The sequence below is a fragment of the Dendrobates tinctorius genome, unplaced genomic scaffold (genome assembly GCF_039654945.1).
Source record: "Dendrobates tinctorius isolate UK_male_01 unplaced genomic scaffold, ASM3965494v1 ptg000075l, whole genome shotgun sequence".
In the NCBI taxonomy this organism is placed as follows: domain Eukaryota; kingdom Metazoa; phylum Chordata; class Amphibia; order Anura; family Dendrobatidae; genus Dendrobates; species Dendrobates tinctorius.
The window spans coordinates 41,226,636-41,346,561 of NW_027361743.1; the positions used below are offsets into that span (position 1 = coordinate 41,226,636).

General features: G+C 45.7%; 1 protein-coding gene across 2 annotated transcripts; it reads left to right on the top strand.

The window, feature by feature from the left end:
• Positions 1-41,055: 41,055 nt before the first annotated feature.
• Positions 41,056-102,398, top strand: RFC3 (replication factor C subunit 3). Of its 2 annotated transcripts, none has more exons than XM_073583201.1 (9): positions 41,056-41,980; positions 43,802-43,939; positions 53,730-53,797; positions 55,917-56,014; positions 58,513-58,694; positions 62,306-62,442; positions 62,580-62,678; positions 87,484-87,553; positions 100,974-102,398. In XM_073583201.1, exons 1-9 carry the CDS (start codon positions 41,894-41,896, stop codon positions 101,163-101,165), a joined length of 1,071 nt encoding a protein of 356 aa, XP_073439302.1. In that variant the 5' UTR covers positions 41,056-41,893; the 3' UTR covers positions 101,166-102,398. The 2 variants fall into 2 exon arrangements, with proteins under 2 accessions (XP_073439302.1, XP_073439303.1); XM_073583202.1 differs by lacking the exon at positions 41,056-41,980 and adding an exon at positions 42,445-42,587.
• Positions 102,399-119,926: the final 17,528 nt, after the last annotated feature.

Consider the following 119,926-nt stretch of genomic DNA (forward strand, 5'->3'; position numbering starts at 1 on the left):
CAACCGGCAAAAGGAGATTCAGCTCACCCAGCAGGGAAAGGCAGAATCCAGAAAAGCAAGGAAAACAAAAACAAAACACCATTGCTAACAGGCAAAGCAGAAAACTTAGCTTTAGAGGAGCAGGAATCAGACTGGTGTCCTAGAAGTCCACAGAGAAATCACCCGCAGGGCAGAAGGGCGTCGGCAGCCTTATATCCAGTCCGTGACTCCACTCAGCCAGTCATCCTCATCAGGCTCAGGTGCCTGATAATCAGGCTCATTACCTTCCTTTATCAGAATAGGGAGTTCACCAGACCTCAGTGACGAAGGGGAAAATGAACTCACAACAGTACCTCCCCCTTGAGGAGGGGTCACCGAACCCTCAACCACGCCACCAGTGCGATCAGGGTGAGCCCGATGAAAGGCACGCACCAATCTTTTGGCATGAATATCAGAGGCAGAGACCCAGGAATTATCCTCCTGACCATAACCCTTCTTATTAACCAAATACTGGAGTCTCCGTCTAGCCAGACGGGAATCCAGTATTTTCTCTACCTCATATTCCATGTTACCTTCAACCAATACAGGGTCTGGAGGTGCCACCCCAGGAACAACTGGTTCAACAAACCTCTTCAACAAGGACTTATGGAACACATTATGGATTTTAAATGTGACAGGAAGAGCCAAACGAAAAGAGACCGGATTAATAATCTCCAAAATCTTGTAAGGTCCAATAAATCTAGGCTTAAACTTAGGAGAAGACACCTTCATAGCAATATTTTTTGATGATAACCACACCATATCACCAATCTTAAACTGGGGACCAATGGTCCTATGTCGATTGGAAAACCGCTGGGCCTTTTCCTGGGAGAGAGATAACTTATCCACCACTTGGTCCCAGATCTGGTGCATTCTCTCCACCACAGTGTCAACACCTGGGCAGGCAGAAGGCTCCACCTGCCCTGAAGAAAATCGAGGATGAAACCCAAAGTTACAAAAAAAAGGTGACATCAAAGTAGCAGAACTAGCTCTATTATTTAAAGCAAATTCGGCCAAGGACAAAAATGAAACCCAATCATCCTGATCAGCGGAAATAAAACATCTCAAATACGACTCCAAGGTCTGGTTTCTTCTCTCTGTCTGGCCATTGGTCTGAGGGTGAAAAGCAGAGGAGAAGGACAACTGAATTTCCAGCTTGGAACAGAAAGTCCTCCAAAATCTAGACACAAACTGAACTCCTCTGTCAGATACAATGTTCTCAGGAATCCCGTGTAAGCGAACCACCTGTTGCAAAAACAGGGGCACCAACTCAGAGGAAGATGGCAACTTAGGGAGTGGTACAAGATGAACCATCTTAGAGAACCTATCACAAATCACCCAAATAACAGTCATTCTTTGAGAGACCGGCATATCAGAGATGAAATCCATTGAAATATGGGTCCATGGCCTCCTGGGCACCGGCAAAGGCATCAACAACCCACTAGAGCGAGAACAAGATTTAGACCTGGAGCAAGTCCCACAGGACTGCACAAAATTCCTGACATCATGAGACAAGGTGGGCCACCAAAAAGAGCGACTCACCAGATCTCTAGTACCAAAAATACCTGGATGACCAGCCAATGCAGAGCAATGAACTTCAGACATCACTCTCTTCTTCCACTCGTCAGGAACATACAACTTTCCACTGGGACAATGCTCAGGTTTGTCCTCCTGGAACTCTTGCAGAGCAAGTCTCAAATCGGGCGAGATGGCAGAAAGAACTACCCCTTCGCCTAAGATGGTAGCAGGCTTGGTCACCACAGGAGAATCAGCAAAGAAACTGCTAGAGAGGGCGTCTGCCTTGACATTCTTAGTTCCAGGAAGAAAAGAGATCACAAAATCAAAACGTGTAAAAAACAAGGCCCACCTAGCCTGTCTAGGGTTCAAGCGTTTAGCCGACTATAGGTAAATCAAATTCTTGTGGTCAGTGAGGACCACAACTTGATGTTTAGCTCCCTCCAACCAATGTCTCCACTCCTCAAATGCCCATTTCATGGCCAACAGTTCCCGATTCCCCACATCATAGTTACGTTCAGATGGAGAGAACTTTCGGGAAAAGAAAGCACAGGGATTCATTTTAGATGTTACAGGATCCTTTTGGGACAAAATAGCTCCTGCACCAATCTCAGAAGCATCCACCTCTACCTGGAACGGGAGTGAGACATCAGGTTGCCGCAAAACCGGGGCGGAGGTAAATCTCCGCTTCAGCTCCTGAAAGGAAGCAACAGCCTCCGGAGACCAATTCAACACATCAGCACCCTTCTTAGTCAGATCAGTCAATGGCTTGGCAATACTAGAAAATTTTGCTATAAATTTCCGATAAAAATTAGCAAAACCCAAAAACTTCTGGAGGGCCTTCAAAGAAGTGGGCTGAACCCAATCATAAATGGCCTGTACCTTGGCCGGGTCCATTTCAATAGTTGACGGAGACAAAATAAATCCCAAAAATGAAATCCTCTGTACTCCAAAAAGGCATTTCGATCCTTTGACATACAGGGAATTCTACCTCAAGATTCGGAACACAGTCCGAATATGTTCCACATGAGAATCCCAATCCTTGGAGAAGATCAAAATATCATCCAGATAGATAATCAAAAATTTAACGACAGTCTCGGAAAATATCGTTCATGAAGCACTGGAAGACAGAAGGGGCATTAGTGAGCCCAAAAGGCATCACCAGGTACTCAAAATGTCCCTCCGGAGTATTAAACGCCGTCTTCCATTCATCCCCCTGCTTAATGCGGATAAGATTATACGCCCCCCCTGAGGTCAAGCTTGGTAAACCAGCAAGCACCTCTAACTCTAGAGAATAGATCCGAAATCAGGGGTAACGGATAGTGATATTTAATAGTAATTTTATTGAGGGCACGATAATCAATACAAGGCCTTAAAGAACCATTCTTTTTGGCCACAAAAAAAAAACGGCACCTAAGGGTGAAGAGGATGGTCTAATATGACCCTTCTCCAACGCCTCCTTAATATAGGACCGCATAGCCTCGTGCTCGGGTACAGATAAATTGAAGAGCCGACCCTTGGGAAATTTACACCCCGGGCTTAGTTCAATTGCACAGTCATAACTCCTATGAGGAGGCAAGGACGCATACTCATTCTCACTAAATACATCAGAAAAGTCCGCCAAATAGTCAGGAACATCATGCGACTGAGGAGAGGTGGAAAAAACCGGAGCCTCACTACAGGCACACCGACAACCCCAACTCACCACAGACACAGATTTCCAATCCAAAACTGGATTATGAATTTGCAACCAGGGAAACCCCAGAACAACGGCATCATGCAGACCATGCAACACCAAAAATATGCAATTTTCTTGATGGTCTGGGGCGACCCGCATGACCACCTGGGTCCAAAACTGAGGTTTATTTTTAGCCAAAGGAGTAGCATCAATCCCCCTCAAAGGGATAGGCGTCTGCAGAGGTGTCATCGGAAATCCACAACGTTTAGCAAAATCCAAGTCCATTAGGTTTAGCACTGCTCCCGAATCCACAAAAGCCTTGGCGGAAAATGTGGACAGGGAGCAGATCAAAGTAATTGCCAGAAGAAACTTAGGTTGAACACCACCAACAGAAAACGTGTGTGCAAAGCGTTTCTCTCGTTTAGGACAAACAGAAATAATATGCGAGGCATCTCCACAGAAAAAACACAGCTTATTACGCCTTCTGAACTCCTGACGTTGCGCCTTAGACAAAACTCTATCACATTGCATAGGTTCAGACGTCTGTTCAACCGGTGGCAACACCTCTCGTGCAATCCTGCGTTCACGTAAACGCCGATCAACATGAATGGCTAATGACATAGAATCGTCAAGACCAGAGGGAACAGGAAATCCCACATAGTATCTTTTACGGCTTCTGACAAACCCTTCCGAAAGAGAGCAGCCAAGGCATTATCATTCCAGGTAGTAAGGACCGCCCACTTTCGGAACTTTTGACAGTACAACTCTGCAGAATCTCGACCCTGGTTCAATGCCAACAGGGTCTTTTCAGCCTGATCAATAGCATTAGGTTCGTCATACAACAACCCCAAAGCTTGAAAGAATGCGTTCACATTAGTCAGAATAGGATCATCTGGTTTCAAAGAAAACGCCCAATCCTGGGGATCGCCACGCAGCAAAGAGATGACAATTTTAACCTGCTGCGCGGAGCTCCCTGTCGAGTTAGGCTTCAAGGCAAAAAATAATTTACAATTATTTTTGAAACTCAAAAATTTAGATCGATCCCCAAAAAATACATCAGGTGTAGGGATCTTTGGTTCAACAGCATGCGAACGAGCAAGGTAGGCGGAAATTCCCCGCTCTTCCGCAGCGAGCTGCTCCACATGATCAGACAATTGCTTTATCTCCATTGAGAGAAAAAAAAATTCCCCCTACGGCCTCAGAGATATAGAGGAAAGAATATACACACACTTTTTTTTTTTTTTTTTAAACACAATTCTTTCCTGCTATTGAGTACCCTAGGATCTGCGGTAGGGCGGGTGATTCTGTTATGATTGAGTCACCGTAGGAGGCAAAAACAGAAATGCTAGCTAAGTCCAGAAAACCAGAGAGGTTGGCAGCTATCGGATTGCAGACCCCTGATCCTATCCACAACAACTAACAGTAGCCGTGGGGGGGTCCTACGATGTCCTAGACCCCTCGATCACAGCCGGAGAACTAAATAGGCCTAAAGAAAGAAAGGGGAAATCTAAACTGCCCCAGAGCAGACCCCAAAGCAATAGGCAGCCCCCAACATATAATGACGGTGAAGCAAGATGAAAACACTAACACAGACAGAAAGATAGACTGAGCAAAGACGGGGCCCAATCTAACTAGATAGGAAAGGACAGGAAGGCTGCTGTCTGCAATCCGTGAAAAACCCTATGAAAATAAGAGCCAACAGACTGACAGTGAAAAAGGCCCTGAAGACGCTAGGCTTCAAAAAAGCTATGTCAGTACTCAGGAATATTCTGGAGACAGAGCAACCGGCAAAAGGAGATTCAGCTCACCCAGCAGGGAAAGGCAGAATCCAGAAAAGCAAGGAAAACAAAAACAAAACACCATTGCTAACAGGCAAAGCAGAAAACTTAGCTTTAGAGGAGCAGGAATCAGACTGGTGTCCTAGAAGTCCACAGAGAAATCACCCGCAGGGCAGAAGGGCGTCGGCAGCCGTATATCCAGTCCGTGACTCCACTCAGCCAGTCATCCTCATCAGGCTCAGGTGCCTGATAATCAGGCTCATTCCCTTCCTTTACCAGAATAGGGAGTTCATCAGACCTCAGTGTCGAAGGGGAAAATGAACTCACAACACCGCAGACTGTGAGTAAAGCTTTGGAACTGCAAGCTTCGGTGTCCTCCATTCATTCTTGCGCCAACCCACTCAGCACCGCTACATCTGGGTACCATCTTTTACACTGCCTGCGCCTTTCCACAACCATCACTACACTGCCCTGGGACATCAGCCCTGCCTGTGGAGGGCTATACCATCACTGCTGCACCATACCATCTGTCCCAGAGGATCTGTCTGCAGCGTCGGCTTAACACCTCCCATGCCGAGCACCACAGGTGGTGTCACGAACTATTCCATTCCATTAACTACATTCCCCCATTACTTGGGCGCCCAGGGCCACGGACCGGGTCACCGCTGCTGTGACATTCCCCTGACACCGGCCCGGTACCGAGTACCCCACAGCCCTGGGAGGGTGACCCAACTTGGCGTCACGAACAGGATGACGAGACCCGATACCATCGGGTTCTGTGCGCCTGAGATTTGTTGGACTTTGAACTTTTGAAAATGTGCAGAAGACCCAATTTAATAGACTGTGACATGAATATTAAAAATGGCTGCTGGCGCGGAGAAGAAGGGCGTGAAAAGATAGGAGGTCCTAGGAAAAGACCGCGAAGAGTCTTGGGCTTCCCCGCCTGAATTACTACGTGACAGCTACATGGCCCACACCCCGACGGGTTCATATACTGGCTTGGTATGGAGGCTCTGGAAGAAGACGCCGCCCCTGGAAGGAGGGGCAGAAGAAGCCAGTGGCGGGAAAGGGGCCGAGGCAGGAAGAACGCCAGAACGCCATTTTGGAGAGAGAGGGAAGGAGGCCTGGAGAGCGCGCAGAGGTTGAGTTGGATCTCCCCGGCGCCATGGCTGAAGGCTCCGACCCGATCTCGGAACTGAACCACCAGTATCTGGAGGATGAAGTCGCCCAGCTGACGTGCCGTCTGCGACTGAAGCAGGAGGCCTTATGGAGACTGAGCAGGCCGCACGCCCCGAAGGGGCCTACACCACCGGCGTCCCTGAACTTGGTACCCTTGCCACCGGTACCTGTCACCGCTGAACCGGACTGTCCTCAGGCAGCGCTGATTTATACCTCCATGCTGTCCATACAGCTGGTCGCGGCCCGCCCGGAGGAGTCACCGGGGACCCCGGGAGCCGAGGCCGAGCTCCCGCCCGGACCTGACACGGCTGCGCAGTACCCACCGGAGGCCCCTGCGGACCCGGAGCCACCATCGGCTACATCACCGCCGACACCCGGACCAACCATTCCGGTGGATAACCCCACAGCGGCCCACCGTCTCAAGCCTGCACCGGAGCAGAAACCGCACCTCCAGGAGGCCCCAGGTATGTCAGATGTCCCCCCACCTGGGAAGGCCCTGGGGTGTACCATGATTGCAGCGGCTGGCCAGGTCGTGCTAGATCTGGTCTGGGACTAGGATGACTGTCCCCAGGGAGAAACACCTGAACCCCTGATGATGGCATCGCGGTGTAAGACCAGCTTAGAGCGGTCCCGGGAAGAGCGGGAGGAAGAGAACTGGGCCAAATGCCAGGTTACCATCCGGCAACTGGCAGCTGAATACCGGGAGAGGGAGCAGCGCCGGCTAGCGATACTAGGCCCAGATTTAGACCGAAAGGAGAAGACCTGTGCTGGTCATTACGGACCCCGGGATGCAATTGACTGGGGGCAACTTTTGAATGTGAACCAGGAGAAGGGTTTCAGGTTCATTGCAGACCCCAAAAGAATAAGTGACCTCTTCTTCAGTCTGCGGGACATGGAGTCACATCTGAGGAAGGGACATCGTGATAGAGACCTGCGGCCTGGGGAGTACGTGACTTTCACCCGGCATGAGGGGTTCAGGGGGTGGTATGCCCTGAATATACGCCGTATCCCAGAGGAGCTTATTGGGAGATACAAGCCGGAGCGACCTGCTGCACCTCCACCCACAGTTGTCACCCAGACTGTTCAGGTACCTGCTCCTAGAAAACCGGCTGCCTTTGCATCAGCCCCAGCCCGGCAGCCTAAGCCAAAGGTCACCAACTGGACACCTTGGGAAGAAGAATACCTGAAGATTGCCAATGAGTACCTTGTACCTGGTAGCAGTACCCAATCAGCTTCCAGAACCCCAGGAGGGGACCACAATTAGTCAATAAGAAAATAATCTCGCTACCCAGGAGGGTTTGTTGCACCAGTTGTGCTTTATTTTTGTTTATCATGTTTTTTCCAGTTGTTGCCTAGTTTTTGATTGGCAGCGTCCTCCCATTTGAACTACAGTGATCATGAACTTGGAGTGCATCACAAACTCTCTTGTAAATAGTTTGCGCCTCTTTAGGTGCCCTCTCTTGGTTTTACATAAAGACACTTTGCGAAGATGATGTCAAGATTTTACATAAGGACACTTTGCGAAGATGATGTCTACCTCAAAGGACACTGCAAGAAATCCCGGCTGGGAGCGGTGTCCAGCACGTACGAGAATCTTTGAATGTTTTACTGTAAAGTATTTGATAATGTGTTTTATAAGAGTATTAGTAATTGAGAAATGGCTTTTACAGAGAATTAGGAATGTTTTGATAGAGAATTAAGAATAAAGAATTGAACATGACAGGTGACGGACCAGGTACTTGCGGTCAGCATCTTGCGTCTAGAAGAGAGAAAAATAAAGAAATGTGTTACAGAGTACAGCACTTTTGAATTAAGGAAAATTTGCACTGTTTAATTTAGAATTTTAGATAGAACTGTTGGTAACGTTCAAGAATAAGTACCTCCTATACTAGGAAGTTTAGTATAAGAAAAGTTTGTTCTGCATTGCAAAATTTTTGTATGTTTCTTTGCTGTCAACGTTGTTGTCTTGCAGCCTGTGGACATGCTGTGCTTAACAGGGGGGGTATGTGGTGCCCCTGAGGCTCGGCTGCCACAGAGGTACTGCACCTTCTCCTAAGGTGTAGTGCCCCACCATCCAGGTAAGGTGGGAACTCCTTTCCATGCTCCAACACTCGCACCCCACACAACAGGGTAGTTCTGCACAACCACATTGCGGCTCAGTGCTTAGAGAGTAGCAGAGCACCTTTGGTGGTTCCCTGCTTGGAACACTGGATGTGCTGGGAGTGGGTGGAGTTTAGATACATAAAAGAGTGGGAAAGTGTAGGATTAGGAGTTCAGTCTGGCAGAAGGTCAGGCGGGTAAGAAGTCACTCAGACAGAAGTGAGGATCCCTGGAAGAAGGGATGGAGGAAGGAGTGCTGCAGCTGCCTCAGTGATCTGAGCCAGCTGGCACGGGAAAGGAAAAGGAGAAAAACGTAGAACTGAAACCTAAGCTTCCATAATAGAGAAAGACAAGTACGGAACGAAGGAGTAGGAGAACAGAGAGGACGTGGGTTGGAAGAGTAACCTTGCCTATAGGTTTTCAGCGCAAGGCCGGGACCCAGTCCCCGAGGTTGTATGGACACTTATGGTTCTGCAGCAGACGCCGGTGTAGTAGGCTGTAAATGCACTACTCTCATCTAAGACTTGGGGCACAACAGCAACTGATTTAGAGAGCCGGGACTCAGGAGAAGGGAGTCCCCGACGCAGGCTACAGCTGTCTGCCATATGAGTAGAGTTCTTGGGAACATCTGACAGGAGGAACTCCAGGGTACCACGGTACTGGAGATCTTCACACTTTAAGGCGCAATAGAGGAGTCGTTCAGGAAATGTACATGTTGGCGGAGTGTTGGAGAGGAGCTTTCCATCTGGATTGGAGGTTGGCTGAGGCTCTGACCCGGAGGACACGGCCTGGAGGCAGGCACCATTGTGTACCGCAGACTGTGAGTAAAGCTTTGGAACTGCAAGCTTCGGTGTCCTCCATTCATTCTTGCGCCAACCCGCTCAGCACCGCTACATCTGGGTACCATCTTTTATGCTGCCTGTGCCTTTCCACAACCATCACCACTACACTGCCCTGGGACATCAGCCCTGCCTGTGGAGGGCTATACCATCACTGCTGCACCATACCATCTGTCCCAGAGGATCTGTCTGCAGCGTCGGCTTAACATCTCCCTTGCCGAGCACCACAGGTGGCGTCACGAACTATTCCATTCCATTAACTACATTCCCCCATTACTTGGGCGCCCAGGGCCACGGACCGGGTCACCGCTGCTGTGACACATTTCCCTGACAGCGGCCCGGTCCCGAGTACCCCACAGCCCTGGGAGGGCAACCCATTGGAGCCCAGGTTCAATCAGGGTTTAGGCTGAGGCCTAATTGGAACAAGTTTTATATCTGATGTAGTTTGAATGTGGAGGCAGCAGGAGACTTTGCCGGACACACAGCAGGGGAGCAGCTGGCGTTACTGAACCCCACTAACACTGAAGCATGTGTTTTTCTCTGTACAGACAGCACTTCTGAGCAGCAACTGGCAGTGTTGGAGCCCAGGTTCAATCAGGGTTTAGGCTGAGGCCTAATTGGAGCAAGTTTTATATCTGATGTAGTGTGAATGTGGAGGCTGCAGTAGACATTGCCGGACACACAGCAGGGGAGCAGCTGGCGTTACTGAACCCCACTAACAGTGGAGCATGTGTTTTTCTCTGTGCAGACGGCACTTCTGAGCAGCAACGGGCAGTGTTGGAGCCAAGGGTCAATCGTGGAGTAGGCTGAGGCCTACTTGGAGCAAGTGTAAAATCTGATGTAGTTTGAATGTGGAGGCAGCAGGAGACTTTGCTGGACATACAGCAGGGGAGCAGCTAGCGTTACTGAACCCCACTAACACAGGAGCTAGTGTTTTTCTCTGTGCAGACGGCACGTCTGAGCAACAACTGGCGGTGTTGGAGCCCAGGGATTACAGTTCAGGTGGTAGAAACATGAACACAACAGGAGACCTGGATACTGTTGCCAACCAATTATTTATTCTGGAAGAGGACTGGCAAATTCCAGCGAGATCCAGGCCTTGTTCAATTTCAGAAAAGTAAGCTGGTCAACGTTATCGGAGGATAGTCGTGTGCGACGGTCTGCTGGTACACCACCTGCAGCACTAAAGACGCGTTCCGATAATACACTAGCAGCAGGGCAAGCCAGCACCTCCAATGCATACTGGCTAAGCTCTGGCCATGTATCCAGCTTAGAGACCCAAAACTTGAGGGGGGAAGAGCCGTCTGGGAGTACACTGACAGGGCAAGACATGTAGCCTGTCACCATCTGACGGAAACGTTGCCTCCTGCTGACTGGAGCCGTCTGTAATGGTGTAGACATTTGTGGCGGGCACACAAAACTTTGCCACATTTGGGCCATACTGGTCTTGCCTTGTGCTGAGGCGCTGCCTCTGCTCCCTCTTTGTGCAGAGCTTCCTCCACTGCCTCGACGCACAGAGCTGCTTTGTAAAGCACTAGCAGCACTGCTCTCGGTTGGAATGGAGAACATGATGGAATGCACCAGTGTGTCTTGGTACTCCCGCATTTTACACTCCCGGTTCAACGGTGTTATGAGGCTTTGAAAGTTGTCTCGGTAGCGAGGATCTAGGAGGGTTTACACCCAATAATCAGCCATGTTGAGAATTTGGGTGATGCGTCGGTCATTTTTCAGGCACTGCAGCATGAAATCAACCATGTGATGCAGACTCCCAACTGCCAAAGAAACGCTGTCCCCTGCTTGAGGCGTCATCTCTGCCTGCTCTGCATCACCCCACCCTCGCTCTACATACTGACTACTTGAGCATTGTGTACCTCCCTCCTCTGGAGAGATGTCTCCCTCCTCCACTGACTCCTCCTCCTCACAAAGTGTCCCCTGCCTAGGCCTTTGTGAGGAACTACATTGCGCAGACTGCCCAGAAGCAGATGTCATTTGTGACTCCTCATCCTCCACCTCTTCCAAAACCTTCTCCCTTAGTGCTTGCAGTGTTTTTAGAAGCAGGCAGATAAGGGGGACAATCATGCTGACTAGTGCATCATATGCACTCGCCATCCGCTTGGAATCATCGAAGGCATGCAAAACGTGGCAGATGTCCTTCATAGAGGCCCACTCAGTGGTGCTGAAGAGTGACCGATGCACAGTGTGACTTGTTTGCGCCTGATGCAGCTGGTACTCCATTACTGCAGCCTGCTGCTAACACAACCGCTCCAACATATGTAACGTTGAATTCCACCTGGTGGGTAGGTCACATATGATGTGATGTTCCGGAAGGCGGACTCGGCGCTGCAGAGCTGCAATGCGCGATCTTGCCATGCTGGAACGCCGCAAGTGAGTGCACTCTATACGGACTTTGTGCAGCAGTGCATCAAGATCTGGATAGTCCCTCAAAAAGCTCTGCACGACCAAGTTGAGCACATATGCCAGGCATGGGATGTGAGGTTGCCTAGGCCCAGAGCTGCCACCAGATTTCGGCCATTGTCACACACTACCAAGCCTGGCTGGAGATTCGCTGGCACAAACCACACGTCGCTCTCCTGCTTGATGGCATTCCAGAGCTCCTGCGCTGTGTGGCTTCGATTCCCCAAAGAAATTAATTTCAGTACAGCCTGTTGACGTTTGGCCATGGCTGTGTTCATATCGGTCGTAACAGGCTCCTGCAGCGCTGATTCAGAGGAACTGGAGTATGAGGAGGAGTCAATGTGTACAGACTGGATTCCTGCAATCCTTGGAGTTGGCAAAACACGTACAGCGCCACTCTCAAGATCTGTACCCGGCTCCACAACATTGACCCAATGGGCAGTGAGGGAAAGGTATCATCCCTGTCCATGGTTACTGGTCCACGCATCGGTGGTCAGGTAGACCTTGCTACTGATGGCGTTTAGTAGCGCATGTTTAATTTTTCCCTCCACATGCTTTTGCAGGGCAGGGACGGTTTGCCTGCTGAAATAAAAGCAGCTGGGCACGGTGTATTGTGGGACTGCCAATGCCATGAAGTTACGGAAGGTGTCAGTCTCCACTAGCCTGAATGAGAGCATTTCAAGGGCCAGTAGTTTTGCAATGCCAGCATTCAGAGCCTGTGCTCGGGGATGGTTTGCCGAGTATGGCCACCTTTTCTCCCATGCCTTTGCTACCGATGGCTGTAGAGTGGCCTGGGAGTGTGAGGATGACAGGCAATGTGGTGCTGTGGGTGGAATGTCACTGGGTCCCTGGACAACAGTGCCAGAGGTTCTTCCATGGTGATCCTGTGAGGAAGCCGAACCAGCTGTGTGTGAGCTGAAGGAAGAGGCTACAACACGAGCTGAAGAGGTGGTAGGTGGTGCTGTAGGTTGGCCTACGTCTTCAGTGTGTCTTTGTAACTCCACCACGTGCTTGGTCCGCACATGTTTCCACATATTTGTGGTATTCAGGTTGCTGACACTTTTCCCTCTTTTGACTTTATGATTACACAGCTTGCATTTGACAATGCAAATGTCATCTGCAACTGTGTCAAAAAAAGACCACGCACTGCAAGTCCTGGGAGCGCCCGTTTTGGGTTTTGGAAGAGGAATGCTCCTAACGGGTGCCGAAGTGGAGGCTACAGGCAACCAAGTCTGCCCCCTCCCTCTCCCTCCTGTTTTGGCCGTTCGGGGAATCTCTTCCTCAGAGCTGCTCCCACCACCTTCCTGTTCCTCACACCATGATGGGTCAAGGACCTCATCATCTACACTCCCCTCTTCAAACACCTGCTTCTCCTGGGTAGTCTTGCCAGCACAGTAAACACCAGAAAGTGGCACCTGAGTTTCATCATCTGATGCGTACTGAGGTGTGCTGACCATAGGCACTGGCCCACCCGCCTCTTCGGATTCAGAGGGACAAAGCAGTTGCGCATCACTGCATACTCCCTCTTCTTCACATTCTAGAATGCTGCTTGGCTGGCCCCGTTTCCAAGCCAAGAGATTCAGAGAACAGAAGTAGAGATGACTCCTGTCCAAGGCTCTCTGACTGCCTGGGCAATTTGGCAGGTGGTAAAGAGACAGATGGTTGCTCTTCAGTGCTCTGGCCCTGAGAGGATGTGGAAATAATTGAAGTCAATGTGTTAGCTGCCATCCATCCGACAACGGCTTCAATTTGTTCGTCCCGCAGCAGTGGGGTACGGAGAGGTCCTACAAAGCTGCGCATAAAGGACTGTTGCCTGGTAAAACTGGGGGATGCTGAGTCACTGGTGCCCGCAGCAGGCACAGAATCCCCATGTCCTCTCCCTGCTGAAACTCCTCGCCCACGACCACGTGCCTTACTCCCTGCCTTCTTCATCTTGGTAGACTGATAAAGATAGGCAGAAAAGTACAAAGGGGGGCTTAGTGTGCTTATTCCTGAACAGCTGCTAACAGGTATAAGAGACACTAATTTTATAAAGTGTGTGGACTACACTTTAATATGAGCTAATGTGGCCTACACAACTGTCAAGTGGAGTGTTTGGTGAACTTTATTTACGTGTTTTTTAAAAAAAAAAACCAAAAAGGATGTGACCAAAGATGTGAAAGCGATAGTATCACAAACTTTTTGGAGCTATTACAATGCAGGAAGGTAACCTACAATGCAATAGATGAGGCTCCAAAAAATAGGCGAATACTAATCTGGCTGCGGCTGCAGGGCACAAGCCAGCAAAAAGGCTCCTCTATCTACTCCTATATAGTGTCTGCAGCCAACCAATGTAGATGGATACGGATGGAAGCACACTAATAGGAGAAAAAAATCAGGAAAAATGAACTGCAATAAAACAAAAAAAGGACTATGTATGAGACAGTGACGCACACTGAGCGGACTACAACCAGAGGTGGCTGCAGAACACACTACAACGTGAGCTGCACTCACACACAGAGACCTCACAGACAGCCGTGAACAGTGCAGAGAACTGGGCACTAGCACTGAAAGGCTGCAGAAAGGCTCCGCTGTCTACTCCTATAGTGTTTGCAACCAATGTAGATGGATACGGATGGATGCACACTAATAGGAGAATTAATGAAAAATGAGCAGCAATAAAACAAAAATATGTATGAGGCAGTGACGCACGCTGAGCGGCCTACAACCAGAGGTGGCTGCAGGACACACTACAGCGTGAGCTGCACCCACACAGACCTTGCAGACAGCTGTGAACAGCGCTGCAAGGCAAAAGAAAGCTACAGTGATTGATAATGTAGCCTGGGTAAAGCACAATATTATATAGCAAATCACTATCTCTAACTGTCCCTCAGAGTCTTGAACAGCAGCCTGTCCCTAACTGAATTCACAGCAGAGTGAACCCTAAATGGTGGCGGCGGTGGCGGCTTTTATAGTGCATCATGACATCATTTCAGCAGCCAATCACAGCCATGCCATTAGTTAACATGCCTACATGACTAACAGGATGTGCCCACATTTCTGAGGATTCCTCTCATTGGCTGAATCAAATCAAACTGGCTCATAGCATTATGGGAACTTCCGATTCTGGTATTCGATATGCAAAAAGTATCGGAACTCAGTATTGGAATTCCGATACCGCGAATATCGGCCGATACCCGATATTTGCGGTATCGGAATGCTCAACACTACTCATCACTAATCACCACTCAAGCGCTGAAATTAAAAAAAATGCTGACATGGTGCTTGAAGTGTTTATTTTGGTGTGTTTGTTTATGCAAACTTTTTTTTTTTTTAGGCGTAAAAGCTCAAAAAGTTGCCCATGCATCTTCCTGGAGTTTTCTTTCGGAGTGGTTTCAAAGCGGAAAACTGAGTTAGAACAATGATCCAATCATAGGCATTTTGGAAACCTAAAAACACACAAAAGCCTAAACATATGAACAGCAAATTGGTTTTCCACTAGAAATGAAAAGGAAGAGTCTTTCAAGTGCTTTCTGAGTGCTTTTTTCAGAGCTCAAAAAATGCCTGAAAAAGTGTTGCATGCACATACCCTAAAGGAGACTATCCGGATAACATGGCATCGGACACGCCACAAATCTTTTTTATATCAGATTCCATATGAACTTCACAGAAAAGATAAGGGCTCATTGGCTTCTACATGCACTCAATGTTGTGTAATACGTAAAGCGCTTAGTAACTTCAGGTGTAAAAGGCAGAATTCAGAATCACACTTTTCCAACGTGTAACGCAGATGAGATCATCCGGGGAAAATATGCAGAGTATTTGTCATATTAGAGAATGACAGCATTCACAAATTGACACTGACAGGCTCCAACCTGCAGGTAAAAGCATGTCTTCCAAGAATTCTCATAATTTAACCTCTTGGATGTGAAAAAAAGGGTTGAAGGCGAAAAGACATTCACAAAATATCATTGCTACATATTTTATATATTGTAGAAATTGTTAGGCCTGGGGATATCAGTTCACAATATTGAAAGAGTGTGTTTTTTTTAATTCTATTTTTGACATTTTGGTGATTTCACTGTCTCTTTGTTACATGGTGGTGGTGTTTTCACACATAGGTACTGTAAATTGACTTTTTTATGTTTATTTTGTTGCAGATTCTGTTGTAAAATCCACATGAAAAATATCACTATAAATACTCAGAATCAGCTCTTTATTAACTGCAATGAGAAAGTACTCCTATAGTGCACTGTGCTGTTTTTCTACGCTTTTTTTTTCTCATGTGGAAAAAGATGCAACATGTAAATTCTCTTCTGTTTGAAAAAAAAGCTGCAAATCTGACTACTGAGGCTAAGTTCACACTGGGCATTTTTGCTGCGTTTTCATTGTTTTTTTCTTGCATTTTTGGATGCTTTTTTTTCGGCGGTTTTGGCATAATAGATTTGTCTCTTGTGCTAGCTGATAATGTAATGTTCAGTATTGAAAAGTCCTATTCCAAAGAATGAGGTTTTGGCACAAAAAAAAACTGCAAAAAATGATACCTGCTTTTTGGTGCGTTTTCTTCAGCGTTGTTTCACCACCAATTCATGTCAGTGGGTGAAAAATGCTGAAAGAAGTGACATGCTCTATGCCCAAAAAACCATGCAAAGCACAAAATACTGATTTAAAAAAAAACAAAAGTGAAATCTCATAGACAAAGCTGGTACTGTAAAACGCAGCTCAAAATTAGAATAAAAAAATGTAAAAAATGCAGCAAAAACGCCCAGTGTGTACTTAGCCTTAATCGATTAAAACAGAAGATAACACCCCATAGACAAAAAAATGCAAAGAAAAATTAAGCAAAAAAAAGAATTTAAGTGTTTTTGTTATGGATTTTTCAGCAAAAAAAAACAAACAAAAAAAAAGTCAGTGAACATACCCTGTTATAGCATGCTGAACTTATAGATTGCCTCTTAGGCAACATTCACATATACATGTAAAGAGTCAGGGTGCTGTTCACCCAGACACACTATGTCCTATCCTGATCCTCAAAATTCAACTTGTGATTTTCAACGATGTGTGAACAGATCGATGAAACCGTTTGGGCCAGTGTGCAATCCAATTTTTAAAAAAAATTGAAAAAAAACATGTCACCATCAAAATGGTGGCGCCTGCTCACTATCACCTGTCAGTTAGTGCCTATTATCTTGCGCTGTTGAAAAGAAACAAAAATCACCATCAAAATGGCGCAAGCGCCTCCGCCGGCTCCTAGTTGCTGCAAACAAAATGAAATTACACTACATCAAAATGGTGCCGTGGTTCATATGCAAAAAAAAAAAACTGATGGAAATTTCTCAAGTGTTGGCTAGGTTCAGACGAGTGTATTCAAAATCTTCCATTTTTCATTTAGAAAAACAAACAATTTTGCATTTATATTGTAATCTATATGCAATCTGTATGCCATTAGTATGTGTTTTTTACATCCACTTGACATCTGGTTTTTACATAAACAATTTAGTGCATAAAAAGCCAAACACAGTTTCCTGTGTCAATAAGGCCACGTTTCCACATTCAGTATGTGATCAGTATTCTACATCAGTATTTGTAAGCCAAAGTCAGAAGAAACCCGTCACCACTTCTGTATTTATCACCCCACTCCTGTTTCTGGCTTACAAATACTGAGGTAAAATACTGACCAAATGCTCAGTGTGTGAATATGGCCTCATATTGTGTTGGTCCTCATTTTGCCCTCAGAATAGCTCTGACTTGTCAGTTCATGGACTCTACAAGACCTCTGAAGGTGTTGTGTAGTATCTACAACCAAGATATAAATAGCAGAACCTGTAAATTCAGTGATTCAGCCTCACGGAATGGACTTGCTTTTCTGAGCACATTCCCCAGATCTTAATCAATGCATCCCGGTTGTAAACTATTTAACCCCTTGAGATGGATTGCAGCGTGGGACTTAACTGTACGGCGGACAGGTATGGGATATTGTTGCTTTTTTATTTTGGATTTTTTACAGGAGAATGATGGCTTCGATTGGATTGGGAGTTAAATAAAGATGGAAAATGTGTTTTTATTTATTTCACTAAGGCTATGTGCACACGTATGCAGAAAATTTCTGCTTCAAAACCGGACTCCTTCCTGTGTTTTTTTCCGCGCGTTTTCTGACTCATAGGAAATAGCAAAAACATGGACTTTTCCGCAAAATTTATGAGCATGCTGCGTTTTTGGCCGCTAAGCGTTTTTTGAGCGGAAAAAAACGCATAAATGTGCACAAAAAGTGCGGAATTCATTTACATGAATGGGATGCTTCTTTTATGCATTTTTTAAGCGTTTTGACCGGGACACAGCCTCAAAGTCTTTTTTTCTTAATGTGTATGTGTTTTTTAACCCCTTTCAGAATTGTGGGTTAATAATTGATAGGTGTCTTATTGACATCTCTCCATTATTAACCAGGCTTAATGTCACCTTACAAATGCAAGATGACCTTAACCCCTTATTACCCCATATGCCACCTGCTACAGGGCAATGGGAAGAGATTGGGTAAGTGCCATATTTGGAACATCTCACAGATGCGCCTTTTCTGGGGTGGCTGGGGGTAGATTTTCTTAGCCGGGGGGGGGGGGGGGGGATCCAAAAACAATGGTCAATCTCTAGGCTTTTAATTTCTGCCCTCAGTCACTGGCCTGCCCTCTCTGGCGGAGAAAATTGTGCGTGAGCCCACGCCTATTTTTTCCGTGAATTAATCCTTTAATTTAACACCTACAGCTCCAAAATTTAACACACACATACACACACACTCTGCTAACATTATTAGTGAGGGACATATAAAAATATAATGGATATTCAGTGGTTTACTGTATGTAAACCATGTCTCTTCAGCGGTCATGTGGCACTGCTCATTAAACTCATGAATATGCACACATGTGTCTCAGCAAATCGGCACACATCCAGCATGTTGTGCCCGCCCGTGGAGGCGGACTATATTCTAAATAGTCAGCATCCGCCTTCTTTTTTATCCCTATTTTAGTATATTATTATCACTATTCAGCCATACTCCTTCAAAGACTGTCACCTTTTTTTCATTCACTTCCCGGGCACAGACGCACCCAGCGTGTGCTGTGACCCTGCCGTGGCGTTGGGATGACGCACACGCTGCCTTGGCAATGCGCAGTGATGATCTCACGATCCTCCCTCTCATTGCTAAAGGCACGCGTGCACTCCTCCCTCTCCACGGGCAGGCACAACACGCTGGATGTGCGCCGATTTGCCGAGACACTATAGCTGGAGCATAAAAGCCCATGACGTCTACAATAGACCACGCCTCCTGATGAAACCACAAGGAAGTGGTGAAACGCGCGTCGAGGCTCAAGCGGGCCCCACCTGTTCCCTGCTCTGCGTCCACACCGCATCATGTCAGAAGGTAATTAACCTTTTATGCACTTGCTGTCACACTGTGCCTGTAGATTATACCTTAGAGTAAAGTTCTGCTATTTTTAATTAAAGCCAGATGTGACAGCATGTTTTCATATGAACCCTTATCCTCCAATACACTTTAGCTCCTGCTGTTATCATCAGCAGGTATCTGCTGAGGTTTTATCGCATTGTGGGCCTCTGAGTGGGACCTTTTTTCTTTTCTCTTTCCCTGCCAGGTTTGTAATTATATTCACTAGTTCATATGCATGTATTTACATATGATTCAAGGACGGTTATGTTATTAATCTCGGTATTATACTGTATTCCTATTCACCATTGTAAGTACACTGCTGTGAATTTGATACTTTTATCTGCACACCTGCCTATTTTCCTTTTTTTCTAATTTTCCAGTGTGTGTATACCCAAGCCATGTTTCTCTTCACATTTTGTTATAATTAATAAATTTTGTATGACTTTTGGATATGTTGCCAGCCTCTATTTTCTATTTTTTATTCAGGGATTGTGATTTTTACAATTAGATTTTTGAGTACTGAACCATATATTAATTTTAGCAATTATACTCTCAGGCTCAAATACCATTTATAATCTAGATATTTCCGTTTTAGAGTTTCATTTTTTGGTTTTCATGTATTGGTCTAGAGGTGTTTCTACTTGGCCATGTGGAACTGTTTTTTGTTTTAATTAGTTCTGATTATATTGTGTTTACAGACTCCCGTACAGGTCTTATGGACTATAATAAGCGTGACAAAGCATGGGTAGCCCAACTTGGGACGGTGTTTGGTGAGAGCCAAATTAGGGACAGAGAAACAGTAGATTTAAAAGACTTGAAGCTGGGAATAGGAGACCTCATTAAAAAACGAGTAAAAATCTGGAGGAATAAAGCCGCTCTTGAAAATTACTTACAAAAGGACTGTTACGGACTGTGCTAAGATGACGGATAATGTGATAATAACCCGGAGTGGACCCTCTGGGTCAAAGCTCCAGAGCCCCTGCAGGCGAGCTGGTCAGGTGGAGCCACCCCCTATACAGGGAGTGTTAGGGGCAGGCCCACAAGGGATGGAACTGTGTCAGCCGGAGCCAAAGGGGCGACTGGGTGAGCACCAGGGAGACTAGGGTGGAGAGTCAGCGGAGCAGCGGCATGGAATAACAGCGAACATGGATCCAGAGGGAGACACAGACGTGGAGGGTTCAGGACTGACGGAAGCTGGAGGCTGCAAGAGAGAGGGAGAGGTAAGAACCAAAACGGACAAGGAGACCAAGGACACCAGGAACATGGTCAGGGTAGCAGAGACAATGGCTAGGGGAAGGCGCCAGAGGAGAGACAGAGACTGGGACACAAAGGTAGCGAGCGAGGAAGCAATCAGCAAAGGCACAAGCAGGGCAACGGAGAAGATACAGGGCCTAGGAGCGTAATGAGCGCTGGCCAAACGGACAGCGACACGAGAATGATACACAGGCGTCTTACCTGGGAAGACGCCGGGAAGAAATAGGCGGTGGGCGCCGCCATGTTGGGGGCGGGGACACCGCGTCACCTGATGCAGTCAGAGTGCCGGCCGTAGGAATGTAGGACCGACGTCGCAGAGGCGGGGACGCGCCGTGGAGCGGGTGCACGCCGGGAGGTGCGCACGGAATCACGCAGGTGAGTATTGGCACCGGCGGCGGCCGTGACAGTACCCCCCTCTACTCCCTCCCCTCCTAAGGCTGTTGGAAAATCGTTTCATGATCAGAGGTGCATCAATGTTTTCTCGAGGTTCCCAGGACCTCTCCTCAGGACCGAAACCTTTCCAATCGACCAAAAACAAGGTTCAACCCCTAACAGTTTTCATGGCGAGTATATCTTTAACTTCAAAGGTATTATCAGAACTGCTGGGTTGGAAATTTTGAGACGCAATTGGGTGGAAGTGATTAAATACCGCAGGTTTGAGGAGGGATACATGAAAAACATTAGGAATCCTTAGCGAGGCGGGCAATTTTAATTTGTAGGCCACGTCATTTACACGCTTCAGGATTTCAAAAGGACCGATGAAACGCGGGCCCAATTTATAAGAAGGGATTTTTAGCCTGATATACCGTGAGGATAGTCAGACCTTCTCCCCGGGGGAGTACGGGGGAGCGTCTAAACATTTTTTGTCGGCATAACACTTCATCTTGAGACTGGCTCTCTCTAGGGCCTCCCTGGTGTCCCTCCAAATCTGGGAGAAGTCCACAGACAAGGAGTCTGCCGCCGGTACACCCGAGGTGGGGGAAATGGGAAGGGGGATGCCGGGATGTTGTCCAAAAACCACAAAAAAGGGGGACTTGGAAGAAGCTTCACTGGGATGATTATTGTACGCGAATTCAGCCCACGGAAGAAGAGAAACCCAGTCATCCTGGTGGGCGTTGGAAAAATGCCGGAGGTATGAAGTTTGGACTTGATTGACCCGTTCCACTTGTCCGTTTGACTGGGGGTGATAGGCTGAGGAGAAATCCAGAGTTATCTTCATCAACCCGCAGAGAGCTCGCCAAAATCGGGAGGTAAATTGGACTCCTCTGTCTGAGACGATATGCTGAGGAAAGCCATGGAGTCGGAAAACGTGGAGCAAGAAAATCTTCGCCAACTCAGGGGCGGAAGGCAGACCAGACAATGGGACAAAGTGGGCCATCTTAGAAAACCGATCAACGACCACCAAGATAACCGTACATCTCGAGGGTAGTGGCAGATCGGTAATGAAGTCCATAGCAATGTGGGTCCATGGAGTCGTAGGTATGGGTAACGGATGCAGGAGCCCAGGAGGGCGGTGTCGAGGGACCTTGTTCCTGGCACACGAAGGGCAGGAACCGATGAAGTCGAAGACATCCTGGCGAAGCGATGACCACCAATAGTGACGGGAGACGAGATTGAGAGTCTTCCTCACCCCAGCATGTTCAGAAAATTTAGATGAGTGCCCCCAACGCAAGACCTTCGGTCTGTCTCAGCTTTGAACAAAGGACTTACCTGGTGGCGGAGAAAGCATGTTTAGGGGGGCCACAGTAAGAATTTTGGCCGGATCGATGATATGCGCTGGACCATCCTCATTGTCCACAGGCGAAAATGAACGAGACAGGGCGTCAGCCTTGACGTTCTTATTCCCTGTCTGGAAGTGAAGTTCAAAATCAAAGCGCCCGAAGAACAAAGACCACCTAGCTTGACGTGGGTTGAGTCTTTGGGCTGACTGAACATAAGCCAAATTCTTATGATCCGTGAATATGATGAACGGATGGACGGCTCCTTCAAGAAGATGGCGCCACTCCTCGAGAGCGAGTTTAATGGCCAGAAGTTCTCTGTCTCCGATGGAGTAATTTCGTTCCGGGGTGGAGAAAGCCTTGGAGAAGAACCCACATGTGACCACGCGTCCAAAGGAGGATTTTTGCAGAAGACAGCTCCTGCTCCCACGGATGATGTATCAACCTCCAGGAGGAATGGCCTATTGGCATCTGGACGGTGGAGTACTGGAGACTTAGCGAATTCTTGCTTTAAATCCTTAAAAGCGACCTCAGCGTCCAAAGGCCAAGCGTTGGGATTGGCCCCTTTGCGAATGAGAGCCGAGATAGGCTTGGTCAGTGAAGAAAAATGAGGGATAAATTGCCTGTAATAATTGGTGAAGCCCAGAAAACTCTGGATTGCCTTCACACCTTGGGGACGCGGCCACTTGAGGGCGGCAGCGACCTTTTCAGGATCCATCTCCAAGCCGGAACTCGAAACGATGTAGCCAAGGAATGGCAGTGAGGCTTGCTCAAAGAGGCATTTCTCCAATTTGGCAAATAGGTAATTCTCCCTGAGACGATGGAGAACTTGACGGACGTCTCGACGGTGGGTAGACAAGTCGGGGGAGAAGATCAAGATGTCGTCTAAATAGACCACTACACAGACATAGAGGAGATCTGGAAAGATGTCATTGACGAGTTCCTGGAATACTGCAGGAGCGTTGCAGAGTCCGAATGGCATGACTAAGTACTCGTAATGCCCGTCCCGTGTATTGAACGCAGTCTTCCATTCATCCCCGGACCGTATGCGAACAAGGTTGTAGGCTCCTCGCAGGTCTAGCTTGGTGAAGACCCGTGCTCCTCTCAAGCGGTCGAAGAGTTCAGGAATTAGTGGAAGCGGGTATTTATTCTTCACCATGATGCGGTTGAGACCCCGATAATCAATACACGGACGAAGGGACCCGTCCTTCTTCTTCACAAAAAAGAAACCTGCTCCCGCAGGCGAGGATGATTTCGGAATGAAGCCTTTGGCTAAGTTCTCTTGAATGTACTCAGACATAGCTTGCGTCTCAGCTAAAGAGAGAGGATAAATTCTCCCGCGGGGAGGAGTAGTACCAGGAATGAGCTCGATAGGGCAGCCATAGGGTCGGTGTGGCGGAAGAACCTCAGCTTCTCTCTTGTCGAAGACATCCGATTAGGCCCTATATGCGGGCGGCAAAGTAGAGGGAACAGGGAGAGGACGGGAGACACCTACGGGATGCACCGGCTGCAGACACCGAGACTGACAAGACTCCCCCCAGCACAGAACATTGTCGTTTCGCCAATCCAGGGTGGGCTCATGAAGTCGCAACCAGGGAAGACCAAGGAGAACAGGATGAGAGATACCGGCTAAAACATAAAACGTAATTCTCTCCTTGTGCAAGGCCCCAATCTGGAGCTCGATCTCTTGCATAACTAGCTTAACAGCCTCTTGCAGAGGATTACCGTCTACAGATGCAAGGACTTGTGGGTTCTCAAGGGTCTTCACAGGGACAGAAAATTTGGAGACTACATTGAGCCTAATAAAATTCCCAGCGGCCCCCGAATCCATGTAGGCTGCTAAAGAAACCCGCATGTCACCCACATGCAATAGGACAGACAGAGAAAGGGGTTGAGAGGAGTCATGCACACCTAGGGAGGCCTCTCTTACCTGACCTAGGCGGAGAAGTTTTCCGGACGTTCCGGACAGGTTTGGAGCAAATGGGACCCACTGCCACAATAAAAACATAGACAGTGGGAACTTCTCTCCTTGCGACGCTGCTCGGAGAGCTTCAGGCGATCCACCTGCATTGTCTCGGGTGCAGACGCAGAGGGAAGGGCCCTAGAACGAGGACTGGGTGGTCTGCGAGGAGATGGCAGCGGGCGCGCAAGTCTTCTCTCATGAGCCCGTTCCTGGAACCGAAGATCAATTCGGGTCACCAGAGAAATTAGATCCTCAAGAGCCGTGGGAGTGTCGTGACCCGCCAGCTTGTCCTTTATACGACCCGAAAGCCCCCTCCAAAAAGCTCCCACCAATGCCTCATTGTTCTAACCCAAATCGGACGACAAAGTCCGAAATTGAATGGCATATTGGCCCACGGTTAGAGAACCCTGTCATAGACTAAACAGGGACTCTGTGGTAGAAGCGAGGCGGCCTGGCTCGTCAAATACGCGACGAAAAGTGTCCAAAAACTGTGTCAAATGGGCAACCAGGGGGTCATCACGTTCCCAGAGAGGGTTCACCCATGCCAAAGCGTCCCCCTCAAGGTGGGAGATTTTGAAGGCCACCTTAGACCGGTCCGTGGGGTACTGCTGAGGCAATAATTCGAAATGGAGGCGACATTGGTTCAGGAAACCTAGGCATAACTTGGCGTCACCGTTATAGCGGGGAGGTTTGGCCAACCGCGGTAAAGGGTGAGGACTAGTGACTGGAGGAGGAGCAGCCTCGGCTGCCTGGAGTGAGAGTAAGTGGCCGTCAACCGAGGCCATGTAGCTGAGAATATGGGTCTGTGCGTCACGCTGCTGTGCTAGCTCTTGCTGTAAGCCGGCCAGCTGAGCCGCATTACTAGGATCAGAGGTTTGGAGGGAGGAGAGGCGCGCGTCCATAGATTTCATAAAGGACTTTATGCGCGTTTGGTTCTCTCGTAAAAAAATTAACTACTTCTGAGTAGCCATGACTCCAGCGGGGTCCATGGCCTGTATATCTGTTAAGGACTGTGCTAAGATGACGGATAATGTGACAATAACCCGGAGTGGACCCTCTGGGTCTCGGCTCCAAAGCCCCTGCAGGCGAGCTGGCCAGGTGGAGCCACCCCCTATACAGGGAGTGTTAGGGGCAGGCACACCAGGGATGGAACTGTGACAGCCGGAGCCAAAGGGGCGACTGGGTGAGCACCAGGGAGACTAGGGTGGAGAGTCAGAGGAGCAGCGGCACGGAATAACAGCGAATACGGAGCCAGAGGGAGACACAGACGTGGAGGGTTCAGGACTGGCGGAAGCTGGAGGCTGCAAGAGAGAGGGAGAGGTAAGAACCAAAATGGTCAAGGAGACCAAGGACAGCAGGAACACGGTCAGGGTAGCAGAGACAATGGCTAGGGGAAGGTGCCAGAGGAGAGACAGAGACAGGGATGCAGAGGTAACGAGCGAGGAAGCAATCAGCAAAGGCACAAGCAGGGCAACGGAGAAGATACAGTGCCTGGGAGAGTAATGAGCGCTGGCCAAACGGACAGCGACACGAGAACGATACACAGGCGTCTTACCTGGGAAGACGCCGGGAAGAAATAGGCGGTGGGCGCCGCCATGTTGGGGGCGGGGCCACCGAGTCACCTGATGCAGTCAGAGCGCCGGCTGTAGGAGTGTAGGACCGACGTCGCAGAGGTCGGATGTCAGGAGCGGGGACGCACCGTGGAGCGGGTGCACGCCGGGAGGTGCGCACGGAATCACGCAGGTAAGTATTGGCACCGGCGGCGGCCGTGACAAGGACATTATTCTAAGAGGCTTGCGTGTTCAACTTTTTCTAACACTAGATATAGATGACCCCTCTTTTGTCAGTAAATGGGAAGATACCCTCACTAAATGCTCCCGAACCCTACTTGAATTACTCATAGGGGCTGATAAGAAATCCCTTGAGCTCCTAGAAAAGGATATTGAGATATCCTGTGGAAAAATCCAGGAATTAGCCTCAAGTGAGGAAATTAAACAATTTGATCAAACCTTAGAAGAAGATTTGAACAAGTGGGAACTGGAGATTCAAAACAATAAAACTAAGAAATATCTACGTGATTCCGAAGATTATCAGCTTAATAAAGTTTATCGGTGGCGCTCTAAGCAACGTATTAATCGTTCTAAGGTGCCATCTAGATCACAATCAATCTCCAGTATTTCAACCACCTCCGAAGGAGCATGTGGAGACCATTTTTTAGACAGAAGAACTGGACCAGTCGAGGGTGGCGGTCCAATAAGCAATCATCACTAGCAACCCTATACACCTGCGGCAAAAAAGACCACATACCCCTACAATATGAGGGACAAAAAAGGAAGGAGACGTTAAAGGTAATAAATCTGTCACATCATACACTCTCACCCTCACAAATAGAAGTATTATCTAAAGGTCTTTCTTTTGCACCGGTGGAGGGTCTTGACCATTTCACCCTCATTAAAGATCTTGAACTTTTTGCACGCAAGCTTATCTTGAAAAAACAATTTTCTCCGAAATTGAATTCTTCAATGTCTGCAACTGAATTGCGAGCACTGAACGATCTAGAGTCTCTGGAGGCAGAGAATTTGCAGGCTGAAGGCTCTTCGGTGCCTGTGCATCTCTATCGCAGATCTTCCTCCCTTTGTCTGCCTGTCCCCAAGTTGAAATTTTTGTCAAATTGGTTAGAGATATCTAAACTAAACACCTGTATTACTAATGATAATCTCTCTCGACCCCAGAGACGTGCAATCAACTCATAAAAAGAGATGAAAGATATTGTCATCAAACGGGCAGACAAGGGAGGTAATGTGGTCCTCTGGCCGACCGAGATGTATGAAACAGAAGCCTTTAAACAGCTTAACAAGGACTGTTACAGACGACTCGATTCAATACTAGGATTTCATAATGAACTTGCTCATGTTCTTGATGATGGGGTTGAGAATACCGCCATCTCCAACAAGATGAAGGAAGCGTTACTACTGGAATATCCAATAACCCCTACCTTTTATCTGCTCCCTAAGGTTCACAAAGACCCCCTTTGCCCACCAGGTAGACCTATTGTCTTGGGCCTGGGGGGCCTTTGTGAATCAGCCTGTAGATTTATTGATTTCCATCTTAAGAAATGCGTAGAGACCCTCCCTTCCTTTGTGCAGGATACCACAGATGTCCTTACGAGATTAGATGGCCTTGTCTTGGACAAGGATATGTGGCTTGTCACTTGCGATGTGGAATCCCTGTACACATCGATAGGCCATAGTTATGAGATGCGGGCCAGTAAATTCTTTCTTGAGATGACCAATTTAGAACCCAATCTGATCCAATTTATATTGGATTTATTATTGTTCATTTTGACCCATAATTTTTTTGTGTTCAAGGACCGCCCCTTCCTACAGCTCCAGGGAACTGCTATGGGGGCTGCTTGCGCACCCTCATATGAAAACCTTTTCCTGGGGCTGTGGGAGAGGGACACGGTCCTTGACACACCTGGCCATAACCACATCATCTCGTGGCTATGGTATAGCGATGATATTTTGTTCATCTGGCAGGGCTCCACATCACAACTTGAAACATTTTTAGGCCACCTTAATAACAATGACTTTAACATCAGATTGACTTGGAAGTTTAGTCAACAGACTATTGATTTTTTAGATCTTCTGATCTCCAAGGGTTCTGACGGTACATTACATACGGATATATTCCGTAAAAATACGGCTACTAATGCATTGTTGCATTATACATCTTCTCATCCCCCACAATTAAAGAACTCTATACCAATCGGTCAATTTCTGAGGGCGCGCCGCATTTTTGTTCAGACGAGACCACCTTCCGTCATCAAGCAGGCGAATTATCCCGCCGCTTCAGGGATAGGGGATAAAATATTAGAGATATCCACAGAGGTTTTTCCCGAGCAGCTCATATTGACAGAGATACTCTACTGCACCTTCCAAAAGAGTGAATGCTAGCACTGACTATACTCCACGGTTCATTACTAAGTTCAACTCAAGTTGGAAGGATATCAATGAGATCCTTAGAAAGCATTGGTCAATCTTATTGACAGATGAAGAGTTACGGCACCATTTGATGCCACATCCATCAATCACGTGGCCCAAATCTCGTTCCTTGGGTGACATTCTTTGTCGTAGTCACTATATTCCACCTATAAAGATCCCCTTCTCTTTATCTAGTAAAGGTCCACCATGGGGATGCTTCCCATGTGGCGAATGCTCAGCCTGTTCTAATGTATTGCGGACTAAGGAATTTTTTGATTCATCTAAATCAAAAAAATTCAATATTGTCCATCATATCACCTGTAACACAGAGGCGGTGGTTTATTATGCCAGCTGCATAGGCATGACCACGAGATCCCTAAATAAAGTATACAGGAACATGTTAGAGATATCAAAAATGCGTCTGACTGCCTCGAACCCCATCTTCTCAAAACTATCCCTAAGCACTTTTTTGACAAGCATAACTGCAACCCAAAAGGGTTTACAGTTCGGAGGATAGATCATGTTTATATGAGAATTCGAGGCGGAAATTTGAAGCAGAGACTGCTACAAAAAGAAACTAGATGGATGACCGTTTTGAACACACTAACCCCTAGAGGTCTCAATGAGGCTATCAGCTTCAAGCCTTTTCTTTAGGACTTTTGTCCATATTTTAATGGTCACGTCACTCTTGTCTGGGTATATTTTTAATATATTTTTATTTTACATATTTTCTTTTTCTTCTTCTATTAGTGCTCCTATGTCCTTTATGCCATTTGGCTAACAGCCTTTGAATGGATTTATCGTCTTAAGCAAGCGGGAATGGCCTGTTACTACGGATATTCTTTCCAAATGAGAGCCTTGGACTTCTGAAATTACAATAGGATACGTTTTGCTTCTATATATATGTATAGAGTTTAATTCTGCCTTCTGCTGGAAATATTATATAGCAGTCCAGCCTTCTGCTGGACGTATATAACTTTGTAACTTTTTCACCTTGCATTGTAGCTTATATGACTGTATTTTTATATTGAACAGCCTGTCCCTGCACGGGCCCGTTTCTAATTTAAATATATTAGGTGACTCTATATATATGGCTTTGTACTTATAACTATGACTTCTTTAGAGTCTTGTAGATTTATTATCTAGTACACACTGGCAGTCCTGGACTATATTCTAAATAGTCAGTGTCCTCCTTCTTTTTTATCCCTATCTTAGTATATTATTATCACTATTCAGCCATACTCCTTCAAAGACTGTCACCTTTTTTTCATTCACTTCCCGGGCACAGACGCACTCCACGCGTGCGCTGTGACCCTGCCGTGGCGTCGGGATGACGCGCGCGTTGCCTTGGCAAGGCGCAGTGATGATCTCACGATCCTCCCTCTCATTGCTGAAGGCGCGCGTGCGCTCCTCCCCCTCCACGGGTGGGCACAACACAGTGTTTTGGTTAAAAAAAAGAAAGGAAAAAAAGCCATACATACCATCAGCGCCAAGGTGACCCCCAATAGGGATGATCCTACACGAATATTAAAACCTTACCAAATGTCAGAAGTGACCTCAGTGTGAATAAGTGCAGACAAAAAACCGGTTCGGAACTCTAGACACCTCAGCTGAGTCGGCACCTTTCTGGGTACATGACAGCTGATCTACACAGCTGACATATGCCCGCTAGAGTTGAGCGAATATCTTCGGTTCCCCGCTTAGTCAGTAAACTATAGTGCTTTCTGAATAAGCTACAGCGGGAACCCAGCTTCCTGGATCGGGCCGGCTGAACAGCTGATTGCTGCCGCAGCTGCACGAGTCGCCGCTGTGTCAGTCACAGCACATGCATGGAGAGCCTATGTGTTGGGCTCTCCATGCACGTGCTGTGATTGTGACACAGCCGCGACTCATGCAGCTGTGGCAGTGATCAGCTGTTCAGCCGGGATGATCCAGGAAGCTAGGTTCCCGCTGTAGCTTATTTGGCAAGCACTATAGCTTGCCGAATAAGCGGGGAACCAAAGATATTTGCTCAACTCTAGGGCCCGCAACAGCAGTGGGTGGAATCGCAATCCACTAGCGGCTGTTATCTAGTTAAATGCCGCTGTCAATCTCTGCATCCCATGCTTACGTGTCGCAAATCCCGCCCTTCGGTGACCGCGTCACATGATCGCGGGTCACCGATGGGTCAGCATGACAACCAGATGTCTACAACAGACCTCTATGGTTGTCATTGCCAGATATCTATGTGCTGGTCGGTGCTCATTGCAAGTGAGCATTTCTGCTACACACAGGCAATCTGATAATCGTCTGTGTGTAGCAGAAGCGATCAAAGTTTTGCAGCTTCTAGTCTCCCATGGAGACTATTGAAGCATGCAAAAAGTAAAAAAAAAAAGTTTTAAAAAGTATTAAAAAAAAAAATAAAAGCTTGCATCACTCCCTTCGCCCCATACAAAATAAAGCAATAAAAAAAAAAAAAAATCAAATATACACATATTTGATATCACAGCGTTCAGAATCGCTCGATCTATCAATAAAAAGAATTAAACTGATCGCTAAACGGCGTAACGAGAAAAAATTTCATTACACCATAATTACTATTTTTTGGTCGCTGCTACTTTGCAATAAAATACAATAACTGGCGATCAAAACATTGTATCTACACCAAAATTGTATTAATAAAATCATCAGCTCGGCACGCAAAAAATAAGCCCTCACCCAACCGAAGATCATGAAAAATGGAGACGCTACGAGTATCGGAAAATGGCGTAATTTTATTTTATTTTTTAACAAAGCTAAGTGAGCAGAGCTGGCTTGGAGGTGATCCAGAATGAGAGGAGACTAAGGACAAGTCGTAGTGAGATCCTAAATAAAAGTGACTTATGAGAGTGTGGCCTTCCGGAGAAGGGTCCTTTGCTTGGATGCCAGATCACGAATCCTAGAGGTTGTAATGCAGAAGGTAACAGGCCTAAACAGGACTGAGTACATGGAACTAGTTGGAGTACCAACAGAGGTGTATCTAGGCTTTCTGGCACCCGGGGCAAGAAGTCGGTTCGGCGCTCCCCCCCCCCCTCCCCAGTACATAAGCGATTTCCAAACTTGGTCATGTACTGACGAGCTGCTCTCCCTAATGATCTCAATGTTCAATGAAAAACTGAAAGAAGCAGGAAGAGAAGCTCGTCACAAGGCCATAAGTATGCGATTTTCATAGTGAAGTGTCCATGTGATGACTACTGGAACCTGCAGAGCTGAATCCTGACATTGCAGCTTCTGAATTCTCACAACAAATGCACTGCACACTTAGGATTCTCCCGTACTGGTGGCAAGATGGCAAGAGTACACGGTCATGTCAGCACAAGTATGTGATTTATATACTTCTGGCCACATTCCGACTAGACGTGCCCGGCCTCGCTCTGTCATTATCATTGAGTGAGGCCACACATGTCTAGTCTGCATGTGACCGCATGTATGTAAATTACCGGCATGAGAGAATCCTAACAGCGTTCAGTGAGCACTGTGAGAATTCAGAAGTCTGCAGTCACATAGAATGTCTGCAGACTCAGCACAGACCTGGACAACCCCTGTAATGCTCCTGACATAAATAAAAAACATGAGAATTAGTCAGTATCACAAATAATATTTACATCCAGGTACCTTATAGATGACGTCGTCTCAGGAGTCGGTCTCCTTCTTTTCTTCTTGTCCAGACCCCTTGATGAGTTTTCTCATCCACATCTCATCTCTGCAGACTTCCATCTTCTCCGGTCTTCTGCAGCAAATCTCCACATGATGCCCTTAAAGAGAGAAGTGTCATTATAATGCTCCTAAATAAAAATATCTGCAATACAGTGTATACTGTCTCCTCACACTATTCCCCTCCTCATACTGTCTCCTCTAACAGCCCACCTGTTCACCATACTGTCTCCTCATATTACCCCCTCACTCTCTATACTGCCTGCTCACACATACCCCCTGACTCCCCATACTGTGTCTGCACACATGCCATCACCTCACTCCCCATATTGTGTCCACATACATTTTTTCCATCGCTACTCATACTGTGTCCACATACATTTACCCGTTTGGCTCCCCATACTGTCTGCACCCATCCCCCACTCACCATACTGTGCCTGCACTCATCCCCCATACTGTTTCTCATACATACACTCTTCATTTGTGTCCTTAAATCTCCCCACACACATAAGTATCCCCCATGCCCACTCCAAATCCCCCACATTAAATATCCCTACTCCAAATCCCCCCACACATTATGTTCCCCCCTCCCCGCTCAAAATCCCCCCACACATTATGTTCCCTTATCCCCACTTATCCCTATAATGTCCTTAGGTTTCCCCCATAATGTCCTCAGGTTTCCCCCCCATAATATCCTCAGGTTTCCCCTCATAATATCCTCAGGTTTCCCCATAATGTCCTCAGGTCACCCCATAATATCCTCAGGTCCCCCCATAATATCCTCAGGTTTCCCCATAATGTCCTCAGGTTTCCCCCATAATGTCCTCAGGTCCCCCCATAATGTCCTCAGGTTTCCCCCATAATGTCCTCAGGTTTCCCCCATAATATCCTCAGGTTTCCCCCATAATATCCTCACGTTTCCCCCATAATATCCTCAGGTTTCCCCCTTAATGTCCTCAGGTTTCCCCCATAATGTCCTCAGGTCCCCCCATAATATCCTCAGGTTTCCCTCATAATGTCCTCAGGTCCCCCCATAATATCCTCAGGTTTCCCCCATAATGTCCTCAGGTTTCCCCCATAATGTCCTCAGCTTTCCCCCCATAATATTCTCAGGTTTCCCTCATAATATCCTCAGGTTTCCCCCATAATATCCTCAGGTTTCCCCCTTAATGTCCTCAGGTTTCCCCCTTAATGTCCTCAGGTTTCCCCCATAATGTCCTCAGGTCCCCCCATAATATCCTCAGGTTTCCCTCATAATGTCCTCAGGTCCCCCCCATAATGTCCTCAGGTTTCCTCCATAATGTCCTCAGGTTTCCCCCATAATGTCCTCAGGTCCCCCCATAATATCCTCAGGTTTTCCCCATAATATCCTCAGGTTTCCCCCATAATGTCCTCAGGTTTCCCCCATAATGTCCTCAGGTTTCCCCTATAATATCCTCAGGTTTCCCCCATAATATCCTCAGGTTTCCCTCATAATGTCCTCAGGTCCCCCCATAATATCCTCAGGTTTCCCCCTTAATGTCCTCAGGTTTCCCCCTTAATGTCCTCAGGTTTCCCCCATAATGTCCTCAGGTTTCCCTCATAATATCCTCAGGTTTCCCCCTTAATGTCCTCAGGTTTCCCTCATAATATCCTCAGGTTTCCCCCATAATATCCTCAGGTTTCCCCCATAATGTCCTCAGGCCCCCCATAATATCCTCAGGTTTCCCCCTTAATGTCCTCAGGTCCCCCCATAATATCCTCAGGTTTCCCCCATAATGTCCTCAGGCCCCCCCATAATATCCTCAGGTTTCCCCCTTAATGTCCTCAGGTCCCCCCATAATATCCTCAGGTTTCCCCCATAATGTCCTCAGGTTTCTCCTCCCCCCCATATGTTCCTCATCTTTCTCCACCACACCACATGAATATGTCTGCACCATCCATGGCCTTGCTCCTCACACACTGTCCGGGCCCAATCTTCCCTTGCACTGACTCCATATAGCCGCTAGCGTCCGTCCCCGACCCCAACCATCCCTTCCTAGCCCCCAGAGCATGTCCTAATTTACATCAATAACCTTCTTCGGCGTCTTCAGCTCCATTACCCGTCTGGAGCACTTACCACCAACCGCAACGCTGCCTGCCTGAGTCTTCGCCTCTGAAGAGCCGGCCGCCGGCGTGTGACGTCAGCAGCGTGATCATGTGACCTGATCACGCTGCTGGTGCTTCATTGATGCGGAAGTGCCGGCGGCGGTGAGGCGCCGCTGGCGCTTACAGAACAAGTCACATGTATGTACTGGCGTCTGAAGACGCTAGTACACTGACGCGCAGCACATTCTCTGCGCCAGCTGTCAGTTTGACAGCCGGATAAGGCAGAGAACGGGAGAATCAACTGGGTGTGGGGGCGGCAGAATTCCGCTGACGGGGAGTCTCGACTCTCCTGCTTGGACCGCCGCATCAGGCGGCCCGATGGCGCCCCCTGACAGCTGCGCCCGGGGCAAATGGCCCGGCTGCCCCCCCCTGGATACGCCCCTGAGTACCAAGTGCAATGGTTCCAAGGTGCCATTATTGGAAGAAAAAGGATGCGCAACTGCTGAGCAAGTGCCAGAAGAGCCTGTCTGGTCATGGGGGCACCTTGTCTGTCGCTGGCTCTATTACTTACCCCAGTATGCCACAGGCATCCCTTCTGTCTGTAACCTGCTGGAGGCCAGCACCAACAGGGGACGTCGCCGGTGTAATGACGTAACTGCATCGTGCTGCCAGCATTCACTGCAAGAATGGATAGAAAAGGAGTCAGACGCTGGATGAGGTGTCTGGATTGGGTGATGTGGAAGGTCGGCTCACTTAGCTGCTCCTCGAGGTAGACACAGGACCACATTTGGTTAAAGACTCTGGGTGGTTTATCGCGTCATAAACCAAAAACCCAAACTGGTAACAGAAAGCAGCCTTTATGGCTCAAAAGAAAATAAACAGTTCATACAAAGTCCTGCCCAGTACTTCTGGGACACCACATATGGCAGCTCTCACAGGAGCTTCCTTTCCTCCACACACACAAACCCAGGGAAAAAGAAATGGCTGGACATTTAACTCCCTCCAGTCACACCCTGGAGGTGGAGATATGGTGGGTAAGCATCACACCCATCTCTGACCTACCCACTGTGAAAGCCGGGCCCATATAGCGACTGGATTGCTTTCAGCACATATCATGCTGGAAAAAAAAAACCCTTATGGCTTTCACATCACGCAGGAAAACAACCTTTGTGACACATATCTCCCATCACGTACGGCACCAGTGCCCCTGTCACAGTGAGTATAGGGATTTTTTTTATTTTTGGGGAGGTTGTGGGGGACTATCACACTATATAGGGCGCTGTAAGTTGGACCATCATAAAATATAAGGGGTTGTGGAGTGGACCACCATACTACTTAGTATATTGTTGGAGGGACCATTATACTACATAGAGGGCTGTTGGGAGGACCATCATACTATATGGGGGACTGTGAGGTGAACAGTCATACTATATTGAGGGCTATGGGGTGAACCAACATACTATATGCAGGGCTGTTGGGGGTACCAGCATACTACATAAAAGCTGTGAACCATCATAATATATAAGGTGCCATGGGGTGTACCATCAAACTAAATATGAGGTTGTTGGGGGGAGACCTTCATTCTATATAAGGTTTTGATGGAGGGACCATCATACTATATTGGGTGCTGCAAGGTGGACCATATGCAGTGACTCTATGTGACTGTGGACTTCTGAATCCTCACAGAGCTTGTGTGCTGTGAGGATTCTCTGGTGCTGGCACTAGGAGTTTGTGATCATGTGCCGCGGTGTAACTTCAACAGCATGGGCCTCAAAGCAAAAGCTTTAACGTGGCCCCTAATTACTGCACTGGTCTTTTTATATAGGCCAAAGGGACTTTTGGTCCCCCCGTCAGTTCCAGGGCCTGGGTGTGATTGCAACCCTCGTACTGTAGTTATCCCCCTTATCATGTTACCGCAAGTATGAGATTTGCTTACATGCGGTCACCTGCTAACTAGACGTATTGAGCGAGGCCATGCACAAGTGAAATTAGCAAAGCCGAGCTCAGTTAGTCGGAATATGGCCGGAGGAATGAAAATTGCATACTTGTGATAATGCCCCGCTCCCAATGCCGGCACCGGAGAATCGTCACAGTGTGCGCTATGAGTATTCAGAAGTTTGAAGTTACATAGACTTTAACCTCAACCCCTTTAATTATCAGTATGGTGGTATTATCCATATTGTATATGCTGTTAATATTTGGTTATGGTTTGTTGGTATTTGTCTGTAATGTTGCAATACTATTATTTTATAATTATTTAATCTTATACATCAATTTTATCGGCATTATTAGAAATGTTGGTGTTGTAGTAAATCTTGGTTTCCTCCAGGCTGGTTAATATTAGTAATATATCCCCATCTAGTGCTCGGGGGCGGTGACAGCCAGGGTCTGTGTGATTTCAAATGTCAGGGTTGAATTTCAGTCCCAGTTCATCCCTGATTGTAGCTTTAAAGCTGGTTTGTGGCAAAGTAAGGAGAAACAGTGTGCGTCACTAGCCCTGTAGCAACCTACAGAGGAAGGCTACTGTGCGGAAAATTATTTCTACTGTAAAGGAAATGTCCATAAGACTTTGCAGCTGAAATCCCTTGTATATAAGCCTTACCAAATTATCATTCAGGAGTTTATTTTCGGAAAGGTGGTCTCCCTCATTGAACTGTGAAACACCTGGTCCTGGGCAGCCCACAACAGCGGCTACATGCGACCTGCAGGGGCATAAGGCCCACACAGCATAAGTTCACACCTCGAGCCAGAACTCGCCCTTCCATGTAATGTGCCAGAGAGCTGAAGACGAGTGCCTCGCCCGCAGTTACTGACCTGCGTTACACTAACAATATTTCAAGCAGAAATAATAGGAACAGATCAGCAATTACACAGCAGCCAGTAAATAGTGTGACGGAGGGGTGATGTTCCAGCTCTGACTCTTTACACCTAGCCTCAACAAACAGTTAAGGCCTCTTTCACACTTCCATTTTTGACCGTCAGTCAAAATCCGCCAGTTTTTGAAAAAAACGGATCCGCCACCTTTTTTGGCTGTAGGATCCGCATTTTACAGTGTGCATGCCCAGAGAAAGGAAGTCAGGGGAACTTAACCCTGAAATCCTTTCTGGCGATGGAAAAAAAAATTCTCTCTCTCTCCCTCTCCGGACTGCGGTTCCTTTAAAATTCTGCATTCAACAGATCCGTCAAAAAAACGGTCCGTTGGCATCCGTTTGCATCAGTTACAAACGCATCCGCTTTCCGCCATTTTTGCAGATTTTAACTGACAAGAAAAAACGGAAGTGTGAAAGAGGCCTAATTGATGGGGGGTGCTGGACCCCCACTAATCTGATGCTGATGATCTATTCTAACAATAGGTCATGAATACTAAAGGGGTGGGAAACCCCTTTAGCTTTTTCTGCAATTTGTGCTACAGTGGTTCTTTTCTAGAATTAGACCATACAAACTGATTACATACATTTATGAGCCTTGGATGACCGAGTTCACCAGTTGTCCTTTCTTGAAACACTTTTGGTGGGCATTAACCACTGCAAATCAATAATACGTCCTTTCCCACCCCTTGGTTACATTTGATGAACTTTTGTCTTTTTTTAACATATGAAAGGGAATTTGTTTGTGCTACCCATCTGAGAGCAACATGACATACAGGCTGAGACCCTGATATCACTGATGTGTCACTTACTGGGCTGCCTGCTCCAGATTTGATAATATCACTGGTTTATCTGCTGCAGACCTACCAGCTCTCTGTATGCTGAGCTCTGTATAACGCCGCCCACACCACTGATTGACAACTTCCTGCCTATGCACAGTGTACACAATCAGTGGTGGGGGTGTGGTAATATTGAGCTCATTAATATGGAGGACTACATGGCAGCCGCTTTACTTGTTCTCTAGTGATAAAATCATTTTATCAGTATGAGATTATGAAAACTACAGCAACCAGCTCAGTGACACATTAGCGGAATCAGGGTCTCTGTCTCTACATTATGCTGCTCTCAGATTATGTGGGAACACCCTGGTGACTGATTCCCTTTATCAATTTAACTAGGAACTGCTGGGTTTTTTTTAGATACTTTTTTATCCAGTCATCCAGCCATGCGAATTTGACCTTTGGCATTTAGAGCCTTACATTTGCTCAATTTTGTTCCTCCAGTGCATCATCTTCATGAGTTGACAGTTCATTTGGTGCCTAACATATTCCAGTCTTTGATAGGTACCATAGTAACAAGGTAATCACTATTCCATTTACCTTTGGGCAGTTTTAAAGTGGAACTGTCACTAGATTTCAACATGAAAACTGTATAATTTATTAAATAGATCTTGAAGGGAATCTGTCAGCAAGTTTTTGCTATGTAATCTGAGAGCAGCATGATATAGACCAAGAGAGCCTGTTATCAATGATGTGTCACTTAAGGCCCCGTCACACTAAGCGATCTCGGTAGCGAGATCGCTGCTGAGTCACAACTTTTGTGACGTAACAGCGATCTCACCAGCGAGATCGCTGTGTGTGACAGCGATCAGCGAGCGGCCCCCCTGCCGGTATCGCTGATCGCTGGAAGAAACCTCTGGACATTTCTTTGGTCCCTGGTCTCCCGCTGGCCAGCACGCATCGCTGTGTGTGACAGGCGGGAGACCAGCGATCAGGTGTAAAAAATAATTAAAAAAATTAAAAATATAGTTATTCTCACCTTCCGACGTCCCGTTCAGCCATCCTGCCTCTCTCCACGCTCCGGTCCCAGTGATCCTTTGCACGAATGACCGCGAGACTTTGTTATCCCTCGAGACCGTGACATCTCGCGGTCATTCTCGCAAAGGATCACTGGGACCGGAGCGTGGAGAGAGGCAGGATGGCTGAATGGGACGTCGGAAGGTGAGAATAACTATATTTTTTATTTTGATTCTATTTTTTACAGGGATGGCAAGCGATGCCGGGCGCTCGGCATCGCTGTGCTGATCGCTGGTGAAGCTGTCTGTGTGACAGCTCACCAGCGATCACATAGCGACTTACTAGCGATCCTGACACCTTGATATCGGTGTCGGGATCGCTGGTAAGTCGCTTAGTGTGACGGGACCTTTACTTGGCTGTGTGTTCTGTTTTCAAGTTTCTCGCATGTGACCCCGGCCTAATTCAAAACATCGGATTGCACTCAGACCGAAAATACGCTCTTTTGCACATGCCTGAATGCTATGGTTGATCGTTGAGATGTTATGGGTTTCTGCGTTCACACTTTGCGTTTTTTTCACGCTTTCGTGGCGATTTTTAAAACGCGATTTTGCCGAAAATGCAAAAAAACAGCATCCCATGCAATCCTATGGGATTTCGCAATGCTGTGCTAATGCTGCAGATTTTCCAGCAGCGGAATCGCATCGCGGAAAAATATGCAGCATGCTCATTAATTTGCAGAATCACGGCAATTCCGCCCACATAGGAATGCATTGTTCTGCTTACTTTCTGCATGTGGCTGTGCCCACCATGCAAAAAGTAAGCAGAACATTTGCGGATGTTACCCAGGGGGTGTAGGAGAGGAGACTGTCCTCCGGGATCTGGGTACCATATCCCTGTAAAAAATAGAATTAAAATAAAAAAATCGGGTTATACTCACCTTCCAATGTCCCTCGCAACATCAGCAGCCCTCAGCGGTGCTCCCAGCAGGTCCCGTTCCCAGTGATGCATTGCGCCAATGACCTTTGATGACGTCGCGGTCTCGCGATACCGTAGTGTCTTGCGAGACCGCGACGTCATCAAAGGTAATCGCAATGCATCACTGGGAACGGGACCTGCCGGCAGCATCGTGATGATCGGGAAGGCTGCTCGGGACATTGGAAGGTAAGAAAAACACGATTTTTAATTTTTTTAATTATTTTTAACATTAGATCTTTTTACTACTGATGCTGCATAGGCAGCCTCAATAGTAAAACGTTGGTCACACTCCTCAAACACTATGTTTGAGGAGTGTGACCAACCTGTCAATCAGTTTTTCAAGCGATGCTATGGATCACTTGGAAAACTCTAGCATTCTGCAAGCTAATTACGCTTGCAAATTGCTAGTTTTTCCGTGGGAATTTAAAATGCGATTTTCCCGCTGAATTGAATTCCGGAATTCTTGCTGTAACCTCCGCGGGAGTTCCGCTACGTGTGAACCAAGCCTAATAGTGGCTTCTGATACAGGAAAGATATTGTATATATATATATCTTTGTACCGTGTTAGCCAGTAGATAGAAGAATATTTAAAATTGAGAGTCCTCAGTGGTTGATACCTTTTAATGGCTAACATTAAAAGGTGTCAACCACTGAGGACTCTCAATTCTAAGGCTATGTGCACACGGTGCGGATTCTGCTGCGGATCCGCAGCATTTCAGGCTCTGAGGGTCTGCAGCAGATTTAGGTGAGTTGTACAGTATCTTTATTTTCAATGGTAAACTGAAAAACGCTGTGCACATGCTGCGGATTTTTCCGCGCGGATTTGCTGCGGGTTCAGATCCGCAGCATGTCAATTCTGTGTGGATTCCACTGCGGTTTCACACCTTCTCCATTGTAGAGGTGTGAAACCGCAGGGCTAAACCGCAGGTCTTTTGACCTGAGAATTTACCTGCAGATTTTTCCAAATCCGCAGGACCAAAATCTACCTGTGCACATAGCCTAAGGCTGTGTGCACACGCTGCGGATTTTGCTGCGGTTCCGCAGCGGTTTTGGCCGCTGCGGACCCGCAGCAGTTTTTGCTGCGGTGTACAGTACCATGATTCCCTATGGGAATCAAAAACCGCAGTGCAGACGGTGCGGAATTTTCCGCGCGGATTATCTGCGGTTTTCAATCCGCAGAAAGAATTGACATGTCAATTCTTTCTGCGGATTCCCCTGCGGTTTGCCATCTCCTCCATTGAGGAGATGAAAAACCGCAGGGCAAAACCGCAGAGCAATCCGCAGGTAAAACCGCAGGTATTTTGACCTGCGGTTTCACCTGCGGATTTTACAAAATCCGCGCGGATGAATCCGCACCTAATCCGCAGCGTGTGCACACAGCCTAAATATTCCAGTGGCTTCTGGCGATTTGTAGGTGGTGATCAGGTGTAACAGTGACATCTAGTGGCAACACTGAAATTTACTACTGCAGCAAAAAAAAAAATTGACCTTGTAAAAAGAAAAAAAACCAAAAGATTTGGAACAATCAGGCCGGGTACATATGACGTTTGTGTCCTGGGTCATGACTCCGTTGGGGCTTCCCTATGATATTCCTTCTTTTAGGAATTAGGAAACTACATTATTTTGCCAGGTTAATCAGACAAACAGTGCCAGAAAGGATAGGAGAGTTCTGCAATAATTCACTCCACTTTCTGGTGTAAATCAGAGTACCTATATAGAGCTATGCCCCCCCCCCCTCCAATAAGTTCCACCCACTTAGACTATGCAGAAAATCTGACGTTTCAATGATTTTGTGACGTGTTGTGTCGTTCTGTAGCTTTTGCACCTGCTGTTGTCTGCGCCATATACATCTTCTCATGCTTCTTTTTCAAAGTCGCTGTTTCTTGCGTTCGACACTGTGGCCGCGGTTCGGGTTTTGCAGAAGTTTTCGCCTGAGTCATCGCTTGCAGTTTTTCATGAAGTACCATTGTCGTGTGCACGAGCGCTCCACGCCCCTCCCCCGCAGCGATTTCACATTCGGGAGAATTTTTTTTTTTGGGGGGGGGGGGGGCAAACCTTTACTTTGCAAAATAAGTTGATTTCTTCGGGAGCACGGCTCTTCCAGGACGGCGGCCGGGCAGCGGGGTGACGCCATTCACCTGCGGATTAACCCTTTAAATTGCCAGCATTTTGCATTGTAAACGGTTGGTCGTTATTCTATGGACAGCTGCAATTTTAGGAAATGTGTCAATCCCCCCCCAGGAAGACTCTGACCCTTGTGAGGACGCCCAGCAGTTGAACAAATTCATAACATTATTTTTAAAAAAAGAGAGCTGTTGTTATAGTAACCAGTCCCGTCAGGATATTTTTTTTTAGGTCGATTCAAATTAAAAATGTTTGGTTCGGCTACAAAAAGTCAACTAGAAATAATTCTGAGGAAACGCATTTATCACTGGGCGCATTTTCCGCTCACACCTTACTGCGCAGAGGTTTAGCCGCCATGTTCTTGAAGACCATCAGTCGCCATGAAAATGGCTCCTCGGCGTCAGAAGACAGCGCCGGGCTCCCCGCGTGATGACCAATACGCATGCGCAGTGTACAGCTTCAGTTTTCGCGCGCTCTCGGTCCGGTTTGAGCCGCGGCTTTTGCGTGACCTCCTGCTGGGGCTGTGAGCGCTGCAGGGATGAGTCTGTGGGTGGACAAGTACCGGCCTACCTCCCTGGCCAAGCTGGACTATCATAAGGCGCAGGCGGCTCAGCTGCGGAATCTGGTAAGGTAGCGGCAGGCTCGTGTGAATTGTGACCTCTGTGGCCCGGACATGAGCCTTTGCCAAAAAGTGTTGTCTGCTGCGCATTTTGAGGGGGCAGTCAGTCCACACGTCCCCTGGCAGAGGCTATGTCTGTACGTACCTTTCTTTTATAAATAAAGTTTGTTGAAAGTTCTCTGAATTACAGTATTTAAAGGGAACGTGTCCAAAATAACACATTTAAAAGGACACTGTCCCCAGGCTTACGCTTGGGTTTTATGACACCATATCAACTACAGAGCCTCTAGCCGCAGCCTCGGGGGTCCTATCGTCTCACCCCTTCTAGTGATTGACAGCTGTCCCCCTATGGCTGTGTGCTGTGGATCAAAGGTGGGGGATCCACCACTCATAAATACGGAGAACTCCGGCGCCTGTGCATATGAGGAGCCCCGGAGCTCACCTACTGGGCTGGTGGCATCCGGCGATCTGGTGATCTCCATGATTTTACCATAACCAGAAGTCACTTCAGCATCTGGCACCACTCAACTCCTATCTGGCTGCATGTGCACATACCTGCCAGGACACATCCGTATGGGCACGATCTCCAGGTGTTATGTACAAGTCCCAGCAGGTAAGTGTGGGCACAATATACTTGGCACCAGTCACGCAATCCCTGTGGCCAGTCTGTGTTGGCTTCACTTTTCCTTCCTTTCAGATAAATCAATACATCCGGAAGAAGTGAGAGAGTAGCCGCAGCTCTCACTTCCTCCAAATGTCATTGCATCTGTAGGACAGGAGTGCGAAGCCGGTACTGATCCGCTGCAGGGATCGCAAGAAATTACAATGTTAGGCAATCCCCAGGAGAGACAGTGTTGACAGCACCAGAGATGAGTATAAATGTTATTTTATTGGGGTAAACAGGGATTCAGAAGGGGTTGTCAGAGTAGTGGACAACCCCTTTAATTGCCTTTTGGGGGTTAGTGCGCTCCTGATGGTCCCTCCGCTAGCCCAGACTGTGCTCTCCCCGCCTCAAGCAGAGGTAGCTTTGCCTATGTAACATGGGTGGAGCACAATGACTGAATCCAGCGAGCTTCAGAGCAACACTCGCAATCTCTGTGCTCTCTACCCAGGAAACTGGTCACTTCTGGTATACTGTAGCGGTTTTTGAGAACGGAAAGGATTTTAATAAGAGGTAAATTGGAAAGTTGACTGAACTTTGCAATTTTGCTCATTTAAAGAAGTGAGATTTTGAGGTTGATTCATTAATATTACGGGAGCGCTGGAGTAATATGCACCACATTCCTTAACAGGCCTGCTCCTCCTAATGGGTTTGGCACATGTTTAGGCTGCTGTCCACTGCCACAAGAAATGTGCAGCCGTTAGGGGCTCAAGTACGTTACTGTCACTTTGCTGCACTCGTCCACGTCCCTTCTTAATATCCTCCATCCACTCTCTAAAAATGCTGTGGAGTCGGCCTAAAAACGCTTAAAAGACTGATAAATTGCCCCCCCCCCCCCCCCCCGTGTTGGCAGTAGTTGTTTTTTGTGAACATCATGGAACGTTTAATACCCACGGCCAGTCACTTTACAGCACAATTATTGAAAATCATCATCAAGCTAGTCAGTGGGGTCTTACAAAACCAGTGGTTGCAGATTTTCTTATCCACAGCATGCCCGATATACTGCATACTTGTGGGATTTCTAGCCCTAAGAGCTGCAGCAAATTCTGTGCTATGTTTTACCCCATATATCAGAACGTACTCTTGTGATTTGGAAATTGAACAGAGGGAATGACTGCCAGCTCTTGTTACCACCTTGTTGATGCAGATGACATTTGGTTTTCTAGGTGCAATGTGGAGACTTTCCTCATCTTCTGGTGTTTGGCCCCTCCGGAGCAGGCAAGAAGACCAGAATAATGTGTCTGCTGAGAGAACTGTATGGTGCTGGCGTAGAAAAGCTGCGGATTGAGCATCAGTCAATAACGGTACGGCCTCTTCCAGATGTCTTGTTCTTGAGGGTTTACACATTTACGTCCTCATTTTATCATCTATAAGGCTTTTTCAGGGGCTCTTTTATTTGTATGTAATTAATTGCCTTCAGGCTTCATGATGGCACTTATGAGCACTGCTATTTATTGCTATGCTGTTATTCCAGAAAACTGGACACATACCTAGATATCTCCCCCATTATGTTTTATAATGCCTTTAATATATATAAATAGGGTAGATGAGCCCCCCATGTGTCTCATTACCATTCATCTAGGGTGTCATTAGTAGGCACGCCATCCTTGCTATGAGCTGAAATATGGGGTCATCCTATACTTTGCTTAAAAAAAAAAAAAAAAAAAAAGTTTGTGTAATGCTGCTCTCTTTGGTATTGAAGGTGAGTGGTCCTGATGACGTTAAGACCTCACAATACTGCTGATAAGCGCACGCAGTCAGCGGGTATCATGCACGTTCTGTAGCCTAATGAACAGGACACATGCACCCATCTCTGTAGATATATGGAGTTGTAACTTCATCAGCACCACTCACCTCCAGCACAGAATTGGCTTTTAATACTTTCTCCCATACGAACAAGGCAGTAAATCCTTATTGTAATTTACTGAAAACAATGTCTTAAAGGCTGTGTACACCCTCACACAGATCTTTTTTATGCTTAGTTTTCTTTGAACACTGAATTAATTAAGCAATAATCAGAAAATTACCTTTCTTTATCGCTTCATTGGGAGACACAGGTAACCATGGGTGTATGCTAGTGTTACATCACATTACTACAGATTATCTCAGAAGGGGGGGGAACTAGCCATGCTGTCAGGATGGATTCCTGGAAATACAATTACTGGTAGGTCTAATTACCGTTTTCCAGGTCATCAATCTTGACAGCATCATGAAAAATACCAAAGTATGATGGTCTAGGGTAGGACCACAGCATGAAGAACCTTCCTACCGAAGGCCACTTGTCCTTAGACTACGTATAGCTTGTAAAGTCTCGAGAAAGTATTCAGACTCGACCCATGTTTCAGCCCTACATATCTGATCCACTGATGCCCCCCTTTCTCTTATGAGGTAGCTTGGGGTTTAGTTGAATGGACCCTAAGAATTTCCAGGGGAGATCTTCCCTCAGCCTCGTAGGCCAGACCAATCGTGGATCTGATCCACCTAGCTAGTGTGGATTTTGTCACTTTTTTACCCTTTTGATCCCCCTTATTGCAGTCCTTAGTTGCCTTTAGGTATTGGAGAACCATCTCCCTAACATCTAAGCAATGAAAGGATTGTTCCTTCGGGTTTCTAGGGTGCTGGCAGAAAGGAGGGAAGAACGAGTTCCTGGTTCATGTTCGGGGTTGACACTAGTTTAGGAAGGAACACTGGGTCGAGTCTCAAGACCAAGTCGGTCCTCAAATACCTGTAAATATGGGTCAATGATAGGGCCTGCAATTGCCCTATTCTTTTGGCCGATGTAATCGCTACCAGGAAAACCGTTTTAAAGGAGAGCCTGCTAATATCCATATCATTTGCTGATTCATATGGATGTTTACAAAGTGCATTTAGCATCAGGTTTAGACTCCAAGGTGGCACAGATTTCCTTACAGAAGACCTCAGCTCTAGAGAACCTAGCTATCCAGGGATGGGAAGATGGGGGAGAGTCAAAAAATACACTAAGGGCTGAAAGCTGTACCCTTGGAGTACTTGATCTAAGACCCGTGTTGAAACCTGCCTGCAGGAAATTAAGAATCTTGGGAATGTCCGGGTGAGATGTATATATCGACAACGACTCGCAGTAAATGCAGAAGCACTTCCAAATCTTATAAATAGCAGAGGTCACAGGTTTCCTGCTTGCTTGAAGGGTAGATATCACTTTGTCTGACAATCTGAAGCTGAAGACTGTGCGGCTTGTGGTGGAGAACCTGATCGAGGAGGTCTTTTCTCCTTGGAAGGATGATGGGGTCTTCTACTGCCATCTTTCTCAGCAGAAGGAACCAACTCCTCTTCAGCCAGCAGAGCACCACCAAGATGATCTTCTCCCTTTCTTCCTGTACTTTTTTCAGAACTCTGGAACCAGAGGAAGAGGTTGAAACGCATAGGACAGCTTCTCTCCTCATGGTTGGGAGAATGCATAGACTCCCACTGAACCGTCTATAGGGTTTAGGGAAAAAAATTCTGACCTTTTGCGTTTTCTCTTGATGCGAACAGATCCATCCATGGAACCCCCTCAGCGTTGATAGCATGCCGAACACTTAGGGGGTGTGCACACGTGGATTCTGCTGCGGATCCGCAGCGGAATTGGCCCTGCGGATCTGCAGCAGTTTCTGCTGCGGTGTACAGTACCATTTAAAGCAATGCAAAATTTAAAACGCAGTGCCCGCGGTGCGGAATTTCCTGCGCGTATTTGCTGCGGTTTTAAATCCGCAACATGTTACTTCTTTGTGCGGATTCCGCAGCGGTTTGGCACCTGCTACATGACTGGGGCAAACCGCAGGCTAATCCGCAGATAAACCACAGGTCTTTTGACCTGCGGACTTAGACAAATCCGCGTGGAAAATTCCGCAGCAGAATCCGCAACGTGTGCACACACCCTCACTCGTTCAGTTCCCACTCCATCAGGGATATTTTCTGCCTGCTCAGGAAGTCTGTCACGCGGTTCTTGGATCCTTCCAGTTGTACTGCAGAGATGGATAGCACCGTCCTTTCTGCCGAATTGAAGATCTTCCTTGTTAGGTGCTGCAGGGCAGGATGTTTTGGTCCCCCTTGATTGTGTAAATACACCACCGTCGTCATGTTGTCAGACAGAATTTTTATAAGTCTTCCCTTTACCGTTGACTGTACTTGGAGTAGTACCTTCCATACTGCATACAGTTCCCTGAAGTTCAAGGATCTGGATCCTATCTCTGGACTCCACTCTCCCTGGAAGTATCTTCTTTCTGAATGGCCGTCCCAGCCTGGTGGTGATCACAGTGCAAGGGGAGAGAATCCAGGGAACCTCCCACCTGGATGTTTTCGGCAGTGTCCACCATCGCAGAGATTCCTTCACCGAGAGAGAGAGGGGGCATCACAGTGTCCAGCGACAGTTGGTTTGTCCCAGGCAGATAGAATCGCGCCCTGGAGTTCTCGTGAGTGGAACTGACTCCACCGCACACGGGATAAAAGAGATAATCAGTCCCAGGATTCTCATCGCTTTTCTGATGGAGCAGGGTCTTCCTATAAAATGGTGGATTCTTTCCATGATAACGATCTGCTTTACTGGCAAAAAAAGGTTCTTAGTTGGGAGTCTAGAAGAACCCCTGGGAATCTTTCTGGATTTTGTAACGAGATCCGACTTTTCCCAATTTATGACCCAACCCAGCCTCTGAAGTGTGGAAATTGAGGTCTGGCAGTGCTCCCTTAGTTGTTCCTTGGAGCTGGCTATGATCAGGAAGTCATTTAGGTAAGGGACTATGATGATATCCTGTTTCCTTAGATAAGCGACTAACTCCCCCACAAGCTTGGTGAACACCCTGGATGTTGAAGCTAGGCCAAAGGGAAGACAACAGAACAGGTAGCAACGGACTCTCCCCTGGACTCTCAGAGCAAACCTTAGGTATCTCTGAAAAGAAGCATGGATGGGAATGTGATAGTACACATTTTTTTAAGTCTATGGTACATATCACCGCATTCCTGTCTCTAAGGGGAATTGTAGATGTAATGGATTCCATCTTGAATTTCTTGTATTTTTATCCAACGGTTCTGGGGCTTTAAATTTATTATTGTCCTGCTCTCATGAGGTTTTTTTTTTTGTTTTTTGTTAACCGAGAAGAGACTGGAGTAATGGCCCTTCCATTGTTGGCACTGGGACTACCACTCTGATCTTTAGGAGATCCTGGACATCTGACCACATGGGCGAAATGGCTGACTGAAGTCGGGAGTTTATGATGAACCACACTGGGGGGAGTTGGGTAAACTCTATTTTGTAACCGCAGGTGACTATCCCAAAAATCCACTGATTTCCTGAGATCTCCTGCCAGCCCCTCAGGAAAGGCCCTAGCCGCCCCCCCACTCTCACAGCATTACTTTCTACCTGAGCCTGAACCAAAAATGGAGTCCTTACCCCTGTCAGGAAATCAGAAAAAGGAAATGTGGCTCCAGCTGCATGAAATTCTTCTTTATTAAATGAAGTAAAATTGACACATCATAAGACTCTCCATATAACCACTCCAGAACAGAACAAGAGGCTACGCTTTTCGACCTACATGGTCTTTATCAAAGCCATACTCAACAAACATCACAAATCGGATATATATATGCGATCAACCAATGAAATTTCTTGTATAAATCACATGACATTGATAAAGACCATGTAGGTCGAAACGCGTAGCCTCTTGTCCTGTTCTGGTGTAGTTATATGGAGAATCTTATGATGTGTCAATATTACTTCATTTAATAAAGAAGAATTTCATGCAGCTGGAGCCACACTTCCTTTTTCTGATTTCCTGACGTTGTTCTGTACGGAGCTCCGTGATACTGCTTCTGCTTACTGGTGAGCTGGCTTTTTTCGTTATTTTCTACCATTGAACAGTCCTTACCCCTATCTCCCTTGGCTTGCTCCATCTGCGCGATTTCCCTTTCCCTTTATAGCCTGACCTCTGGCTAGGTTGGGGCCTACAAAAGGGCTGATTTTTTTTTTTTTTTTTTTTTTGTTTCTCCTTGGGGAACCTTTTTCTTTTTGTCTAATGCCTTTTCCAGAATATCGCCTAGAATGGGCCCAAACACTTAATTGCATGAGAAGGGAATGGAACAGTTTTGTTTTTGGACTGTTTGTCCCCTGACCATGTCTTTAGCCAGATAGCTCTCCGGGCGGCATTGGATAAAGACCCATTCCTGGCTGCGAATCGTACAGATTCTGATGATGCTTCAGCCATGAATCCGGTCGGCAGCTTCAGAAGGAGAAGGGATTTCAGGATCGTGTTCCTGGGGGTCTTAGACCTCAAGTGTTCCTCTAAGGCTGGTTTCACATTAGCGTTGAAACAACGCTGCGCACTGCGTCGGTAAGCCCCGATCCGGCTCCCTGCCCGCCCCATCCGGGATCACCGCCTACTATCGCATTTGCACGCATGCGATCGGCGCACCCTATCTTTAGCATAGGGTGCGCAGATCATGCGCTGCTAGTGTGAAAGTAGCGTGCTGCTCACTTTTGACGGTGTGCCGAAATGCAACATGTTGCATTTCGGCGCGCATGGCGCACCGTCAAAGGTGCGCAGCACGCTACTTTCACACTGGCAGCGCATGATCTGCGCACCCTATGCTAAAGATAGGGTGCGCCGATCGCATGCGTGCAAATGCGATAGTAGGCGGTGATCCCGGATGGGGCGGGCAGGGAGCCGGGCGGGGCTTACCGACGCAGTGCGCAGCGTTGTTTCAACGCTAATGTGAAACCAGCCTAAGTCGTCAACCCATAAATGCATAGACCAAGCCACCGAGGTTGCCGCGATGTTAGCCTGAATTATCGCTGCCGAGGTTTCCCAGGTTATCTTTAGGAGGTTGTCCGCCTTCCTGTCCATGGGTTCTTTTAGGCTGGAGGAGTCCTTGAATGGTGTTGGTTCTGTTCGCCACCTTGGCTACTGGAACGTCGATCTTGGGGATATCTTCTCAGGCTTTGTTGTCTTCCGGCTCAAAAGATAGGCGAAGTTTAAAGTCTCTAGGAATAACCAGTCTTTTCTCCGCATCCTCCCATTCCTCCATGATCATTGAGCAATGTGGCTGTTGACCGGGAAGGCTATTTCTCTGGGATCCTAACCTTCCAAACATCTCGTCCTGTACAAAGAGAGGTTTCCTCAACCTGCATGGTATTCCTTGCTGCACGGAGGAGTTAATCTCTGTCCTCGGAGTAAAAAGCATATCTTTTTTTCCCTCCCTCTGGTGGGTCAGTGAATACCTCCCCTTCTTCCTGATCGGATTCATCCGACATTATATCTTCTTCAGAAGACACATCTATATCCCTTGTGTGTTCCTGGTTCAGTTCCCAGCCAATCTGTTTTTGCAGAATCCTCCATGTCCTAAGCTTACAGTAGGGCAGCCTACATACGTTTTAGGACCCTATATATGATACCATGCGGATTCTGCATGCCCGATGTCTTCGCCGGAACCTCCTTCCTGCGTTCCACCTTGGAACGCACGCTGACTGTGACCGGGAGTGCTCTGCCCGGATTAAGTCTATCTGCCATAGATGAAGTCACCGGAAGCGCACCTGCAGGGTTTCAGTGCGACGGAGGCAGACGCTGGAGCTGAGAGCCTCCAGGCAGGAGGAAGCGGCTCACAACTCAGGAGCAGTGCTCATCGAGGTCAGCTGAGGGTCCCCCCATCGGAGGGTGTCGGTGGCAGACTACTTAACAGCGGGAAGGGAGAGGCTGGGCCCCCGATCCACGCTGCTCTGCCCGGTACAGCCAGGGATAGGAGCTTCCTCTGTCATTCCTATCCTCACTGGGAAAGGAAAAACAATGAGGGGTGGAGATGGGAGTGTCCTGTAACCTCTCATTGTTTCCTGTCCCAGTGAGGATAAGAAGGACGTCCTCCATGGTGCTGTCAGGATGGGTTCCTGAAAATACAGTTACCGATAGGTCTAATTGCAGTTTTTGCCTAGTCTCAGCCTCCTAGCGACAGCAGCATACACCCTGTGTCCCCCGATGAAAGCTCCAAGAAAGATATTTTATGATTAGTACCAAAAATCCCTCTATTGTTTAAATCAGGCGTTTGTATTAAATGTTTTTTTAAATTTATGTATACTAAATTAGTAATGTTGCAATTTTACAGTAGTCACTGGGGCAATTTTAGACTCGTAAGACTCTTCCGTAGGCTCCTCAGAGACATCAGAAGCCGAATTACAATGACAGGTGACATCTCTATACACAGCTGATAACTCAAGACCACAAATCATAATATATGGCTTGGTATATTAAATATATTCAAATATAAAAGCCTAGAAAAGAGCAAATTATTAAAGTTGTCCACCTAACTTATAGAATGAAAGTGTGGGCAGTCTAATGTTTGTGCCTATCGCCGTACTGTGATTTTATTGTATGGAAAAGAATGGCCATTGCCCTGTATTGCCCCTGATGATGCTGATCTGTTGGTGAAACGTGAGGGGGGGAGGTAATTTTATCAATGTCTGAAGTTTTGAAATTGGTAGGGACTTGCATACTTTTAAATGCCATTGCAGTATAGAGATCTGCACGAACATTAGGGATCATTCACATGTCCAATTTTTGTGTCCTAGTGCTATCCCTGTTTTTCACGCATAACACTCGTACTTTTGATAGGCTCTGGGGCCGTTCACACGTCTGCTTTTTCATGGACTGAGCAACCTGTGGAAAATTGCGGTGACGTCCAAATTTTATTTTTTTTTGAGTGTCTGGTCCAAATCTGCAGTGTCTCTGGGTCTTTGAAAGTCATCTTGCACTTAGATGTCACTCAAGTGCTGTTCAGTTTTCACACTGTCATATAGAAGATGGAGAATTTTTAAATTTTTTTTTTTTTTCCTCCACGTACAAGAAAAACTGATAAAAGCAGTCGGTCTTTTTTTCTCGTACACGAGTAAAACGGACGTCTGAGTGAGTCCTTATTCTGATCCGTATGCTTACTAGCTCATGGAGCCGCACACAGCTGCCAGTCATATCTGTGATAAAATCAACTTCATGTGTCAACATACTCATAGAGAAAATGGCACACCAGAAGAAGAGGGGAATGTATACAGATCTGCACAGTGTAGCACGAGAGAGGAAACCCTCTACAGTGTCGGGGGAGGAAGACCTAGATGACAGGCTGCAGATAAGGAGGAACGTACTTGAAGAAGATGTGAGAAGTAGAGGTGGCAGTACTCTGGATACACACTGACCCAACATCCAGCTTATATTGCAGGGAGAGACACTCGTTTTTTTTTTTTAGCTGTCGTCAGCTTGATTTCGATCTATGGCAACTTGGTGGATGAACATTTTTAGGAAGATCGATTTTGTGCTAGCCTGGATTGGTCCACCAGGGTCTTCTCTACCTTTTATTGTGATGGTATCAAGCCATTGTGTTGCTTATCTTTCGCTTGCCTTGTTCCTTCTCTTCTTCTGACCAGGATGTCCTCCAGTGATTGATCTCTTCGTATGATGTGTCCAAAGTAGTCAAGTCGTCAAACAACTCTCCTACAAGAGTAAAATCTGAAGTTGGGATTAGGCTGCAAACTGCATATCAGGGGGTCTGAAAAAAAAGAAGGGTGTTGTAAATTAAAACTTAGTGCAATTTTACTAGCTAAAAGGTAACCACTAACATACAGTTACGTCCATATATATTTGGACAGACATTTTTCTAATGTTGGTTCTAGACATTACCACAATGCATTTTAAACAAAACAATTCAGATGCAGTTGAAGTTCAGACTTTCAGCTTTCATTTGAGGGTATCCACATTAAAATTGGATGAAGGGTTTAGGAGTTTCAGCTCCTTAACATGTGCCACCCTGTTTTTAAAGGGACCATAAGTAATTGGACAATTGACTCCAAGGCTATTTCATGGACAGGTGTGGGCAATCCCTTCGTTATGTCATTCTCAATTAAGCAGATAAAAGGCCTGGAGTTGATTTGAGGTCTGGTGCTTGCATTTGGAAGGTTTTGCTGTGAAGGAAACATGTGGTCAAAGGAGCTCTCCATGTAGGTGAAACAAGCCATCCTTAAGCTGCAAAAACAGAAAAAACCCATCTGAGAAATTGCTACAACATTAGGAGTGGCAAAATCTACAGTTTGGTACATCCTGAGAATGAAAGAAAGCACTGGTGAACTCATCAATGCAAAAAGACCTGGAAGCCCACGGAAGACAACAGTGGTGGATGATTGCAGAATAATCTCCATGGTGAAGAGAAACCCCTTCACAACAGCCAACCAAGTGAACAACACTCTCCAGGAGGTAGGCGTATCAATATCCAAATCTACCATAAAGAGAAGACTGCATGAAAGTAAATACAGAGGGTTTACTGCACGGTGCAAGCCACTCAAAGCATCAAGAATAAAAGGCTAGACTGGACTTTGCTAAAAAACATCTAAAAAACCAGCACAGTTCTGGAAGAATATTCTTTGGACAGATGAAACCAAGATCAACCTCTACCAGAATGATGGAAAGAGAAAAGTATGGCGAAGGCGTGGTACAGCTCATGATCCAAAGCATACCACCACATCATCTGTAAAACACGGCAGAGGCAGTGTGATGGCTTGGGCATGCATGGCTGCCAGTGGCACTGGGTCACTAGTGTTTATTGATGATGTGACACAGGACAGAAGCAGCCGAATGAATTCTGAGGTATTCAGAGCCATACTGTGTGCTCAGATCCAGCCCAATGCAGCCAAACTGATTGGTCGTCGTTTCATACTACAGATGGACAATGACCCAAAACATAAAGCCAAAGCAACCAAGGAGTTTATTAAAGCAAAGAAGTGGAATATTCTTGAATAGCCAAGTAAGTCACCTGATCTCAACCCAATTGAGCTTGCATTTCACTTGTTAAAGACTAAACTTCAGACAGACAGGCCCACAAACAAACAGCAACTGAAAACCACCGCAGTGAAGGCCTGGCATTGTGGTAATGTCTAGAACCAAAATGAGAAAAATGTTGTCTCTGTCCAAATATATATGGACCTAACTGTATTTAATGAAAAAAAACAAAAAAATGCTGTTCACAACAGTTAAGGCTTATTCAATCTTCTAGTAATTGCAGTGGAAAAAGAAAATCTTGAAAATAGAACTTTATATATTTTATATTATTCTTCAGACTCCATCTAAAAAGAAAATTGAGATCAGCACAATTGCAAGCAACTATCATCTGGAGGTCAATCCAAGGTATGATGTGGGCATTTATTAGCAGGACACTGTATTCTGTTTTATTATCTCTTTAAAGTGGATTTCCATATTTCTGCTTTGTGACAGAGAATACAAACTGTCCTGCAGTCGCACAGCTGCAGTTTCCTGTATTGTAGCAGTGTAGTTAATCGCCATCAGCCCAGAGTCCAGGATATTTCATAGATTTAAAAGAATATATAATTTTAATGATTTCTTGTATTACAGCGGCAAAAAGGAGCAACTCTATAGCTGCGATCACATGTCTCTTCATGTTCAGTAGAAAAAATAAGAACTCGTAATTTCCAAACGTCCTATATCCAACAGTCATTTCTAGTTGATAAAATGTGACGTGAATGTGACCAACATTATCGCACTAAGAGGTTCTGTTATACATGAGGTTTTATTAAATTATTGTTTTTAGGAGTGAAGATATTCATTCAGAGATGGGATTTTGATTTTAGATTATTATGCATTTATATAGCGCCATTTATTCCATGGCGCTTTACATGTGAAAAGGGAAATATAGACAAGTACAATAAACATGTGTAAGACAAGGGACACACAAGTACATAAGGAGAGGGGACCCTGCCCGCGAGGGCTCACAGTCTACAGGGATGGGTGAGGATACAGTAGGAGAGGGTAGAGCAGGTCGTGCGGTGGTTCAGTAGACCGAGGATCATTGCAGGCTGTAGGCTTGTCGGAACAGGTGGGTCTTCTGGTTCTTCTTGAAGGTTTCCGTTGATGGTGAGGGTCTGATGTGTTGCGGCAGAGAGTTCCAGAGTATGGGGGAAGCACGGGAGAAGTCTTGTATGCGGTTGTAGGAAGAAGAGATAAGGGGAGAGTAGAGAAGGAGATCTTGAGATGATCGAAGGTTGCGTGCGGGTAGGTACCTAGAGACCATGTCACAGATTTATGGAGGAGACAGGTTGTGGATGGCTTTGTATGTCATGGTTAGGGTTTTGAATTGGAGCCTCTGGGCAATAGGAAGCCAGTGAAGGGCCTGGCATAGGGGGGAGGCTGGGGAATAGCGGGGAGACAGGTGGATTAGTCAGGCAGCTGAGTGTAGGATGGACTGGAGTGGTGCCAGAGTGCTAGAGGAGAGGCCAGAGAGTAGGAGGTTGCAGTAGTCAAGGCGGGAGGTAAGTGCATGCACTAGTGTTTTCGTGGTTGAGGAATGAGTGTATCCGGGAAATATTTTTGAGTTTGAGGCGGCAGGAGGAGGTGAGGGCTTGGATATGTGGTTTGAAAGAGAGCGCAGAGTCGAGGATCACCCCAAGGCACCGAGCTTGCGGGACTGGGTAAAGAGAGAAGCCATTGACATTGATGGATAGGTCTGGTGGAGGGGTAGAGTGAGATGGGGGAAAGATGATGAATTCTGTTTTGTCCATGTTCAGTTTGAGAAAGCGAGCAGAGAAGAAGGGTGAGATAGCAGACAGACATTGTGGGATTTCAGTCAGTAAGGAGACTATGTTGGGTCCAGATAGGTAGATCTGCGTGTCATCGGCGTAGAGGTGATACTGCAAACCGTGGGATTCTATGAGCTGGTCCCAAGCCAAAGGTGTAAATGGAGAAGAGTATGGGTCCTAGGACAGAGCCTTGAGGAACACAAATGTTCTGGTTATATTAAAATTATGAAAGAAATCGTATAAAAGAAAAACTTGTGGAAAGCTTTTACAATAGTTTCTTTGATTTGGGTTGATACATATGCAGATCTGCTAATAGAAGTGGAAGGAAATGTGCATCTAAATATTTCTGTAATTTATACAACTTTGAGTCTGGTCTGTACAAAACACCGAAGTATAACAAAGCACAGTATAATCCATGTGATTGGAATATCTGCAGAAAATCCTAATCTGTGTGTTTGTGACGTTGCAGCAGATTTTTGTTAGATTTTTACCCTTTGGAATGAAAGTGACAAAACCCTTTAACCTTGTATGAACTTAACCTTTTTTTTTTCATTCACTGCCAACATGGAGTTCTCCATGTTGGTAAATTGTATACCTGTAATATTATATATTGATATAATTATATGCAAAAGACAATAGTATTTTAGTTAGTCCCACCCTAACCAGCAACACCTACATGTTAGTTTGCTCTGATGTTATTGTATATTTTCCAGTGATGCCGGCAATAGCGATCGTGTTGTTATCCAAGAATTATTGAAAACTGTGGCCCAATCACAACAACTTGAGACAAGTACTCAGAGGGATTTCAAAGGTCTGTATCGTTATCCATTTCCAAAAGTGTATAATGTTCCTGTGCATGGTCATAGCTCACTTGGAGACTACATTCCTGCTATAAGCTTTTGGTGTATTTTTGACGCTGCGTTTTTTTTGCTGCTATCTTACTGTTCTCGCAAAGTGGATGGGATTTATAGAACTCGTCTGCCCGCTGTGCGTCGTCTTATAGTGCATTTCTGCAGCGGAAATGCATATAATCTGCACCTAAGTATGTCAATAACATTTTGTCAAAGAAAAAAAAATGCATGGTAAGAAAGTAATCTAATTTAAATAATAGGTGCCAAAATTCTGCAAGATCAAAAGCTCATCATGGTAATGTTGTCTTATACTGAAGCTCCTGTTATATGAAGCAGATAGGACTCAAATATTCAGGTCAATTAAATCTGAGTTTACTATTCCTTTTTTTATAAATACAGTTTTGCTCAAAAATGTACATACTCCTGCAGAGTTTGCTTTCTTGGCCTTTTTTCAGAGAATATGAATGATAAAAAGAAAACTTTTTCTCCACTCATGGTTAGTGGTTGGGTGAAGCCATTTATTGTCAAACTACTGTGTTTTCTCTTTTTAAATCATAATGACAACCCAAAACATCCAAATGACCCTGATCAAAAGTTTACATACCCTGGTGATTTAGGTCTGATAACATGCGCAGAAGTTGACACAAATGGCTTTGAATGGCTACTAAAGGTAACATCCTCACCTGTGACCTGTTTGCTTGTAATCAGTCTGTGTGCATAAAAGCTGAGTTAGTTTCTGGGATCCAGACTGACTCTTGCATGTTTCATTCAGCCACTGACATTTCTAGATTGTGAGTCATGGGGAAAGCAAAAGAATTGTCAACGAATCTACTGGAAAAGATAGTTGAATTGTATAAGACAGGAAAAGGATACAAAAAGATATTCAAGGAATTGATAATGCCAGTCAGCAGCGTTCAAACTGTGATTTAACAAATAGAAAATCAGGGTCTCTGTAAAAAAAAAAAAAAAAAGTCAGGTAGACCAACAATAATTTCATCCACAACTGCCAGGAAAATTGTTCGGGATGCAAAGAAAAAACCCACAAATAACAGCTGAAATACTGGACTCTCTGAAAACTAGCGGTGTGGCTGTTTCACGATGCACAATAAGGAGGCACTTGAAGTAAAATGGGCTGCATGGTTGAGTTGCCAGAAGAAAGCCATTGCTGCGCAAATGCCACAAAGTGTCTCGCCTACAATACAAAAAACAGCACAGAGACAAGCCTCAAAACTTCTGGAACAAGGTAATTTGGAGTGATGAGACCAAAGTTGAACTTTTTGGCTACAACCATAAGCGTTACATTTGGAGAGAGGTCAACAAGGTCTATGATGAAAGGAACACCATTCCTACTGTAAAGCACGGAGGTGGATTGCTGATGTTTTGGTGATGTGTGAGCTACAAAGGCACAGGAAACTTGGTCAAAGATGAAGGAAAGATGAATGCAGCACGTTATCAGAAAATACTGGAGGCAATAAGAGGCATCAAAATATAGTATCATTAAAAATGTCAGCCAAGGGCACAAGAATTTGCCCCATATCCCGAAAGGTCTCAGAAAATAGTGACACAAGTATTTTTTTTTTGTTTGTTTCAAATTTCCCCACAAAAAAATTTGCGAATTTAAAAAAAAAAAACAAACCTATATGTTTGGTATCTCCATACTCATACTGACCTGGGGAATCATATTGCCAGATCATTTTTTTTAAACTCATGTTAGTGACGAGGTAATGCCACACTGATACACAACATAATGGCATTTAAAGCATAGCGATCAATTCTGGATATTCCAACATATAAGAAAAACATGTTGAAGATAAATGAGTTTTCATGCATTACATATTTCAAGAGTTATACAGTTAAGCCAGGTTAGTTTTACCATATAGTGAACATGGTAAATGAAAAACCAAAAAAACAATTGTGAAATTGCACTTGAAATTATTTTCCTGCCTTCCAGTGCATTAAATGTTAAAATCCATAGTGTCATTCAAAAGTACAACTCGTCCCACATTAAACAAGCCCTCATAAGGCTCATATTGGCTGAAAAATAAGTTATGACTCTTTGACGAAGGGGAGAAAAAAAGCGGAAAATCTCAAGTTTGTGAAGTGGTTAATGTGACGTGACCCCCTGCCTAAGTTTGTGTTACCAGGGTACATTTTACAAACTTATCTAGACCTGGGTAGCTCTATTATTGTATCTGTGGTTGGGCAATTTGTTTGAACAGTGTCTCATATCTGATTGTCATTGAAAATCACATTAATTTCATACATGTGAGCATTTACTATGTTTGTCCAGTTGCTTAGTAAAATATTTGGTAATACTGTGTCCAGGATCATAGTATCCATGCTTCTCCATTGCATCTTCATCATACACAATATACCTTTTTTTTGGCTTACTTTTTTTTTACATTGCACAAGTTGCTGGAATGGTGTTATCACTTAAGCAATTTTTTTTTCTCTGCAGTTGTGCTGCTAACAGAGGTGGATAAACTTACTAAGGACGCTCAGCACGCATTGAGGAGAACTATGGAGAAGTACATGTCTACTTGTAGGCTCATTTTATGCTGTAATTCTACATCAAAAGTCATTGCTCCAATAAGAAGCAGATGTCTGGCAGTTCGCATTCCCGCTCCGAGCATTGAAGAGGTATGATTGGTTCTAAGAAGTTATATTGTTTTTAGTCTTTAGAAAACTGTGACCACTTTACACCTAGTACCCATATAGTCTGTTACTTCTATCGGCCTTGTTAGTGCACACCAAAAGCAATCTGAGGAAAGTGCGGTGTGAAGCATGGCCAGTATAGGCATCTGGTGAAATTGGAAACATGTTATCTTTCTACCAATCCATGACTAACAGAATTGGTATGTTTCTTTTTTTTGTTTTTTTGCTTGCTCAATGCAAGTTTATGAGAACGAGGTTATCATACATTTGTATTGAAAATTGACTTGCGTCCGCGCTCCAGCAAACACTGGACGAGAGCGACTCTGAAAATCGATGAAAGCCGCGTCAATTGAGTATGAGATGGGACAGAGGAATTACATTTAAATTACCACTTTAGCGGTGCAATAAGAATTAAAAAAATAAATAAATAAAACCTGCTGGAGTGTTGCTTTAATTACACGAAGACAAACGTTTAACGACAGCAAGTTTTTACCCATTCTTTGTGACTTGCAGTTTATAAAAACCATAACTGGATATTTGCTTTATTGAATAACCCCTTTCTTACATCAGACGTAATATTCTGTCTATCTCACCAGGTACAGAATATTACATCATAGCGATCTTCTGTGCACAGGGGACGGGGGGTGCGCGGGCGATCGCCGCCAAGTGTCAGCTGATTCTAACAGCTGACACCCTGCACTAGGTGCCAGGAGCAGTCACAGACCGCTCCCGGCACTTTAACCCTTGAAGTACTGCGATCGAACACGATCTCATCATTCCGGAAGCCTGCAGAGGGCTGACAGCCCCTCTGCCTTTGGATCGAAGACCCCGTGACATGACGCGGGGTCCCGATCGTTGTCATGGTGACCCAATGTCGTCATGATAACATCCTGTTCACCAGAGCGAGGAAACTTGCTGATCATGCGCAGTTCATGATCAGCAAGTCTGTCAGTGCAGCGCTGACAGCTTCTATGGCATGCAGATGCTTAATCTGCATGCTATAGAAGCGATCAGCTTGCAAAAAAATGATTGTCCCATAGTGGGACTAAGTAAAAAAGTTAGAAAAAAGCAATAAAAAAAAAAATTTAAAATTGTAAAAATATTTATAAAAAAAAAAAAAATATAAAAAATATATTCTATCACTAAATAAATATTTGAATGAAAAAAAATTTGAAACAATATGTGCGCATATTTAGTATTGTCGCGTCCGGAGCGACCTAACCTATATAACTGTCCCACTAGTTAACCCCTTTAATGAACACCATAAAAAAAGCAAAAAACAATGCTTTATCATCATACCGCCAAACAAAAAGTGGAATAACAAGCGATCAAAAAGGCGGATATAAATAAACATGGTACCGCTGAAAATGTCATTTTGTCCCTCGAAAAACAAGCCGCCATACAGCTCCATCACTGGAAAAATAAAGTTATAGCTCTCAGAATAAAGAAATGCAAAAGTAATTATTTTGTTTTATAAAATAGTTTTATACAAAATAGTTTTTATTATATAAAAGCGCCAAAACATAAAAACATACAAATGAGGTAGCACTATAATCGTACCGACTCGAAGAATGCTTTACCAATTTTACCACACACGGAACAGTAGAAACGTGCCCCCCCCCACCCAAGAAATTCATGAGTTACTGGTTTTTGTTCATTCTGCTTCCCAAAAATCGGAATAGAAAGCGATTTAAAAAAAAAAAAAAGTCATGTGCCCAAAATGGTACCAATAAAATCAACTCGTCCCACAAAAAAACAGACCTCACATGACTCTTTGGGTCAAAATATGCAAAAATTATAGGTCTCAAAATGGGAAGCAAAAACTTAGTGTGTAACAGCTGCCAAACATAAAAATCCGCTATAAAGGGCTCTTTCACACGTCAGGATATTTCCGGTACCGAAGATGTCCGTGTCTGTGAAATACTTGTGGCACACGTGTGGCGTGTGTCGCATCAGTACCACACGGACCGGCGCAAGGGAAGAAGCGTTACAGTAAGAACTGGTGCCGGGTGCTGTTCACTGCTCTTATCATTCTCCCCTGCTCTGCCGGCAGGCGGCGCGACCAGGGTAGAATGGTGAGTTACAGTTAAGTGATAAGAGACACTTAAACCCTCAGCTGTCGGCTTCAGCAAGGCTGGTTATCGAGAATAGAGGGGTCTCTACGCTTTTTAAAAAATAAATAAATAAATAAATTTTAAATAATGCTCACGGTGCTAGCGGAGATCTTACTGAAGCTCAGCCCTGCTGGGAGTGGAGCACAGTGACCGGAGGCAACCTTTATGACTTCACCCCGGGTCACTGAGCGCTCACGATGCTAGCGGGATCTTGCCACAGCTCAGCCCGGCTGGGAGCGGAGCCCAATGACCGGCAGTAACCTCTGACATCACCCCCGGTCACTGACGCTGTGTTCCCAGCAGGTCATTCACCAGTGGATCTCAGCCTGGATGGTCGCATCTTGGCACCGTCCTGGTTGAAAACCGTTTATTCCCCAGACATGGAGTACGGCGTGGGATAGAACGACACAGGTATGGTATATTATTTTTTTTTATTTTTTTTTTTATTACAGGAGAACGAGGGCTTCGGTGGAATAGGCGTTTGAGTATAACTGTTTGTTATTTTTAAATAAAAAAGTAAAACTGTATTTTGTTTTATTTCTAATAAAATACTTTATTCTGGCTGTGTCTTTGTTTACCATATAACAAGAGGATTAGTAATGGATAGGTGTCTTTATAGATGCTTCTCCATTACTAAGCCGTGGGCTTGATGTTACCTGACAATACAAAGGTGACATCAACCCCACAAATATGAACCCCACTTGCCACCGCTACAGGGCAAGTGGGAAGAGCCGGGCAAAGTGCCAAAATTGGCGCATCTAATAGGTGTGCCTTTTCTGGGCATCTGCGAGCTGCTATTTTTAGGCTAGGGGGAGGCCAATATCCATGGCCCCTTACCAGCCTATGAGTACTAGCCCCCAGTTTTGAGCTTTAGCAAGGCTGGTTGTCAGAAATGGGGGGGACCCCCATGCCGTTTTTTTAATTATTTTTTTTCAATTATTTAAAAAAAAAAAGTGTGGGGACCCCTCTATTCTTGATAACCAGCCTTGCTGAGGGTTAGAATTGCAAAAATTGGCCTGGTCATTAACATTCAAACCACCCTTGAGGGTAAAGGTTAAAATGGAATTCCGTATAAGAAATTAATCTAGAGATTGCTGGTTAGATAATTTATTCCAATCAACTTACTGATTTTGTATCAATCTTTTCTTTTATTCATGTATTCTGTTACTGTGAAAAATGTTTTATGAAAATTTAGGTTTGACAAATAAGACATTCCCACAATAGATATTTCTGCCATTTCCTCAGTTTGCTATGGGGTCTGCACCTTTCTCCAGAATAGGTGACATCTGCCACACCCAGGCAGAGACTGAAAAGGGAGGTGGCTGTTCATTCCTGTGGGAACTAAACAGCCCCAACCTCCTGGATGTAGATCTGGGTCCCACTCAGACATTACTGCATCCTGTGACTGTCATAAATGTATACGTTAGGAATACTCCTTTTATTTATTTTTTTTTTAGTATTAAAGAATACTTTTACTTGCAGATCTGCACCGTTCTATTTAATGTGTGCAAAAAAGAAGGACTTTCTCTACCACAAGAGCTTGCTCGTAAGATTGCCGAGAAGTCTGGCAGAAACCTGCGTAAAGCGCTTCTCATGTGTGAGGCTTGCCGCGTCCAACAGTACGTATGGGGATGTATATATTTGCATGCTATAATCAATATTTACCAAATAGAATAAGCACAAAACTGGTAAAAATAAATAAATGCTTTTATTTAGTTCATACTGATTTTTTTTTTTTTTTACTTAAATACTACAGATATCCCTTCAGCTCAGATCAAGACTTGCCAGAGACAGATTGGGAGGTTTATGTGAAGGAGACTGCCAATGCTATAGTCAGCCAACAATCTCCACAAAGGTTCGGCAATTTTTCTTTTACGCTTTATTAAAGTAAGCTGCAGAATTAATTGGAAATTGTGTCAAATGAGACCAAACCTTATATGTACTTACTCCACGTGATATGTTTATAAATGATCAGAGCAGAGATGAGGGGTCTTTACTGTCAACAGCTGCAGATACTTCAGCCCAATTTTGTGGTTTCTAACTCCCGCCAGGGTAACAGTAGTGCAAATTGGTTCTTCAAGGACTTCATTCATTCCTTTTACGCCTTTTTCTTGTTTTTCCTTCTTTTCAAGCTGTTTTTCCTAAATCTTGCTTATTTTAAAGTCTTATTTTATGGGTTTTGTAGTCCAGTCCAGTTTCTAGATTCCTGTGTTTTGTTTTTTTTTTTGTTTTTTTTTTGTGAAAATGTCCATTTTGGATTATTTTTATTTTATGTGCCAGGAAATTTTTGTGCAATGCTATTGTTGTGCGCGACATTTTAACGCATCATACAACTTTTTGCTCTGAAAAAGCTCAAAGAGAAGACGAAAAAGAATTGTAAGAAAACATGAACCATTTTGGGGAATTTGGTGCTAAAATCTGCAACAAATTCGACAAAACGAGAGAAAAATGACTTGGAAAAATGCAAATTATGAATCTCACTCTTATTGCAGGTACCTACCCTAAAAGTCAATGTCTGACCCCTAAGAGCCTTGCCATGTGAAATGACGCTCATCTGTAGACAGGGTTTTTGGACTTCTTACCCCCTCGTTTGCATATAGTAGGGTACTGGTTGGCTGGGTGAGGGCAATAGCAGGAACATTGAGTTCCTTTCACCATGGCCTACTTTAACACCTTACTGCCATGTGACGTACTATCCCGTCCATGTGCCCTGGGACTTAATTCCCAGGGACGGGATAGTATGTCACAGCGATCAGCGGCGCCCACGTGGTGAGCGCCGCTGATCGCGGCCGGGTGTCAGCTGATTATCACAGCTAACACCCGGCACAATGTGTCAGGGGCGGTCACGATCGCGGTGTACCGCGGGTTAAAGGGAAGCATCAGCAGGGAGGGGGCTCCCTCCGTGCTTCCCTGAGCCCCCCACAGCAGCGCAATGTGCAGCGCTGCTGTGGGGGTCTCCTTCCCTGCTGGTCCCCGGATCCAAGATGGCGACGGGGGCCTGCAGGGAGCTGGCTTCCTCAGTGCCTGCAAAGCGCAGGCAAGAGGAAGTCTTCTTCAATGCCTGTGACAGATCGCTGATCTGTCACAGTGATCTGTGATGTGACAGATCAGCGATCTGTCACAGGACAGTGATGTCCCCCCTGGGACAACCTAATAAAATTAAAAAAAAAAAGTGTAAAAATTTTTTAAAAAATCACTAAATAAATTTAAAAAAAAAAAAATCCCTAATTCATTTTTTGGAAATAAAAAAAAATAAAAGTACACAATTGATATCGCCGCGTCCGTAACGACCTGCCCTATAAAACTGTCCCATTAGTTAACCCCTTTAGCGAACCCCTTAAAAAATAAAAAACGAAGCAAAAAATGTTTTTATCATACCGCCGAACAAAAAGTGCAATAACGCGCGATCAAAAAGACGCATATAAATATCCATGCTAAAAACGTCATCTTGTCCCGCAAAAAACGAGCCGCCACGCAGCATCATCAGCAAAAAAATAAAAAAGTTATAGCTCACAGAATAAAGCGATGCAAAAATAATAATTTTCCCTTCACCCATGACAGCACACCTGAGAGAGGGATCCGCCAGGACAGGAACCTACTGAGATATAAGGGGCGCCACCTCTCCCCCGCTTCAGTTGGGTTCCTCACTGTCGGCAGTGCCTGTCATGGGCGAAGAAAAAGAAAGGGGAAAAAAAAAGGGACCCAGCCCCGTCCCGGCGCGGGAAGAACAGGTATCTTACCTGTAGCGCCGGCCGTCGGGTGCTGGAGGCAGAGTCCCCCGGGCCCTCTGGGGTTCGGGTTCGTGTGGGATCCCGGTGGCTCCGGGAAGCCCCCAACGCGCCGCCCTCCCCTCGCGCGCACCCGCATCTCGATCCCCGAGGCATCTGACAGGGGAGAGACGCGGTCGTCTTCCGGCCACTGACGTCAGCAGCGCAAAGGATTGTGTCATGGCGCCCGGTGCGATGCCGGCCGGCTTTTCTGAAGGCGGTCGGCCGGTGGTCGCAGGAGGAAGGGGAGGCAGCTGAACGGAGGCCACTCACAGGACAGAGGCGTATTTAAACGCTGCGGCAGGGGCAGACGGTGCAGCTATGGAGTCAGAGCAGGAGAGGTCCTTGTCTCTGCCGCCCTCACAGCCCTCCGGCCGCAAACATGGAAGCCGGTCAAGCAGCAGCCGCCCCAGCCGCAGATCGGGAGAAACCTCGAGATCCAGAGAGCACAGGTCACGTGCTCCGCAGCATCCTAGTCCGGTACCCTTGATTACGGGTGGTGAGTGATCTTCGTGAATGCTAGCATTTATGTTAATAGGGATTCTCTGTTGTATGCTTTACCCTGTAGGAAAGGCCCAAAAAAGCAGGAAGCAAGAAAAATAATAGGGACTGCGCCATATGTAAAATAGCCCTAGCAAGAGACTGGCAGAAAGACCTCTGCGCCAGTTGTATACAGCGAACCATGGCGGAGGAAGCGCCTAGTTTCGCGGCTAATCTGATATCGGCCCTTAGGTCGGAGATGGAAGGTTCAATTAAGACCCTATTGAAAAAAGGGAGGAAAGGTAGAAAAAATCCCCCTAGTTCTCCCTCAAATTCCTCTTCGGCCTCGTCTCAATCGGAACAGGCGTCCTCATCAGACTCCTCAGACAGTGACACAGGGGGTAGGCAATGTTTTCCGGTGGAAGACACAGATGCTCTCCTAAAGGCCATTAGAACAACAATGGGCCTACAGGAAGAGAAGACGACAAAAACCCTAGAAGACGTTATGTTTGGGGGACTCCAGGAGAGAATAAAGCGTACCTTTCCGGTGAAAGAAAAAATCCAGGTGCTTATTGAAAGAGAGTGGAGGAAACCCGAAAAGTCAGGGGCTTTTCCCTCCACCTCTAAAAGGCGATACCCTTTTGAGCACAAGGATGCGGAAATATGGGACAAGGTCCCAAAAATAGACGCAGCAGTATACAGGTCTTCTAAGAAATCGGCCCTGCCCCTAGAAGATTCAGGGGTTCTTAGAGACCCACTAGACAAGAAAGCAGACTCATCTGAGGCATGCATGGGAAGCGACAGCGGGAGGATTAAAGCCGGCAATAGCGGGCACCTGCACGGCACGCTTCCTCATGATCTGGCTGCAGCATTTGGAAGAAAAACTAGCATCAAAGGTCCCAAGAGAGAAGATATTGGCGGATATGTATCTCTTGCATGGGGCAGCAGCTTTTTTAGGGGACACCTCGGCGGATTCTATGAGGTTAACGACCAGAGCGGCTAGTTTATCAAATGCTGCTAGACGGGTACTTTGGCTTAAAGTCTGTCCGGGTAACCTGCAATCTAAGGCTAAACTGTGCTCTCTCCCTTGTGATGGTCGGTTCTTATTTGGGAAGAACCTAGACGACATCCTGGAGAAAGCGAGCGATAGGAAAAAAGGCTCCCCCAGGTTCCCAACAGAGCAGAGAAAACAGCCCTTTCGGAGGGGCGGAAGGTTCAATAGGGGGCGTCCTCCGGCCGATAGAAGGAGATGGGAGGACAAAAGGAAAAAAGAGTCAGGATTTATGTTTGGTGGGGGTCCCTCCACCTCAAAAAAATCACCACAATGACGCAAGTATTCCAGTAGGGGGGAGGTTGGCACTCTTTTCCCAGGCCTGGGAAAAGATCTCCAATACCTGGATCCTAGGCATCTTAAGAGAAGGCCTAAAAATCCCCTTTGTTCACCAGCCGAAAGCCATGTTCGTGGTTACCCCTATCAGAAAAGCAGCCGAAGAACAGTTGGCCTTGAAAGCGGAGATCCTGAACCTAATGAACAAACAGGTCCTTTACGAAGTCCCAGACGCACAAAAGGGAAGGGGTTTCTATTCACCACTTTTTTTGATCAAGAAACCGGACCAATCGTTCAGGACGATTATAAACCTCAGAGGAATCAATCGGTGGATAGGAAATCAGACCTTCAAGATGGAGTCAGTGACTACGGCCATAAAGCTACTACATCAAGATTGCTTTATGGCTGTAGTCCATCTGAAGGATGCATATTCTCATATCCCTATCCATCCAGATTACCAAAAATACTTGAGGGTAGCTCTTTATATTCAAGGCGTACTAAAGCATTTCCAATTTACAGCTCTTCCGTTTGGTATATCCATAGCCCCGAGAGTTTTCACCAAGGTCATAGCGGAGGTAACAGCTTTCCTTCGGATTCACGATAGTCATAATACCCTATCTGGACGATTTCCTCAGTGTGCAAATTCGAGAACCAATGTACTGCGCAGTTAAGCCAGGTGACCAACACCTTCCAAGAATTAGGGTGGATAATACATTTCAAAAAGTCTAAACTACAACCCCTAAAGCAACAGACCTTCCTGGGATTTATCCTGGACTCAGAACAGCAGATGTGTCTGCTTCCGGAGGCCAAAATAGAGAAGGTACGGAACATGACTTGGTCTGCCCGAAACCAACCTCAGATGACGTTGAGGAAAGCGATGTCCCTGCTAGGCACCTTGACGTCCTGTATTCCGGCGGTCAGGTGGGCTCAATTTCACACCCGTCAACTCCAGTGGGAGATACTAGCAGCACAAAGATCGCTAAGAGGGTGTTTAGAAGGAGGTCTGGAGCTTTCATTAGAGACCAGAGACTCTCTCAACTGGTGGCTATACAGTACAAATTTGGCCTCAGGAATACCTTCGGACAAACAGACGACAGACGTGATTCTAACAGACGCAAGCTCCCTGGGGTGGGGGGCGCACTTAAGGGGTCACGTAGGCCAGGGGTCCTGGACACCTCAAGAAAGGAGGGCATCCTCCAATCTCAGAGAATTGTGGGCTGTGAACAAAGCCCTAACCCACTTTTTTCCCCTACTCGGGTCGCAATGTCCGCATCATGTCAAACAACAAGTGACGGTGGCATACATCAACCACCAAGGGGGAACAAGATCATACTCCCTCATGAAAGCAGCAGACGACATCCTGGGCAAGGCGGAGCAACACTTACACTCCTTAACAGCCTTACACATAAAAGGGGCGGAAAACATAGAGGCCGATTTCCTAAGACGCAGTACTCTGAGGCAGGGAGAATGGGTCCTAAATCGGTCCATTTTCCAAAAAATAACGCAGCTTTGGGGGGAACCAGTGATAGACCTCTTTGCCAACAAAAACAGGCAAACACAAAGGTTTTGCTCCCTAAACCCAATAGAAGCTCCATGGGCAGTGGACTCTCTGCATATTCAGTGGGACTTCAAGCTGGCCTATGCGTTCCCCCCAGTTGCTCTGATCCCAACAGTGGTCAAGAAGATCAGGAGCGATCAAGCCAGAGTAATTCTAATAGCCCCATTTTGTCCAAAAAGGCCCTGGTTTGCGCTACTGCGAAGGATGTGTCTCTCCGATCCATGGGTTCTGCCAGAAATCCCGGACCTTCTAGCCCAGGGCCCGATACTCCACGCACAGGTCAAGGGATTACATCTGATGGCGTGGAATTTGAAAGGTCGCTTTTAAGGGATAAAGGTTTCTCTCCGGGGTTGGTGGCCACCCTGCTTAAAAGTAGGAAACCGGTAACGACTAATATCTACGGCAGAATATGGAATAAATTCCTACAGTTCCTAGGTAAGCCGTTAGAACAAGAACCCCCAATTAGTGCTATTGTGGAGTTTTTACATGCAGGATTACAGCTGGGGTTAGCGGTAAATACACTTAATGTTCAGGTATCTGCACTAGTTGCGCTCTATAACTGCCAGATTCATCAAATCATGTCATAGGGCTAAGCCTTTTCCAATACCCAAGATATCTCCCTGGGATTTAAACCTAGTACTAGAGGCCCTTACAAAAGAACCATATGAGCCATTACATCAGCTCCCCGTAAAGTTTCTGACCCTAAAAACAATCATTTTAGTGGCCCTTACATCAGCCCGTAGGATAAGCGACCTGCAGGCTCTCTCAGTAAATCCACCCTATACACAAGTTTTTCAGGACAGGGTGGTGCTAAGGACAGACCCCGCTTATCTGCCTAAGGTAGCATCAGATTTCCATCGGGGTCAGGAGATTGTCCTCCCATCCTTCTGTGATAATCCAAAGAATCCAGGGGAAGAAAAGTTCCATAGTTTGGACGTTAAGAGAGACCTGCTAGAATACATATCTGTCACCAGCCAGTGGAGGAAGTCCCAATCCCTATTCGTAGCTTTTCAGGGTGCCAGGAAGGGGCTATGGGGTTTCAAAAGGGACTATTGCTAGATGGATTAGGGAGGCCGTTAGTGTAGCCTACTCAGCTAGTGGTATCCCGATTCCTGACGGCATCAAGGCTCATTCCACCAGAGCCGTGGCGACCTCCTGGGCTTAAAAGGCAGAGGTATCAATTGAACAGATTTGTAAGGCCGCTACCTGGGCCTCACCTTCCACCTTCTTTAAGCACTAGAGATTAAATCTATCCTCCTCTGCTGACTTAACCTTTGGTAGAAGGGTGCTACAAGCTGTGGTCCCTCCCTAAGGTGTTTCAAAGTCTCCAAAAGTCTCTCAGGTGTGCTGTCATGGGTGAAGGGAAAACCACCATGGTTACTTACCGGTAGCCGGTTTTTCCAGAACCCATGACAGTACCCGTATATCCCCCCCCCCCCTTTTTCACCGTATGGGTGTGCACAATTAGTAGGGTGCATTTGTGTGATGTGCTGGATTAACATGTAACTAACTGGGAAGTCCTCTCAATACTCTGTAACCCAACTGAAGCGGGGGAGAGGTGCCGCCCCTTATATCTCAGTAGGTTCCTGTCCTGGCGGGGCGGATCCCTCTCTCAGGTTTACTGTCATGGGTTCCGGAAAAACCGGCTATAGGTAAGTACCCATCGTGGTTTTTTATTTAAAATTGTTTTTATTGCATAAAAGCGCCAAAACATAAAAAAAGACATAAATGAGGTATTGCTGTAACCGTACTGACCCGAAGAATAAAACCTCTTTTATAAATTTTACCGCAGGCGGAACGGTGTAAACGCACACCCCAAAAGAAATTCATGAAACGCTGGTTTTTGTTCATTCTGCATCCCAAAAATCGGAATAAAAAGCGATCAAAAAATGTCACGTGCCGGAACATGATACCAATAAAAGCGTCAACTTGTCCCGCAAAAAATAAGACCTCACATTACTCAGTGGGTCAAAATATGGAAAAATTATAGCTCTCAATATGTGGTGATGCAAAAACTATTTTTACAATAAAAAGCGTCTTTTAGCGTGTGACAGCTGCCCCGGCGTTATCACCCCTGTAGTTAGGGAAACATAATAAAATTAAAAAAATGTATTCCATTTTCCCATTAGGGTTAGGGCTAGAGTTAGGGCTGAGATTAGGGTTAGGGGTGTGTTGGGGTTAGGGTTGGAGTTAGAATTGGGGGGTTTCCACTGTTTGGGCACATCAGGTGCTCTCCAAACGCAACATGGCGTCTGATCTCAATTCCAGCCAATTGTGCGTTGAATAAGTCAAATGGTGCTCCTTCCCTTCCAAGCTCTGCCATGCGCCCAAACAGTGTTTTACCCCCACATATAGGGTATCAGCCTACTCAGGACAAATTGCAAAAAAACTTTTGGGGTCCGATTTCTCCTGTTACCCTTAAGAAAATAAGAAATTGGGGGCAAAAATATCATTTTTGTGGAAAAAAAAGATTTTTTTTTTTTAAATTTTCATGCCTGGGCGTTATAAACTTCTGTGAAGCACTTGTGAGTTCAAAGTGCTCACCACACATCTAGATAAGTTCCGTGGGGGATCTAGTTTCCAAAATGGGGTCACTTGTGGGGAGTTTCAATAGTTTAGGCACATCAGAGGCTCTCCAAATGCACATGACACCCGCAGACCATTCCATCAAAGTCTGCATTCCAAAACATCACTACTTCCCTTCCGAGCCCCGACGTGTGCCCATACAGTAGTTTTCTCCCACATATGAGGTATCAGCGTACTCAGGACAAATTGGGCAACAACTTTTGGGGTCCAATTTCTCCTGGTGCCCTTGGGAAAATAAAAAAACTGGGGACTAAATGATCATGTTTGTGGAAAACTACGTTTTTTTTTTATTTTCACGCCCGGGCATTATAAACTTCTGTGAAGCCCTTGGGGGTTCAAAGTGCTCACCACACATCTAGATAAGTTCCTTAGGGGTCTAGTTTCCAAAATGGGGTCACTTGTTGGGGGTTTCCACTGTTTAGGTACATCAGGGGCTTTACAAACGCGACACGGTGTCCGATCTCAATTCCAGCCAAAAAAGTCAAATGGCGCTGCTTCCCTTCTGAGCTCTGCCATGCGCCCAAATAGTGGTTTACCTCCACATGTGGGATATCAGCGTACTCAGGACAATTTGCACAATAACTTTTAGGGTCCTGTTACCCTTGGGAAAATAAAAATTGGGGGTGAAAAGATCTTTTTTGTGGAAAAAAAATTTGATTTTTTTAATTGTACCGCTGTACGTTATAGACTTCTGTGAAGCCCTTGTGGGTTCAAAGTTCTCACCACATATCTAGATAAGGTCCTTGGGGGGGTCTAGTTTCCAAAATGGGGTCACTTGTGTGGGTCTCCACTGTTTAGGTACATCAGGGGCTCTCCAAACGTGACATGGCATCCGATCTGAATTCCAACCAATTTTGCATTGAAAAAGTCAAACGGCGCTCCTTCCCTTCTGAGCTCTGCCATGCGCCGAAACAGTGGTTCCCCCCACATATCAGGTATCAGCGTACTCAGGACAAACTGCACAATAAGTTTTCCAGTCCAATTTCTCCTGTTACCCTTGGTAAAAATAAAAAAAATTGAACCTGAAGTATTTTTTTTGTGAAAAAAAGTTAAATGTTCATTTCTCGTTCGCCTTATTGGGGGACACAGAGACCATGGGTGTATGCTGTGCTGCCACTAGGAGGCTGACACTATGCACAAAAAAAGGTTAGCTCCTCCTCCGCAGTATACACCCCACCGACCGGCAGGGAATTCCTCAGTTTAGCTTAGTGTCAGTAGGAGGTGGACACGGGTCTTTCATTAGACCCATATCTACCTCGTTGTGCGTCGTTCCTTTTCAGGTTCCCGGAGGGATACAGTGTGAACAGTCACAACTGTACTCCCACAAAGAGACTATGAGTACGGCGTGTACTGCCACCCCGTATCCTCATAGGTCTCTACAGCAGGACCAGGAGACCGTACACGGATGTGTGTCAGGCGATCCAGATGGTCCTCGTCCCCCGCCTCCCACCCACTCGCCTACCAGAGCCTGTCGGTTGGATGAGGCGCGGATACTCTTCGTGACAACACACACTGGATGAAGGTACCTTTATTATAGTGACGGAGGGTAAGTATGAGGCCCGGGTCCCATTCTCCTCGGCAGCCCCAGAGGTCACTGTGGCGGTACTGCGCCGCCCGCGCTTCCCGGCGGCCGCCGCATTTAATTCAGGCCCCGGCTTCTCGGCCTGTTCTGCCGCAACTTGCCCCCAGTGCATTTCTGGGGGGGGGTTTCTCCCTTCCGGCCCCAGCGAGCCTCAGGAGCGGTCACCGCGGCAGTGCTGCGGGGCCTCCGTGCTGACAGGCGGCCGCCTCATCTAATCCAGGCCCCGGCTTCATCTTGGGCCTTGTCCTGCGTCGCGGCCACGCCCCCCGCCTTCTTTCTCGGGCGGGCTTTCCTCCCGCCCGCTTTAAGCCTGCCCACCGCCTTCTCCCCTCACGCCAAGTCTCCCCGAGGCGGCGCTGTCTCAACCCACCCCAGTCTGGATAGGACGGCGCCATTTTTAACATCGGCGGTTAGCCCCGCCCATCTTCCTCGGTCTCTGCAGGGAAGTGCGCGCTTCCTGCTCTGTTCTCAGGCTGCCGCCATTTTCACAGCCTGTCAGCCGGACGCTGTCTTATCTGCCGTGCCCCCTGCAAGCCCAGACAAGCCGTGCACTTCATTTGCTGGAAGCTGCGACAGGACACCGGACCGTGAGTAGCTCTGCGACTGCAGACTGACACCCTCCTCTGCCTCCTGTCCCCCAACCTTCCGGCACTGCCTCAGTGACTGTCCGTCAGTATGTCTAATTCTAAGTCTGACCGCTCTCGTCCTCCTGCCTCCTCTTGCACCTTAGTTAAGTACTTTGCGTGCTCTTCTTGCAATCGCAAACTTCCCTCAGGTCAGTCCACTTCCCTCTGCCTGGATTGTAGCAACCCTATTCAGCCTGACGCCGACCAGGAGCCATCTAGGGCCCCAGGCGAGAGTGAACCCCCCCCCCATGCCTGGCTGGGCCTCGTCTCTATCACAGTCCGTGGCAGACCTCACCAGGGTGTCTCAGACCCTAGTAGCCGTCCTGGATAAGCTGCCCCTGGACACCTCTACAGGGTCCAGCAGGTCCCGAGAGATTCCATCTGAGTCGGCCAGCGATTGTCGCAAAAGACCCAGGCAGGATCCCCAGCCGGATTCCTCTCCTCGCCCCATGTCACCACATAGTCCTTCTCGGCAGCATCCCTCCCGGGCCTCCTCTCCCGAGTCAGGTGAAGCGCTCTCGGACGGATCATCTGAGGGGATCTTAGAGCTGGATTCGGATCAGGATGCGAACATGAGGGTTACTGTGCAGAACCTCATTGCAGCGATCCACCAGACCTTCGACATTGCTGACCCCCCTGCGAAATCCTCAAATCAGGAGGTTTCGTTCAGACGGGAGGAAACACCCTCCAGGGTATTCCCTTTACATTCCGAGTTTGGAAAGATTTTTACCAGAGAAAGAGGGGATCTGACCAGACGCTTTCAACGAGGGAAGCGTCTCGGCGTTCTGTACCCGTTTGCTAAAGAGCTCACGGACAACTGGTCTGCTTCTCCCTCGGTCGATCCGGCCGTGTCCAGGCTTTCTAATAACACGGTTCTCCCGCTTTCAGGTGTGGCGTCTCTTAGGGATTCTAATGATGGGATCATAGAATCCCTAGCGAAGTCTGCCTTCGAAGCGGCTTCGACGGCGGTATGCCCAATTTTTGCTTCATTTTAGGCAGCAAAAGCCATAGCCACTTGGGCAGAGGATCTTCGTCAGGGCATCCTAGAGAAAGCACAACCAGATCGATTGGCCGATCTTGCCAATCAGATTTCCCATGCGGGGGATTATCTGCTTTCTGCTTCTTTGGATGCCGCATCCTGCGCAGTCCAGGCGTCAAGTAACGTTGTGGCAATCCGACGTACAATTTGGCTCAAGGCCTGGCAGGCGGACCTGTCTTCTAAAAAGTCTCTTACTAATCTGCCTATTCAGGGAGGGCGCCTCTTTGGATCCCAATTGGACCAAATTATTAAGGACGCCACCGGAGGCACGAGTTCTCTCCTGCCTCAGGCCAAACCTCGCAGACCCCCACTGAGGCGTCAGTTTCGACCCTTTCGGGCTTACCGCCGTTTCAATACGGCGGAGACCTCCTCCAACCAGCAAAGACCGCAGGCACGCCAAGATAGGAAGAAAGTTTCCTTCAGACCCACTCCTTCCTGACGCTCCCACTATTCGCGGGGCAGACCATCCAGATCCGGATCGGGTCGGCCCACATCAACATGACTATCCTCGGACTCCCGAGGGTCCCTCCCAATTGGGAGGTCGACTCCTGTTCTTCAAGGACGTCTGGCTGGCCTCGGTAGAGGACGCTTGGGTCAGGGAGGTTGTATCATCAGGATACAAGATAGAGTTCATCTCTCTTCCACGGGATCGTTTCTTCGAATCCCGTCCTCCAAAAGATCCAGCTTTGATCCCGGGGTTCTTTACGGCCATCGACTCTCTCCTCAGTCCCGGGGTGATTGTGCCCGTTCCCGAATCGGAGCGGTTTACAGGGTTTTAATCAAACCTGTTTGTCGTGCCGAAAAAAGACGGGGCGGTCCGATCCATCTTGGATCTCAAGCTGCTCAACAAGAGAGTTCGTCAGAAGTTCCTGCGTTTTGCGGTTCGCCAGGAACATTACCAGTTCGTCGCGCTGCCCTTCGGTCTCGCCACCGCTCCCAGAGTCTTCACGAAGATCGTGGCTGCGTTGATGGCCTTGTTGAGGATCAGAGGTCTCGTTCTTTTTCTGTATCTCGCCGATATTCTGATCAAAGCTCCCTCTTTCCAGCAGGCGCGCCTAAGTTTGACGATCGTCCTGGACACTCTTTCCGATTTCGGGTGGATCATCAACAGGAAAAAGGTCCTGTCTGGTCCCTACTCAACGTCTTGTGTTTCTGGGCCTACTGTTCGACACTCGTCGGTCAAGGGTCTTTCTCCCACAAGAGAAGATTCTCTCCCTGCAGCAGGCTGTGCGATCGCTGCAGACCCCACGATTTCCGTCCCTCCGAACAGCTATGAGGGTCCTGGGAAAAATGGTGGCGGCGATAGAGGCAGTTCCCTTTGCCCAATTTCACGCCAGACCTATCCAACATGCCATTCTGTCGAGGTGGAACAGGTCGGCTCTGTCCTTGGATCGCCCTGTTCGTCTTTCATGCCGGATCAAGCGGTCACTCAACTGGTGGTTGACGTCACCTCTCATCCTCTTGGGGCGATCTTTTCTTCCTGTTCATTGGCAGATTGTAACAACGGATGCCAGCCTCCTCGGCTGGGGTGCAGTGTTCCGCAATCACACTGTTCAGGGTCGTTGGTCGACTCAAGAATCTGCTCTGCCGATCAACGTTCTAGAGATACGAGCGATCCATCTGGCTCTCGTCCACTGGGACAGACTCCTCGGGGGCCTGCCTGTCCGGATTCAGACAGACAACGCCAAAGCGGTAGCATATGTCAACCGCCAAGGAGGGACATGGAGTGCCTCAGCCCTGGCAGAAGTGTCCAAGATCCTTCAGTGGGCAGAGATTTCGATTCCTCTATTTCTCTGCTGTAATATATCCAAATGGTAATCAACTGAGCCACCCTGCATGTATTTACTCCATTCACTGCCAGCAAGCAGCCTGAATGACACAACTTCCCACCTCTGCTGCCTCTATTTCTCTGCTGTAATATATCCAAATGGTACAACTCCATACTTCTGCTGCTTGACCATTTTGCTGCATATTTAAATGTGCTTGCTAAAGCTTTGGTATAATTCATTTGTTGCACTGTATGTAATACTTACTGCTTTAGATCTGTGACTGGGGCCTTTCTAGATCTTATCAGGTGGAAGGTGCTATAGCATTTTGCCACATCTTGGTCTAGTGCCTTTGATCATCTAACCATCCCCTGGTGTGCTGGCCCCAGCTGCCAAATTATACCCAACCATCTCCCACAATCCCTCTCTCCTGACCCTGTAGTGTGGCCTATATATGTAGTAGTTGCTAAGGGGAAGCACGCAGTGTAGGGTACAGCACGCAAGCATCCCATAAGCAAAGCATCACAGAAGATAAGCATCCAGCAAAACGGCAGTTATACATGGCAGTTAGTCAGGGCAGGAGTCAGGTAACCCACACTTTGCTCTCCCCTTTATCCATGTGCTTTATTTTTATCCTCCTGTGTTCCCTTGCCATCCACATTCATCACCCTATCCCCCCTCCATCACGACTCATACACATCAGCCCCTCTATACTTCCCTCTCCCATGTACAGCTCCCACACACTCCTCACCTTCCTGAGAAACCTCAGCCCATCTTGCCCAAACACATCGCAGAAAAAAACTACTTACAATTCCAACAACTATTGGCTCTTTATCTTCCTTCTCCTACTGATTTCAGGGGACATCTCCCCCAACCCTGGTCCACCATCCCCCAACCTCGACCCCTACCCTACCTCATATCGAAACCACAATAATCTGATTAACATTACTTGCACTCCCTCATCTCAATCTTTTAATTGTGCCCTCTGGAATCCACGGTCTGCTTGTAACAAGCTTCCTTTCCTACACAACTACTTTCTGAACAACTCTCTTAATCTGTTGGCCCTCACTGAAACCTGGATTCAGGATTCTGACACTGTCTCTCCTGCTGCCATTTCCTACGGTGGCTTACAATTCTCTCACTCCCCGAGAGCCACAAACAGACCTGGTGGTGGAGTTGGCATACTCCTGTCCCCACAATGCACTTTCCAGGTCATCCCCCCAGTCCCATCACTCTTATTCCCTTCTTTTGAGGTCCACACCATCAGGCTCTTCCGTCCCCTCTCCCTCAGGGTAGCGGTCATATACCGGCCCCCAGGCTCACCCACCCTCTTCCTTGACCACTTTTCAGCCTGGCTGCCACACTTCATGTCCTCAGAACTACCAACCCTCATCCTGGGAGACTTCAACATCCCCATTAACAGCCTTAATTCCACATCTGCATCCCAGCTTCTATCACTAACCACCTCTCTAGGCCTCTCACAGCTTTCAACCTCTGAGACACATAAGGACGGTAACACCCTTGATCTGGTCTTCTGCCGGCTCTGTTCAATCTCCCACCTAAACAACTCACCGCTTCCACTCTCTGACCACAACATTCTCTCCTTCACGCTCACAAATCCTCGCCCACCCCAGCTCATTCCTACCTACCACACAGTCAGAAATCTACAAGCTATTAACCCTCAGACACTTTCAGATTCCCTACACTCATCTCTGTCCCCAATCTCCTCTTTCCTGTCCTAATCTGGCTGTTCATCACTACAATGACACTCATAGAAGCACCCTTGACCAAGTAGCTCCCCTCACCCTCAGAACCTCCAAACACAGAGTAAAAGAGCCCTGGCTCACATCGCAAACTCAACTTCTCCAGCGATGCTCCAGGAGTGCTGAACGCCTATGGAGAAAAACCCGCACACCAGAAGACTTCATCCACTTCAAATTTATGTTAAGAACCTATAACGCTGCCCTTCACCTTGCCAAACAGACCTACTTCACCACCCTGATCTCCTCACTAGCCAACAACCCCAAGAAACTTTTTGACACTTTTCACTCCCTCCTCAGGCCAAAAGTACAAGCCCCTATCACAGACATTTGTGCTGATGACCTGGCCTCCCACTTTACAGAAAAAATAGATAATATCCGTCAAGAAATCTGCTCCCAACCACCAAGTGCTGTGACTCCCATCCCTTCCTACATCTCCCATGGCTCACTCTCCACATTTGATCCCATAACAGAAGAAGTCTCCAGACTCCTCTCTTCTTCTCGTCCGACTACATGCACTACCGACCCCATTCCCTCACATCTCCTCCAGTCTCTCTCTCCAGTCGTCACAACCCACCTAACTACAATCTTTAATCTCTCCCTCTCCTCGGGCATTTTCCCATCCTCCTTCAAACACGCCATCGTTACTCCACTACTAAAGAAACCTGCTCTCGACCCATCCTGCACAAACAACTACAGACCAGTCTCCAATCTCCCCTTCATCTCTAAACTTTTGGAACGCCTAGTTTACTCCCGCCTTACCCGTTACCTCTCCATTCACTCCCTTCTAGACCCTTCACAGTCCGGCTTCCGCCCCCTACATTCGACTGAAACTGCACTCATCAAAGTGACCAATGACCTTCTGACAGCAAAACGTAACGGTGACCACTCTCTGCTCATTCTTCTTGACCTATCTGCAGCTTTCGATACTGTTGACCACCATCTCCTACTCTAGGCTCCAGTCACTAGGCATTAAGGACACTGCACTCTCCTGGTTCTCTTCCTATCTCTCTGACCGCTCCTTCAGTGTTTTGTTCTCTGGCTCCACGTCATCTCCTCTTCCTCTTGCTGTCGGGGTACCTCAGGGCTCAGTCCTTGGCCCCCTTCTTTTCTCTCTCTACACGGCCCCAATTGGACAGACCATCAGCAGATTTGGCTTTCAGTACCATCTTTATGCTGATGACACACAACTATACACGTCTTCCCCCGACCTTACCCCCGCTGTACTACAGAACGCCAGTGACTGTCAGTCCGCAGTCTCCAATATCATGTCCGCTCTCTATCTGAAACTCAACCTCTCCAAAACTGAACTTCTTCTGCTCCCGCCGTATACTAACCTCCCTAAATCTGACATTTCCTTCTCCGTGGGTGGTACCACAATAACGCCCCGGCAGCAGGTGCGCTGTCTGGGTGTTATATTTGACACCAATCTCTCCTTTACATCCCATATACAATCCCTTGCCCGCTCTTGCCGCTTACACCTAAAGAACATCTCTAGAATCCGCCCTTTTCTCACTATGGAAACAGCAAAAACCCTCACTGTTGCATTGATCCACTCTCGCCTGGATTACTGCAACGCTCTATTAATTGGCCTCCCCGTCACTCGACTATCCCCTCTCCAGTCCATACTCAATGCAGCAGCCAGGATCGTCCATCTGGGTAATCGGTACTCGGACGCGTCCGCTCTTCGCCAGTTGTTACATTGGCTGCCCATTCATTATAGGATCCAATTCAAAGTACTTGTTCTCACCCACAAAGCTCTCCACAGTGCGTCACCCCCTTACATCTCTTCTCTCATTTCTGTCTATCGGCCTAGCCGATCGCTGCGCTCTGCAAACGACTTTCGACTAACCTCTGCACTAATCCGTACCTCCCACTCCCGACTCCAAGACTTCTCCCGTGCTGCTCCTATCCTCTGGAATGCTCTACCCCAAGAAATCAGGACTATCCACAATTTGCATAGTTTTAGGCGCTCCCTCAAAACACACCTGTTCAGAGCGGCCTATCACATTCACTAATCAAAGTCATTCTCTGTGTAAGTGTGCGTGCGTAGCCCATTCACTATCTCCATCCATCCTTCACTCCTGCAAGATGGCTGGACCTTCATTGTAAATACACCATTGTAAATACACACCTGTACTCTGTATCTCCCTCACCTCATTGTAGATTGTACGCTCTCACGAGCAGGGTCGTCTTATTTCGTCTTATTTTGCTTTAATTATTGTATTGTTAGCGTTGTTACTTATGACTTGTGTTTTGAAACTGTTAAACTGTAAAGCGCTGCGGAATATGTTGGCGCTATATAAATAAAGATTATTATTATTATTATTCCGACAATCTCCGCGGTACACATTCCCGGCGTAGACAACTGGGCCGCCGACTTTCTCAGCCGCGAGGGTCTCGCGGCAGGAGAGTGGTCCCTACACCCGGTGGTATTTCTTCAGGTCTGCAGTCGTTGGGGAACCCCGGACGTAGATCTGCTAGCTTCTCGCCTCAACAGGAAGGTCCCACAGTTTGTATCCAGAGCTCGAGATCCTCTCGCAGTGGGCGCCGACGCTCTGGCCATTCCTTGGTCACAGTTCGAGCTCCCCTACCTGTTTCCTCCCCTGCCTCTTCTTCCCATGCTGTTGAAGATCAAAGCAGAAGGAATTCCAGTCATTCTCATCGCCCCGAATTGGCCCAGAAGGTCTTGGTTCGCGGACATTGTCAACCTTCTCGCGGACGCCCCCTGGAAGCTTCCAGACAGGGCAGATCTGCTGTCTCAAGGTCCGATTTGCCACCCCAATTCTCGGCCGTTCAATTTAACGGCGTGGCTGTTGAGACCGAGGTTTTGAAAAGGGCAGGATTCTCCGGTCGAGTAATTCATTCCATGATCCGAGCCAGGAAGCCATCATCTTCCAAAATTTACTACCGTACTTGGAAGGCCTATTTCACTTGGTGTGAGGCCAATAACATCGCGCCTATGTGCTTTTCGCTCCCTTCTGGCGTTTCTTCAGGCAGGGCTGGATGCGGGGCTTGCGCTCAGTTCCTTGAAGGGTCAAGTTTCGGCACTCTCCATTTTATTTCAGAAGACTTTGGCCTCCCGCCCTCAGGTCAAAACCTTTCTTCAGGGCGTGGCTCACACGGCCCCTCCGTATCGAGCGCCCGTAGATCCATGGGATCTTAATCTGGTTCTTGAGGTTCTGCAAGGTTCTCCCTTTGAACCTCTCAGAGAAGTCTCCCTTTCCCTTCTCTCCTGGAAGGTAGCCTTTCTGGTGGCCATCACCTCCATCCGGCGCGTGTCGGAATTGTCGGCTCTTTCTTGCCGCTCTCCTTTCCTGGTACTTCACCAGGACAAGGTAGTTCTGCGGCCTCCGCCCTCTTTTCTTCCGAAGGTGGTGTCCTCCTTTCACCTCAATGAGGATATTGTTCTGCCGTCCTTCTGTCCGAGTCCAACTCACCCTCGGGAGCGGTCCCTGAACAAGCTGGATCTGGTCAGGGCAATGAGTCTATCTGTCTAGGACGTCTTCCTTGCGAAAAACAGACTCTCTTTTCGTCATTCCAGATGGGGCGCGGAAAGGTCACCCGGCTTCCAAAGCTACTATTGCTCGCTGGATCAGATCGGCAATTTTGGAGGCCTACCGGGTTAAGCATCGAGTGGCCCCTCCAGGGATCAGAGCGCACTCTACCCGGGCAGTGGGTGCTTCCTGGGCGGTACGCCACAGAGCCTCCGCGCTGCCACTTTGCAAAGCTGCAACCTGGTCTTCGGTTCACACGTTTGTGAAATTCTACAGGGTCCACACCTACGCTTCGGCGGACGCCAGCCTAGGTAGAAGGATTCTGCAGGCAGCAGTGGTGAGTCCACTGGCCTGATGGAAGTTTGTTTACCACCCCAGGGACTGCTTTGGGACGTCCCATGGTCTCTGTGTCCCCCAATAAGGCGAACGAGAAAACAGGATTTTTGGGTTGCTTACCGTAAAATCTGTTTCTCGGAGCCTTCATTGGGGGACACAGCACCCTCCCATGTTCTACAACTCCTGTTCTTACTTTGGTTGATTGGTTACAGTTGAGTTGTTTGTTCTGTTTTCAATCTATTCTGTTTCTTCTCCTACTGCTTTCTCACTAACTGAGGAATTCCCTGCCGGTCGGTGGGGTGTATACTGCGGAGGAGGAGCTAACCTTTTTTTGTGCATAGTGTCAGCCTCCTAGTGGCAGCACAGCATACACCCATGGTCTCTGTGTCCCCCAATGAAGGCTCCGAGAAACAGATTTTACGGTAAGCAACCCAAAAATCCTGTTTTTTTTTTTAAATATTCAAAAAATTCCTGTGAAACACCTGAAGGGTTAATAAACTTCTTGAATGTGGTTTTGAGCACCTTAAGGGGTGCAGTTTTTAGAATGGTGTCACTTGGGTATTTTCTATCATATAGACCCCTCAAAGTGGCTTCAAATGTGATGTGGTCCGTAAAAATAAAATGGTGTTGCAAAAATGAGAAATCACTGGTTAACTTTTAACCCTTATAACTTCCTAACAAAAAAATGTTGGTTGCAAAATTGTGCTGATGTAAAGTAAACATGTGGGAAATGTTACTTATCAAGTTTTTTGTGTGCCGTATCTCTGTGATTTAAGGGCATAAAAATTCAAACTTGGAAAATTGCGAAATTTTCAAAATTTTCGCCAAATTTCCATTTTTTTCACAAATAAAGTTATATGAATGAACTTTTACCACTATCATGAAGTACAATATGTCATGAGAAAACAATGTCAGAATCACCAGGATCCATGGAAGCGTTCCAGAGTTATTACCTCATAAAGGGAGAGTGGCCAGAATTGTAAAAAATGGCCTGGTCATGAACGTGCAAACCACCCTTGGGGGTTAATATTTGATCACTCTCAATTCTAAAAATGGTTAATGCAAATTCTTTAATGAAACGTCACCTTTCTTACCGTGTGAGTATGTCTGTTCACCCATCAACACTCAGGGAAATACTGTTGAAAAGCAAATAAAGTGAATTGTCCATAAATGTGTAGGACGGTCAATCTGTCACTGAATAGATGCTTGTGCAGGTTAGTTTTCATCTGTTTGTTCTACGTAGTTTTCAACCAACCGTGAGTTTATACCTCATTGGGTTTACTAGGACTTTAGTGAACTGAAGATCTGTGACTCTTCCTATAATCTGGATTTATAAGGATGAGTCTTCAGGATAAAGATGCTACCACAATTAAAGTCAGTATAATTACTGTATATACTTGAGTATAAGCCGAGGCACCTAATTTTACCACAAAAAAACTGGGAAAACTTATTGACTCGAGTATAAGCCTGGTATGCATGGCCCCTATCAGAAAAACATTAAAAATAAACTGTCCTACTTGCCTTCCCTGCACTGTTGAGCAGCTTCTTGTTCCAATGCCAGCAGCTGATTTATGCTTATAAGCAGCGCAATGGCAGTGACGTCATGCACTGCTTACAAGCTGTGGACAGCTGCTGGAATATTCTCTGGTCTCCATGCCAGGACTATGGGTGTGCAGTGCAGTGACTATTCATTGCTGTTTAACCCCTTCCTGACCTGAGACGTACTATCCCATCCATGGGACCCGGGCCCCTATGCCCATGGACGGGATAGTACGTCTACCGCGATCAGCGGCGCCCACGTGGTGAGCGCCGCTGATCGCGGCCAGGTGTCAGCTGATTATCACAGCTGACACCCGGCACAATGTGTCAGGGGCGGTCACGGACTGCCCCCGACACGTTAACCCCTTGCACACAGCGATCAAACACGATCGCGGTGTACCGGGAGTTAAAGGGAAGCATCGGCAGGGAGGGGGCTCCCTCCGTGCTTCCCTGAGCCCCCCACGGCAGCGCAATGTGCAGTGCTGCTGCGGGGGGCTCCTTTCCTCCAGGCCCCCGAATCCAAGATGGCGACGGGGGCCTGCAGGAAGCTGGCTTCCTCAGTGCCTGCAAAGCGCAGGCAAGAGGAAGTCTTCTTCAATGCCTGTGACAGATTGCTGATCTGTCACAGTGATCTGTGATGTGACAGATCAGCGATCTGTCACAGGACAGTGATGTCCCACCTGGGACTATGTAATAAAGTAAAAAAAAAATAAAGTGTAAAAATAATTTTAAAAAAATCGCCAAATAAATTAGTAAAAAAAAAAAAAATATTCCCCAATAAATTCATTTTTTGAAAATAAAAAAAAAAACAAAAACAATAAAAGTACACATATTAGGTATCGCCGCGTCCGTAACGACCCGCCCTATAAAACTGTCCCATTAGTTAACCCCTTTAGCGAACCCCTTAAAAAATAAAAATAAAAAACGAAGCAAAAAATGATTTATCATACCGCCAAACAAAAAGTGTAATAACGCGCGATCAAAAAGACGCATATAAATATCCATGGTACCGCTGAAAACGTCATCTTGTCCCGCAAAAAACGAGCCACCACACAGCATCATCAGCGAAAAAATAAAAAAGTTATAGCTCGCAGAATAAAGCGATGCAAAAATAATTATTTTTTATATAAAATAGTTTTCATTGCATAAAACCGACAAAACATAAAAAAACGACCTAAATGAGGTATCGCTGTAACCGTACTGACCCGAAGAATAAAACCGCTTTATCAGTTTTACCGCACGCGGAACAGTGTAAACGCACTCCCCCAAAAGAAATTCATGAAACGCTGTTTTTTGTTCATTCTGCGTCCCAAAAATCGGAATAAAAAGCGATCAAAAAATGTCACGTGCCCGAAAATGGTACCAATAAAAACGTCAACTTGTCCCGCAAAAAATAAGACCTCACATGACTCTGTGGGTCAAAATACGGAAAAATTATAGCTCTCAATATGTGGTGATGCAAAAACTATTTTTACAATAAAAAGCGTCTTTCAGTGTGCGACAGCCGCTAAACATAAAAACCGCCATAAATAGTAAATCAATCCCCCCGTTATCACCCCCTTAGTTAGGGAAAAATAATAAAATTAAAAAAATTTATTTCCATTTTTCCATTAGGGTTAGGGCTAGGGTTAGGGCTTGGGTTAGGGCTAGGGTTAGGGCTGAGATTAGGGTTAGGGGTGTGTTGGGGTTCGGGTTGGAGTTAGAATTGGGGGTTTCCACTGTTTGGGCACATCAGGGGCTCTCCAAATGCAACATGGCGTCTGATCTCAATTCCAGCCAATTCTGAGTTGAAAAAGTCATATGGTGCTCCTTCCCTTCCAAGCTCTGCCATGCGCCCAAACAGTGTTTTACCCCCACATGTAGGGTATCAGCCTACTCAGGACAAATTGCAAAACAATTTTTGGGGTCCAATTTCTCCTGTTACCCTTAGGAAAATAAAAAATTGGGGGCAAAAATATCATTTTTGTGGAAAAAAAATGATTTTTTTATTTTCACGTCCGAGCGTTATAAACTTCTGTGAAGCACTTGGGGGTTCAAAGTGCTCACCACACATCTAGATAAGTTCCGTGGGGGAGTCTAGTGTCCAAAATGGGGTCACTTGTGGGGAGTTTCAATAGTTTAGGTACATCAGGGGCTCTCCAAACGCACATGACACCCGCAGACCATTCCATCAAAGTCTGCATTCCAAAATGGCACTGCTTCCCTTCCGAGCCCCGATGTGTGTCCATAGAGTAGTTTTTTCCCACATATGGGGTGTCAGCGTACTCATGACAAATTGGACAACAACTTTTGGGGTCCAATTTCTCCTGTTACCCTTGGGAAAATGAAAAAATTGGGGACTAATTTATCATGTTTGTGGAAAAAATACGATTTTTTTTTATTTTCATGCCTGGGCATTATAAACTTCTGTGAAGCCCTTGGGGGTTCAAAGTGCTCACCTCACATCTAGATAAGTTCCTTAGGGGGTCTAGTTTACAAAATGGTGTCATTTGTGGGGGGTTGCCACTGTTTTGGTACATCAGGGGTTTTCCAATCGCGACATGGTGTCCGATCTCAATTCCAGCCAAAAACGTCAAATGGCGCTGCTTCCCTTCCGAGCTCTGCCATGCGCCCAAATAGTGGTTTACTCCCACATGTGGGGTATCGGCGTACTCAGGACAAATTGCACAATAACTTTTATGGTCCTGTTACCCTTGGGAAAATAAAAATTGGGGTGAAAAGATCATTTTTGTGGAAAAAATGTGATTTTTTAATTGTACCGCTGTACGTTATAAACTTCTGTAAAGCCCTTGTGGGTTCAAAGTTCTCACCACATATCTAGATAAGTTCCTTGGGGGGTCTAGTTTCCAAAATGGGGTCACTTGTAGGGGGTTTCCACTGTTTAGGTACATCAGGGACTCTCCAAACGTGACATGGCGTCCGATCTGAATTCCAGCCAATTTTGCATTGAAAAAGTCAAACGGCGCTCCTTCCATTCTGAGCTCTGCCATGCGCCGAAACAGTCGTTCCCCCCCACAAATCAGGTATCAGCGTACTCAGGACAAATTGCACAATAACTTTTGCAGTCCAATTTCTCCTGTTACCCTTGGTAAAATAAAAAAAATTGAACCCGAAGTATTTTTTTTGTGAAAAAAAGTTAGATGTTCATTTTTTTTTAAATATTCAAAAAAATTCCTGTGACGCACCTAAAGGGTTAATAAACTTCTTGAATGTGGTTTTGAGCACCTTAAGGGGTGCAGTTTTTAGAATGGTGTCACTTTTGGGTATTTTCTATCCTATAGACCCCTCAAAGTGGCTTCAAATGTGATGTGGTCGTAAAAATAAAATGGTGTTGTAAAAATGAGAAATCGCTGGTCAACTTTTAACCCTTATAACTTCCTAACAAAAAAAAAATTTTGGTTTCAAAATTGTGCTGATGTAAAGTAAACATGTGGGAAATGTTAGTTATCAAGTTTTTTGTGTGCCGTATCTCTGTGATTTAAGGGCATAAAAATTTAAAGTTGGAAAATTGTGAAATTTTCAAAATTTTTGCCAAATTTCCATTTTTTTCACAAATAAGCGCAAGTTATTTGAATGAAATTTTACCACTAACATGAAGTACAATATGTCACGAGAAAACAATGTCAGAATCACCGGGATCCATGGAAGCGTTCTAGAGTTATGACCTCATAAAGGTACAGTGGTCAGAATTGTAAAAATTGGCCCGGTCATGACCGTGCAAACCACCCTTGGGGGTGAAGGGGTTAATAGCAGACACAGTAACCTCAGCCGCTGGCTTGCTGCAGCAGCTTGGGCGATCACATGTACCCACTACTAAAGGGAATGAATATTCACTGCTCTCCACGACTGGGAGTGGAGATAAGTGAATATTCATTTCTCTTCAGCAGCGGGCACAGGTGTTAGCCGCATCAGCTGTCTCCTGCATCCTGTGACCCGCTTCACTGCCGCTCCCTCTCTGTCTTGCGGGACCCTCACTCGAGTATAAGCCGAGTGGGGCTTTTTCAGCATAAAAAAAGTGCAGAAAAACTCTGCTTATACTCAAGTACATACGATATGCCATTAAAAATTGGTTGTACACTGCCATTTTTGTACATGACTGATATCATTCATTCTTTTTGAAAAGTAAAAGTGTTTACTTTAGGAACAAGTTGCTTATTCTGATTTATTAAATGCCTTTTTGTCTTTTTTTTTTCTATTTCCTTGCTATCCTGGAAACCCCCATTATTAGCCAGAAGGAGGGACTTGTAACTCCTGTTCCCTGGTGGTAAGACTGTAGCCGGGAGGAGTTACATGGTGAAATGGAGGCTGCTGGTCGCACATGCACCCTGCTGGATCTTTCAAGTCTTGACACTTGTGAAGATGGCAGCACTAGTATCTTGAATGTATATGTAGCCTACACTCATCTCCTGGCTGCAGTCTTACAACTAGTGGAGAACATGAGTCTCTTGTCCCCCGTTCTGACGATTGGGGGGGGGGTCCAGTGGTGGAACCAACCCCATTCTAACAGCTATTGCCTGTCTAGTGGGTATGTGATCACTTTAGGCTGACAATACTCCTTTGAATGTTAGAATCTAATCAATAAGTTCACTTTGACAGCATCCCGAGTTTGCGTGGATTTCCTCCGGGTTCTCCGGTTTCTTCCCATATTCCAGAGACAGACTGATAGGGAATCTAGAATGTGAGCCCCAATGGGGACAGCAGGGATAATGCTCTGTGGCGTTAATGGTGCTATATAAGTGATTAAATTAAATACAATTAATATTGCGCTAATAAAATGTAATGTTCTGATTTCAATAGGTTGCTGGAGGTCCGTGGACGACTGTATGAACTCTTAACCCATTGTATTCCAGCTGAGATTATAATGAAGGTACGTGGGGTTTCAACATGAACGAGAACGCGTTTATATGCAATACGTACTTACAAGAAAGTGGTTGCCTTGTAGTTGTAGTATTGCCTTTTTTATATATAACCCTTCAATGATCAGGATTTTTTTATATTTGCTCTTTTTCCCAGCTTTGTTTCAAGTTGCATAACTGTGTTTCTGTCGCTATAGTGGTTTGAGCACTCATATTTTGTGAGACGAGGTGTAGTTTTGAACCATACCATTCATTTTACCATACAATGTGAAAAAGAAATCATAATGTCATTGTTACTGCTTTTACAGCTTTGCTTGTGTGGTAAAAATGACTTGAAAACATTATTTTCCAGTTCAGTAGGATTACAGCGATATCAAATATGTTTCTTAAAATTACTGTGAATGGGGGAAAATGAAAGTGAAGTAAATTTATATAAATGATTTTATTTTTATATTTTTACATTTTTGTTTTCTCCTACGCCTTATTGGGGGACACAGAGACAGTGGGTGTTATGCTGCTGGCGGCCACTAGGAGGACACTAAGTAAACCAGAAAAAAGTTAGCTCCTCCCCTGCAGTATACACCTTTCTCGCTGGCTGAGATTTCTCCAGTTCTTACTTAGTGTCTATAGGAGGCACTTGGGTCTGAAACACTGTTGATTTTTCTGTAAATTTTTATTTTTTAATAGAGTGAAGGGGGCGACGGTTCCTTTCTACGGCCCGCTCTCCCCCGAACCAACAACAGGCAAGCACGCGGAGTATACCTCCTTGTACACTTTCCAGCGACGATTGGAGCTGATTATGATGGCGATGATCCTTACGGTCCCGGTAATCCACGGTTACGAGGGCAAGCGCATGGGGTGCAATGGAGAAGTCTGGAACAGCTCTTCCGAATGCCCTGAATCAGCCCAATAGCTCTCCATCCCCCTGCCATACGGAGGATCGATTGAGCATACCCCTTTAAGAACTCCTCCAGCTCTGCTTCATCAGCCAGGAGGATGAGAAGACCTGCATGGATGACCCCGGACAGCGCGGCCTGCCGAGCACTGGAGTGGAGGTATGGGGTCGGGTCCTGGCCCCCGGGAGAAGCGCTGACTTAGCGTCAGTGGCGATGCTCCAGCGCCCCATCTCGGCCCCACCCGCTCTCGGCACTCGGGTAGCCCAAAAATTTAGTCCCTGGCTTTTCAGGCCTACTATGCCACAATTTGAATGGCGCCGCCCCCTCCCCGACGCCTACCGCAGGTAGGACAAAAATGTAGTCCCCGGCTTTTCCAGCCTACTAGGCCGCAATTTGAATAGCGCTGCCCACACTAACGTCGCCGCTCCCTCCTCTTGGCGCCTCTCATTACTTACAAGATGCGCAATTCTAATCTCGGGGGCCATGTCCTTTTCATCAGCTGCCGTTAACCCTTTCAGGAGCGCTGTGCCTGCTCTGGACAGCCGGATACCGGGTGACACCACAGGGCCACCGCTTTCCTCCCGAGGGACACAGCACAGGACCGTGGGTAACCTGCATCTGCCCTCAGATTAAAGCTTAACCCCTTCCCGGCACATTCCCTGCAGCTGCAGACACTCTGCCGTTAACCCTTTCAGGACGAGGCTAAACGGGCTGCTAAGAAGCACACTGCATTTTTTAACCATGTGTACCACTTGCAAGTCTGCCTTACCCAGTGCACAGACTAATCCGTTATGCACAGACTGCACCCTGGCCTGCGCGCCAATGCCCCTCGCCGCCGCTGCTGACGGGCTTCCTGCATTTAGTACCCCTGAGTGGGCTGCATCCCTGTCACGGTCGGTGGAGTCTCTGACCCTGGCTATATTCTCCCTCCGGGAGGACTCTTTAAGTCAGAAAGCGTCCTTGCCTCCCGAGGAGGGCTCTGGCGTCAGCCGGGAACCGTCCACCAGCAGGGGCCATAGTCGTTCAATGGATGGTTAGGTCTCTAGAAAGCGGACCCATGACGCATCCCCTAGTCACGCTCGCGCCTCAGCATCGGCGACTCCTGTCTCTCTCTCCCTCTCCTGAGGTTCACAGCGAGTACGAATCTGAATTCAATCTGACACCTCAGCCCCTCAGAATCCCCCAACTGATCAAGAGTCGCTTGATTCTCATATAGAATCAGTCAACGGGATTCTGAAGTTGGATGAGGAAAATATTCCCGCTCCAGCACACGCTATCTCATTTAAGAAAACCAAGCGTGTGCGCAGGTTATTTACCAGCCATCCGGACTTTAAGGAAATTGTCCAGAAACATAGGGATCGGCCACATAAACAGTTCACAGGGCAAAAGTCTACTCAGGCTAAATACCCTTTTGCTCCAGACCTAATGAAGGCTTGGTTACAGTCCCCTTCAGTTGACCCTTCTGTATCGTGTCATGCTTCTAAAACGCTCCTATCTGTTTCTGAGGGTTCCTCAGTCAGAAACCCCTCCGTTCAGTTTTTTGAAGCTTCAGGAGCAGCGCATTTCCATCTTTCGCGGCAATTTGGGTCACTAAGGCATTGGCCGCTTGGGCAGAAGTCTTGATTACTTTCATCCAGGGCACCAATCTTCCTCCAGAGGCAACCACTATCGCCAGGCAGATAATTCACGCAGCGGACTTTGTAGTAGATGCTTCTTTTGATGCCGCCAATTGCATGGCTCGAACTGCCACTAATGCGATCTCCATTAGAAGAGCCCTATCACTCCGCGGCTGGCGGGCGGATGCCACATCTAAAAGATTGTTGACTTCTCTCCCCTTTCAAACGGGTCGTCTTTTTGGAGAGGGACTGGACCAGCTCATTTCTGATACTACCGGGGGGAAAAAGTAAATTCCTTCCTCAACAAAAGGCTGTTCGGCCGTTTCGCAACCAACAGCTGACACGTTTTGGATTTTTTTTTTTTTTTTTTTTTTTTTTTTTTTGCAACAATTCCGCAATTCCGGTTGGTCCTCCTCTACCTTCTCTTCCGGATCAGGTCGGTCCCCGCGCGGAGACAGAGGCTCCCTGGTCTCATACAGACCTAACCGCTCTTGGAAAGGCTTCTAGATCTATGGGAGCCAGATCTCATAGACCTACCCAATGACTTGTTGCAGTATCCGGCGGACACCGACAAAGTTGGCGGTCGCCTACTTTCCTTCAGTCACACTTGGCTCGCGGTCGTCCACGACAAGTGGGTCAGGGAGCCGGTGTCCTCCGGATACAAGATAGCATTTTTGTCCCCTCCAACTCGGTTTTTTCCTTTCCTCTCCCCCCAAGAAAAAGACAAGAGCCTTCCTTCGGGCTGTTCAGGCTCTGCTAAGGGATGGAGTCATCATTCCGGTCCCTCATCACAAGAGGTTCAGGGGATTGTATTCAAACCTTTTCGTGGTTCCAAAAAAGGACGGGACGATGCGACCCATTCTGGATCTCGAACTGTTAAATCAGTTTCTCAAGGTACGGCGATTCCGAATGGAATCTCTCCAATCAGTTGTCAGTTCCACCAGCAGTTCCTGCGTTTTGCAATTCACGAGGAACACTTCCAGTTTGTTGCCTTGCCCTTAGGACTCGCCACCGCCCCCAGGGCCTTTACCAAGGTCATGGCGGCTATCATGGCCATTCTCCACTCTCGGGGAGTAGTGGTGTTACCGTATCTGGACGACCTGCTCATCAAGGGTCCGTCCCTTCCAGCCTGCGAGGAATCCGTGGATATAACAGTTGATACACTTTCTCGCCTGGGGTGGAAGATAAACTTCGAAAAGTCTTTCCCAAAACCGGCTCAGCAGATTTCCTTTTTAGGAATGATCTTCACACTTCCCGTGGGTTGGTCATTCTCTCTCTAGAAAAGACCCCTAAGCCTTACAACAGGCAGCGCGGACTCTTTCCCAACCGCTTTCTCACTCCATTCGTTTCAGCATGAGAGTTCTCGGAAAGATGGTGCTGTGATGGAAGCAGTTCCATTTGCACAGTCCCATCTCCGTCTGTTAGCTTGGGACAAGAACGCGTTCTCCCTGGACCACCAGATCCTTCTGTCCCTGCGGGTCAGGCAAGCCCCTCTGGTGGTGGACACTGAGGTCCTCACTGAATCAAGGGAGGTTTTTTCTCCCAGCAAAATGGTTGATTGTAACCACCGACGCAAGTCTGCTCGGCTGGGGTGCGGTCTTTCGTCACCACATGGCACAGGGTCGTTGGTCGACCCGAGAGTCACGTCTCCCCATCATCGTTTTGGAGATACGAGCGATCAGATTAGCTCTACAGAGTTTCCACCATCTCCTCGCAGGTCACCCTATCAGGATCCAATCCAACAACGCCACGGCTGTAGCGTATATCAACCGCCAGGGAGGTACCCGGAGCAGGATGGCCATGCACGAAGTGAGTCACATCCTCAGTTGGGCCAAGACCAACCATTCGCCCATCTCAGCAATCCACATCCCGGGCGTAGAAAATTGGGTTACAGATTTTCTCGGTCGCCAAGGCATTGCCTCAGGAGTGTGGTCTCTTCATCCGGAAGTCTTTCAGTAGATTTGTCATCGTTGGGGGACTCCGGATGTGGATCTCATGACCTCAAGACTAAACAACAAGGTGCCTCGGTTCATTGCCCAATCGTGCAATCCATTCGCCATCGGAGCAGATGCCCTAGTTCTGCCATTCCGGCTCCCGTACATCTTTCCACATCTTCCCTTGCTTCCGAGGGTCATCAAGAGGATCAGAGCGGAGGGCGTACCAGTGATCCTAGTCGCGCCAGAATGGCCGCGCCAAGCATGGTATGCAGAACTAATACAACTAGTCGACGACGTCCCCTGGCGACTTCCAGATCGCATGGATCTACTCTCACAGGGCCCGATTTACCACCAGAACTAGGGGGCCCTGTCTTTGACGGCGTGGCCGTTGAATCCTGGATTTTAGCTCAGGCTGGGTTCTCTCACGACGTGATTTCCACCATGATTAGTGCTAGGAAGCCTGTGTCCATGCGCATCTATCACCGCACCTGGAAATCCTTCTTTTCGTGGTGCAAGGATCATGGTCGATCACCTCTGGTGTTTTCCATTCCGGCCATATTGGAATTCCTTCAATCCGGATTAAAATTAGGCCTTGAACTTAGCTCGCTCAAGGGCCAAATTTCGGCCTCGTCAGTGCTTTTCCAACGCAAAATTGCCACCAAACTTCAGGTCAAGACGTTCATTCAGGGAGTTTCCCATGTGGCGCCTCCTTATAGAAGGCCATTGGAATCATGGGCCCTTAACCTGGTTCTTGGGGCCTTACAGGAGGCTCCTTTCGAACTGCTGCAGGACGTGTCACTGACTGTCCTCTCTTGGAAGGTGGTCTTTCTAGTGGCAATTACGTCAATCAGACGAGTTTCGGAATTGGCAGCCCTGTCCTGCCGTTCTCCGTTCCTGAATTTTCATCAGGACAAGGTAGTTTTCAGGACGTCCCTGTCCTTCCTGCCCAAGGTCGTCTCCTCTTTCCATCTCAACGAGGAAATTGTTTTGCTTTCCTTTTGTCCTGCGCCAGTCTATCGCATTGAGAAGGCCCTCCACACCCTGGATGTGGTTAGGGCGCTGAGACGGTACATCTCGCGGACGGCTCCCTTCCACAAGTCAGATGCCCTGTTCATGCTTCCAGAGGGACATAGGAAGTGTCTAGCTGCGTCAAAAGCAACGCTAGCCAGGTGGATTCGCTTGGCGATTCAGGAATCCTACCATGTCGGGAATGCACCTGTCCTAACGGGGGTTAAGGCGCACTCTACCCGGTCAGTGGGCGGCTCTTGGGCTATTCGGCACCAGGCCTCGGCAGAACAGGTCTACAAGGCTGCGACTTGGTCCAGTCTGCATACTTTTACAAAACATTACCAAATTCATTCTCAGGCTTGTCCGCAAGGCTGCGACTTGGTCCAGCCTGCATACTTTTACAAACATTGCCTAATTCATTCTCAAGCCTCTGTGGATGCAACTCTCGGCAGACGCAGCCTGCAATTGGCATTACCTCACTGTTGACTCAGTGGTACATGGGGTATTAGCAGATGTATGCTCCCCACCCAAGGACTGCTTTATGACGTCCCACTGCCTCTGTGTCCCCCCAATGAGGCGTAGGAGAAATAGGGATTTTTGTGTACTCACCGTAAAATCCTTTTCTCCAAGCCAATCATTGGGGGACACAGCACCCACCCTGTTTAGCCTATTGGCTCACTGTAGCATTCTTAGGTTTTGACATAGTTATGTTTATTGTTGACTGTCTATGCTCCTACTGCTTTTTTCACTGAACTGGAGAAATCTCAGCCAGCGAGAGGGTGTATACTGCAGGGGAGGAGCTAACATTTTTTAGTCCCCTTAGGACTTAAGGGATGTAAGTAGTTACACTACTGCAATCTGAGCGCCCTCAGGTCGCTGCAGTTACAGGCTGATGCCAGCTATATTACACATTAGTATCTGCCATGTATAATGCAGCCTGTTTCATATCTTGCTTTATCACCTATGATGAAATTGTATATCATAGGCCGTTAACCAGTTATGGTTTTGGGGGGATGGGGTTGTTCACTAGTGATTGTTTAATTGTTGTGGAATTTTTATTTATTTTTTGATAGGGTGGGGCAGTTGTTCATTACTTCAATGGTAATAGAAAGGATAATCTGCTGCTCTTTCATACGGGGGGCTACACTTCTCTCATACCCCAAGATCAGACAATAGAGCTGGTGGAGGCGTTGGTCTGCTCCTATCACCAAAATGTACCTTTCAGGTTATCCCTCAAGTACCCTCACTTGTCTTCCCTTCTTTTGAGCTCCATGCCGTCAGACTCTACACCCCCTTCTCCATGCGAGTGGCGGTGGTGTATCGTCCTCCCGGCCCCTCCCATCAGTTCCTGGATCATTTTGCCACTTGGCTTCCACATTTTCTCTCCTGTGACATCCCTACCCTCATCATGGGAGATTTCAACATCCCCATTGCTCTTCCCCTCTCCCCATCTGCTACTCACCTTTTATCTCTAAGCTCCTCATTTGGCCTTTCGCAGCTTACTAATTCTCCAACGCGTGAAGACGGAAACTCCCTCGACTTGGTCTTCTCTCGGCTTTGTGCAGTGGATGATTTTGCAAACTCCCCTCTCCCGCTCTCTGACCACAATCTTCTTTCATTCTCTATAAAGAACTGCCAGGCTGCTCAGGTCACCCCCACTGTCCAGACTTATAGAAACATACAGGCCATTAACACCCAGAAACTTCTGAAGAACTTGCAGTCTTCATTGGCCCCTATCTCCTCCCTCTCATGTCCTGATTCTGCATTGAAGCATTACAATGAAACACTTCAAACTGCCCTGGATGAATTTGCACCCCCTATAAATAGAACACCACAACGCAGACGGCGACAACCCTGGCACACAGTGCAAACACGTTTCCTGCAGCGGTGCTCCAGGTGCGCCGAACGTCTGTGGAGAAAATCCAATCTACACGAAGATTTCATCCATTTTAAGTTTATGCTTAGAACATACAACACTGCCCTTCACCTCTCCAAACAAACCTATTTCAACACCCTCATCATCTCACTGTCCAATAACCCGAAACGTCTCTTTGACACTTTTCATTCTCTACTCAATCCAAGAGTACAGGCCCCAACCACGGAGCTCCGAGCTGACGATCTGGCCAATTACTTCAAAGAAAAAATTGACCAGATCCGACAGGAAATTATCTCCAAATCCCCTCATACCATGCACTGTCCTCCCTCCCCCACTGCATCTAACTCACTCTCTGATTTTGAACCAGTCACAGAAGAAGTAAGCAGGCTCCTTGCATCTTCTCGCCCAACTACTTGCACCAGTGACCCATTTCCGTCACATCTCCTCCAGTCCCTTTCCCCTGCTGTCACCCCTCACCTAACTAAAATATTTAACCTCTCTCTTCTGGTATTTTTCCCTCCTCATTTAAGCATGCCATCATACATCCACTACTTAAAAAAACATCCCTCGACCAAAACTGTGCCGCTAACTATAGACCTGTCTCTAATCTTCCCTTCATCTCTAAACTCCTGGAACGCCTGGTCCACTCCCGTCTTATCCGCTATCTCTCAGAAAACTCTGTTATCGACCCTCTCCAATCCGGTTTCCGCTCTTTACACTCCACTGAAACTGCCCTCACTAAAGTCTCTAATGATCTGCTAACAGCTAAATCAAATGGTCATTACTCCATGCTAATTCTCTTGGATCTCTCTGCAGCATTCGACACTGTGGATCATCAGCTCCTCCTCACTATGCTCCATTCCATTGGCCTCAAGGACACCGTTCTCTCCTGGTTCTCCTCCTATCTCTCCGACCGCTCCTTTACTGTTTCTTTTGCCGGTTCCTCCTCCTCTCACCTTCCCCTTACTGTTGGGGTTCCTCAAGGATCGGTTCTAGGCCCCCTCCTCTTCTCCTTGTACACTGCCCCTATTGGTCAAACAATCAGTAGATTTGGTTTCCATTACCATCTCTATGCTGATGACACCCAATTATACGCTTCTTCTCCTGACATCACGCCAGCCTTTCTAGAAAACACTGGCGATTGTCTAAACGCTGTGTCTAATATCATGTCCTCACTATATCTGAAACTGAACCTGTCAAAGACTGAACTCCTTGTGTTTCCTCCCGCTACTAATGTACCTACACCCGACATTGCCATTTCCGTCTGTGGTTCCACTATTACTCCCCAGCAACATGCCCGCTGTCTTGGGGTCATACTTGATTCCGAGCTTTCCTTTGCCCCCCACATTCGATCACTGGCTCGCTCTTGTCATCTGCACCTCAAAAACATTTCTAGAATTCGACCTTTTCTTACTTTTGACTCTGCAAAAACTCTTACTGTTTCTCTTATTCATTCTCGTCTCGACTATTGTAACTCTCTTCTAATCGGTCTCCCTCTTACAAAACTCTCCCCTCTCCAATCTGTCTTGAATGCTGCAGCCAGGATCATATTCCTCACCAATCGTTACACCGATGCCTCTACCTTGTGCCAGTCATTACACTGGCTACCCATCCACTCCAGAATTCAGTATAAACTTATTACCCTCACCCACAAAGCCCTCCATGGCTCAGCACCACCCTACATCTCCTCCCTTGTTTCAGTATACCACCCTACCCGCGCCCTCCGTTCTGCTGATGACCTGAGGTTAGTATCCTCAATAGTCAGAACCTCCCACTCCCGTCTCCAAGACTTTACACGTGCCGCGCCAATTCTTTGGAATGCACTTCCCAGGTCAATACGATTAGTCCCCAATCCCCACAATTTTAAGCGTGTCCTGAAAACGCATTTATTCAGACTGGCCTATCGCCTCAACACATTAACCTAACTATCCCTGTGTGGCAGAGCCAAAAGTTTTACCATAACCAGGTTCCCAGCATCATGTTCCCACATGCTTTATGCATCCATTAGCCCTCTGTGTCTGTACTGTTACACACTTAACATTATGGCTGGTCCATACAATCAGGGCAACTGTTACCACCCACCTTTCGTGTCTACCTCTTTCCTCATAGACTGTAAGCTTGCGAGCAGGGCCCTCACTCCTCTTGGTATTTGTTATAATCTACTGTATGTGATTATTGTTATGCTGTAATGTCTATTGTCTGTACAAATCCCCTCTGAAATGTAAAGTGCTGCGGAATATGTCGGCGCTATAAAAATAAAATTTGTTATTATTATTATTATTAATCCAATTCTAACATACCAATGAAAACTGTAAATACAGGGGGGCTATTTAATGCTTGCAAATTGATTTAAAATTAATATTAAAGGGATTGTCTCGCTGCAGCCCCTTCTTAAAGTCTATCTAACTTGATCAGTGAACAACTCTGAATTTCTCCTAATTCTTGACACCTCCGCTCCAAACTCTCTCCGGCCTCCAAATGCCCGAATATGCAGAGGTGGATTGAAATTTAGTCTTGTGTGTATTAGAGTAAGAATGTATTAGTAATGACTGCCAGCATTGAGCCTTTATTTCTCCCCCAAGTAGTTTTGCACCACATTCATTAGCAAGATACACACCCTGTGCATGAATGTAACCTAGGCCAAGATGCCGGGTTAGAATGATTACAATGAGTCACAGACTGCAACTGTGTGTTACATAAATATAATGTTTAGCCTGATCCGATACCTTCTGATGTACAGTGACACCTCCTCATACAGCACATCTTTCTGAAGACTTTTCTTTATCTAGACTGAATTCTGCATTCTTCGCTTACATCTTACACTTGCGTATATATCATGTATGCGTATTGGTATATATGTTGAAAAAGATCAAGTTGACAAATGTGCCCTACTATTATGTAAGGCAGATTAATAATCAATTATTTTACCCTATGTAAGGGCAGCATAGTATGGGAAGAAGTTCTCTCCTATTATCCTGAAGGATAATTGTTGGGGTAGAGGTGGGGGTTGGGGCAGGTTTTCCAATCCTGTCCAATATTATGCAGTGCAGACTCATATACTATACAATCTGAAGATGCGTGAAATCTCATGCAATCATGTTGATAAACTTGTATCTTTAGATGCTAAAAAGTCAGCCATATTTACCAACACAGGTCTCACAATTAATGCACTACAGGATATTGCAGGCCCACCTTGATAGGGCAAGGCAACACAGGTGCAAGATACTTGTAAAACAAGCACTCCCACACCTACCCGTGGAGAGGGTGGATGCCTAGCATTAGAAATGTTGACTTACAAGGTTTGTATAGAGCGTAAGTCAGATACGTGTAGTGCACAGTGTCTAGCTTAAAGCCTACATGTGTTTCTCACAAAACTAGAATATCAAATATATCAAATATTTCAGTTCTTCAATACAAAATGTGAAACTCCTATATTGTATACAGTCATTACAGGCAGTGATGTATTTCATGTGTTTTTCTTTATTGGCTTACAGCCAATGATAACTCAAGTCATTATCTCAGTAAATTAGAATACTTTATAACACCAGCTTGAAAAATGATTTTAAAATCCGAAATGTTGGCCTACTGAAATGTATGTTCAGTAAATGCACTCAATACTTGGTCAGGGCTCCTTTGGCATCAATTACTGCATCAATGTGGCGTGTCATGGAGGCGATCAGCCTGTGGCACTGCTGAGGTGTTATGGAAGCCCAGGTTGCTTTGATAGCAGCCTTCAGCTTGTCTGCATTGTTGGGTCTGGTATCTCATCTTCCTCTTGACAATACCCCATAGATTCTCTACGAGGTTAACGACAGATAAGTTTGCTGGCCAATCAAGCACAGTGACACTGTTGTTTTTAAACCAAGTATTGGTACTTTTGGCAGTGTGGACAGGTGCCAAGTCCTGTGGGATAATGAAATTTCCATCTCCAAAAAGCTTGTCGGCAGAGGGAAGCATGAAGTGCTCTAAAATTTCCTGGTTGACGGCTGCGCTGACTTTGGTCTTGATAAAACACAGTGGACCTACACCAGCAGATGACATGACTCCCGAAACCTTCACTGATTTTGGAAACTTCACACTAGACCTCAAGCAGCTTGGATTGTGGCCTCTCCACTCTTCCTCCAGACTCTGGGACCTTGATTACCAAATGAAATGCAAAATTTACTTTCATCTGAAAACACCACCTTGGACCACTGACAACAGTCCAGTTCTTCTCCTTGGCCCAGGTAAGACGCTTCTGGCGTTGTCTATTGGTCATGAGTGGCTTGACACAAGGAATGCGACACTTGTAGCCCATGTCGTGGATACGTCTGTGTGTGGTGGCTCTTGAAGCAATGACTCCAGCAGCAGTCCACTCCTTATGAATCTCCCCCAAATTTTTGAATGGTCTTTTCTTAACAATCCTTTCAAGGCTGCGGTTATCCTGGTTGCTTGTGCACCTTTTTCTACCTCACTTTTTCCTTCCACTCAACCTTCCATTAATATGCTTGGATACAGCACTCTGTGAACAGCCAGCTTCTTTAGCAATGACCTTTTTGTGGCTTAGCCTCCTTGTGGAGTGTGTCATTGACTGCCTTCTGGACCTCTGACAAGTCAGCAGTCTTCCCCATGATTGTGGAGCCTACTGAAACAGACTAAGGGACCTTTCTAAACGCTTAGGAAGCCTTTGCAGGTGTCTTTTGGTAATTCTAATTTACTGAGCTATTTTGGGTCTTCATTGGCTGTACGCCATAATCGTCAATATTAACAGAAATAAACACATGAAATAGATGACTCTGTAATGACTGCGTGTAATGAGTTTTACTTTTTGTATTGAAGAATTGAAATTAACTTTTTGATGAAACTCTAATTTTGTGAGAAGCACCTGTAAAAGTGACGCCCACTCTATGGATTATACCATACTCTCAGTACTATGGGAGAAAAAAGGGGAGTATGTGTATGTATATATTGCAGGTATTGGTTGAAATTTTGTCAAAATATGCATTATCCTGTTGTGTCTTGCCCCTCTTTCCATCTAAGTCCCTTCTAATTGAAGCCACACCACTAACACATTGCGAGACAAACCGTTCCCCAAGCACATAATAAATGGGTCTTAAATTTGATTTAATAATTTGGCAAAGTCATACAGTCACAATTCTTATTATGTATTACTAATATAGCGCTTATCTTATTCCGCAGCGCTTTACATACATTTTCATCACTGTACCCAATGGGGCTCACAATCTGAATTCCCTATCATTATATCTTTGAAAAGTGGGAATTGCGCTATTTTGTGATACCCATAGCGTCTCCATTTTTTCGTGATCTCGGGTTGGGTGAGGGCTTATTTTTTTTGTGCGCTGTGCTGATGTTTTTAATGACACCATTTTGGCGCAGGTACGATCTTTTGATCGCACGTTATTGCATTTTAATGCAATGTTGTAGCGAGCAAAACAACGTATTTCCGGGGTTTTGACTTGCGCCATTTATCAGTCAGGTTAATCCTTTTTTTTTTTTTTTTTTTTGGGCGATTCTGAACGCGGCAATACCAAATGTGTATTTTGATTTTTTTATTTTGAATAGGACAAAAGGGAGGCGATTTGAATATATATATATAATATTTTTTTTTTTTTTTTTTTTTTAAATTTTAACTCTTGGCATGCTTCAATAGTCTCCATGGGAGACTAGAAGCTGCCATAACCCAATCGGCCCTGCTGCATACAGGCGATGATCAGTTTGCCTGTATGTAGCAGAATTGCTGACTTGCTATGAGCTCCAACCACCAGGCGGCGCTCATAGCAATCCGGCACTGACAACCATAGAGACTAGGAGACCTCTGGTTGTCATGTCAACCCACCATTCCACTCGCAGCTGTTTCGGGCATGTGTCAGCTGTTCAGAACAGCTATGTGCCTGAAAAGATGTGGTCTCACCGCCGGAGCTCACATCAAAGGGAGGGAGTCAGACATTGGCGTAAATTTATGCCTTATGTTGGAAAGGGGTTAATATTCAGAAAACATTCTTACTATTTTTATGTACAAAAAATGGAAAAAGTGTCTCGACTAATCCATGAAATCAGTAGTTTAACGCTTGTGTTAATTTCGTGTTCTTTCATTTCAGTCTTTATTATCGGAGCTCCTTAATAACTGTGACGGACAGCTAAAAGGCGAAGTAGCGCAGATGGCGGCCTACTACGAGCATCGGCTGCAGCTCGGAAGCAAAGCAATCTATCACTTGGAAGCGTTTGTGGCAAAATTTATGTCCATCTACAAGCGATTCATGGAGGACGGACTTGAAGCCATGATGTTCTAGTTTTATTTCTGCTGTTGAACAGATATTGGTCATGTACTCCGACCATGATGGCACTTCTATCTGTATACATTCCTATAAACCATGTGTAAGACGTTAAGGATTATGTAAGATAAAGCATTTGTGAGCGCTGAAGAACATCTTGGAGGATTTTTTTTTCGATATCTGTGTGTTTGCTAATATTACACTTCTACAGTCCCTGATGGCAGGTGGCGGCCACTAGATTTGCTCTGCAGGAACGCTTGACATCCACTGAGTGAAAATGATCTGCTGTCACTGGTTGAAATAATCCTTTGTGCAGTGATTTTCATGCTGTAAATGACACAAACCGTGACTGAAAAGGGACCATATCAATGTATTTTCTTGTCAAACCTTCCATGAAATGTCAAACATTGATTTATGGAAAATTCCTTTATTGCTAAAAATATCTACCAAGAACAAGAAGATGTCATGCTGTATTTCTTCATGCATAGTTACATAAGTTGAAAATAGACATGGGTACATTAAGTGCAACCTTTCTCCATAATTGTTACATTTTGTCACTAATTTTACTTACCCACAATGTTATGTGTATTTAGGAAATAATCTAGCCTTTTCTTAAAGCTGTTAGTGTCTGCCTTTATCTTGTGGTAGGGCATTCCACAGTCTGACCTCTAACTGTAAAGAACCCTTTCCTTTTTCGCTGTCGGGATCGCCTTTCCTCCCCCCTAATCCGTGCCCCCTGGTCCTCAGTATGGCCTTTGGAAGGCATAAGTCATGTGTGAGTTCTTTGTATTGACCACACACACATTTATACATGTAAATGAGATCTCTGAGGTGTCTTTTTTTTTTTTTTTTCTAAGCTAAACAAACCCAATTTTTCCAACCTTTCATCATATGAGGCCTTCCATCCCTTTGTGATAATCTAGTTGTCTGACTGTGAACGGACTATAACTTTTGAATTTCCTTTTTAAAATGTGGAGCCCAAAATGCTATCCCATATTGTAGATGTGGCCTCACAAGTGATTTATAGAGGGCTAACAATACATTGTATCACAGGATTTTATCTTTTTATATACCCTAAAATCTTGTTTGCTTTTGCGGCTTCTGCTTGACATTGAGTGCTGCTGCTCAGCTTAATTGTAACCAGAATACCCAAGTCCTTCTCCTGTTCTGTAGTCCCGAGTATACTCCCATTTAATGTATATTTAGTAGGATTACTCTGTCCTAGCTGCATTAAACCTCATTTGCCAAGTGTTTGCCCATTCAATCATTTTATGCAAATCATTTTGCAACAATGCAATGTCACGGTCAGATTTTAATATCCTACATAGTTTGGCGCTATGATACTGATTAAAATGAGTCACTGTGCTGGCAGACTCCCTTTAAAGGGAATCTGTCACCTAATTTTTAGCCTATGAGATGCGGACACCGCCATCAGGGGCTTATCTACAGCATTCTGTAATGCTGTAGATAAGCCCCCGATGTAACATGAAAGATAAGAAAAACGAGTTAGATTATACTCACTGGGGGTTCGGTCCGATGGGTATCGTGGTCCGGTGCCTCCCATCTTCTAGCGATGATGTCCTCCTTCTTACTTCTGCCGTGGCTCCTGCGCAGACGTACTTTAGCTGCCCTGTTGAGGGCAGAGTAAAGTACTGCAGTGTGCAGGCGCCAAACCTCTCTGACCTTTCCTGGCGCCTGCGCACTGCAGTACTTTACTCTTCCCTCACCAGGGCAGATATAGTACGCCTGCACAGGAGCCGCGGCAGAAGTAAGGAAGAGGACGTCATCGTTAGAAGATGGGAGGCGCAGGACCGGACCCCCGGGTGAGTATAATTAACTCGTTTTTCTTATCTTTCAGGTTACATCGGGGGGCTTATCTACAGCATTACAGAATGCTGTAGATAAGCCCCTGATGGCGGTGGCCGCATCTCATTGGCCAAAAATGAGGTGACAGATTCCCTTTAAGTGATTGTGCAGGGAAATGGTGGGAAAAACTACAGTACATCGGCAAAAGGTTGGTTTAGTTAAAAGAAGCAGCATGACTGTTGCATGTGAATGCAGCCTAAAAAGAGCAGATCTCCCTTAATTAAGAGGACTCTGGGAGAATCTGTCACCAAGATTTTGCAGAGTACACACACACAGCCATATTGGCACTGTAATACTGATTAAAATTATACATGCAATGAAGAAATCCATTTGATGGTTTGTGTGTAATCTTTGTGTGAAGTTTTCATTTAATTATAGCTTTGTAATAAATATATGTATATACCAATGGCGCTAAAGCGTACACCCACAGAACACAAAGCAGCAAGTAATAAGACAACACACCACTCAAGTTGTCTCCATAAAATAATAATAATAAATAAACCTGATAGAAACTTGCGCTAATTAAATGTGTCTTGGTTAAATAAAGATATCTTATGAAGAAATCTATTACCTTTACTTTAGCTAAAAACTGGCGAGGCAGGGAAAAGGGTCTTCAGAATGCAGGGTGGATTTCCAGGTCCTTTCCCAATAATACTCCCCGACACAGGTATATAAAAAGTTACTGGAGCTAAAGGGTGCTACCTCCTAGCATGCCGCCGTCCCGGCCGGTGACTGGCGCGCAGCTGGAGGTGTATATCGGCAGGCTGTAAGAGTACCAGCCGCCGCTTGCAAAAGCAGGCCTGCAAGGTCCAAAAAAGCTGAAGGACCTTGCGTGACGTCACAGTCACGTGATAGATCACGTGACAGGCAAGAAAGCCCTATGGGGCGCTGATGGGGCCAGAAAGCAATGGCAAATCCTACGCGTTGCGGAATTCACTGATTCCTTCTTCAGGGATCATGCTAGGAGGTAGCACCCTTTAGCTCCAGTAACTTTTTATATACCTGTGTCGGGGAGTATTATTGGGAAAGGACCTGGAAATCAACCCTGCATTCTGAAGACCCTTTTCCCTGCCTCGCCAGTTTTTAGCTAAAGTAAAGGTAATAGATTTCTTCATAAATTATAGCTTTGTGCCTGTGGGGAGGGTCTTTTCTTGGTGATCTGGTCCCTTATTCATAATCCTGTATTAATGACAGGTCACTGATCATCAATGTCCGGACTCCTATTTCAAATAATTGCTGCATTTTCTAAAGGAACAAGTTTGCGCAGTCGCATCTCCAAGTTATCTCTGGTTCTTAATCTGTACATGTGCCACCCACTGCCTTCACTAGCAAGATATTTTGAGCAGCAACGATATGGTCCCCTGCACACTGTGTGTGCGTGCGTGCGCCGAAGAGAAGACATATATACTGCCCTAAATATCTTTGCCACCAAAACAAGACATTACAGAATGCTGTAGATAAGCCCCTGATGTCGGTGGTCACAGCTTATAGCGCTAAAATGGAGTGACAGATTCCCTTTAAGAAGGTTATAAATAAGCTTTATTCAAATGATTCACATTAAAAAAATGTTAAGAACAGTAAAACACCACAGATAGAAAGCATTTCTGTTGTGAATTCTCTCTCTGGCTTCCCTCTGGTGATTACTGAAGGTAGTGGACCTGGTCAGATTGACAGAGGGGTTGCAAGTAGAAATGAGCGACTTTGCCTTTTTTAGGGTCGAGTCGGGGTTCATGAAACCCGACTTTCTCAAAAGTCGAGTCAAACGAAATCGGCCGACTATCATGAAAAGTCGAAGGTCCGACTGAAACACGAAACCCAATGCAAGTCAATGGGGAAGCAAAGTCGGCAGGGAGTGGAGGACAGTAAACACACCTACATGCTGGACCGCTTTTTTAAAGTGCGCAAAAACTCTCTCCCCGGGACGCTGCACATGTCATCTCGTTGCCCACAGTGTACGTCCTTGCTCATTGGCTGAAAAAAAAAAAAAAATCACGTGCAAGCATTCTGTGAAATCCGACTTTGGCGCTTGGGTCGACGACCGCATGGCCGACCTCACGCTATGGTCGGGTTTCGCTCGGCGAAACCCGACTTTATCAAAAGTCAGCGACTTTTGAATTTGACCGACCCGTTTCGCTCAACTCTAGTTGCGAGTTCTCTTTCTGGACTCCCTCTGGTGGTTACTGGAGGTAGTGGAGCTGATCTGATTGACAGAGGCTTGCCACATGATAATGAGGAAGACGATTGGAGATCTGGGGTTTCTGACTGGGATTTAAGACAGCTGACTCCCTCTATCCCTGCTGGTGATTTTCTTCCTGTGACTTCTGAGGTGTGATGTCTCCTGCTCTTTCCCTGCATGGTTCAGCTAAGTGGTTCATTTGTTATTCTGTTTGCATTTGATCTGGTTTTGTTTATCTCTGCTTTGTTCGGGTCAGCCAGCTCCGGCTGGGGCTGTGCTGAATCACACCGCCCATATGTTACTGCATGTGCCAGTTTGTTTTGTCCCCTGTTATATTGGTCTCTTTTTACTTTCAGAATATACCAGAGTGCTAATATAGTGGGGGCGAAGTCGTGCGACTTCAGTGTTTTTTGTGCATCAGAAGTGTTGGACTTTTTGCAGGGTTTTTTGCGTGATTGCAGACAGTGTCTTTCCTTTCCTGTCCTGTCTAGTCAGTGTGGGCCACATTGTTTGCTCAGTCTATTTTTCTGCCTACGTTTGTGTTTTCATCTTGTCTCACCGACAATATATGTTTGGAGGCTATCTATTCCTTTGGGGTCTGCTCCGGGGCAGTTTAGATTTCCCCTTTCTTGCTTTAGGCTTAGTTAGCTCTCCGGCTGTGCCGAGGCATCTAGGATCATCGTAGGCACGCTCCACAGCTACTGCTAGTTGTGTGGACAGAATCGGGGGTCTGCATCTGCTTAGTTACCAACCTCTCTGGTTTTCTGTGGCTTAGCTTGGGCCTGCTCTCCTCCTCGGTGCCCATTCATAACACATTTCAATGTGAAACATGCGTCTGGTTTGGTGGATGCCTGGATAACCTCCTCCTATCGGGTCTTCAAAGATGGAAGAGTGGCCTGAGCTCACCTGTCACGCCTTGGAGGTTTTGTCTTGCCCGGCAGCCAGCGTTCTCTCAATGTGTTACAATGGATGTCAAGTCCCTTTATACGTGTATTGAACACTCCTTGGGGACTACAGGCTTTCTTTTTTCCTGGATTCAAGAACAACGTGATCGAATGCATGACTTTTATTCTCGACCTACTCAAGTTTCTACTTGAGAATCATTATTTTGTCTTTGACAGCAAGTTTTACAAATGTCCGGTACTGCCATGGGTACAAGATGCACACCCTCCTATGCCAACCTATTTTTAGGTTGGTGGGAGGAGACACATGCGACTTTTACCATCATTCAAAGCATATGTTTTTAGGTAGCACTGTTACATAGGATGTAGTCTATTTTTTTTTATCTGGCTCTCACAGAATGTGAAGAATTCATTGCAAACTTAAATTGTAAATCATGGAACATCTTTCTCACTTCCAGTGTTTCCCTGGATACGGTGGATTTTCTGGACTTGAAGATCGTCAAAAGAGGAGGCCGAATTTGTACATCACTCTTTTGCAAGGTGACGGCTTCTAATAGTCTTCTTCACTGCAGCAGCTTCCACCCACCGCATGTCTGCAATGGTATACCAAGGGGCCAATCTTTCCATGTAAGACGAAAATGCAGCGAAAAAGACAACTTCTGCACGGAAGCAAGACTACTCACTTCCCGCTTTAAAGAGGGGTTATCCCAAACAAATTGTTGCACAGGCCTTTGTGTACAAAGAACATGGTAATTTGCTCAGGCCCAAGCCAAGGAATGGACTTTCAAGCATCATTATAATCACCCCCTACAATAACCATTGGAATGAAGTTATGGAATTCTGCAAAAGAATTGGAACATATTGAGTGAAACCAAAGTTGGCACCATTCATTGGTGAACGCCCGTAGGCCAATGCCAAAAGGGTAGGAATCAAGGACTCACTATGCTCAAATCATTTTAAACATCCAACACAGTCCTTGGGCAGGGGTGAAACTCATCGGTACATACCCTTGTAGAGGGTGTACTATTTGCCCCTGCGTTATATCCAACAAGACAATCACCCTCCCAATTTTCACAGGACTGGTTCATACCACGATTCTACTCAAATTGTCAAACCAATGTGGTTTATATTTTCAAAATTAAATTTTTATTGAAAGGTTAAATAATTTTCAATCACAAAAATGCAACAAAAAGAAAAGAATAACTAGGACAATATAAGCATCAACATATCATAGAATGTAAGTATAATGTCCAATAAAACATCAAGTTATAGGAAGAAAAAGGAGGGAAAGGAACATTTTAGGCCATCAGTAATGCAATTATGAAGTTACTAAAATCCAATGGAAACCATTCTTGTTTGCAGCTGCCCAAAAATATACGTTGGTCAAATGGGCCAGGAACTTCAACGAATCCAGCACCATGTTTCTAATATCACGTGTGTACATATGGACAAGGCATTGGGAAAACCCATCACCTTACTAGCTAACCACTTCCTTCATCATAGTGGTTCTCCAGGATGTTTATTTTAAGCAGCGCTTTACAGACATCGCTGTTCCCGATGGGGCTCACAATCTAAATTCCCTATCAGTATGTCTTTTGAGTGTGGGAGGAAACTCACCTAAACATGGGGAGAACATATAAACTCCTTGCAGATGTCCTTGGTGGGATTTGACCCCCAGAACCCCAGCGATGCAAGGCTGCAGTGCTAACCACTGAGCCACCGTGCCGCCCCGTATGACATCTACATTTCATGGTAGTGGACAAGGTTGAATTGACCATAAGAGGTGGCCGATGTACTGACGAACTACTTAGATACGAATCTAGATTCATTTTTAATTTGAAGTCTATCACCAAGGGGTTTAACCCCTTAGTGACAGAGCCATTTGGTACTTGATGACCAAGCCACTTTTTACAGTTTGGACCACTGTCCCTTTATGAGGTTATAGCTCTGGAATGCTTCAACGGATCCTACTGATTGAGATTTGTTTTGGTGACATTGTACTTCATGTTAGTGATAAAAATGTCTTCAATATAACTTGTGTTATGAAAAATTGGAAATTTGGCAAATTTCAAACTTAATTTTTGTACACTTAAATCAGAGAGGGGTGTCAAACAAAATAGTTAAAAAATAACATTTCTGACATGTCTACTTTACATCAGCACAATTTTAAAAACAATTTTTTTTTTGTTTGGATGTTATAAGGGTTAATAGTTGACTAGTGATTTTTTATTTTTCCAACAAAATTTACAAAATATTTTTTTGTTTTCTTTTTAGGGACCACCTCACATTTGAACTGAGTTTGGGTGGTCAATACAATAGAAAATACCCAAAAGTGACACTATTCTAAAAACTGCACCCCTCAAGGTGTGCACAAAACCATATTCAAGAAGTTCATTAACCCTTAAGGTGCTTCACGAGAACTAAAGCAATGTGGAAGGAAAAAATATTTTACTTTTTTTGCAAAAAATTTACTTTGGAGCCATTTTTTTTCACAAGGGCATCAGGAGAAAATGGACCACAAAATTTGTTGTGCAATTTCTCCTGAGTACGGTGATACCCCATATGTAGGGAAAAGCCACTGTTTGGGTGCATGGCAGGGCTCAGAAGAGAGGGAGCACCGTTTGACTTCTTGAACACAAAATTGGCTGGAATCAATGGTGGTGCCATATCGCGTTTAGAGACCACCTGATGTCAATTCTAGTTCCAACCCTAACCCCAACACACCCCTAACCCTAGTCGTAACCCTAACCCCAGCACACCCCTAACCACAAACCTAACCCTAATTCCAAACTTAGCCCAAACCCTAACCCTAATTTTAGCCCAATTTTAACCCTAATGGGAAAATAGAAATAAATCTTTTTAAATTATTTTTATGTAAATAAGGGGGTGATAAAAGGGGGTTTGATTTACTATTATTTTTATTTTGATCACTGTGATAGGGTCTATCACAGTGATCAAAATGAACCAGTAGGAAAAATTTCTTATTGCCGGGTGCCATCCGGCAGATCTCACCAGGCGCACTACGCATGCGGCTGCCATTTTCTCCCGGAAGAAGATGCCGGCTGCCTGGAGGACAACAGAGGTACAAGGGGGGGACCGAATTTCTCCTATGATGTGCGATCACATCAGAGGGGAGAGAAATTAAACAAAATCACTTTTTTTTTTTTTTTTTTTTCTTCTTGCTGTCACCAGCGATCGCAATACCGGGGTCAGTAAAAACCGACCCAAATCAAGTTCTCTGGGCTCTCAGCTACCCCTGGTAGCCGAGACCGTGGTGAAATTCCGACTCTGGGGGGCTCTATACACTTATTTCTCAGCGCCGTTAATTAACGGCGTTGTGGCTTAAGTACCCTTAACTCCCGCCGTTAAAAGGTGTATTGGTGGAATTACTCATTGGTTATAAAAAAATAGGCACATTAACTTCTGATTATATGTATGCATAGCATACATATACAGTTGTGGCCAAAAGTATTGACACCCCTGAAATTCTGTCAGATAATACTCAGTTTCTTCCTGAAAATGATTGCAAACACATTCTTTGGTATTATCTTCATTTAATTTGTCTTAAATGAAAAAACAAAAAAGAATGAAGCAAAAAACAAAACATTGATCATTTCACACAAAACTCCAAAAATTGGCCAGACAAAAGTATTGGCACCCTCAGCCTAATTCTTGGTTGCACAACCTTTAGCCAAAATAACTGCGACCAACCGCTTCCGGTAACCATCAATGAGTTTCTTACAATGCTCTGCTGGAATTTTAGACCATTCTTCTTTGGCAAACTGCTCCAGGTCCCTGATATTTGAAGGATGCCTTCTCTAAACTACCATTTTTAGATCTCTCCACAGGTGTTCTATGGGATTCAGGTCACCAAACTTTTGGGGTTTGAAGGAACTTACCAGCACTGCAGCACTTTATCCACTCGTGTACACCACTGATATTTAACTAAGGTAATACGGATAATTCTAAGCTCTTTCTTTGCAAGGCAATTGCATGGAAATTTACTAAGGCTAAAATCTTTTATCCATGTATATATGCTGTATTGTAACAAGAGAGCTTTTGCCTTTATACACCTATTTTGGGCAATTTGATTTAAGTGGTTTAATGCAATACGCCCTTTTATTTTTTTGATGCTTTTTTGCAATGCTTGTATGGTCTTTTAGATTGGCACCATGTTTATTATTTGTAACAATTGGTCCTTTTTTTCATATATGGAAATAAACTTGTATTAATAAAGCATGAATTTTTAACGGACCTATTGGCTTTCTTTGGTTCTTTGCGGTGCATGAGACGTTTATGTCTAATTGTGCACTGATGGTTTTTCTTATGTTATTTATTGAACCTTATATTTGTGGACTTTTTTGATACTTATAAAATTTGTTGGTAGTCTTCAGACTTCATAATGCCATGCACACGGCCAAGCAGTCCAGTGCCAGAGGCAGCAAAGCAACCCCAAAACATCAGGAAACCTCCGCCATGTTTGACTGTAGGGACCGTGTTCTTTTCTTTGAATGCCTTTTTTTCTACTGTAAACTCTACATTGATGCCATTGCCCAAAAAGCTCTACTTTTTTCTCATCTGACGAGAGAACATTCTTCCAAAACGTTTTAGGTTTTTTCAGGTAAGTTTTGGCAAACTCCAGCCTGGCTTTATGTCTCGGGGTAAGAAGTGGGGTGTTCCTTCTTTATCCAACATCCGCAAAATCTTGCGTTGAAATCTCTTGTCAATTTTTCTTTTCCGTCCACATCTAGGGAGGTTAGCCACAGTGCCATGGGCTTTAAACTTCTTGATGAAACTGCACACGGTAGACACAGGAACATTTAGGTCTTTGGAGATGGACTTGTAGCCTTGAGATTGCTCATGCTTCCTCACAATTTGGTTTCTCAAGTCCTCAGACAGTTCTTTGCTCTTCTTTCTTTTCTCCATGCTCAATGTGGTACACACAAGGACACAGGACAGAGGTTGAGTCAACTTTAATCCATGTCAACTGGCTGCAAGTGTGATTTAGTTATTGCCAACACCTGTTAGGTGCCACAGGTAAGTTACAGGTGCTGTTAATTACACAAATTAGAAAAGTATCACATGATTTTTTTGAACAGTGCCAATACTTTTGTCCACCCACTTTTTTATGTTTGGTGTGGAATTATATCCAATTTGACTTTAGGGCAATTTTTGTGTTTTTTTTCATTTAAGACAAATTAAATGAAGATAATAATACCAAAGAATTTGTGTTTTCAATCATTTTCAGGAAGAAACTGAGTATTATCTGACAGAATTGCAGGGGTGTCAATACTTTTGGCCACAACTGTATTTATATACATTTTCACAGACTTTTCTTTATACTTTTTCTGATTGTCACACACGTATACAGCTCTGGCAAAAATTGAGACCACTGCATAGTTTTATAAAAATCAGCTTCTCTACATGTCTGACTTCCATTCCAGTGTCAGTTGAATTCCAACCAGAGTACACCTCATTCTACGTAATGTGCTTCTGATTAGGTGATTACCTGAACCCTGCTGTGGTGTTCACAATCATATTGCAATAGAACAAGCTGCATGGCAAAACGAGTACTAGTAATTGTCACGTACCTGCTTCTCAGCACGTGACTTTGAAGTTGTGCCTGCAAGGGTTAATCAATCTCACTCAGTCCTGCATTCAACCTCTGTTCTATGGTGCAATGGGAGCATAAATCACACCCCGACACAGACCACACACCCCGCTGCATACACGCCACAATTCAGTGAACACACGGGCGATGAGTCCTGGAAATATCACTACTACTACTGTCTGCCAATCACCAGGATCACACACACTAAGGCTATGGATTCTTTAGAGCATGCAAGGTTCAAACTCAAGTTTTAAGCTTTAATACAAATGTACAGTGCTTACAATAAAATTATATAAAAATAAATAAAAAGTGACAAATATGCAAAAACAGTGGTAAAATAAAAGTGAAAAACTTACAGAAATGTCTAAATGTTACTGTAGTCTGGCTTTCTGCTCCCTTGGGGGGGTTGAAAATGGAATGGATCACACCAGCTTGGCTGTCCCTCAGTCTGTGAACCTCTTTGTGTAAAGGCCTAATTTATAAATTTAACCTGGAGGTCAGATTTCTAGGCCAGCCTCTCATGTTAATATTCTAGTTGCTGGTTTGTGACTGGATCATGGCGACTCTACCAATGAATACATTTTTCTCTGAATGCTGTTTGTATGACTTTTCTTTCTCATAGTAAATAAATAGTGTCAGGCTGCAATTTGCCATTTCCCCATCAAGGAGATGTGAAACGTTTCCAATTCTGTGTGTTCTCAGGAAGGCCTCTGGGTGTCGGGGACCAGGAAAACTCTTCTCAGGATAGCATAGGTTGTGACCTTTGTGAAGAGCTGCAGCCTGGAAACATATGCGATCATTCTGAGACCTGTAGCCTAGAACAAATGTTAATTACTGGTGGTCATACATCCATACATATACATATTTCACTATAGTAATATCCCAAAAGTAATAGGAATGAAAAAATAACTTTAACCGTGCCAAAGGAGTTGAAAAAAGTCTTGACTGAGGAAAAGGGCTCAATTCTGGTTTTACTAGCAGAGGGATACAGTGAGCGTCATGTTGCCTTCATCCTTAAAATTTTTAAGATGGCAGCCCATTACAACAATGTCAAGCAGCAGACATTGGGGACATGAAAGCTACAGACTGGCAGAGGGCGAAAACTATTCTCTACTGACATTGGGCAAAGGGCAAAAATGACTCTCCACTGACCGGGATGACCGTCATCTTATTCCAATGTCACTCAGCAACCACAGGATGACATCAAGTGACTTACAAAAGGAATGGCAGCTGGGGTGAAGTGCATGGCAAGAACAGTTTGTAAAAGGCTCCTAGAGGCAGAGCTCAATTCATGTAAAGCTAGAAAAAAAAAAACATCATTAAGAAGCAAAGGAGAGCCAGGCTGAAGTTTGCCAAAGACCATAAGGATTGGACCATAGAGGACTGGAGTAAGGTAATCTCTGATGAGTCTAATTTTCAGCTTTACCCAACACCTGGTCATCTAATGGTTGGGTGGAGACCTGGAGAGGCGTACAAGGCACAGTGTCTTTCACCCACTGTGAAATTTGGTGGAGGATTGGTGATTATCTGGGGATGCTTCAGCAAGGCTGGAATTGGGCAGATTAATCTTTGTGAAGGACGTATGAATCAAGCTCCATATAAGGTTAACTTGGAAAAATAGTTGATTCCTTCTGCTCAGGCAATGTTCCCCCAACTCTGAGGACTGTTTTTTTCTAGCAGGACATTGATTGACCTAGCAGTGTGGCATGGAGCAATGTGTGGATGAAGGACCACCACATCAAATCTCTGTCATGGCCAGCCCAATCTCCAGACCTGAACCCCATTGAAAACCTCTGGAATGTAATCAAGAGGAAGATGGATAGTCACAAGCCATCAAACAAAGAACTGCTTAATTGTGTGTACCAGGAGTGGCATAAGGTCACCCAAAAGCAGTGTGAAGGACTGATGGAAAGCATGCCAAGACGCATGAAAGCTGTGACTAAAAATCACAGTTATTCCACAAAATATTGATTTCTGAACTCTTCCTGAGATAAAACATTAGTATTGTTGTTTCTAATTGATTATGAACTTGTTTTCTTAGCATTATTTGAGGTCTGCAAGCACCACATTTTTTTGTTATTTTGACCATTTCTCATTTTCTGAAAATAAATACAAAATTTATTGCTTGGAAATTCGAAGACATGTCAGTAGTTTATAGAATAAAAGAGCAATTTACATTTTACTCCAAAATATACCTATAAAGAGAAAAATCAAACTGAAAATTTTGCAGTGGTCTCGTAACTTTTGCCAGAGATTATATATATATATATATATATATATATATATATATTATATAATGTTCTTAACTTATTTTGCTTTTTACAGTCCATGCCTCTCCATTGGGCTAGCTCAATATTTGTACAGCACTGTGCGGTTATGAGATTATAATTTTAAATTGGACAATAATCTCGTACGTATGTTTATTTTTCACACAGCGCTCCTTATCCAGTGTGTGTTTTTTGTTCACTTAATGTATTCCTTGCAAGATTTTTCACGTGAGAACACTTATTACCATCCTGATACTCTATGCCTCTTTACCTAGGATGGGAGAGAGATTTTTATTTATGTATTTTTTATCCTCATCACCATTACTACAGTTACTCTGGTGTTGGGCGGTACGTGTGATCCTGACTGAGGCACTATGGGTGAGAGCAAATTTGCAATTGAATTATGACTGTTTGTGTCTATACATGGATTGCTTGTTTTAACTATAGGAGAGGATATTTGGATCCTCAATGATTGAATCTATCCAGCAGCTGTGATCAATTTTAGAAGCACCAAAGGCATTTGATAATATTTGATATCTGGTTGTTAATTGCTCCCCCACCTCTTAATATCATGTCTGGACACACTGGATTTTTTTGTGCAACCTGTCTGTCTCTAATATAAAGACCCTCTGTCGAAAATTGATTGTTTCTTCATTATATACTGAATTGTCTTGTAAACTAATAAAATTTGCATGTTTTTCATACAAATTTTGTTGACTTAAACTCTGTGTATCAGGTGTTTCTAGGCTATTTAAGAGTGTCCAATGGGGATTTCCCTAGTCCCAGTAACAAGACTGTGGATTCCCCCTATTTGGCTATATATGTATATGTATTTTGTTCTGACTTTGTTATCCAACAGATGGAAATTATTGGCAATTATCAAGACACACTCAATAAAGGAGTGGTTCTACAGATGGGGACCACTGCTGGAGGTCATTTTGCAGTGCCTCTGGCAGTGCTCCTCCTGTTCCTCCCTGCACAAAGGCAGAGGTAGCAGTCCTGCTGCTGGGTTGTTGCTCTCCTACGGCCCCCTCCACGTCTCCTGGTGTTCTGGTAGCGCCTCCAGCCTCTGTACACTATGCTGACAGACACAGCAAACCTTCTTGCCACAGCTCACATTGATGTGCCATCCTGGATGAGCTGCACTACCTGAGCCACTTGTGTGGATTGTAGAGTCTGTCTCATGCTACCATGAGTGTGAAAGAACAACCAACATTCAAAAGTGACCAAAACATCAGCCGCAAAGCATTGGTACGGAGATGTGGTCTGTGGTCCACACCTGCAGAACCACTCCTTTAGCTACTGAGATTCATCAATTGTGTACAACATGGATCTGCCTCATGTTTCATTCTATGTCACACATAGAAATCATTTTCATAGAATCGTAGAGTTGGAAGAGACCTCCTGGGCCATCTGGTCCAACCCCCTTTTCAAAGCAGGATTCGCTAAATCATCCCTGACAGATGTCTGTCCAGCCTCTGTTTGAAGACTTCTATTGAAGGAGAACTCACCACTTCTCATGGCAGCATGTTCCACTCTTTCATCACTCTGTCAAAAAGTTTTTTTTAATATCTAATTTGTCTCCTCCCATTCATTTTCATCCCATTGCTTCTAGTCTTTCCTTGTGAAAATGAGAATAAAGATGATCCTTCTACAATGTGACAGCCCTTGAGATAGTTGTAGACGGCTATTAAGTCTCCTCTCAGTCTTCTCTTTTGCAAGCTAGAAAAAACAAAAATAGAAAGTGCACATAGGGTGTATCGTCTATTTAAAACCGCAGTAGTACGCCCAATTTGTTAGACTCACCTGCTAAAGTTGTGCAAGACACAACAAACTGGGAATCACTCAAGAATATCCAGTCGTCGCTGGTATCCCGCTAATGATAAGGAAATCCAAAGGAGTAAAAAGAGCCGGGCTTTCAAAACCCCGATGACCAGAAACACACCTTCCGTGGTAGATCTTTAAAGAAGTTTTTTACAATATCTACCATGGAAGGTGTGTTTCTGGTCAGCGCGGTTTTGAAAGCCCGACTCTTTTTACTTCTTTGGATTTCCTTTTGCAAGCTAAACATTCCCAAATCATGCAACCTTTCCTCATAAGACAGGGTGTGCAGACCGGTCACAATTCTGGTCTCTCTTTTCTGAACTTGCTCCAGTTTGTTGATGTCTTTTTTAAAATGTGGCACCCAAAACTGGACACAGTATTCCAGATGAGGTCTGACCAAAGAGGAGTAGAGGGCAATAATGACTTCACGTGATCTAGACTGTATGCTTCTGTTAATACATCCTAGAATTGCATTTGCCTTTTTTGCTGCTGCATCACACTGTTGACTCATATTCAGTCTGTGATCTATTAGTATACCCAAGTCTTTTTCACATGTGCCGTTGCTTAGCCCTATTCCTCCTATTCTGTATATGCGTTTTTCATTTTTATTGCCCAGATGTAGTACTTTGCATTTTTTCCTGTTAAAATCCATTCTGTTAATTGTTTTAATTGTTTGGGGGTACAACATGCTTCTATCTGGGCATTTTATCCTCACTCTATAGTTTCTTATTTCACAACTTAAAAGACTAGCATATTGTTTTCCTTCTGCTATTGTCACTTTTCACATGTTTTTTTCTTGATTTATTTGGATTTATGTCAACTGACATCATTCTAGCGTTGCCCTCTTTGACTAATACACGGGCAGAACTGCCCATTTGCAACTTTCATCCTCATATCTTGTAATTCTTGGAACATAACTTACCTTTGGACACTCAATTTTTGTGTGTACCATGGATGGGAACATTGTATTTTTTTGTTTATGTTGTATACTTCAATTCAATTAAACCTCTTTACACACTTACCCTTCAACATGTACTTAATGCTACTTTGTGCATTCTGGATTCTCTTTTCTTTCTGCTATGGGTATATAATATGCTCCATAACCAATAAGGTGATATCGAAGCGATCATAAACCCAAATATATTATTGTACTGGTTTTCACCTCTTATTAGAGCAAGCGAATACTCGGCTCCACGGCCATTTAACACTACGATGTAATCGCAAGTGTTTCTGACTTTGCTTGCTTGGATTCTTCCTTTTCTCAGTACCATGCATGCACAACTTTCTTCCTTGCCAGTCTATACAGTAAGCCTAGACTGCACAAGCACGGTCCTCTTACTATGCCGTTAACAAGACCGTGTTAGTGGCTACGGCATTCAAGGTTGTGTGAGCTGGGTATGAGCGGCTCTCACGTCCAGACGCTGTCTCCACAGACACACTGGCTCACATATTGGGCATTTGCAATTTATTCACCGTATAAATAGGACACAAATCTGGACAATAGGTCCATTTTTTCTTTCCCCTGAGGAAAACACGCTCCAAGCTGGAGATACGCGTGGGGCTCTCCCCTTTACTATCATGCTGGTAGCAGATTGTTATATTGCCTCCATACTAACATGAGGCTTCTTTTACCTCCAGACTGTTTTTCCTCCAACCGTTCTAACCTAATGGATTAGTTTTTCTGCATGTTTTCATTTAGCTGGCTTTCTGAATTGGTATTTTCTCTCCCATCTGATATTTTCTAATTCAGTTGCACAGTACCTTTTGTGTTGCTATTGAATTCCCATATGACATATCCTTTAGGGATTTTTACCAAACCAGGCCTCATGCAGTCTCATTTAAGCAGGTCTAAATAGGAATCAGTAGGCTCAATCTCATTTATGATTTGATATATTTTAATATAATATTCCTTTTTGAGCACTTTCTGTAGGTTTTATACTTGCTTTACCCATAACGGATAAAGGTCACCAGTTGGCAATTGCATTACTTTAATACAATTTTGTTATAACATCCTAAGGTTTACTATATATGCTCATAATTTGTTCATTTAACCTGCATTTAGTACATTGGAGGAGGTCAGTTATTGGTCCCTACACACATCTCTCGTGTTTTTTTTGCGTGGCCATTTTCTGGCTTTTTTTAATTCTTTAATGTGTATGTTGTTCTGTTGGTTTTTCATTAATAAAATTATTAATTGTATTTTGTGCATATGTGGGTGATCTTGACCATTGTGTACACACTGCTTTTCTTATTTGTTCCTCTAAGACAGCAGTGAGTCACACAGTGTGCACCCCAGTTCCCGTCCAACCCCAGGAATGTCAATGTGTCATCGCAAAAACTTTAGCAGCAGTACATCTGACATGTTTTGAACGACTGGAGAGGATGGTGCAGGAGTATCTGGAGCTCAATATCAATGCCATTGAGGTGGGGGAGGAGAGGGTTGGACCTTTTACATTTTGGTCTTCAAAAATGGAAGAGTGGCCTGAGCTCACCTGTGACACCTTGGAAGTTTTGTCAAGCCCAGCAGCCAGCGTTCTCTCAGAATGTGTTCAGCGCTGCTGGTGGTGTCCTGATTGATAGTCGCATCCCGCTCTCTCATCAAAATGAATTCATGTATATCCAATGACTTTACACCCCAGTCGCAGACTAGGCAATGCTGTAATTTTTAGTGTCATACAGTTAGGTCCATATATATTTGGACAGAGACAACATTTTTCTAATTTTGGTTCTAGACATTACCACAATGAATTTTAAGCAAAACAATTCAGATGCAGTTGAAGTTCAGACTTTCAGCTTTCATTTGAGGGTATCCACATTAAAATTGGATGAAGGGTTTAGGAGTTTCAGCTCCTTAACATGTGCCACCATGTTTTTAAAGGGACCAAAAGTAATTGGACATTTGACTCCATGGCTATTTCATGGACAGGTGTGGGCAATCCCTTCGTTATGTCATTCTCAATTAAGCAGATAAAAGGCCTGGAGTTGTTTTGAGGTGTGGTGCTTGCATTTGGAAGGTTTTGCTGTGAAGGAAACATGCGGTCAAAAGGAGCTCTCCATGCAGGTGAAACAAGCCATCCTTAAGCTGCAAAAACAGAAAAAACCCATCCGAGAAATTGCTACAACATTAGGAGTGGCAAAATCTACAGTTTGGTACATCCTGAGAAAGGAAGCACTGGTGAACTCATCAATGCAAAAAGACCTGGGCACCCACGGAAGACAACAGTGGTGGATGATTGCAGAATAATTTCCATGGTGAAAAGAAACCACTTCACAACAGCCAACCAAGTGAACAACACTCTCCAGGAGGTAGGCTTATCAATATTCAAATCTACCATAAAGAGAAGACTGCATGAAAGTAAATACAGAGGGTTCACTGCATGGTGCAAGCCACTCATAAGCATCAAGAATAAAAAGGCTAGACTAAACTTTGCTAAAAAACATCTAAAAAAGCCAGCACAGTTCTGGAAGAACATTCTTTGGACCGATGAAACCAAGATCAACCTCTACCAGAATGATGGAAAGAGAAAAGTATGGCGAAGGCGTGGTACAGCTCATGATCCAAAGCATACCACATCATCTGTAAAACACGGCAGAGGCAGTGTGATGGCTTGGGCATGCATGGCTGCCAGTGGCACTGGGTCACTAGTGTTTATTGATGATGTGACACAGGACAGAAGCATCCGAATGAATTCTGAGGTATTCAGAGGCATACTGTGCGCTCAGATCCAGCCAAATGCAGCCAAACTGATTGGCTTTATGTTTTGGGTCATTGTCCATCTGTAGTATGAAACAATGACCAAAGCAACCAAGGAGTTTATTAAAGCAAAGAAGTGGAATATTCTTGAATGGCCAAGTCAGTCACCTGATCTCAACCCAATTGAGCATGCATTTCACTTGTTAAAGACTAAACTTCAGACAGAAAGGCCCACAAACAAACAGCAACTGAAAACCACCGCAGTGAAGGCCTGGCAGAGCATCAAAAAGGAGAAAACACAGTGTCTGGTGATGTCCATGAGTTCAAGGCTTCAGGCAGTCATTGCCAACATAGAGTTTTCAACCAAGTACTAGAAATGAACATTTTATTTACAATTATTTAATCTGTCCAATTACTTTTGGTCCCTTTAAAAACAGGG

Bases quoted from the DNA above. Each gene is read 5' to 3' on its own strand.
- RFC3 (XM_073583201.1), top strand. From the start codon at position 41,894: ATGAGTCTGTGGGTGGACAAGTACCGGCCTACCTCCCTGGCCAAGCTG. The intron at 62,443-62,579 runs GTACGTATGGGG...TAAATACTACAG, and splicing joins GAGGCTTGCCGCGTCCAACA to ATATCCCTTCAGCTCAGATC. The intron at 87,554-100,973 runs GTACGTGGGGTT...CTTTCATTTCAG, and splicing joins CAGCTGAGATTATAATGAAG to TCTTTATTATCGGAGCTCCT.